The 143429-nt window shown below is 45.3% G+C and overlaps 6 protein-coding genes across 9 annotated transcripts; 3 read left to right on the top strand and 3 right to left on the bottom strand.

The window, feature by feature from the left end:
- Nucleotides 1-19864: 19864 nt before the first annotated feature.
- LOC134640733 (olfactory receptor 52E8-like) lies at nucleotides 19865-20794 on the top strand. The gene has a single exon (XM_063492635.1). The coding sequence runs from the start codon at nucleotides 19865-19867 to the stop codon at nucleotides 20792-20794; it is 930 nt and encodes a 309-aa protein (XP_063348705.1).
- A 28497-nt stretch (nucleotides 20795-49291) lies between these two features.
- On the top strand, nucleotides 49292-50221 carry LOC134640732 (olfactory receptor 52K1-like). Its single transcript, XM_063492633.1, has one exon. It carries the CDS (start codon nucleotides 49292-49294, stop codon nucleotides 50219-50221), a length of 930 nt encoding a protein of 309 aa, XP_063348703.1.
- Nucleotides 50222-68320: 18099 nt separating this feature from the next.
- On the top strand, nucleotides 68321-69316 carry or55e1 (odorant receptor, family 55, subfamily E, member 1). The gene has a single exon (XM_063492632.1). It carries the CDS (start codon nucleotides 68321-68323, stop codon nucleotides 69314-69316), a length of 996 nt encoding a protein of 331 aa, XP_063348702.1.
- A 2345-nt stretch (nucleotides 69317-71661) lies between these two features.
- arrb1 (arrestin, beta 1) lies at nucleotides 71662-97297 on the bottom strand. Its single transcript, XM_063492805.1, has 16 exons — nucleotides 97012-97297; nucleotides 81497-81527; nucleotides 81338-81398; nucleotides 81181-81225; nucleotides 80717-80913; nucleotides 79439-79498; nucleotides 79231-79298; nucleotides 78933-79068; nucleotides 78453-78537; nucleotides 78296-78368; nucleotides 77700-77837; nucleotides 77536-77619; nucleotides 76886-76909; nucleotides 76666-76736; nucleotides 75231-75279; nucleotides 71662-73736 (listed from the first exon to the last, which is right to left on the bottom strand). Exons 1-16 carry the CDS (start codon nucleotides 97029-97031, stop codon nucleotides 73625-73627), a joined length of 1254 nt encoding a protein of 417 aa, XP_063348875.1. The 5' UTR covers nucleotides 97032-97297; the 3' UTR covers nucleotides 71662-73624.
- Nucleotides 97298-100475: 3178 nt separating this feature from the next.
- LOC134641379 (protein Atg16l2) lies at nucleotides 100476-112793 on the bottom strand. 3 transcript variants are annotated; one of them, XM_063493777.1, is made up of 18 exons: nucleotides 112379-112793; nucleotides 110936-110993; nucleotides 110565-110640; nucleotides 108832-108905; nucleotides 108044-108295; nucleotides 107775-107879; nucleotides 107350-107439; nucleotides 106772-106825; nucleotides 106580-106685; nucleotides 106315-106420; nucleotides 106157-106227; nucleotides 106008-106079; nucleotides 105703-105823; nucleotides 105512-105617; nucleotides 104877-105029; nucleotides 104747-104794; nucleotides 102044-102145; nucleotides 100476-101676 (listed from the first exon to the last, which is right to left on the bottom strand). In XM_063493777.1, exons 1-18 carry the CDS (start codon nucleotides 112566-112568, stop codon nucleotides 101583-101585), a joined length of 1878 nt encoding a protein of 625 aa, XP_063349847.1. In that variant the 5' UTR covers nucleotides 112569-112793; the 3' UTR covers nucleotides 100476-101582. The 3 variants fall into 3 exon arrangements, with proteins under 3 accessions (XP_063349847.1, XP_063349848.1, XP_063349850.1); XM_063493778.1 differs by having other exon boundaries at nucleotides 106580-106682; XM_063493780.1 differs by having other exon boundaries at nucleotides 107826-107879.
- A 634-nt stretch (nucleotides 112794-113427) lies between these two features.
- On the bottom strand, nucleotides 113428-135022 carry wdr62 (WD repeat domain 62). 2 transcript variants are annotated; one of them, XM_063493762.1, is made up of 33 exons: nucleotides 134787-135022; nucleotides 134120-134211; nucleotides 131934-131996; nucleotides 131779-131836; nucleotides 130292-130459; nucleotides 129592-129729; nucleotides 129322-129504; nucleotides 128799-128950; nucleotides 128527-128716; nucleotides 127846-127977; nucleotides 127615-127769; nucleotides 127447-127538; nucleotides 127033-127158; nucleotides 126865-126935; nucleotides 126507-126628; nucleotides 125242-125317; nucleotides 125046-125157; nucleotides 124895-124958; nucleotides 124710-124817; nucleotides 124536-124627; nucleotides 122878-122930; nucleotides 122538-122753; nucleotides 122283-122356; nucleotides 122040-122197; nucleotides 121394-121507; nucleotides 121208-121319; nucleotides 121001-121073; nucleotides 120587-120668; nucleotides 116814-117093; nucleotides 115448-115641; nucleotides 114459-114548; nucleotides 113965-114062; nucleotides 113428-113777 (listed from the first exon to the last, which is right to left on the bottom strand). In XM_063493762.1, exons 1-33 carry the CDS (start codon nucleotides 134889-134891, stop codon nucleotides 113559-113561), a joined length of 4062 nt encoding a protein of 1353 aa, XP_063349832.1. In that variant the 5' UTR covers nucleotides 134892-135022; the 3' UTR covers nucleotides 113428-113558. The 2 variants fall into 2 exon arrangements, with proteins under 2 accessions (XP_063349832.1, XP_063349833.1); XM_063493763.1 differs by having other exon boundaries at nucleotides 122283-122347.
- Nucleotides 135023-143429: the final 8407 nt, after the last annotated feature.

Genomic DNA, 143429 nt, shown 5'->3' with positions numbered 1-143429 from the left:
TTGTCAGAAATGTTCTCATGATCACACTCTTTGTATGTCTGGCTGGAAAATTGCCATTCTGTTTGAGAAATGTGATAAACCACTGTTTCTGTGAGCACATGGCCTTGGTGGAGCTGGCCTGTGGAAGCACCACCATCAATAACCTCGTGGGTTTGATGGCCGTGTTTCTCATTCCTGTTCTTGACTTTGTCTTCATCGCTGCCTCCTATGTGGTGATATTCAGCTCTGTGCTGAAGTCCAGCAGGTCAGGTGTAAAAGCACTTCACACCTGCATCACTCACATCATGGTCATCACAGTCAGCCTCATTCTGGCTCTGATTGCTTTCCTGTCATATCGGATCAGAAACGGCCTCCCTGCAGCCAGTCGAGTTTTCTTCAGCACCATGTACCTGCTTTTTCCAAGCTGTTTCAACCCAGTTGTCTACGGCATTAGGACCAATGAGATCAGACAGCACATCCTCAAGAGACTGACTTGCTGTCACACTTGCCAAATGGGCCCAGTTACTAACAAATGATTATCAAAAGGCCAACTCCCCAGCTGTCTCATGAAAACTTCAGTTTTTTATACGTCCTCATCAAGCAGGGCACTATTCGAGATGCTCTATTCTTACTCCTTTAGGTCAGCGGCATTCAATTAAAATTTAAGGAGGTCCAGATAACGAAAATTTCCTTACAAAGCCGTAACATCATGAAAATCCACATGCATTATAATTAGGAAAAAAAATCTACCAGTGTCTGAATATACTCAACAACTGATGGTCAATTAAAATAAATAAAATACAATTCAGAATTATTTAATTTGTGTTTATTATTTAATTTCATAACCAGGAAGATAATATAATGAAAAATAATAATCAAATGTTCTTTTACGTTTCAAGTAAAACTATAAAAAGTTGCATTTCCTGCGAAAATGCAGTGTGACTGCCGTGTAGCGGAAATTATCTGCCGAAAACAGCTGAAGAAGCAGAACTGTCTGCTTGAAAAGATGTGAAAGGGTACACTGAAGAGTGTCAAGCAGACAGAGGAAACGCAAGCAGGGAAGATTCATTGCACCAGCCAAGGTGCAAGGTGAAGAGCAGCCACCCAGTCTCAGGGTGGCTGCTTATCTCAATGAGCCAAATCAGTAGTCATGCCAGACAGAGATATGATGAGAGAAAAAATGTATAGCACACAAAAGAAGCTGAAGTGTCTGCTGAAGACAGGTGAAGAAGCTGAACCGTCTGCTAAAAACAGGTGAAGAAGCTGAAGTGGTGATGAAAAGAGGTGAAGAAGCTATACTGTCTGCTGAAAAGAGGTGAAGAAACTGAAGTGGCGATCAAAAGAGGTGAAGAAGCTATGCTGTCTGCTGAAAAGAGGTCAAGAAGCTGAATTGGTGATGAAAAGAGGTGAAGAAGCTATGCTGTCTGTTGAAAAGAGGTCAAGAAGCTCAAGTGGTGATGAAAAGAGGTGAAGAAGCTATACTGTCTGCTGAAAAGAGGTCAAGAAGCTCAAGTGGTGATGAAAAGAGGTGAAGAAGCTATACTGTCTGCTGAAAAGAGGTCAAGAAGCTCAAGTGGTGATGAAAAGAGGTGAAGAAGCTATACTGTCTGCTGAAAAGAGGTCAAGAAGCTGAAGTGGTGATGAAAAGAGGTGAAGAAGCTATACTGTCTGCTGAAAAGAGGTCAAGAAGCTCAAGTGGTGATGAAAAGAGGTGAAGAAGCTATACTGTCTGCTGAAAAGAGGTCAAGAAGCTCAAGTGGTGATGAAAAGAGGTGAAGAAGCTATACTGTCTGCTGAAAAGAGGTCAAGAAGCTGAAGTGGTGATGAAAAGAGGTGAAGAAGCTATACTGTCTGCTGAAAAGAGGTCAAGAAGCTCAAGTGGTGATGAAAAGAGGTGAAGAAGCTATACTGTCTGCTGAAAAGAGGTTGTCCTGATTCGCAATTTGAGGAAGAGACAAACGACTGCAGAGTCCCAGTAGATGTCAAAATAGTGATTTTATTAAACACATATATATGTGGGGAAGATGAGCATCATCACACTTTCAAAGCCGGTCTCCCCCGAACAACAAATGAGGAGTGGTATATATAACAGTTGATGACGAACATTATGCGTCAAAGCAGTTGGAGTTACTGGAAATCTAAGTATCAATTCTCGTAATCCAAGAACATTCCCTTCCATCGGACCCTGAAGACCCTTCACTCCCTACACCAGATGTTCTCTGTTATTGCTAAACAGTCACGTACACCGGACAAGTCACGTAGCAGTTTTGAGCAAAACAAGTTAAGATACGGTGTGTGTATGCACAGGCCCCGCCATGTGTGTCTTGTGTGTCTTGTCCTCAATGAACCTCTTCTGAGTCACCTGTTGCCGGGCAGATTCCCCTGCAGAAAGCTGTGCTGGGCCCACAGGCCTCCATGCTGAGATTTTATTATATGTGGTGTGTTATATTGTAAGCAGATATGGAGTCATCTTAACTTTACCTTAATTTTCTCACTTCCCCATAACTTCAAACCCATCAATTAACAACTCTCTAGTAAGCAATATGAATAACATGAATACAGTTAAACCTGCAATGAAAGATTATTATGCCATTAATATGTGATTAGGCTCCCCCTAAAATACAAATTATAATATAACATCAACAGATTCAATAAATGCTTTGATGAAATGATAATGATAAATGATGCAACAGTAATAATACTGGTTATGAATAGTAACAGTAACAGTAAAAAAATATCCTCCTTTCCACACTCCTCCTCTTTGGCCTTTTGAGAAAGGCCAACATTCATCAGGTTCGTCTCACTCCTCAGACCACCCAGCCACCTCTCGCAATGGCATCATAGACCCAGGACCAGTGAAACCAGCTGGCCCCGAATCCATAGCCCTCTCCAGCAGTTTCATCAACACTCGTCTGGCCAGAGGGATGAGACAACAACCTACAACCAATATACTTATAAAAGTAACAAGAGAAAACATGGCAGACATAACCACACCCTTCCATTGCCCAAAAACAGACGTCATCCAGTCCCCCAGCACCGTGTTCACACCCGAGTGTTCATGCATAGTTTTGGATAAAGTTTTCAGACTCTCCAGGGCCCTGGTTACAGTGCCATCTGGAGCGGTGTTGTTGGGAATGAAAGTACAACACATGTCACCAAACATGGCACATACACCGCCTTTCTCAGCCAACAACATGTCCAGGGCCATTCGATTTTGCACTCCCATCAAAGACGTCGGACCTAATTGTTCCGCAAACCCCTCCATGGCGTCTCTGGTCAGGTTAGAGAGTCTCAGCAAGTTGTAATGAACATAGTTAATGCGATCAACATTTTTATTTGGAGTTATCCATATGAACACACTTTCAAATCCTGCCGCTATTTGGTTAACCAATTTATATTCATCAGGAACCCCCCTGGGGACTCCTATTGAGTCTATCCAGGTCGGCGAGTCGGATCTTGGGTCATAATTACGTGTACCCGTTGTGCTTCTCACCCTCAACAGGTGTCTCCTACGTCTGACTGCCAATGCACGAGTGTCCTGTTGCGGAATGGTTTTTACCCTGTTCCCTATAAGCATCAATGGTGCTCCTAACCGCACCATAGCACATGTCCCCACACTCCCCAAAGGAACACGCACCAAAAGGGTGTGATGTCCACAGTAATAATACAACCCACCTCTGGCCCATGTACCTATTATTGTGTTTGGGTCACTTACATTATTGGTGGTCCTTCCCGTGAGCGTCCTCTTACACCAGCTTGGGTCAATTTTTCCCAGGGTGTATTTCACGTTGTCCGTAGAAAACTCAAAACATGTGTAATTATCTCGTTTAGGTGTGAATGAACCTGTTTGCGTACGTTTATCAATTGGCGGATATAAACTTGACAAGGTGGTGCAGTTACCTGTGTCCACAGCTTCTCTTTTATGTCTATACTGCGGTTTCCAGATTGGTGCTTCAGACTTCAGCTGGAACAAAACAGGCGAGCAAGTTGCCAGGCCCACATCTGTGGGTCCTCCAGACCACAAAGTGTCAGGAAGAGTCGCAAGTGCGGCCACTGCGTCAGCATGGTCTATTCTTTCTCTTCCATGGATTCTTGAGATTTGTTCATGCTCCAATATCACTGCGTCGTTTGACAGACAAGTGAAATGGTAAATTTTACATTCTGGCGAATACCAAACATCTGAAATCTGAGTAGCTTGCCAATAGGGTTCGTCCAGGGCTCTCCTGACCATCGTTCCCAGCTCCTTTGCCTGATGACCCTCATGGACCGCCAATGTGATGTGGGGCACTGAATCAGGTCCCATTTTGAACCAAGGCCGTTGTTCTTCGGTTAAATTTACTGCTGCAGCGACGCCTTCAGGACCGACATAGATGTTCTGAGAACGCACATTCCAGGTCTGACCTTCAAGTTCAGACTGGAACTGGTCCCTGTAAATTTCATCATCGTCCCTATCATAATAGAGGGTGACGTGGTACGGATCTCGTGGAGGAGAATAGACCGCCAAGGCCACAATCCAAGGTTTCCACTGCTGGTACTGTCTCAGAATGCCTTCTTCCACCAACCGACCCCAGTATATGTCAGCTGTCGATTGTTCACAGTCTTGTAGCAAATACTGGTTCTTTGAGAGTGTCCCCAGGCACAGGAACTGTTTTCCTCCTGGAAGCGTAACTGTCAGTCCATCAGCCGAACACATGATAGTGGCTCCCAGTTTGATGAGCAGGTCCCTGCCCATCAGATTCACTGGCACGTGAGGAGACACCACATATCTGTGCTTCAATGTCTGTTTTCCCAGCACCATCAGGGCTGGATTGGTTATTGGCAGAGTCATCGGAACCCCAGAGAAACCCACAACACTAACCGTGTGATTGGAAAGTGTTGCACTGCTTGGTCTTTGTCTCAGCGTTGAGTAAGTTGCTCCAGTGTCCACCAGGAAGGTCATTTCAGTCCCTTCCACGGTCATCGGCAACATAGGATCTGCCATTCCCATGCTGTCGGATCTCTGTGGGTCCCGTCAGTACAGCTCCTCCTCCCCGCCCCAGGGGGCCAGGGGATACTGAGCCACCGGCGCCATGCCTGGGTTTGGAGCTTGATGTCCCCTTGTTTGGACGGCTCTGTCTCAAGGAGCTCCATGTGCCTGGGGTGGATAATATGGTTCTTGTGGCCATGGTGCAGGACAGTTGCGAGCCCAGTGTCCTTGTCCTCCACACCTGAGGCACCTGTTGGGGTCCAGCATAGGTCCCCCCAAACCACGACCCCTTAGTCCGCCTCCTCTTTGAGGTCCACCACGCCCCCTCAGCGACCTACTAGCCCCCCAATTCCCCACGGGTCGTCCTTGCCTTGGTCCATTGGCGGGCCATCGGTCATCAGGGTACAAGACCGGGTCCAGATCTGGCCAGTCAGGCCTCGGATCGCCCTGAGGCTTTGCCACCAGCATTTTCTTAGCTCCGTCTTTACTTTCTTTTTTCTTTTCGTTTAGTTTTTCTCTCGCCTCAGCCAGTTTTAATTTTACCAGCTGCTGTTTCTTTTTGGTCACCTCGTCCCTCTCCAGCTCAAGTCTGTGTATGATATGCCGCTCCCATTTAGTCGAATTTGCAACCGCAAAGTCTGGATTCTTTTGTAGGTCAGTTCTCACTCGTTCTGGCAGACCTGCCAACACTGCGCAGTGGAACCTTCCTGTCCAGGATGTTCTCCAGTTTGCATAATCCACTGTTCCTTTGCATGCTCTATAAACTCTCTAGGGGCGTGTTCTGAGCTCCACACTATTCTAGGTGTGGTGCCAGTGTTAGGGGTCGGATATTTGTCACGCACTGCGTTAGCGAGAGCATTTCGCACCCTTGCATAGGGGACATCATTTGGTTCACACGTAGTTCCTGCTATCTCTTCCACATCAGCCAGGCTTCCTCCTCTGAAGGCCCTCCCACACACGGCACGAAAATCTCCCAGGGCAAGTTCTTCTCCTTCTGTGAGACTCCCCAGTCTTCTCAGCCAAGCAGCTCCTCCCTCTGTGATCGGGGGCAGTTGCTTCACCAGTGCCTCCAAGTCTCTGACGTTATAGGGCTGATACACTGGTTCTCCCTTTAAACCCTTCATCAAAGGCATTGAGAGCGGCAACTCATCCTCTGTGTCACACTGCCCCTCCTCAGTTTGCAATGCAATGCTCTGCCTCCGGTTCTTCTCAAAGATCGACTGTCTTTTGTCTCTTTGTTCCCTCAGAGTCCTTCCGGAGCGAAGCGTCTTCAGCCCCAAGTCAGCATGAAACTTTGGGGCGAACCCTTCAATCCCCAAATTCGACACTTCTCGTGGTTTCCGTGATTTACTTATCGAGTTCGAAATGTCCTTCTCCAATGCTTCGATCCTTTGTGCTACTATCCCCTCCTCCAGTTCTTTCAACTTCTCTTCTAGCTTTATCACGGCTTCCTGGTTGGTAGATATTTTCCCAACAACTTCCCCCTGCCACTGATTTTCCTCAAGGTCGCCAACATCTGGCCTCTGACAGGCTTTTTGGTTCACCCTTTGCGGCAACCTCTGAGAGTGCGGTGCAGGGGTATCCTCCCCTGAAGTCCAGGAGTCCTGGGCTGCGTCTTCCTGGCTGACCCGTTCTGGTGTCACCTGATCTGCACTCGTAGGAGCCACAGGTTGAGCTTCTTCCATAGCTCCTTCTGGGCTGAAGTGGGAGGGAGGGAGCAAAGTCACACCCCGTGTAGTTATGCTCCCACTTGATGTCCCAGCAGCTGGTTGGGACTGAGTTACCTCTGGTGTAGCTGCCACTGATGGAGGCTGCGTCACTCCTGTGTTGGCCCCCTCTGCCGGCCGAGCAGGAGTCGATTGTCTACTGTCTTCCTGAAAATCCACAATTCCTCCCTTCACTGTTCCTGTTTTCCCTCCCGGCCCCCACAGAGTGCCACCCTCCAAAGTCAACACTGGACAGATATAAGGAGGGGGCGGGGCACTCGGGAGTTGCGTCAGGCTGGGATATCCAGACCTTAATGTTCCCTCAGCCATGGCTTCCTTTCCCAGTGCTGGTCTGGTCTCATCCACTTCCTCTTTCATCCAGTGAGACACCCCTTGGCACACAATCATGAACTTACAATACTTACCCTGTTTTTCCATCATCACCTTCTTTTCTGCCTTCACTTTTCTCCCCAGAAAGCGTCCCACATGTTCCTCTTCCAATTCCTTTATTCTCTTTTCACATTTTCCACCTCCAACTTGGAAGATCAAATGGAGGGGTACTCTGTCTTCCAAAGTTTTTTGTTGGTTCTCACATAATTTCTTCACCTCTTCTTCCATATCCTTACACTCCCGGGCAATCTCCTTAGGAGTTCCCTTGGAGGTAATTTTGATAGCCTTCTTAAGTTGTTGAATCTGCTCCTTAAGTGGCTTGTACTTCTTTTCCCCACTGGGGGTCGCCCTCTCGTTGTCAGCCATTTTGCTTTTGACCTCACCCTCACAAAAATGGCCGCTCTTGAGCTCTTCCCCTTGGGGTTGCCTCACTATACTTCCCTTTTGACAGTCAGAGGCACCTAGACTGCTTAAGCTTCACTTCCTCTAAGCTCTAACAGCCCCTCTCACACACACACACACACACACACCCACTCTCTCTGTCTCTCTCCTGTCACTCACAGTTACACCAGTTCTCCCAAAAAACACAAAACTTCTCAAAAGTCCACTGCAACAATTTAAGCACGCGAAGCCAACAAAAATTCACTCTCACATTCACTCCACCTAGCAACTGCAAAGTTTTAACATAAAAATAACTCCACTGTACACGCACTTCCCCCACCCTTTTTTTTTTTTTTTTTTTTTTTTTTAAATTTATTTTATTTTCAGTAGTTACAGATGAGACAGACATGATTGGGGGATAGGAAAGGGAGAAAGAAAGAGAGGAAGGAAAAGAAAAACAGAAGGGAAGAGGGACAGTGAGAAAGGGCACTTACAAAGACAAAGAGAAAAAAAAAATCTCCTGGATCACCTGTTGAGAGAAAAAGAATAGAAAACAAGCAAAAAAAAAACAAAGCAACATACTAAACACAACACCATCATGTTAATCTAGCTAAGTGTAAACAGCAACAAATACTAAATATTGAATGTTGTTGTGCAGCACGCAGGACAGACAGCGCACAATGTGCTTTGAAGTAGCAGCTAAGAAAGGTGTAGTTTATGTCTACGAACAGTGAACACCCATGTGCACACCCGTGTGGATCAGCGAGCTTGTATACAGAAGGTTTCCCCATGTAACGGTCTGCTAGAGGGTGTGGAGGGCCATAGCCCCGTCCCCCAGGGCATGAAGCAGGCATGGAGGAGATCCAGGCTCCAGACATCCAGGGACCCCAGAGTGCGAGAGCCCAAGGAGTACCACCGGAGGGGCATCCGTGCCACCCTCCTGGGAAGGGCTGAGGAGATCCCCAGACGAGGGGTCACCCAGTAGCCACGGAGCAGAAGCCAGAGGGGGCTGCACTGGCGCGCCCGCCGGCTCTGCCGGCAGCCAGCTGTGCCAGAGTGAACCGAGCTGCAGGCCCCGAGGCCGGAGGTTCGAGGGCCCCCTTTGCCCCGGAAGAGGCCTGACCGAGCGACAGGCACCAGGCCCCGCCAAGTAGCCACCGGGAGTGAGCTGGTGTATACCTGAGCGCCCAGCCCCGGACACCAAGAACCACCAATGCACCGACCCCTGAGTGCATCAGTTACCGGCAGGGAGTGTGGTGAGGGGAGATAGGCCTCCACACTTTGGAGGGCCTGGGTGTTCCCAGGGAGGTGGAGTCTAAGACCTGACCTGACATATAAACACAGACAAACAGGCACACACAGACACAAACATGCATTCCCACCCTCATGCACACATATACAAACACTCAGCACTCATCCAACGTAGGAATAGACATATATGCACATGTACACACAATCGCACTCCCCAAACATACTCTATACCCCGGGTCCAGGTACCCTCGCCCCCAGAGGGGGAAACGGCACCCAGACCCAAGAGATGTGACCCTTTCCCCCCGGGGTGGAGGCAAGCAGACCGCCCCAGGCCTCGCAGAAGCAGGGAGGCCAATCTGTCAGCCAACACCTCCTCCCAGCCCCCCGCCCCGATGGCTGGCAGAGAACGGGGGTGTGTGAAGACCCCATACCTCCCTCCTCCCGCTCATGTGTAGTGTTGCTGCGTGTTGTTCTAAAGTGCATTTAAAACAGGGGAGGGCATGGTGCGGCTGCCGGAGAGCAGCAGGTGTTAGCACGGCCCCTCCCGAGAACCCTCAATGTCTACATGGATTTAAAATTGAGAGGTGGGCACCGGCGCCAGAGGTAGGGTTGAATACTCAGACCATTCACTGGACGCCGTTGGCGTGGTCACCCTCAAGGCCCTATATATATGTGTGTGTTATGAGAGTGTGAATAATGTGGATGTCTAAGTTGTGGAATAAAATTGAGGCACAGGTGGCCAGAAGGGGACAGAGGGGGGGGATGTCTCCCCTGCACCCTGGTGACACACCCACACCCCAAGGCCCTACCTGTGTGGGTGGGTGTGGTGGAGCGGGAAGAGGGAGGCAGCCGGGGATGGGGAGGAAAAGAAAGGAGGGGCAAGATGCTCCTCCCTAGGGCCAGCTCCCCTGCTGACCCCAGTAGGCACCCCCGTCCTCTGGCACCCACCAAGGCAAGGGAGTCCAGGCCCATCCAGACCGGGGCCTACGGCAGCAGCACCGCCAAGCCCCACAGGACCCAGGGAAGCCCACCCTACCCCACCGCAGAGGAAACTGTACCCACCCTAACATTCAATCATCTCCCAGACTACACAAGACAACAGACACCCAGGTTAGGTTTGTTCTCCACCTCTCCTATGTCTCTCCCCCACCTGCAGAGTGGACTTCTGCAAGGATGGAACAACCTCCCCGCCAGTTAAAGAGCCCCCCAGTTAGGCCGATGCACCAGAGGCCCCCTGCGCCAGGGCTGAGCCCCCGTGCACCCACCCGCCCACAACCTCGGCGACACACCGACTAGGACCGAAGCCCCAAGGCCCAGCCAGAGCCCCATCACGGAGACGAAGCACCCCCAAACCCCAAGCCCCCCCGCCTGCCCCGGATCCACTCAGGGGCAGCCAGGCCACCAGGCCAGTAACCTACGTCCGCCAGCACAGACCATCCCCCAACCCCCGCTGCACGCAGCCACGAGGAGAACACCCTCTAAGAGCGACCAGAGCCACTGACCAGGTTATGCCCACAGCCCCCCGGGTTGAGCCCTCCCGGGATAACGTCTCTAGGGGTCCTCCAGGCGCCCTAAGCCCGTCCCAACCTCCACATCAACCACAATAGCTAAGACGGGACCAAACCACGACCCCCCACCCCCTCTAGGTGACGGAGCCGATCAAAGGAGCCCAGAGGGATTGATCTAATGTGGTGGCAGAGGCTGTATCAAGACTAATGTGATCTATTAGATGGTTTCTATATTGGCTAGAATTAAGATTATTTTTATTTTTCCAGTTCATGAGGATCGTTTTCTTGGCGATGCATAGGGCAGTAAAAACCATGTGGACTGTATTAGTTTCTGTAGTGACATCATCCAATTTTCCCAACAAGCACACTAAAGGGGAGGCTGGAATTTTACATTTCAGACACTTTGATAAGTCTTCACATATCTCACGCCAAAACTTCTGAACTGGTGAACAGAACCAAAGAGCGTGGATCTAATTGTCTGGTGTATTGCCTTGACAGTGTGAGCAGTTGTTGGAAGATGTAAAGCCCATCTTGAACATCCGATGACCAGTATAGTGCACTCTATGTAGTATTTTGTATTGTATTAATTGCAGACTGGGATTTTTAATCAATTTAAAGGTTTTTAAGCATACCTGAGACCAGAAGTTTTGGTCTAAGCTTACTGATAAATCTGCTTCCCACTTTGCAATAGGAAGGGATACTGATTCATCTATTTTAGAAAGTGTTCTGTATATTTTAGATAATAATTTGGGGGGTTTAAGAGTAAGAAAATGTACCACACTTGGTGGTGTTTGTAATTCAGCTTGACTGGGGTAAAATTTCTTTTTTACTATGGATTTAATTTGTTGATATTCTAAAAACCTTTTCTTGTTGATCCCATATTGTGCAACTAGTCTGTCAAATGAAATAAATTCTGTTCCCTCTAATATATGTTCTAAGTATTTAATTCCTTTACAACTCCATTCTGGAAAATTAATCATATTATTGTTTTGTAATATGTCAGGGTTATTCCAGATAGGTGTACGTTTGCATGGGATTAATGAAGACTCCGTTATTTTTAGAAACTCCCACCATGCTGTCAGAGAAGAGCTGATGTTAACACTTTTGAAGCATTCATATCTTTTGATGTTTGAGCTGATAAATGGTAGGTCTGAAATCTCTAGATCATTGCATAGTGCCTGTTCAACATCTAGCCAGGGCTCATCTAAGAAGGTATGTTTTAACCATTCTGAAATGAACTGAAGCCTGTTGGCTAAAAAGTATTGTTGAAAATTAGGCAGATCTAATCCTCCTTTATCCTTAGTTCTTTGTAGCGTTTTTAAGCTGATACGCGGGGGTTTATCTTTCCAAAGGAATTTAGAAATATATGAATCCAGAGATCTGAACCAATCTTGTGATGGTTTGTTAGGGATCATTAAAAATAAGTAATTTATTTTTGGCAAGATCATCATTTTTATAGTGGCGACCCTTCCCATGAGTGATATGGGTAAAGATTTCCATCTAGTCAGATCACCTTCTACTTTCTTAAGAAGTGGGATGTGGTTTAATTTAGTTAAGTCTGAAAGCTTAGGAGAAACATTAATACCCAAATATTTAATGTTTCCAGATTGTAGTGGGGCAGAAGAAGAGTTATGGAAGGAGCAGTTAATGGGAAGAACTGTAGATTTTGACCAGTTAATTGAATAATCTGAAACTCTTGAAAACCAGTTTATTAGAGTAATTACCTCAGAAAGGTTGGTTTGTGAGTTTTGCAGAAAAAGCAACACATCATCTGCATAGAGACTGATTTTATGTTCTACGTTCTTACATTTTATGCCCTTAATTGTTGTGGCCTGTCTAAATGCTGCCGCTAGTGGTTCGATAAAAATTGCAAAAAGTGAAGGGGAGAGTGGGCATCCCTGCCTGGTGCCCCTCAGGAGACAGAAGCTGGAGGATGTCTGGTCATTTGTCCTGATACAAGCTGTTGGAGAATTGTATAATATTCTTATCCAGTTTATGAAAGAGGTTCCAAAACCAAATTTGTGTAAAGTTGCAAATAGAAATTTCCAGTTTACTCTGTCAAATGCTTTTTCTGCATCTAGAGATAATATTATGGTTTCAATGTTTTTACTGCATGAGTAGTCTATTTCCCCCTACCCTTAATAGGGAGAAAACATAAATCAACCAGCTCACTCTACATGAAATGCTAAACTAAACCACACACTTCTGCCTCCTTCGGCCAAACAGAAATATCAACCCTAACTCACACTTAATTCCTTTTCACTTATATAGTTCACAACAAGACAACAACTCTATTTTACAGGAGTTTTACATGAGAGCCCTTAATGACCTCCTCATGAAATATCACCACACCCGTGCTTACAATGCAGAATCACAAACACCAGACTACAGGGTTTATTCAATATGCACTAAATATTACACACAACTTCTGACAAAATCTCCAAACGCTCTGTTATGCTCCTTTCTTCACTCGACCATATCCACATTCATCACCCACACACTTATAATATATATAATATAAGCAATTTACACAGCAAGTTTACACTTTATTTTATATATTCAGGCCTGTATGGATCATGAAAAAACAAAAAGACACCAGCTGCCAAGACAAGTTATTCCTCTTAAAACCTCTGTAGTATTACAACTAACTTTTGACTAATTTAAAAGCTTCTAAGCCCAGGTCCAACCTTGCCGAGGTTGGACCTGGGCATCGGGGCGGGGGGCTGGGAGGAGGTGTTGGCTGGAAATGCCCTTACCGACAGCGGCCAAATTTTCTAAGCCCTAATTAATTTATAACCGCTTCCCGTGGCCCGACAGGAAGCCCCACATCCAGCGTCTAAGTATCACACTTGCGCCTTCAGCTTTACTTAAAGCTCACCGGTCAGTCACGTTGAATGGTCACGGCCGGGTCCAACCCTTCAGCCAAACAGCGCAGTACAAAAGTGATCCCTGACCACTTGGTTTTTAACGGGTGTCCGAAGTCCCGCGGGTACCACCCGGGCTAAAAATAACCATGCGTCCACGGTTACCGGTCGCTGCCACACGCTGAACAGCTGTGCTCCTCGGAGTCCAACTCCGGTCCTAGACTAATTTAAATACTTTTTAAAAGCATCACTGTGGACTCCAAGTACCAACAGTTTATTACCTGATGCCCGGATCTAATCCTGCTAATCAATGCGGGAATAAAATCCCTTGGCCAAAATGCCCTAATCTAAGCTAATCTAAACCTTGCTTGGCTGGTGTCACAGTCAATAAATATAACCCAACAACTCAACCACGTAGCATATTAACTTAAACACACCACTTATTAACTTAAAATTCACCGCAAAATTAACAGCAACAAATTTTGTCAGTCCAATATTCCCCAAATTTTTACTTTTATCACTAATTACCCCAAAATCACCACGGACAATTCCCAGAAGCTCCACTGAGTGAACATTTAATTTAGCTTAATTTCCAATTCAGCACCTTTGGATATTATTTAATCAACAGGTGGTACTCACCTTTCTATGTCGCCTGGCGAGTCACTTAGTCGACCTGCTGGGCTCCCATCCGTCCCTTTGACACCACCGGACCTCAGCCAAACCACCAAACAAAGTCCCTCCTCAAACCGGGTTTTTGGCACCAAAAAACTGTCCTGATTCGCAATTTGAGGAAGAGACAAACGACTGCAGAGTCCCAGTAGATGTCAAAATAGTGATTTTATTAAACACATATATATGTGGGGAAGATGAGCATCATCAAACTTTCAAAGCCGGTCTCCCCCGAACAACAAATGAGGAGTGGTATATATAACAGTTGATGACGAACATTATGCGTCAAAGCAGTTGGAGTTACTGGAAATCTAAGTATCAATTCTCGTAATCCAAGAACATTCCCTTCCATCGGACCCTGAAGACCCTTCACTCCCTACACCAGATGTTCTCTGTTATTGCTAAACAGTCACGTACACCGGACAAGTCACGTAGCAGTTTTGAGCAAAACAAGTTAAGATACGGTGTGTGTATGCACAGGCCCCACCATGTGTGTCTTGTGTGTCTTGTCCTCAATGAACCTCTTCCGAGTCACCTGTTGCCGGGCAGATTCCCCTGCAGAAAGCTGTGCTGGGCCCACAGGCCTCCATGCTGAGATTTTATTATATGTGGTGTGTTATATTGTAAGCAGATATGGAGTCATCTTAACTTTACCTTAATTTTCTCACTTCCCCATAACTTCAAACCCATCAATTAACAACTCTCTAGTAAGCAATATGAATAACATGAATACAGTTAAAATAAATGGTAAATGGTAAATGGCCTGCATTTGTATAGCGCTTTACTCAGTCCCTAAGGACCCCAAAGCGCTTTACACTACATTCAGTCATTCACCCATTCACACACACATTCACACACTGGTGATGGCAAGCTACATTGTAGCCACAGCTGCCCTGGGGCGCACTGACAGAGGCGAGGCTGCCGGATAATGACGTTAATGATAATACTGGTTATGAATAGTAACAGTAACAGTAAAAAAAATATCCTCCTTTCCACAAGGTCAAGAAGCTGAAGTGGTGATGAAAAGAGGTGAAGAAGCTATACTGTCTGCTGAAAAGAGGTCAAGAAGCTCAAGTGGTGATGAAAAGAGGTGAAGAAGCTATACTGTCTGCCCAAAAGAGGAGAAAAGGCTGAACTGGCTGCTGAAGACAGCTGACGAAGCTGAAGTCCATATTAGAAAAGTTGCTGAAATCATAAAACTTTGCACAATTGTAATAAATTCAGAAAAATATTGACCAAGGAAAACAGTCAGCTGAAAAAAGCTGAACGAGCTGAAGTTCCGTCAAAAGTAGTAGTTGTTGAATGGTGAGCAATTGGCTGCTGTCGGCTGAAAAGAGGTGAACAAGCTGAACAGTCTGCTGAAAAAAGGAAAGAAGCTGTACTGACTGGGATCACTGATCATTCGTGTTAGACCAAAATTATTGGTAATTTTAGTTTCTTTCTGTGACTTTCGTTATCCCAATTTACATTTAAGTCTCCCATTAGGATAAGTTCATTGTTGAAGTTGCAACAATTCAGAAGTGCCTTGAATTGGTCATAAAAATCTACTTTTGCCAAAGGCGGGCGATAAAGACATAAAACAGTAAATGACATTTGTGCTGAGAGTGACACTTTAACTCCAACACATTCAATAGAGATTTTATTTGGCCAGATTGTTTGTGTGACACCCACAAGTGTATGGTCACAATAATAATTTTTTTTGTGAATTGTTTTGATGTAAAAGACCTGATTTTATGGTGGTATGGCACTTTTCATTTTGAGTTATGGACAATGTAATTGCGTGGCATTGCCACAAGGGGGAGATAGCGCTGAGTGCGATAGGCTGTTGCAACGCTTCTGTGCCTCAGACGAGGAAGAGCCTGCAGACCGAACGCAACTCATGTCTCCTGTCTCTGCTTTTCTGTTAAAAAAACAGGTTAGTACTTTAAGTTTGCTCACTGCAATGCACATATAAAGGCAAGAAACCTTTTTCTGTCTTTGGTTAAAGACCGCAAATGTTGTGAGAGAGTGTGTTTTCACTGATGGAGAAAAAGCTAACTATACCGCCATTTGTAATGGAAGCCACCATTTCACTCGTAGTCTAAAGAGGCAGCTGGTCTTATTATCTGTTTTATTTTGTGGCAAATGCAGCTCTTGGACACTTCTTTTATCCTGACATTATTTGAAGTTATAGTTGATTACAACCTACCCAGTTCTTATGTGTCAAATGTAAATAGTCTGATGTATACTGTTTGTGGATGATTGTAAACTGTTTGTGAACAATGCTAGAGTATTTTTGTTTATTGGTTACTAATGTAATATATTGTTTGAATCTGTTAAAGTATAAAGAAAGTATAATGGTGACATAAGCAGGTTAATTGCAGTGTTAATGGTGCGGCACAGAAATGTTTTTGATGCTGAACAGCAGTAAAATTTGGTTACAGATTTATTGTAAATAAGGACACTCATATACGGTGATTATTTTGTAAGTTTATTCTTGCGAGAGTGCAAGGTAACCAAGAGGGTTTGACCTATTGACTTAATTGAATGTGTTTGTGTTGTTAAAACAGAAATGTGTATGTCTAAATGAAAAGAGAAGGACGTTGTTAAATTCTGTTAATAAATCAGACGAGGAAGAGCCTGCAGACCGAACGCAACTGATGTCTCCTGTCTCTGCTTTTCTGTTAAAAAAACAGTTTCAAAACAGGCCCATCGAAGGCCTGTAACATTTGCGTACATTTTAGAGAGTCCTTCATGTACAATAACACCCCACCCCCCTTTCCTTGATGCGTATCTTTTCTGAAGACACTGTAGCCTTGTAGAGTTGCAGGTGCTTGTGGAGAAGAGGGTTTGAGCAAAGTTTTCGAAAGTCCCATGAAATCAACATTTAAATTAATGAGGAGATGTTCCATTTGTTCCCTCTTAGGGGCCATGCTGCGTATGTTCAGATGGCCACCTAGGAGCCTTTTGTCTTTACACTGTGGATCCCATATAGCCCTGGCTTAATTAAGAGTCCGAAATAACTTACATGATGCATGCTTTTTGAACGCAGGGTTCCTCTGTATACGCATGGGTATGATAGGTTGTGTTGTGTTTATATCGTTCAACTCTAATTAAATCTCTTACCACACCCCTCCGCTGTGTTACTTCCTTTCTTGATAAATTAGGCTCTGAATTTTCTGGAACAATTAAGGAACCCTTTCGTGGTTGCTTCAGGGGATTGTCAAGAACTTTGGTTTTGTAGTCTTGGAGATATTTTGGGGGTATCCTCTCTTGTTGGGGTTTTCTTCCTTCCTCCTCATCATGATCTGATGGCGGGGCGTCTAAATCCATTTTCCAGCATTCACCATCTTAGCATTTCCATTTCTGCAAGTTTAATACAGAGCTCTGGTGTAACTGGTGTTATGTAGACTCCTGGGTATTTCCAACAAATTGACAGGATATGATATATGTGATGTAGGGAAGTTGGGAAAGCATTTAGGACTTGTGATTTAAACATACACTGACTGGTTAAATTGGCAGTTTTGCTTTTACGTTCAGTTCTCTTTCACCACAACATACTAGTACAGCTTCCGCATCACTGCAGATGCTGCACTGCTCTGTCTGTTAATCTCTCCCCTCATGAATAACACCTAGAGATACTTAAACTCCTCCACTTGGGACACCAACTCTTCCCTGACCTGAAGTGTTCACCCAAACCAGGGCCTCAGACTTGGAGGTGTTGATTCTCATTCCTGCCGCTTCACACTCAGCAGTAAACTACTTCACTGACAGGTGGAGGCCACTACCTTATACAGCCTACAGAACCACATAGTCTGTAACCAACATAGAAGAGATCCTGGGGCCACCAAGGTGAAAACCTTCCATCACTTGTCCCACCTGTAAATTCTGTCCATAAAAACAGTGAACAGAATCGGTGACAAACAGCAGGCAGTTTTGTAAAGAAGCTGGTGTCATTCCAAGATTCTCACATCTAGACACAAGATGCAACAGATCTAACAGGCCGCACAGCACAACTGTCAACAACACAGCTGAACACATGTCATTGTTCCACCTACAGGGTTACTGTTGTAAACGCTATTTTAACTCACACTGGAAACTGGAACAAGCACTGTTGGTGCCTGAAAGTAAACAGGAAGTAAAACTGAAAGTAAAGATCAAAACACAAAAGTCTAAAAACAGGACACAAACTGCAGTGTGCTGTTTGAATTTAGCATCAGTGCTTTAGCATTAGAGCATCAGCACACTGATGTTCATACACACTGCATTGTTTACATTTTCCCATAGTGTGTCTGTTATTTTGACCATGTGTTCTGTGATATTCAGCTGGTCACACCAACAGGGTTGTAAAGTGGTCGCGTCAGACGGAGAGTATTAAAGTGCTCAGTCAGATCAGCAGGGACAGGTGGATGGAGGAATGGATGAAGGTGGATCAGGGTTTGACACCATCAGCCTGCAATCAAGACACACAGTCTGCAAGTAAAACCTGCTCATTTATTTACATTCAGGAACAATTAGGTAACCTCTGACTCTTTATAAATAATGTTTCATAAAGATCTTCATTCTTCTTTATATGCAGCAGAGAGTTCCCGTACTCTAATATTTCTGCTGACTGTCCTCTCTAGAAAACTAAACCCCTGAACCCGACTGAGGAACCGGCTGATTTTTCACTGAACCCTGTGATTGTTCTGAGTGTGCTTTCAGTGTCGTCTTCAATGTGAACCCTGTGAACTCTGAGAGGACACATGAGCTGCCGTGGCTGTGAGTGAGGTTTGTTTGCTGTGATCATTTGTGCTGCTCGTGTGTTTTTCACTAACAGCTGATGTTGAGCCAGTTGAAACTTTTCATGCAGTGGAAAGCACACCACACCGTCTGAGTCTCCTGTTTTTATCAGATTTTTGTCGTTCCCTAACTGTTGTTATTTGAATATTAAACATACTAAAGTAGACCTTTGAGTCAAAGGCGAGGTAGAAAAAAACCTACAAGAATGGTGAGAAGTGAAGAGGGGAGGGAGGGCTCCACTGATATGAAATAGCTGAGAGTCTGAACCGCAAGTAGAATCATAATGTGCAAAACACTGACTACAAACTAAGGAAAGAGTGAGGTGGAAATCACACAACTGTGTAATGAAGCTTTCTCCTGCTTGATTTCATAAATCCTTTAACATTTGTAGGTTCAGCTTCCAATATTTATGTCATGGATAAAGTTTATGTGCATAGTTCTGAATAAGAAAAGAGTCCATGTGAAAATGGTGAAGGAGCTACTTGATTCAATAAGTATCTGACAAACAGAAACAGCTCTAACTTTTGAATGTTCATTGTAGATGGTCCTTGAGCCACATTCATGGATCTCAGAATTCTGTGGACGGTTTGACAAAGATCAGTGGACACAGACATAAAACATGGCACACCGTCTCTGTTTAGAAGATATCAATGTGTGTAAAGATGACTGTTGTATGTATCACACTTTCATGCAAGAGGCCTAAACTAATCTAAATAACCATTCTCCTTTTGAACTGAAATCTGAACTTTTTCTGCATACAGAAAGCTCATGTAGCTCTCTACCTGTGTTTACCTCTTAATCATCCTTTCTGTCCTTTAACCACAGGCTGTGTCTTAATTCACTGTGGTCACAATGCAAGGCAGTAGAAAGCTTTAAAATTGTCGGCAGTCAAACAAATGTTGTGAACATGGGCTTCAGTCATTTTACAACTTTACAGGCCGTTACACTGAAACTGCTGCTTTTATATGCATGTGTTGTACACTGCACTTGCTAATATTAAAAAAGACCCGTTGTGGTCAGAAGTTTCCATTCACTCCTAATGACATTCTAATTTGGGCTTTTAATGATTTCTTTGATCTGTGTTCTTTTTCCACAGTGGAAGAATTGTGCAGCATACATCTTTAGTGACTTTGATGAATAAGAATTGAGTGCAAATTTCAATTTGTTTGACAAAGTTAAAAAAACAAATTGTTAAAGTGTGGGATCATTGTCCTGGTGGTTCTGTTAGCCAACCCCGGAAGGTTGCAGTGTCAACAGAACACCAAGTCTGAGTCTGTGGCTCCAGCTGTCTTCATGAATTCTTTCAATTTGTATTAAATTATTCCAATTTTTGTGTCTCATTTCAGCCTGATCCAGCTAAAAACTAGGAGGGTTTGGGAGGCGACAGAGATGGAGGCAGTGAAGGAGAACATCTCCTCACACAAATATTTCTTCCTGGATGGCTTTAGTGAACTTGGAGAGCTGAGGCCGTTCCTCTTCATCCCGTTCTCCTTCATGTTTGTTGTATCACTGTTTGCTAACTCCCTGCTGGTGTACGTGATTGTTTCACAGAGAAGCCTCCACTCGCCGATGTACATCCTCATTGCCAGCATGGCGTGCATTGACCTCAGCCTCCCTGTATTCTTTGTTCCCCACATGCTGCTGAGCTTCCTGTTTGACTGGAGGGGGATCTCTCTCATTGGCTGCCTTGTTCAGATGTATTTCGTTCACTTTTTTGGAACTTTTCAGTCCACTCTGCTGCTGTGGATGGCTCTGGATCGTTACTTTGCCATCTGCACCCCACTCTACTATCAAGAACAAATGACTTTGGCAAAATTTCTTAAATTTGTAATCCCTTCTTCCATCAGAAATATGTTTGTTGTCTTGGTGGTGGTCAGTCTGGCTGGAAAATTGCCATTCTGTCTGAGAAATGTGATAAACCACTGCTTCTGTGAGCACATGGCCTTGGTGGAGCTGGCCTGTGGAAGCACCACCATCAACAGCTTGGTGGGGTTGATCTCAGTCTTCTTAGTCCCTGTGACTGATTTCTTCCTCGTCACTGCCTCTTACACAGTCATATTCAGCTCTGTGTTGAGCTCAGGAAAGTCAAGTGCCAAAGCTCTTCACACCTGTGTTACACACATCGTGGTCATAATTGTTAATCTGACCATCATACTCACAGCTTTCCTCTCATATCGAATAAGGAACGGCATCCCTTCAGCCATTAGGATTTTCTTCAGCATAATGTACATATTGTTTCCATGCTGTTTCAACCCGATCATCTACGGCATCAGAACTACCGAGATCCGACAGCACATCCTGAAAATATTGAAAATCTGAACTTTTCTTAAGAACCACCCGGTGATGGTCAGTTTAACCTGGATGTTTTTCAGAGTGATTGGTATGAGCTTTAAAGTAAACCAAACAGCTCAATTTTCAATATGTGCATGTACAGAGATGATAAAGGAAAATAAAAACTTGACCTCCTGAACATTATTTTCATATTTTCAAATGTAACATATTAACTCATGCTTATAATCATTAATAATACTAGCAAAACCCCACCCGTTAGGTGTTTACAGATGTTCATTGTTTACAGATATGCATAATAACACATTCCACTTACCCCAACGTGCCCCTGCGCTGCCCCTGTTGTATAATTGTTGTGATAAAAAACAATGCATGCAATGCAGCTGGATAGCATAATGATAAAATTACACGTCTTTGGAAAAGAGGATTGCAAGTTCGAGGTCTCCGATAATGACTAAAACTATATGGTGAAATTTAAGACTGCCTTCACAAAGGACCTAACCCAACATGTAGCTACACTCAACCATCAGTGTCTCAAGATAGCTACTGTGCTTGACCCACGCTTTAATATGATTGTTGGGTTTATTCTCTGTATGTATTATTGTAGGGTCTACCTTATAATATAAAGCACCTTGAGGCGACTGTTGTTGTGATTTGGCGCTGTATAAATAAAATTGAATTGAACTGAATTGAACTGAACAATAATACATTCAGAGAAAAACCCAACAACAATCATATGACCCCCTATGAGCAAGCACGTTGGCGACAGTGGGAAGGAAGAACTCCCTTTTAACAGGAAGAAACCTCCGGCAGAACCAGGCTCAGGGAGGGGCGGGGCCATCTGCTGCGACTGCTTGGGGTGAGAGAAGGAAGACAGGATAAAGACATGCTGTGGAAGAGAGCTAGAGATTTACAACAAGTGTGATTCAGTGCAGAGAGGTCTATTAGCACATGTTGAGTGAGAAAGGTGACTGAAAAGGAAAAACTCAGTGCATCATGGGAATCCCCCAGCAGTCTACACCTATTGCAGCATAACTAAGGGAGGATTCAGGGTCACCTGGTCCAGCCCTAACTATATGCTTTAGTAAAAGGGAAAGTTTTAAGCCTAATCTTAAAAGTAGAGATAGTGTCTGTCTCCCGAATCCAAACTGGAAGCTGGTTCCACAGAAGAGGGGCCTGAAAACTGAAGGCTCTGCCTCCCATTCTACTTTTAAATACTCTAGGAACAACAAGTAAGCCTGCAGTGTGAGAGCGAAGTGCTCTAATAGGGTGATATGGTCACTTCACTTTTATCTGAATTAAGAAGCAGAAAGTTAGCGGCCATCCAGGTCTTTATGTCTTTAAGACATTCCTGCAGTTTAACTAATTGGTGTGTGTTATCTGGCTTCATGGACAGATAGAGCTGGGTGTCATCAGCATAGCAGTGAAAATGTATGCTATGTCTTCTAATGATACTGCCTAAGGGAAGTATGTATAATGTAAACAGAATTGGTCCTAGCACTGAACCCTGTGGAACTCCATAATTAACCTCAGTGTGTGAAGAGGACTCTCCATTTACATGAACAAACTGGAGTCTATTAGATAGATATGATACAAACCACTGCAGTGCAGTACCTGTAATACCTACAGCGCGCTCTAATCGCTCTAATAGGATATTATGGTCGACAGTATCGAACGCTGCACTGAGGTCTAGCAGGACAAGCACAGAGATGAGTCCACTGTCAGAGGCCATAAGAAGATCATTTGTAACCTTCACTAAAGCTGTTTCTGTGCTGTGATGAGCTCTGAAACCTGACTGAAACTCTTCAAATAAGCCATTCCTGTCATGGTTGGACAGTCCCTGCTGGCCGACCTACCTGTGTGTATGTTTTTGTGTGTTGTCCTCAAGTTCCTCTCTCTCTCCGTCTCTGGAGTTGTTTACGGAAGTCCCTTTCCGGACGTCAGGCGCCGGGTGGCATCCGACCCGGAAGCGCTTCCACACGGGAGTCGCCACCGGCAATTGACGCTGCACTCAGCTGTTCTCTATCATCCGCCATCTTATGTGGACTATTTAATGGCGGAGTGGAGTGAAAGTCAGCGCAGGAGTATTATTCCAAGCCTGGTAGTAGCCACAAGTGTCATGTTATGTGAAGACTGTGAAAAGAAGTGAAACTTATCTTCATCCCACATAGCAAAATTGGTATGGCCCGGATATGGCCCACACAACGTGCTTACACATGGCCCACCTACCAAGAAGAATGAAGGCCCTTTGGTGGCCCAGATCTGGTTTGCCAGAGGTGGCACAAACATGGGCCCGCACAAGGTCAGTTGCAGACACACTGGTGGTCCTTTGCTGGCCCAGAACAGTTTCAGCTCTGGCCCCAGATGTCAGCCTAATGTGTACATTAATCAAGCCATGTAATAACAACATATGCAGGAACATAATAGTGCAAAAGTAGCATGACAAAACTCTGTTCAGACAGTGAATGGACTGATTCTTATATAGCACTTCTCTACTCTCACTGATTACTCAAAGTGCTCTATACAACATGCCACATTCACACACTTTTCCTAAACTGAGTGCTTCCTAACTACATTCGAAGTCTTCACACGCAGAGGAGCCAGGGATCGAACCACTAACCTGCCAATCAGTAGATGCCCTGCTCTACCTCCTGAGCTACAGCCACCCAGTGGTAAACATGAGTAAACCCTCACGAGGTTTTGGATAAAGTGTACACTCACAAACCTGTCAAACCTGCATTTGAAACGTTGGCTACCATAGCAGTATAGTATTGCAACATGGCATTTGGGTCTTCTAACTAAAATAGGAAAATAGGAACATAAATAGTGCCATCATTGCCAGACCTGGCCCACATTTGGTTGACATACACCCTGCCATGACACCAGTCAGTCAGAAGTGGCAGCATGATGCCAGATCCGGGCCCTACCCGTTTTCTATGAGCCTGGGCCAGATGGACCAAACCACAATCGGTCCAGATATGGCATGCCATCACATAAACAGTGCCATCTATGCCAGGCCTGGCCCATATCTGGATGACATACGACAGAGAGGAGATTGCTCGAGAAGGAATCACGAGCACGGATTCAATCTGGGACAGCTTGCACATTGAGCTGTCACTGAACTCTTCTCACTTTAAATAAAACGCACTGTCTATTCCTTCTAAATCTCCGCTCCTGGGTCGGCATGTTATGAAGGGTCATTTCTCAGATAAGTTTCCCACACCAGTAAAAGAGTCTGGCCGCCAGTGAGTGTGGGGGTCTGATGGGCGCCATTGCTAACTTTGTTCCCCACCTAAGTTGTTCTGCTAAACTAATCTTTCGTTCTCTAACTCACCCATGCAGTGCTTCTATTGACTCAGGTGCAGAACAAAGTTTTCTGGACGAGCCACTAGCCTGTGAGTTAGGCTTCCCGGTGATGCCCCTACCAGAGACACTCCAAGTAGCAGTGCTCAACAGTAGCCCGCTGGCAGTAGTCACACACCGCACCGAGGACATCACTCTTTTCCACTCCGGTAACCACACTGAACATATCATTCTTTTTCTTTTCAATGCTCCCCACACCAGATTGGTGTTGGGCTAGCCTTCGTTTAAACACCATAACCCGCAGATCGATTGAGAGAGGGGTAAAATCACGGTTGGAGTTCTTTGTGCCCTGAACAGTTTTTGCGTTCTGCTACACCGAACAAAATGCCCGCTGCTCTAGCTTACAATATAAAGCGCCTTGAAGTGACTGTTGTTGTGATTTGGCGCTATATAAATTGAATTGAACTGAATTGGTCCTACTGAACCAGCCTCTTCCCCAGACCTGTCAGCAGTTCCAGAAGAGTATCATTATTTAGCTCCAGTTTTTTGTTGGAGTAGCGTTCAGGTAGCTGCTCTGCTCTGTGTTGGTACAGGGCATTGAAGATGATAACAGTGGGTGGATTATATTCTTAAACTTAGTTACAGCGCTTTCAGAAAGACATCTACTGTGATAAAGTCTACTCTCCACTGCTGTGTAATCAATTATTGTGAATGTAAATGTTATCAGGAAATGATCAGACAGCAGAGGGTTTTCAGGAAACTCTGTTAAATGTTCAGTTTCTATGCCATATGTTAAAACAAGATCTAGAGTGTGATTAAAGTGGTGGGTGGGTTCTTTTACATTTTGACAGAAGCCAATTGAATCTAATAACACATTAGACTGTGTCACAATCGGACAGTCCCTGACCTATGTTAAAATTAAGTTATCTGAAATGCCTTAATGCTATGCCTTATATTAACCAAAGTGTCTTATAATCATATAGTGTAGTATTGAGTGGATGCATTAGACTACATTAGACTACGTACATTTCTAGTGATAGAAATGTAGGACACTCTCGCCCACGCTTTTCTGTAGAAGTAGATAACAGGGAATAATCTCTTAGTGATTATGCTCTTACCCCTTTTTGTGAGTGTGGACGCTTCCTCTCTTTGCTCTTTAAATGCTTTGCTTCTTTTATTGATTTTTATTGATTTTTATGCTGATTTTTTCCCTTTTTTCCGTATGAGCTTACCTGCGATAGCTTCTGGACACTTATAGATCATTAGGACTAAAGTGCTCTTAACAGAAACAGCAACATTTTTATAGTTACCTTGTCTTCAGCGCTCCGTGTGTCTGTGGCCTACACACAGCTGAAGCCTGATTACAGCGTCTGGACTCCGAACAGCCTCAATAGCCTGGAAAGGTGCTAACCGCTAGGCTAACTAGCAACAAGATGCCTTCCCTCTCCACAGATGACTACCACAGCCTCCTGCAGAAGATTGCACTACTGGAGATAAAAATTCATCGCTTAGAAGTAAACGTGGAGGTAAATGGACTGTATGGAAATGAAACAACCTTGCCTTTGATTCAAAACAATGGCGATGAGCAAGCTAGTACACAGCTAAGGAGCACAGATAACATGACCAAGAAAGTAGACTCTGTGCATAATAATAAATCCTCAACCGATAATCCCCCCTTGGATTGTCTTGGTGCAAAACCAAGACATAAATCATGTCTCCTAGAAGGGGGAGGACGTATCACAGGCAGAGCACAGCGAGCTGAAATCTCTGAAACCGACTGGCCTTCACTTCCTACGAGACAGAGAAGCTCTTCTACCCCTGTGTACGGGAGGAAACAGGACTGGACAACCGTGAATAGGAAGGTTAACAACAAACCTCCAAAACAACTGAATGTGAAACTGCAGAACAGATTTGCTCCACTATCAAAGGACCCTGGATCTATATCGGACAACCATCCATCTAAAAGTAGTGAAGTAAGGTCTGAAAATCTGTTGAAAAGTAAAAGGCCACAGGGAAAGCTACAGGCTAGGCCTGAAACTCTGACTGTGGGTGACTCTGCCGTAAAGGATGTACAAAGGATGTGCGGTAAGAACACTAAAGTCCTCTGCTTTCCTATGATATGGTCAACAACCTGAAGGAGAGAATTCTTCAGATTGCAGATGAATATCCAACTGTGACAAACATTATTTTGCATACAGGGTCAAACGATGTGTCCAAACAACAGTCGGAGGTTCTGAAACGGGACTTTACTGGATTATTAAATACTGTAAACTCTCTGAATGCAGCTGTATTCATCAGTGGACCTGTACCGCCCATCAGAGGAGGAGACGAGAGATTCAGCAGGTTGTTAGCACTGAATAAATGGCTTATATCAGCATGTACTGACCACTCAGTGCATTTTATTAACAATTTTAATATTTTTTGGGAGCGCAGGCATCTGTTTAAAGCAAATGGATTTAATTTTAACAAGTCAGGGGTGAAACTGTTCACCTCCAACTTGTTTTATTCCATACGTCATCCATCTGTGCTTGGTGCCAAGGCTGAGATAAACAAGGAGTTATCTCATAAAGAGGAACAAACAGTACTCCAAGAACAGACAAAGCCCAGCAGAAACCTTGAGGAGGAGCCTCATCTGACCCCACCCCGGAAGAGCTTCAGAAAGGAGAGACATCTGAGGCAAGAAGAGGGGTCCCTATTTGCCTCCAACTCTCTCAACAACACCAACGACCAGGACCAGGGACCACGACCTTCCCCAGTCCCTCAAACCCCTGACAGGCCATCACCCTCCTCCCCCTCCCTTTCTCCCTCCTCCCCACACCTGAAATTCACTGAGGAGATGATGGAGCGGGTCAATGCTGGGCTCAGATCTACCCCCCGGCCCAATCCCTTTTTGTCCCCCATAAACCCCCCACCAGAGCAGCCAAAGGTTCGCCATCGAACCCCGCCCCCAACAGAGCAATCGAAGTTACATCGCCCAGCCCAGCCCCCTTTAGTCCCTCCTCACCACCTTCATGCTCTGTCTCCGCAGTCTGATGTGTGGAGGGTCCCGGCTGGGAGGATTATGGCAGTGGTGACTTTTCCCAGGAGAAGCTGGGAAACACGAGGGGGCAAACAATACCTCTAAAACACTTAAGTTGGCTTTATTAAACGTGAGATCTTTAGCTGGGAAAACATTTTTAATTAATGATTTAATCACTGAGCACAGCCTTGATTTTATGTTTTTAACTGAAACTTGGTTGGACCAAAGTAACAGTGGAGCTGTTCTCATCGAGACGACCCCTCCTAACTACAGTTTTATCAGTGAGGCCAGGGTGAGCAGGAGAGGAGGAGGGGTTGCTGTCTTATTTAATGAATCATCTCAATGTAAGCAGCTATCTCCTGGAAGTTTTCAGTCTTTTGAATATGTGGCTTTACAGCTGAAGGCCCCATTCAAAGTTGTGTTTCTTAATGTTTACAGGCCTCCCAAATACTGCACAGACTTTTTTAATGACCTCAGTGAACTGCTGTCTGTGATCTGTGTTGATTTCGACTGTGTAATTATTGTTGGGGATTTTAACATCCATGTGGACAACCCTCAGGACAAAGGGACTAAAGACCTGAGTAACACTCTGGGCAACTTTGGGCTGACTCAGCATGTAACAGAGGCCACACATAATAGAGGACACACTCTTGACCTACTGATCTCCAAGGGCCTGAGCATTTCAAAGGTTACTGTGTCTGATGTGGGCCTGTCTGATCATTACTGTGTTTTCTTTGAAAGTAAAATCTCAGCCTACATAAATATATCAACAGCAGTGATCACAAAACGGTGTATAACTGAACACAGTAGTGAGATCTTTAACCAGGTCTTCCCATTAACACCTGACCTGTCCAGAGGTTCAGTCAATGAGCTCGTCACTAGCTTCAATGCTAAAATGTTAAATGTAATGGACACTATTGCTCCCATTAAGGTGAAGGTTATCTCTGGAAGGAAAAAGTCTCCATGGAGAAACTCCACACTGGTGAAAAATGAAAAAAGAGAGTGTAGGAAAGCTGAGCGCAGATGGAGAAAAACAAACCTCCAGGTTCATTATGACATCTATAAAGAGAAACTTCACAATTATAATTTACAACTGAGGAGTGCAAGGAGGTCCTACTTCTCTGATATCATCACCAAAAACAGTCATAATGCTCGGGTCTTATTTTCTACAGTTGACAGGCTAACAAACCCTCCTGTGTCAGTGGCAGCTGAACTTCATTCGACCATGGCCTGCAATGACTTTGCCAAATTCTTCACAGACAAAATTCAAAAGATTAGACAAGCAATTGGTACATCAACAGCAGATTCAGGATATGTACTGTGTCCACCGAAAAACTGTTTAAACACCATCAAACAGTTTCACCCTATTAACAACAAAGACCTGGAGGACATCTTAGGTCAACTGAACTCCTCCTCTTGCTGTTTAGATGTCCTGACAACAAGTTTTTTCAAAAAGGTCTCAAAGACTTTGGAGTCAGACCTGTTACAGATCGTCAACTTTTCTTTAGTGTCAGGTGTGTTTCCAGAATCACTAAAAACTGCTGTAATAAAACCTATACTGAAAAAGGACAATCTTGACAAGACACAAATGAATAACTACAGGCCGATCTCAAATCTCCCATTTTTAAGTAAGATCATTGAAAAAGCAGTTTCTCAACAGCTCAATTACTTCTTAACACAGAATAACTGCTATGATGCCTTCCAGTCAGGTTTTAGACAGAACCACAGCACTGAAACCGCTCTGACCAAAGTGTTTAATGACATATGTCTGAATACAGACAGTGGAAAAATGTCAGTCTTAGTTTTACTGGATCTCAGTGCAGCATTTGATACAGTTGACCACAACATATTACTCAAACGACTGGAGAACTGGGCAGGTCTCCCAGGAACTGTACTAAACTGGTTCAAAACATACTTAGAAAACAGGAAATACTTTGTATCAATAGGTAACTTCACATCTGAGCAGACAAGTATCACATGTGGAGTTACCCAAGGTTCCATCTTGGGACCCCTTCTGTTTAACATTTACATGCTCCCACTGGCACAGATTATAAAGAACAACAAAATAAACTATCATAGCTACGCAGATGACACACAAATATATATCACAATGTCACCAGGAGACCGAGGCCCTGTACAGGCTCTTGGTAAATGCATTGAGGAAATTAATGACTGGTTGTGCCACAATTTTCTCCAGCTAAACAAAAACAAAACTGAAGTAATAGTCTTTGGTGCCAAAGAAAAACGATTACAGGTCACCAGAGAACTTCAATCTATACACCTAAAAACCACAAACCAGGCGAGAAATTTGGGTGTAGTGATGGATGCAGACCTAAACTTAGAAAAACACATTAAGACAATAACAAAATCAGCTTACTATCACCTCAAGAATATTTCAAGGATAAAAGATCTGATGTCTCAACAGGACCTGGAAAAACTAGTCCATGCATTCATCTTTAGTAGGCTTGATTACTGTAACAGCATCTTTACAGGTCTACCTAAAAAATCAGTCAGACAACTACAGCTCATTCAGAACTCTGCTGCTCGAGTCCTCACTAAGACCAAAAAATTGGACCACATCAGTCCAGCTCTGAGGTCTTTACACTGGCTGCCTGTCCGTCAGAGGATAGACTTTAAAGTTCTGATGCTGGTCTATAAAGCTCTGAATGGTTTAGGACCAAAATACATCAGTGACCTCCTGACCCAGTATGAACCTTCCAGATCCCTCAGGTCATCTGGATCCGGTTTTTTATCAGTTCCCAGAGTCAGAACCAGACACGGAGAAGCTGCATTCAGCTTTTATGCTCCATATATCTGGAACAAACTCCCAGAAAGCCTCAGATCAGCTGAAACACTCAGTTTATTTAAATCCAGGTTGAAGACTCACCTGTTCTCAGCTGCATTTGAATAAAGCACCAAATCCACACTTTTAAGCTTAAATTTCAAAACTTACATTTTAACTACTGATTTTATCTACTGTTCTGATTTTATCTACTGTTTTTTTTATCAATTTTAAATCATGCTTTTTATTTGTTTTTGTTTTTAATGTCTCTGTAAAGCACTTTGAATCACCTTGTTGTTGAATTGTGCTATATAAATAAACTTGCCTTGCCTTGCCTAGTGGAAATGTACTGGAATACTGTTGTTTAGACTAGAATGGGACTGATAGGTCTGTGTAGCACAGGCCTACTGCTGGAACGCCAGGACAATTCTACTACAATGGCAAAAGCAAGACGCAAGTCACCAGAGCTCTTTGTGTTGCTCATGCACAAGGGAGAGAACTGTGACGAGCGCCGTTCTTTACGCTCGAACCCCAGTCACTCTCAGTTAGCTTCCCCATAGCACCGCTCTTTATTGTGGTTACATGAATATGCATAGTCTCATTAACATATGACGTCTTACACAGGCATGCATATAAACACTGACTGTTTGCTGTGTTTGCCTGCTCAAGGATTTCCAACAGGGAGGAAGGAGTTGAAGAATCATGAGCACAGGTCATTGCTGGGAATGTGACAGGACGTGGTACCACGCACCACAGAAGAAATGGGGAAGGCTCACTGATGATTGTTTGCACACTTGCATTGCCTATTGGACTAATTTATCACTGTAAATAAATTCACTGTCTGCTCTCTAACAGTTCGCATCTGGGTCCTCCCTTCCACCTACCCTGACAAAATGCTCTGTTGAGGCTGTCATTGTTAGCATCTACATGGATGTTAAAATCACCCACAATAATTATTTTTATCTGAGCTGAGCACTACATCAGATAAAAAGTCTGAGAAATCAGACAGAAACTCTGTGTAAGGCCCAGGTGGACGATAGATGATAACAAATAAGACTGGTTTTTGAGTATTCCAGCTGAGGTGGACAAGGCTAAGCTCTTTGGTGCAGTTATGGCTACTGTAATATTCTTCCTTTGTGATTTTTTTATGCTTAAGTCATTTTCTGCTGGTTTTTAGTTTGTTTTTTGTTTTTTAGGAAGTAGACACAGTCTTTAAGGGGATGGGGTAAGGGGGTTGTAACAGGAGAAAAGAAGCTGCAGAGAGAGGTATAAGACATGCAGCTCTGCTAAGGCTAATAATAAGGCTTTTAAAATACATTAAAACCCTGTCTGGGTCTTTGATTGATTAATATGATGGAGCCGAAGATTGCTGCCACTCGTCCTCCTCAGCCTAGGCGTTGGGGATTCTGACATCAGGGTTTTTGATTAATTTAAAGTAATACATTCATCCTGGTGTAAACTGGTTGCTGCAATACAGAATAATACATTATATTGACTAATTATTAAATCATTCACTAACAGGTCTGTGTAGGTTCTCAGTCATCCAACTCGTGGTAGTCTGTGGAGCTTGGAAAGACAGCAGCTGGACTTCTTTAACTTTCATGAAGATTCACCTTCCATGCAAGAGGTTTCTTTAAAGCCATCCAGGATAAAATGTGTGTGCATGCGCCCTCCTTCCTAATAGCTTTTCAGTTCAATCAGCCTGAAAAGAAAGAGAAAGAAACATTTAACCTTCGCTGGAAAGCAAACTACATTTCTCTCATTTACGTTTCTAAAACCGTCATACAGCCAAACCAAATCAAAAATCAAACCAGGGTGAATGCCAGGGCTTATTACGATGCAAGCCACCAATATCAGTTTGATTTATGCAGCATAATTTCATAAATGATTCAATCAGCTGTGATATCCTCTCACACACTGAGTTCTGGTAAACATGACACGCATGTTGTTACAGAGGAAACACATGAACCCAAACTGCAGTACAAAGAACTTTATTGCAGTTCTGTAATACTGAGGAGTAAAGCTAAATTATTTATTTTAAGCTTATTTTATGTATATAAAACATTGAAAAATGCAGTGTGCTGTTAGGGTCAAAGTGAGGGCACAGTGGGGACTCTTTCATCATGTATACTTTGTGTTTGCACATTAATGAGTCCCAGACGAGCTCCTCATTGTTTCATCCTCCACAGCAACTGTGATGCAACACAGGGCTCGACCTCAGAGGTCTGTGGCCAGTCAGAAAAAAAGGAACTAAACTGACACACCTCATAAACACAACAACTGATAAATATGCAGTATTGTCCACATTATTTTCCTTTTATGAAGGAATGTAACAAACTTTGTGTTTGTGTAGTTGTTGCAGGAAACAAAACATCTTTCCTGTGGTCACCTCACAGGAGCATAAACACCAAAGCAGAGTCCCAAAGCCGCCCTGATGAGTCCTCTTCCATTATTCCCCGTGCTGTACTGTGTGTTAATTGGCCTGTAGCTGGTTCAATCCTCCAGAGTGTCCGAGTGGCCACAGGCCTCTGAGGTCAGGCCTTGTTTTGCATCACAGTTGCTGTTGATGAAACAATGAGAAGCTCGTCTGAGACTCATTAATGTGCAAACACACAGTATACATGATGAAAGATCCCCACTGTGCCCTCACTCTGACCCTAACATCACACTGCATTTTTTAAAGTGCTATATGCAAAAATAATAATCCTAAAATACAGAATCAAGCTGCTTTCAATTTTTACTTTTGGACATTGCTTTTTTTGTATTGAATATTTTGGTAGTTGGTATTTTACTAGGCTATAACATTACTGCTGATTGAATTACTGATGCCTGTCTTAGCCACAACACTTTTGCTAAAGAGATTTTTATTTTCAAGATTCATATTTTCCTCGTAAAATAAAAATTAAATAAAAATTGTGTCCATCCATCCATCCATCTTCTTCAGCTTATCCAGGGCCGGGTCGAGGGGGCAGCAGCCTAAGCAGAGAAGCCCAGACCTCCCTCTACCCGGCCATGTCCTCCAGCTTGTCTGGGGGAACAACAAGGTGTTCCCAGGCCAGCCAAGAGATATGATCTCTCCAGCATGTCCTGGGTCTGCTGCGAACATTCTAGTTCGAGCTGGAGGGCATCACCCGATGAAGCCAGCAGAACCACATAATCCAGCGGTCCCCAACCTTTTTTGCGCCACGGACTGGTTTGTGACCGACAAAATTTCACAGACCGGCCTTTAAGGTGTCACGGATAAATACAACAAAATAAAACTAGTACCGGTACCGAAAAAAAGAAGATTTATTCATAACACACGTGAAAAGACCCAGGAAAACCGAGTTAACGAAAAAAACGATAACAAAATAACGCTAAAAACTAATAAAAACCCTGAAAACCATACATTTCACACCTGAGTCTCACTCTCGCGGCCCGGTACCAAATGACTCACGGACCGGTACCAGTCCATGGCCCGGGGGTTGGGGACCGCTGACATAATCCACAAAAAGCAGAGAGGAGATTCTGAGACCACCTAAGTGAAAGCCTTCCGCCACTTGGCTGTGCTTAGAAATTCTGTCCATAGAAAGCCCTCCGCAAAGCCAGAACATCTTACTATTCATCACTGATTGAAGAAAATAAGAACAACCCCAGGTTTCTCTTCAGCACTGTAGCCAGGCTGACAAACAGTCAGAGCTCTACTGAGCCAACCATCCCTTTAACATTAACTAGTAATGACTTGATGAACTTCTTCACAAATAAAATTTTTATCATTAGAGAAAAAATTACCAATAATCATCCCACAGATGTAATATTATCTACAGCTACTTTTAGTACCATCGATGTTAAGTTAGACTCTTTTTCTCCAATTGATCTTTCTGAGTTAACTTCAATAATTACTTCCTCCAAACCATCAACGTGTCTTTTAGACCCCATTCCTACAAAACTGCTCAAAGAAGTCCTGCCATTAATTAATGCTTCAATCTTAAATATGATCAACCTATCTCTAATAATCAGCTATGTACCACAGGCCTTCAAGCTGGCTGACCCAGACCCAGCTAGACCCAGCTGTCTTAGCTAATTATAGGCCAATCTCCAACCTTCCTTTCATATCAAACATCCTTGAAAGAGTAGTTGTCAAACAGCTAACAGATCATCTGCAGAGGAATGGCTTATTTGAAGAGTTTCAGTCAGGTTTCAGAGCTCATCACAGCACAGAAACAGCTTTAGTGAAGGTTACAAATGATCTTCTTATGGCCTCTGACAGTGGACTCATCTCTGTGCTTGTCCTGCTAGACCTCAGTGCAGCGTTCCATACTGTCGACCATAATATCCTATTAGAGCGATTAGAACACGCTGTAGGTATTACAGGTACTGCACTGCAGTGGTTTGTATCATATCTATCTAATAGACTCCAGTTTGTGCATGTAGATGGAGAGTCCTCTTCACACACTGAGGTTAATTATGGAGTTCCACAGGGTTCAGTGCTAGGACCAATTCTGTTTACATTATACATGCTTCCCTTAGGCAGCATCATTAGAAGACATAGCATACATTTACACTGCTATGCTGATGACACCCAGCTCTATCTGTCCATGAAGCCAGGTAACACACACCAATGAGTTAAACTGCAGGAATGTCTTAAAGACATAAAGACCTGGATGGCCGCTAACTTTCTGCTTCTTAATTCAGATCAAACTGAGGTTATTGTACTCGGCCCTGAAAATCTTAGAAATATGGTATCTAACCAGATTCTTACTCTGGATGGCATTACCTTGGCCTCCAGTAACACTGTGAGGAACTGTTACGGGTTCGAAATTGAGGACGAGAGTAAAACAATGATGGTCCAGAAGAGGTCGGTCAAACAATTGATTTTAATGAATGCACGCAGCGTGGAGAGGTGCAAACTGCAAAACATCAGTTGTACATCTCTGCCCAAAATACACTCTAGATTGCTTTTATCCCATCAGGGTATTGTAACGCCCCCTCTTGCGTTTACAGTCACATAATTTGCATGTACAGAACATTCATGTATTTTAAGAGATAACTGCAGACACAGAAGTTCCCCATCCATCCAAATATGGTGAAGATCTCAGGCCTTTGAGGTCCCCATGGACTGGACATCCTTTCGTCACCTGTAACTAAGCAAACTCAAATACCACAAGAAGCTGAATACATTCAGGCCTTTGCTCAGCTACTATTTTACTGTAACAATATACTCAGGGTCTGAGTTATGATATATATATATTAACTCAATCATTTTAAAGTAGTTATAACTGCACCTGTAATAAACATGTTACTATTTGATTATGATAACCCCTGTAATACTAATTATAACATAATGCCAACAGCTTCAATAAATGCTTTGATGAAATGATAATTAATGTAATGTTAAGGATGATGGTTATATACAGTTCAGCAGTGACCTAATTTCTTTAAATATTACAATTCCCTCTCTTGATGTCTCTCCAGAGACATCACCACACCATTTCCTTGGGTCACTCCTCGACCCACTCTGTCACCTCTACATCCATTAATGGCCTCATGGGCCCCGAAACCACCATTCCCAGGTCCACTTCCTTCGCTCTGACCCTCTCTAGCCGTCCTCTGACTCAGCAAATCAGAAAACCACCTCATATCCTCTAGGTGGTCCAGTAATAAAACACCAGCTCCCACTTGAAAACACTTCATGCTTAAGTGGTCTCTGCTCCTTTTCTGGGTCCCTCTCTAGTGGAAATCTTCTCCTGTAAGGGATAAAAAACAAACAGCCTCTCTCTGCTACACCTTACTAACCTACTGTGTTCATCTAAGGTTCCTGTCATTATTCAAAGTTGGTTGACAATATCATGTTCTGGGCTCTATCCATTATATTAACTTTACCTAATCTCAATACTCTTTATGTGTGTGAGCAACGCTTTTAGTTCTATTTAAACACAGAGTAAAATACACACCATCCCTATGTCAGCCTAAATGTCCGCTAGAAAACACACTTCAAAATTTTCTATCATCATTTACGCCTCTTTTTGCTTCAAGCATATACATAACATGCAAAAGTTACTGTTAATACTAGTTAGACAAGTTTCTACAACATTTTGTTTCACCCGACTCAGTAGTTGCTAAGCAGAAACAAAGCACCATGTATTCCACCTTTACCCTGTAAAACAAATCCATTTCATGTTTGTGTCTGTAAGCATGTTTTGCATTCATTCATTACACTCCACGCCATTCCTGCAAGTTAGGAGCTGTAAATTTAAAAGCTACATAAAGTCCAGGCCTTCGGCCTGGCCTATATTTAAATCATGTGTGTTTGTAAGCGTGCATGCAATTAACCTGCTATGTTCTCATCTTCCCTCAACATGTATCACCTGGACACTCTCACCAGTGAAGCTTAAGACCCTTTTGAACGGAACATCAACTCTAAACAAGCACAGTTATGCTTTGTGTCTGAAATTAACTCAACCTGTAAATAGAGACATCACTGTTATCACAAACATATTCAATATTATTAAAATTATACTGTACAACATGTTATTAATGCAGTCATCATAAGACAGATTATATGATAGCAATAAAAGAATCTCTAAATCCCAAATCCCAACAGGTCCTGCTTTTAAATCTTCCCTGACCTTCCCTTCAAGTTCTGCTTTCTTAGTACAGTAATTAGGTCCTCCTAATCCCATTAAATCTGCCATATTGATTCCTTCATGTGTAAGTGTCAGATTTCGAGCATCTAAAACTTTACTCAGTCTCTGTTGTGCTAATGATGTCATAGTGAACGCCTGCAAGTTCACATAAGCCACCACACTATGTGTAGTCAGAACTTTTAGTGGGTGTTCTCTCCCTACATGTGCTGTTTCCTATATTATTTTGGCCACCCCTGCTGCATGCTGTGCACATTTAGGGTGCCTTGCTTCTGTTGGACTCAACCTTATGTTAACCTACACAAGTACCTGTCTTAAGAGCGACCTCTGCACAGCTCAGACGCCAGTTGCAAGAGCTCTCTAACATTAGAATCATCAGCTGTGACTTATATAGTGTTATTTCGGTACTTTATACTTCACACATTTTGAATGTTGTTTATATGGGGAGTTCCTCTTTTTGTGTCTATATTTATTAATATGCCTTGTGCACTAAAACTTCCTGTTTTTCAGTCTGGCTGAGCACTTGTTTGTGAGTAAAAGGTGGCCTTGCTCTACAAGCCAGCCTTCATTATTAAAGTACATAAAACAAGATAATGGGCAGGTTCATATTAAAAATATAGCTTTTATTCCTAACACCAGTCCCCGTTTTTTCATTTCTCCCCTGAGAAATGAACTAATTCCTAGTTTATGACATTTAAGTTTACTTCAATACATTCCCATTTAATTTTATTTATATAGCGCCAAATCACAACAAAAAATTGCCTCAAGGTGCTTCATATATACAGAAAAAAAACCCAACAATCTTGTGACCCCCTATTGAGCAAGCACTTTGGCAACAGTGTGAAGGAAAAACTCCCTTTTAACAGGAAGAAACCTCCAGCAGAACCATGCTCAGGTACGGGCAGCCATCTGCTGCGACCGCTCGGCGTCAGCTAACAGACACTTCTTTTAACAGAGAGACTTAATATTTAATAATCCACATTTCACTATTTTATTCTTTCGTTCATATTTGGATTCTGTATTATTCTTTATTTGTTATTATTTATATTCAGATTGTTTTTTGCTAGTCTTGGTTTGTTGTTGTCTGTTTGGGAGCTGACATAGTCTCTATGGATAAGCGTCTTTTGGTGGAGTAGCATCAGGAGAGAAGCTCCAGAGAGGCATCTTCCATGTTAAACACTAAAATATAACAAAAGAGATCTTCTCAACGTGTTGTATATTTTTAATATTTCCTTATTATTTTGTCATAAAATAAATCAACCAAATAACTTAAGCTGTGCGACAGCACCGTGCGTTTACGCCAGGCTGTGAGCTGCCCTGAAGCTACACCCCCTTTTACCCCATTTAATTTCTCAATCTTACTTTAAACTATTCCTGACCTTCTCCTTCTCTCATCTAATCATCTCAAGTACGTCCTGTACCAAATTTGCTTCCTCTTTTCAAGTCCCACATTTAATTACAAGCTCTAACACATTTGCCCTATACGGCTGTCTCAACGTGTTTCCTGTCAACTTACAAAGATACCAAAGTTATTCTCAGAACTCAGAGCTGAGGTTCCCCTTTCCTAAGTCTGTATGTTCTACAAAAGAGCAAGTCGGTAAACAAGTTTATCATCACAAAGGTTATTAGGTAAAGGTCACGTAGACATTTGCTTAGTAACCCTAAAAGAGCACATTTCATGTAGCTAATCACATATATACGACCCCCCTTTTTGTGACACATCTCATGTGTTACAAACTCAAAATCCTTCACTCAGGTTAGGGAATTAAAAGAAAAGGTTAATCATATCATATTAGGTATAGATGCTCCGGGCCTTCAAACCTGTGTTTAAGGAATGAAATCAAATTAATCATCATGTCAAAATCCCTTCTTGGCTCCATCCACAGCCTGCATCCTTGAAACGTCCTATAAACAAAAACCTGTGTGTTAACCAGAACATCACCTTTTATACTCACTTTCTCCACTTATGATCCAACCTGTGTTATAAAACAAAACTTAAAACATAACAATTATCAGTCATGTGTCCAACCTTAGTCCAGTCTTTTGTCAGTGTCCAGTCAGTCCAACCTATGGTCTGCCTGGTCCGTCCATTCACCCACACATTCCCACACATTCACTCACACGCATTAACATCGGGTGTTGGTAGACTTCCACACAAATAATCAGATTTACCACCTTCAGCAAACTCAGTTTATTTATATAATCATTTATTTTCTTTTTACTCGTTTCTAGGAAAATAGTTCTTTATACTTTTGGACTGGATTGGCTCGCTGCAATCCTCTTAGACAGGGACCCACAATCTGACCCATTGTAATTCGGAAAAGGTCACCTTACTTTTTATTTTCCTGAGACTATTGTCGGCGCCGTTATTCATTGTTGTCTTTTGCAGGCCTGCTTAGAACAAAAATGAGAAAAAAAAGAGAGCTGAGTATTAGCTCATCAAAGTACAAAACAAAATCACCTGACAGGTTTTTTCTTTATAAGTGCACTGTTACAAAACCCCTTAAACATGTCCATGTTTATTAAAACTCCCTCTTTAAAAATAAAACAACAACCTCAAAAATCTTCAACAATCTTAAATTTCAGCCATAGAACACACCCAAAACGTAAAAAGCTACACCGTTTCGTACACAATATCCCCCTTTAAGCACTTTACCAAACTCACATTCAACCTAAGATATAAACACGTTATAACAATGTGTCAACACTAATTTATAAACCTCTTAATCAACTTTACACCTCTGAACTGTCTACTTGTCCTTGAAGGCCTCAATCACACACACACAGCAAGCTCCTCTGTCATCACTCACATTAGTTCTCCAACTAATTTTCATACTCAGTCACAAGATAAATACATGTTTAAACCTTATCACATTATTCAATTATTTTCATTTTCTTTCTATACTAATCACTTGTTTTTTATCAATCAGTGCAACAGCGCTCCTAAGTCACCCTTCTTAAACTACTTTACTCAGTTCTCTTTTGTTTTTGTTTTTTCCATAGCTCACTCCCTTGTCATACAGCTTCGTTTGAGTTATTCCACAACTCTATTTTATCCAAGTGTGTTTTAAGTTTATTTTCTTCAACATTCACACTAGTTTAACACTCATGAAATTAGCAAGCTCATTTAATTACATATGTTTGTGTTCTTAGGCAGGTTTTAATCACTATCTATGCATTACTCTTCATGAGCTTATCTCTGTAGGGTTAGTGCATTTTCTGTTAGTATGTGTAATTTTTATAAATGTTTATTCGTGATCTTTGTGATCTCGTAAATGTTTCTTTTGCAGTGTTTCAGACTCCTTTTGACAGGGTGTGTTTTCTCTCTCTGGCTCATCACTGGTCATTGTTAGTGGCATTTCCCCTTCGCCTGTACCCAGCAGCTTTACCCATTGAAGTCCCGTCTCCTCCAGTGACTCCAAGGTCACTCCGGGACTTAGGTTCAAGCAATCGTGACTGCGCCTTGCCTTAGGTCGTCCCAGGGTTTCGAGGTGGGATCTTACCCGTCATGGGCTGTCCAGCCTTCCATGCTCGCCTGATACAGGGGCCAACTGGGCAAGGGTGTTATCAGGTCTGGGGGACACACTGGTTCTGGAAATTAAAGGAGTGTAAACTGCTTTCTTTATTTCATGTGTGTATTAAACTTTCCAACAATAATTTCACATGTAACAGTTTGTGTACGTGCGTTTTCACTTCATTAATGTAATTGTTAGTTCATGTATTTATTTCTCTCGGTCTGTCTCTTTTCTAAAACCTGTAATTAATATAATTTTATTACTTTATTACTTTTCTTAAAACATGCATTCGCTTAATCTTCTTAGAATTTAAGGTCTGTCTATTTCTCTGGGTGCTCCCCTGACATCATCAGTCACACACACACCTTCTTCTCACACACACAGCAGCACAGTATTTCCTGTTTCTCTTTCCTGTTTCTACAAATTAATCAAACCCTTGTTTTTTCATATTTACAGTCTACAAACCCTCTTTAGTTTTACTAAGTCTTGGTCTAAAAACAATACACCCTTATTTCATGCACACCCTTTTAAATATTCCAAGTTTTTTGCATTTGTCAGTTTTTGTGACATCATTCACCCAATACTCTCATAATCGTCTCATACACACTGCCTTTTCTCTCAACCTCCCACTTTTCACTCATTCTACTATAAACCTCCCTAGTGTTATTATTACTTATTTACTATTTGGTACAAATCACACAGAGTCACTCAAATCAAATACTGACAGCATTCACACAGTTGAAATCACTCAAAATACGCTTTCCTAATGGTATTTTACAGGCATTGTTTTCAAACTCAGAAAGAGCAAATCAAATAATAACAATTTAAACCTCTAATCCTTCTCACAGCACACGCATAACTGGAAAAATAAAACACCACAGCCTTTATTTCTGAAGAGAGGTTACTACTGAAAGTAATATGTTAGTCTTAAGTATATACAATGCACTCCATATATATATATATATAACTCAAAACTCAGTCAATTACTATACATCCACTACAGCACTCAAAACTTTATTTATCACCCTCTAATAAACATAAATGGCGTCTTAAACACACGCATTCAACAATGTTTGCAGCAGTACTTGTGAAACCAACTGTGGTTTAAGCAGTTCACAGCTTCTTAATTTGCATTTTATTGCTTTCTAGGACATTCTAGTCTCTAATTCCTCTGTTTTCATGTTACAGCGTCTGTCACCAGCTCACTAGCTGTATTCAGACCTCCCGTTTGACACACACAACCACACACTCCCCCTAAAAACCCACAAAAAACTATCCCTAAAAACACACACAAGAACCCTTAAAAAACTTCATTCATTTATTTATTATTATTTTAAACCCTTAAGATGTTGTGCTGTGTTTCCTCTGTGCCAGCTGCAACCTATATTAACATAAAGCCAAACTGTAAACAAGTCTGTCAAATCTAACTATTTATATATTATCTGACTAACCGAAAAACCACTTACAATCTTCTAAAGTCCTCCTTAACCCAACAAACATCAAACGACTTACACCTATATGTATCACTCAAAGTCAACCACAGTACCTGATAAACACCAAATGTAACTGTGTATATTATCTCAAACTGAAACAAAACCCATCTAAAAATCCTAAAACATCTTAGTTTGATTAAATTATCTCAAATTCAATTTCAGTTCTCAGAACCCAAATAACGGTCCTAAGTATCAACAGTTTATGTATCCTATCTCAAAACCCCGCAAAAGTCATACAGTCATGGCAAGAAATAAAACTTTACTTACAATATTGTCATAAACAAAACCAGCGTCTTAAATACAGCCATCAGCAATGTCTAGCAGTCTCTATAAACTTCCTCATCCTCTATGCACCTCTCAGCTTCCTTATTTGCATTTTCACAGACACACACAGTCTAAAAATAGTACCAGCCTGACTCACAGACTCCTCTGACACACAATTTTACCCAGACGTCTTTATAATTACAACTGCAGTATTAGGCCTGACATTTTAAACCTACACAATTTCGACAAATTTTAATTAACCCTCCAAGGGACAAACTCCAAGTTTTTTATTGTCAATATCCCAGTATCAGGTCCAACCTGTATCTGGTCTAATTGCTAAAGTTCCTAAGTCAATTTAAAAGCGTCCAACGCCCAAGGTCCAACCTTTGCTACCCAAAAAAGTGCAAACACCGTTCCAAACGGTAAAGTGGTCCAACCACTAGTTATTCTGGAGTGCCCCAAGCTCCACAGTGACCAACTGACTATCCCTCAACTGAGGACAAGGTCTAAGCGTCCTTGACCTTGGCAAGCGTTACCTCTGAGCAATGCACTTCTTAGAACATCCCACAGTTCCGTTCTACAGAAATTTAATTATGTTTTTAAAGACATCCTATGAAACCACCAAACCGACTTTATTGATGTCCAAGCCCAGCTTTATATTCAATTATAACTGTATGACCATATACAGATTTCAAATGACCTATTTCCTAAATTCAGTAGTCCAACTACTTTAACTTGTCCTTTACCTATTTCCGTTACTTTTACCTATTCCTATTTAGTAGTCCAACTACTTAAATCCTTGTAGCAGTCCAACTGCTTTTCCTTTAATCAGTACTGTCACTTAACCTTACATTATCATTACTTCAACTTCAATTCTCATGAGATTTTCACCAAAATCAAAACAGACCTTTACCAGTAATTTTCAGTGAGTAGACTTTCAATTTTGTAATCGTCAATCTGGCACAGTTTGGAAATAATTCAACAGGTAGTGCCTTACCTTTAGATAAGCCGGCTTATGTCAACTCACTTCGACCACTGACTCGCGTCTGCCTGTTTGAGCACCTTGGACCCTCTCAGTCTCAATCTCCAACTTTCTCCCTCTCTCAACCCTCGGCCAATGCACCAAATGTTACGGGTTCGAAATTGAGGACGAGAGTAAAACAATGATGGTCCAGAAGAGGTCGGTCAAACAATTGATTTTAATGAATGCACGCAGCGTGGAGAGGTGCAAACTGCAAAACATCAGTTGTACATCTCTGCCCAAAATACACTCTAGATTGCTTTTATCCCATCAGGGTATTGTAACGCCCCCTCTTGCGTTTACAGTCACATAATTTGCATGTACAGAACATTCATGTATTTTAAGAGATAACTGCAGACACAGAAGTTCCCCATCCATCCAAATATGGTGAAGATCTCAGGCCTTTGAGGTCCCCATGGACTGGACATCCTTTCGTCACCTGTAACTAAGCAAACTCAAATACCACAAGAAGCTGAATACATTCAGGCCTTTGCTCAGCTACTATTTTACTGTAACAATATACTCAGGGTCTGAGTTATGATATATATATATTAACTCAATCATTTTAAAGTAGTTATAACTGCACCTGTAATAAACATGTTACTATTTGATTATGATAACCCCTGTAATACTAATTATAACATAATGCCAACAGCTTCAATAAATGCTTTGATGAAATGATAATTAATGTAATGTTAAGGATGATGGTTATATACAGTTCAGCAGTGACCTAATTTCTTTAAATATTACAGAACCTTGGAGTCATTTTTGACCAGGACATGTCCTTCAACGCACATATTAAACAAATATGTAAGACTGCTTTCTTCCATTTGTGCAACATCTCTAAAGTTAGAAATATCCTGTCTCAGAGTGACGCTGAAAAACTAGTTCATGCATTTATTACTTCCAGGCTGGACTACTGCAATTCATTATTATCAGGATGTCCTAAAAACTCCCTGAAAAGCCTTCAGCTAATCCAAAATGCTGCAGCAAGAGTCCTGACAGGGACTAGAAAGAGAGAGCAGATTTCTCCTGTTTTGGCTTCCCTTCATTGGCTTCCTGTTAAATCCAGAATTGAATTCAAAATCCTGCTCCTCACATACAAGGTCTTAAATAATCAGGCCCATCTTATCTTAATGACCTTGTAGTACCATATCACCCTATTAGAGCACTTCGCTCTCACACTGCAGGCTTACTTGTTGTTCCTAGAGTATTTAAAAGTAGAATGGGAGGCAGAGCCTTCAGTTTTCAGGCCCCTCTTCTGTGGAACCAGCTTCCAGTTTGGATTCAGGAGATAGACACTATCTCTACTTTTAAGATTAGGCTTCAAACTTTCCTTTTTGCTAAAGCATATAGTTAGGGCTGGACCAGGTGACCCTGAATCCTCCCTTAGTTATGCTGCAATAGACGTAGGCTGCCGGGGATTCCCATGATGCATTGAGTTTTTCCTTTCCAGTCACCCAGTAGCGGTTCTAGAAACGGGCGACACGGGCGGTTGCCCGGGGCGGCATCGTGATGGGGGGCGGCATCACGGGCATCGGCAAAAAAAAATAAAAATTGCTCGTACTCATGCTGCCCCAATGTCATGCCAGCGCATATTGGGAATGTCACAGGCACCGATCTGTTTTCTATCGCCCATTTGCTGGGAGTAAGGGCGCCCTCCGTTTGCGAGGTGCGCCTGCTGCTTGCGGCACAGGGAGGAGAGGGCGGGCCGGCAGGGGATTCACTGTCTGGCTGGAGCAGCATCTAATAACCAACTCACAAAATAAAACAAAATAAAAACAAACCAACAACACGAAAACAGCAGACATCATGATACAGACTTATAATTTGCACCGATGTTTTTTCGAAATTCTAAAAGTGAGCGCGAGAGCCCTCGGTGCGCCTGCTCGCCGCTGACGTCAAAGTAAACTTTATTGTCATCTCCGCTACATACAGTCCAGTATATAGAGAGACGAGACGACGAGGCTCCAGTTACAGCAGTGCAAGTAAACAAACAATAAATATTTAAGAGTAAAAAAATAAATATACACTTTAGGACTAAGGGGAAAGGGATCAATAACAATTTATAATGTATATTTTATATTTTGTTGATTTAAAGTCTCACACACAACCCGTTTTTAAAGTTTAAAAAAAAGAGAAAAGAAGAGGAGGAGTGTAGCGACTTCCACAGTCGCTAGAGGCCGGGGACTGAGCCTATTTGCCTGACGCGCTGTCAACTGTACGCAATAATGCGAGAGGTGCAATTGCTTGCTTGTTTATCAAAGTGCTTGAAAAGTTTACAGAGCAATGTGATCGGCTCGCGATTCAAACTCTTAAAACATCACAGCTCTAATGCAACAAGGGGAAACTCGTTGTGCTGCGGTCAACAAAAACTACGGCTACCCAGCCCTCCTCTCTGTCAAAATCAAACCAGTGAAAGACAGACTGACAACGGCCTCTTAATGTCACCGCTAGCACCCACGTGACTCCCGTTACACATCACCATAGCAACCAAACAAATGAAATCCCGGTGATCATTAAAATTCAATACATTTAATTATGGCTCCTACAAGGAGAAACGAGCAAAAGATACAGGTAAGCAGATGTGTCATTGGATAATGGCAGGTCATGTATCCTGAAACATTAAGAATCAGAATACTTTCTTAATCCCTAAGGAAATTATGTGGGTTACAGTTCCTCCAAGAAGAAATGGTAAAAATAGTAACAGTAACAGACTAAACTCCAAACAATATATACAATAATATAATATTAATTAGTCAGTGTCAATTGTTGATTTGTCCTGTTCTCATTGTATGACGAATTATGATGTCTGTTTAGCAGCCGTTTGCATACTATGCATACTCTCTCTCTCTTCATATGTGTGTGTGTGTGTGTGTGGGGGGGGGGGGGGGGGGGGGCGCCAGAGGGAGTGTTCGCCCATGGCGCCAAACAGGCTAGGACTGCCACTGCAGTCACCTTTCTCACTCACTATGTGTTAATAGACCTCTGTGCATCGAATCATATCTGTTATTAATCTCTGTCTCTCTTCCACAGCATGTCTTTCATCCTGTTTTCCTTCTTTCACCCCAACCGGTCGCAGCAGATGGCCCCGCCCCTCCCTGAGCCTGGTTCTGCCGGAGGTTTCTTCCTGTTAAAAGGGAGTTTTTCCTTCCCACTGTCGCCAAAGTGCTTGCTCATAGGGGGTCATATGATTGTTGGGTTTTTCTCTGTATTTATTATTGTGCGATCTACTGTACAATGTAAAGCACCTTGAGGCGACTTTTGTTGTGATTTGGCGCTATATAAATAAAATTGAATTGAATTGAATAAAGATTATGAACAGAATCGGTGACAACTGGCAGCTGTGGCGCAGCCCATCACCCACCAGGAACAAGTCCGACTTAATGCCAGCTTTGCAGACAAAGCTCTTGCAACAGTTGTACAGGGATCGAATGGCCCGTTTTAATGGGCCAGACACCCCATACTCCCGGAGCACCCCCCACAGGACCCCCCGAGGGACACGGTCTAATGCCTTATCCAAGTCCACAAAACACATGTAGACTGGTTGGGCAAACTCCCATTCACCCTCAAGTATCCTTGAGAGGACAAAGAGCTGATCCAGTGTTCCACGACCAGGACAAAAGTCGAATTGTTCCTCCTGTATCTGAGGTTCGACCAACGGACGCACTCTCCTCTCCAGCACCCTGGCATAGACTTTCCCAGGAGGCTGTGGAATGTGATCCCCCTGTAGTTGGAACACACCCTCTGGTCTCCCTTCTTAAAGATGGGAACCACCACCCCAGTCTGCCAGTCCAGGGGTACTGCCCCTGACCTCCACGCAACATTGTAGAGGCGTGTCAACCAGGACAGCCCTACAACATCCAGAGCCTTCAGGAACTCGGGGCGCACCTCATCCACCCCAGGCGCTCTGCCACCAAGAAGTTGTTTAGCTGCCTCAGTGACCTCGTCCCCAGAGATTGGCGGGTCATGCCCTTTGTCCTCAGACTCTGCTCGGGATTAAGAAGGTCAGTGGGATTAAGGAGGTCCTTGACATATTCCTTCCACCGCCCGACAATTTTCTCAGTCGAAGTCAGCAGCGCTCCACCCGCACTATACACAGTGCAGGTAGAGCACCACTTCCCCCTCCTGAGATGCCTGGCGGTTTGCCAGAATCTCTTTGAGGCAGTCCGAAAGTCTTTTTCCATGGCCTCTCCGAACTCCTCCCATACCCAAGTTTTTGCTTCAGCCACTGCCCGAGCCGCATTCCATTTGGCCTGTCAGTTCCCTATCAGCTGCCTCCGAGGTCCCACAGGCTAACCAAGCCCAAAAGGACTCCTTCTTCAGCTTGGTCGCTCCCCTCACCTCTGGTGTCCACCATTTGGTTTGGGGGTTACCACCACATCAGGCACCAACCACCTTGCGGCCGCAGCTCAGTGCAGCGGCTTGGGCAATGGAAATGCTGAACATGGTCCATTCGGACTCAATGTCCACACTTTCCCTCAGACTGTTGTTGAAGCTCTGCTGAAGGTGTGCGTTGAAGATCTCACGGACTGGGGCCTCTGCTAGACATTCCCAGCACACCCTCACTATACGTTTAGGTGCACCGGGTCTGTCCAGCGTCCTCCCACGCTTATTTTATGGATATAAAACATTGAAAAATGCAGTGTGCTGTTAGGGTCAAAGTGAGGGCAACAGTAACCCTACAGGGTTACTGTTGTAAACGCTATTTTAACTCACACTGAAAACTGGAACAAGCACTGTTGGTGCCTGAAAGTAAACAGGAAGTAAAACTGAAAGTAAAGATCAAAACACAAAAGTCTAAAAACAGGACACAAACTGCAGTGTGCTGTTTGAATTTAGCATCAGTGCTTTAGCATTAGAGCATCAGCACACTGATGTTCATACACACTGCATTGTTTACATTTTCCCATAGTGTGTCTGTTATTTTGACCATGTGTTCTGTGATATTCAGCTGGTCACACCAACAGGGTTGCAAAGTGGTCGCGTCAGACGGAGAGTATTAAAGTGCTCAGTCAGATCAGCAGGGACAGGTGGATGGAGGAATGGATGAAGGTGGATCAGGGTTTGACACCATCAGCCTGCAATCAAGACACACAGTCTGCAAGTAAAACCTGCTCATTTATTTACATTCAGGAACAATTAGGTAACCTCTGACTCTTTATAAATAATGTTTCATAAAGATCTTCATTCTTCTTTATATGCAGCAGAGAGTTCCCGTACTCTAATATTTCTGCTGACTGTCCTCTCTAGAAAACTAAACCCCTGAACCCGACTGAGGAACCGGCTGATTTTTCACTGAACCCTGTGATTGTTCTGAGTGTGCTTTCAGTGTCGTCTTCAATGTGAACCCTGTGAACTCTGAGAGGACACATGAGCTGCCGTGGCTGTGAGTGAGGTTTGTTTGCTGTGATCATTTGTGCTGCTCGTGTGTTTTTCACTAACAGCTGATGTTGAGCCAGTTCAAACTTTTCATGCAGTGGAAAGCACACCACACCGTCTGAGTCTCCTGTTTTTATCAGATTTTTGTCGTTCCCTAACTGTTGTTATTTGAATATTAAACATACTAAAGTAGACCTTTGAGTCAAAGGCGAGGTAGAAAAAAACCTACAAGAATGGTGAGAAGTGAAGAGGGGAGGGAGGGCTCCACTGATATGAAATAGCTGAGAGTCTGAACCGCAAGTAGAATCATAATGTGCAAAACACTGACTACAAACTAAGGAAAGAGTGAGGTGGAAATCACACAACTGTGTAATGAAGCTTTCTCCTGCTTGATTTCATAAATCCTTTAACATTTGTAGGTTCAGCTTCCAATATTTATGTCATGGATAAAGTTTATGTGCATAGTTCTGAATAAGAAAAGAGTCCATGTGAAAATGGTGAAGGAGCTACTTGATTCAATAAGTATCTGACAAACAGAAACAGCTCTAACTTTTGAATGTTCATTGTAGATGGTCCTTGAGCCACATTCATGGATCTCAGAATTCTGTGAACGGTTTGACAAAGATCAGTGGACACAGACATAAAACATGGCACACCGTCTCTGTTTAGAAGATATCAATGTGTGTAAAGATGACTGTTGTATGTATCACACTTTCATGCAAGAGGCCTAAACAGTGACACTGGTGTTGCAGCAGTTTGTAGTTCATGGCAGGGTTGGGACTTTGTGGTTCCTCGTTTGTTTCTAAAGATCTTAACTCATTTCCTCTTATCTGTGAGGAAGAGTTTAGACTTTCCCATTGCTCTGAGTATTGGTCAGTCTACTGACTGCTGTTAAACAAATCCTTTTTATGCTGCAAAGAGAAACTACAGGCTGTATTCTATAAAAAGGGGTTAACCGTCTGTTAGCCAACCTGGAAGGTTGCAGTGTCAACAGAACACCGAGTCTGTGTCTTTGGCTCCAGCTGTCTTCATGAATTCTTTCAATTTGTATTAAATTATTCTGATTTTGTGTCTCATTTCAGCCTGATCCAGCTAAAAACTAGGAGGGTTTGGGAGGCGACAGAGATGGAGGCAGTGAAGGAGAACATCTCCTCACACAAATATTTCTTCCTGGATGGCTTTAGTGAACTTGGAGAGCTGAGGCCGTTCCTCTTCATCCCGTTCTCCTTCATGTTTGTTGTATCACTGTTTGCTAACTCCCTGCTGGTGTACGTGATTGTTTCACAGAGAAGCCTCCACTCGCCGATGTACATCCTCATTACCAGCATGGCGTGCATTGACCTCAGCCTCCCTGTATTCTTTGTTCCCCACATGCTGCTGAGCTTCCTGTTTGACTGGAGGGGGATCTCTCTCATCGGCTGCCTTGTTCAGATGTATTTCGTGCACTTGTTAGGAGCCTTTCAGTCCACTCTGCTGCTGTGGATGGCTCTGGATCGTTACTTTGCCATCTGCACCCCACTCTACTATCATGAACAAATGGCTTTGGCAAGATTTCTTAAATTTGTAATCCCTTCTTCCATCAGAAATATGTTTGTTGTCTTGGTGGTGGTCAGTCTGGCTGGAAAATTGCCATTCTGTCTGAGAAATGTGATAAACCACTGCTTCTGTGAGCACATGGCCTTGGTGGAGCTGGCCTGTGGAAGCACCACCATCAACAGCCTGGTGGGGTTGATCTCAGTCTTCTTAGTCCCTGTGACTGACTTCTTCCTCATCACTGCCTCTTACACAGTCATATTCAGCTCTGTGTTGAGCTCAGGAAAGTCAAGTGCCAAAGCTCTTCACACCTGTGTAACACACATCGTGGTCATGACTGTTAGTCTGACCATCATACTCACAGCTTTCCTCTCATATCGAATAAGAAACGGTCTCCCTGCAGCCATTAGGATTTTCTTCAGCATACTGTACCTGTTCTTTCCAAGCTGTTTCAACCCCATCATCTACGGCATCAGAACTGCCGAGATCCGACAGCACATCCTCAATACACTGAGAATCTGACCTATATTTTTTTCAGAGCAAATATACATATTTCATCAACTTATAAATTTTTGTAAAGTTTCTTTATATTCATTAAACATATACTTGGAATCATGTAATAAAATATGATGCCTTACATATTTGCACTTCATTTTATTTTGTATAGTATGTATTTGACAATCAGACACTGAGAAGAACATTACCATATAGATATTAACTATGACTATAACATAGCAGTTGAATAAATCAGAAAAAAAAACGGTTTAAAAAAATGCCCTGTATCTGCATGCCTTTAGAGACGCTGGCACTCAGAATGGTGTAGTACAGCAATACAGTCACCAGGTGTCAGTGTGCTGCCATCACATCTGCTATGTATGCTACACCACTCAGATAAAACATTACACTCAAGCAGTGTATCAACTCTGGTCCAAAGAAATCCCACTTTGTACTGATGTCCACAATTTTTCCCTTTTTATTTCCTCTCACATTCATGAACACCGTGAAAGCTAGAACCATAAAAAATAGTTTTAATAGTACAGGTTCAAGGTTCAAGGTTCTTTATTTGTCACATGCATAGTTATACAAGTATAACACACAGTGAAATGTATCCTGACACGGTCCTCAACATGTGCAAAAAAAAGGGAGGGGGGGGGGGGGTAGAGGAATAACATTATAAATATATATATATATATAGTATATACATTGGGTGAATGTGCAGTAGTAGCAGCAAGCAGGTGAATTCTGTACATTAATATGAATAGACATCTGACTATTTTACAGAATGGACAATATAAACATATTTAAAGTTAAAGGAATTGAGTGTCTGGAGGAGAGTCTCAGTCAATTATAGATGATGTGAGAGGGCGGGTGTGTGTGTGTGTGTGGGGGGGGGGGGGGGTTAGGGCCTGGATGGCTTGAGGATAGAAGCTCCTCTTGAGTCTCTCTGTCCTTGCCCGGATGATGCGGAACCTTCTACCAGATTGTAGAAGTTGGAACAGTTTGTTGCCAGGATGGGACGGGTCCTTCAGTATCTGCGCTGCTCTAGTCCGGCATCTCCTGGTGTAGGTGTCCTGAAGCGGGGGGAGAGCAATCCTGCAGCAGCGTTCTGCTGTACGGATCACTCTCTGGAGAGCTTTTTGGTCCTTCACACAGCTGTTTTCAAACCACGATGTCATGTTCTGTGTGAGGATGCTCTCCACAGCGCCTGTATAGAAGATCCTGAGGATCTTTGGAGAGACCCTGAACTTCCTCAGTTGTCGTAGGTGATACAGGCGCTGCCTAGCCTTTTTGGTCTGGACCTGAATGTGGGCAGACCATGTCAGGTCTGAGGAGATGTGGACGCCAAGATACTTAAAGGACTGCACCCTCTCCACTGGAGCTCCATTAATGATAATGGGCTTGTAGTCTCTGTGCTGACTCCTTCTGAAGTCCACCACCAGCTCCTTGGTCTTGCCGACGTTCAGCTGGAGGTGGTTGTCCTGGCACCATGATGCCAGATTCTTCACTTCGTCCACGTAGGCCGCCTCATCGCTGTTAGAGATGGCACCCAACACCACTGTGTCGTCAGCAAACTTCACAATGGTGTTGGAGCCGTGGGTGGCCACACAGTCTGAAGTGTAGAGGGAGTAGAGCAGTGGCGAGAGGACACACCCCTGTGGTGCTCCTGTGTTGATGGTGATGCTGTCGGAGACACACCTACCCACCCTCACCACCTGAGTTCTGCCAGTGAGGAAGTCCAACACCCACGCACACAGACGGCTGTTGAGTCCCAGATCCCTCAGCTTTGTGAACAGTCTGCAGGGCACTATTGTGTTAAACGCTGAACTGTAATCAACAAACAGCATTCTCACATAGTTACCCTGTTTCTTGTCCACGTGGCTGAGGGTGGTGTGCAGGACGTGGGCGATGGCGTCCTCAGTGGATCTGTTGGGTCGGTAGGCGAACTGGAGCAGATCTGTGGTGTCTGGGATGGAGGAGGAGATGATGTTCTTCAGCAGCCTCTCAAACACCTTCATTACTACCGAGGTCAGCGCAACTGGCCGGTAATCATTCAGGGATGAGGGTTTGCTGTTCTTGGGCACCGGGATGGTGGTGGATCTTTTGAAGCATGTGGGGACCACAGACTTCGCCAGGGACTCGTTGAAGATGTAAGTGAACACACCTGCTAGCTGGTCAGAACAGCAGCGCAGCAGACGGCCAGTGATGCCGTCTGGCCCCGCCGCTTTCCTTGTGTTCACTCTCCTCAATGCCGCTCGGACGTCATGCTCCGCGATGCTGGTCACCGGTCTCTCGCTGATGACGTCACTGTCCTCGGTAGTCAGGCGGTAGATGGCATTAGCCGCCTGGCTAACCTCGAAACGGGCGTAGAACTGGTTCAGCTCATTGGTGAATGCAGAGTCGGCGTTGATCGGCGCAGTGTCCCTGGGTTTGTAGTCCGTAATGGTGCGTAGTCCATGCCACATACTCCGTGTGTCGCCCTGGAGGAAGCGGGACTCCACACGCTCCCGGTACCGGCGTTTAGCATCTCTCACCGCGCACCGCACGCCGTATGAGGCCGCTTTGTAGGCGCTCATATCGCCAGTGGCGAGACCCGCGTTGTAGGTGGCGGTCCTGGCGTTTACTGCAGTGCGGATCGATCTGTCCATCCACGGTTTCTGGTTTGGGAATGTGGTGACTCTCGCAGTGGGGATAATCTCCTCCGCTAGCATATTGACGAAGCATACTGCTACTTCCGTAAACTCGTTGATGTCGACTGCGCATGCTCTGAACATGTCCCAGTCGACGTCGTCGAGTGCGTCCTGTAGCGTAGCTTCTGATTGGGCAGACCACCGTTTCACCTCCCTCGTGGTTACTTCTTCCCTCCGTATGTTTTGTTTATACTGGGGAATGAGGAAGATGGCGTTGTGGTCAGACTTCCCAAAAGCCGGGTGTGAGACAGCTTTGTAGCCCTGCTTGTATGGCGTGTAGCAGTGATCCAAAATTCGATCCCCCCTCGTTGGACACGAGACATGCTGGTAAAAAGTTTGGCATGACTTGTCTGAGGTTCGCTTTATTAAAGCCTCCTGCTACAATGAGGGCTGCGCCCGGGTCCTTGTTTTGAAGCGAACTCAGCACATCATGTAGTTCGGACAAAGCCATACCTGTGTCCGCTTGGGGTGGGATGTAGACCGCCGTGGCGATGACCGAGGTGAACTCACGGGGCAGATAGAAAGGGTGGGCCATTTATATGGATACACCGTAATAAAATGGGAATGGTTGGTGATATTAAAGTCCTGTTTGTGGCACATTAGTATATGTGAGGGGGCAAACTCCTCAAGATGGGTGGTGACCATGGTGGCCATTTAGAAGTCGGCCATCTTGGATGCAACTTTTGTTTTTTCAATAGGAAGAGGGCCATGTGACACATCAAACTTATTGGTAATGTCACAAGAAAAACAATGGTGTGCTTGGTTTCAACGTAACTTTATTCTTTCATGAGTTATTTACAAGTTTCTCTTTGTTCACAGCCATTGACATGTCGAAGAGGTTAACACGTGAGGAGCGGATCGAAATTGTGTTGATATCTGGTGAACGCAGTAACCGGGTCATTGCAGCAGATTTCAATGCAAGACACCCTACGAGACCACCCATCTCCCATGCTACAGTTAGCAAACTGCTTGCTAAGTTTCATGAAACTGGTTCAGTGTTGGATTTGCCAAAATGTGGACGCAAGAAAACTGTCACTAATGAAGAAACATCAGTGGCTGTCCTAGCTTCATTCAGCAAGAGCCCACAGCGTAGCACTCGATGCATGTCACTGGAGAGTGGCATTAGTCGAACATCCCTTTGGCGGATATTAGCTACTCACAAATGGCACCCTTACAAACTCCAGCTACTGCAGCATCTCAACGAGGATGACCCAGATCGGCGCACAGACTTTGCAGAATGGGCAAAACAAAAATTGGAACAGGACCCTCAGTTCACGCAGAAGATTTTGTTCAGTGATGAGGCAAACTTTTATGTGAATGGTGAAGTTAACAAACAAAACCACCGCTATTGGTCTGACACTAACCCACATTGGATGGATCCCTCCAAGACTGTTGGAACAACAAAAGTGATGGTTTGGTGTGGTATATGGGGTACAACGATAGTGGGTCCATTCTTCATCAATGGCCACTGGATATTTGAAATTGCTGCATGATGATGTGTTTCCCTCTTTGTGCACTGAAGCTGGCACGTTCCCTGAGTTTTTCCAGCAAGATGGTGCACCACCACATTATGGGTGCCAGGTCCGAGCATTCCTAGATGAACAGTTTCCTGGAAAGTGGATTGGTCGTCGTGGGCCAGTTGAATGGCCCCCAAGGTCTCCCGATCTGACCCCCTTAGACTTTTATCTTTGGGGTCATCTGAAGGCAATTGTCTATGGTGTGAAGATACGAGATGTGCAGCACCTGAAACTATGGATACTGGATGCCTGTGCTGGCATTTCTCCTGCGGTGTTGCTATCAGTGTGTGAAGAGTGGCAGAAGAGGGTTGCATTGACAATCCAACACAATGGGCAGCACATTGAACACATTTTATAAGTGGTCAGAAACTTGTAAATAACTCATGAAAGAATAAAGTTACGTTGAAACCAAGCACACCATTGTTTTTCTTGTGACATTACCAATAAGTTTGATGTGTCACATGGCCCTCTTCCTATTGAAAAAAACAAAAGTTGTATTCAAGATGGCCGACTTCTAAACGGCCACCATGGTCACCACCCATCTTGAGGAGTTTGCCCCCTCACATATACTAATGTGCCACAAACAGGACTTTAATATCACCAACCATTCCCATGTTATTACGGTGTATCCATATAAATGGCCCACCCTGTACAAATGGCATCCATCTCAGACACTTATTTCTTTTAAGAAAGTGCACAGATGCTCAACAAAATTAACCAGCATAATTTCACTGTGTACACCTTGTAGAGCAGCAGTAGAAAAGTTGTGTTATCATTCTGTCTGGACTCTCTTCTGGTTCCTGTGACTCATGGAGGAGGAGACTACTCCACAATGATCATCATTCCATTGTAAGAAAAAAATGTATCATTGGACTCGTAAATTATCTTTTTCCACTATAAGTGTACACAAAATGAACACTAAATAAAAGGAAAAAATCTGAAACCAATGGGACGATCTCACATGCTGGCTTCTGCTACTGTCTGTTGTTCTGGCAACCCACTTAGTCACATTTTAGCGTCAGCTTCACTTCATTTTTCCACCTTTCTCAGAGCTATTTAGAAGATCAGGACATCCATCAGGTCTCAGAAGTCAGGTCTCAGGTCTCAGAAAAAAGCCGTCAGGTTTCAGGCCTCAGAAAAAAAAAAGCCAGTTCTCAGGTCTCAGAACAAAAATGTCAGGTCTGAGGTTTCAGAAAAAAGCCTTCAGGTCTAAGGTCTCAGAAAAAAAACATTTCAGGTCTCAGGTCTCAGGTTTTAGAAAAAAGCCTTCAGGTCTCAGACAAAAAGCCATCAGGTCTCAGGTCTCAGAAAAAAAATGCAGTCAGGTCTCAGAACACAAGCGATCAGACAGAGAGAAGCTTCCTGCAGGTCCCAGCCAAATAGATTTCCAATTACATCATCAACGTGTGACAGTGAAAGAACGAAGAATTCTACCACAGGATTTGAATGTTTTTTGTTGTTTTTTGTTGTTTTTGTTTTTTGTCATTTCAGCCCACACTCCAAACCAGTTGGTGGTGGTAATTCACCATTTTACTGTTTACCAACTGCCAATAAACAATATGAAGATGAAGAATTCTTTTAAACAAAGTTTTAAACAAAGGGAAATCAGCTGTGTACTGAATTCATATGGGCATAAAATAAGGCAAGTCTGCATTTCAAAAGCATGTGCTATATGAGATACAGTTGCCATGAAAAATCTCTAAAATAACAAAAGATGCAGTTTGTCTTTAATATAATGTAAGTCTGTGTTGTGTTTTAACAGTGAGAGGCATCTGAGAAGAGTTTTGAAACTTCTAGGGTTGAAGCAGAGATGCCCCCAACGACTTTTCACTGAAATCCACAAAGCTGTGGAGGTAAGCTTTAAAACATAAGTGGAAAAAATATACATTTTTCTATTGTAGAAACAATTAATGTTATTTGCGCTAGTTTTTTTCTTTTTCTTTAAATAACCATTCAATTGTTTGTTTGTTTGTTTGTTTTTTCAGAGTGAGATGGAACAGTGGTCACCTGGGTTTAAAAAGATTACATTTTGGTAATAACATTTTTTTGTCATCATTCACTAATTGTCATCAGTTTGTGCTTTTAGGCTGTCCTCAGACGATTCGGGGGGAAAGAGGAAAGGAGAACCTTGTTGCAGATGGCATTTCACATGCAAGATCTTGGGAATTAGGCATGGAGGTGCTTCAGAACGGGAACATCAGTGCACAACCAGGTATGTATTTAAGCTGTTAAATGACTATTTCTAAACTAACACTCTGACAACAAAACTGACAATGTCATGTATCTGTTGTTTGGAGAGCTGAATGCTTCAACAAAGCAGACATGGATTAAGAAATGGCTGACAACATTTGAGGAAAAGCAAATGTTTCATCTCTAAAACATATTAACAAAGAAAAACCATCATAATGTAGAATAGATTTTCTCTGCTGCAGGATCAATAGTCTGGTCCAATCTATTACCTTAAATTGTTTACATTGCTCAGTGTATATGCAAAATAAGGTCAATTTTGCTTAACACCTAGTACCTTTAAAGAATTAAGACTACGTCCACACTAGCCCTGATAGATTTAAAAAAGGCGTTTTCGTCTGAAAACACTCCGCGTCCACACTAGCGTTTTCAGTCGTTTTCACAGAGTTGTGCGTCCACATTGAAATGGCCAAAAAAGCTTACGTTCCAGTACTGCGCATGCATGAAGCGCAAGAAGATTCGGCCTGCCTCATTTCTGTCAGCCGTTTATTTACTTTCCAGCTCTTTGAAAGAATGTCGAGGAAAAGCACCGAGTTTTTTAAATGGACTAACAATGAGGTGGAGTTGTTGCTGCGAGTAACACAAAAGTACAAAGTTGCAAAAGCGAGTGAGAGTTAAATAATTTGAAGAAAAGCTATCTGGAGCATGTACAAGCTGATATTAATCTTTAATAGTGCTGTCAAAATTGAGAGCAAACAAAACAACTGCTGTATAATGTCCTCCGCTATCTTTGTTTAATTGGTCACATGACTGCATCACATGACTAATATGCGTTATCGTTTTAGAAAGTCTCCATTTTCACTGTCCACACCTCGACGCAAATGCACCGTCTTCAAATGTATTCGTTTTCGTGAGCGTTTTCAAAACGCTGCATATTTCCTTGGGGAAAATGCCGTCTCAGTGTGGACGTGAGGCCAAAACGAAGAGAAACCGATGCGTTTTCAAACAATAACGCATTAGTGTGGACATAGCCTAAATGGTTTGATTTCTTAATGTATCTTTTGTAAAAGGTTAACATGTGTGTTTAAGTTTAAATGTGTGGTTAATAAATCTGGATTAAACTAATAGAGTTACGAATAGAGATAAAAAGACTTATGGGGATTTTAGTTCAGTTTATGTCTTCATACAAGAAAAAAAAGGGAACACCCCAGTTGTGTTTTTTTGTGTTTGTTATGTCTCAATTCGGATTCAGTATTTTCCCACTACACTTTACATCTTCCATGGCATTACTTAAAAATACCACTAGGTGGCGCATAGCGCTCAGGAGGAGCGTGAACCCCCCTTGGAGGCAAATCTGCAGAATAAATCCTGCAGAATAAATCTCCAAGCACGACATCCCAGTGTACTTCAGACCCAGCAACACACTCAGACAGAAACTGGTTCACCCGAAAGACAAAACTCCAAAACACAGACTTAACAACGTGGTGTATGCTGTACAGTGCAGCGAGGAATGCCCAGACCTCTACATTGGAGAGACCAAACAGCCACTTCACAAGCGCATGGCACAACATAGAAGAGCCACCTCCACAGGACAAGACTCAGCAGTCCATCTGCATCTTAAGGTCAAAGGTCACTCTTTCGAGGATGCCAATGTTCACATTTTGGACAGAGAGGACAGATGGTTTGAAAGAGGAGTGAAAGAGGCCATCTATGTCCACTGTGAGCGACCATCTTTGAACAGAGGCGGTGGTTTACGACACCAACTGTCTGCCATCTATAATCCAGTTTTGAGATCCCTTCCCAGACGCCTTAACACCCACTCACATCCTGGGCCATCTGACCTCAGGAATTCACATGATAGGGTGGGGCCAGGTTTCACAATGAGCTCACCCGAAACCCTGGCTGATTGTGACCCACACCCGCTTTCACACCTTGGCTCATGTGATTAGAGGATCACCAGGGGGTCCTTTGTCCCTCTTTGGGGGGAAACTCCCACTGGGTTTAAATCTGGGACTCTCGGCCATTTGACCTTAGAACTGAAGAAGCTTCTCGGATGAGAGGTGAAACGTCTTCAAGCAACTTTAAGAAGTCCAGACGCTTTTCTCCAAGCTCCTTAGACAATAAATCCTGCAGTTGAACTGTAAACTGTAAACAAGTTCGTGATCTGTGCCTCTTTATTTATAGTCGTCAAAATGACTAATAGGTAACACAGTAGAAGCAATAAGACTGTTGTGAACTGGTCAATGAAAGTATAACGTTATAAGTTAAGTACTGCTGAAGTATTGTGCTTAGAATGAGATCGTGATGTGAACGTGATCGTGCTAGGCTAATGGACTGGCTAGCGGGGAGAGTGAGCTTCAAGTACCGCAGTGATAGTAAGTAAGTAATATTTATTTATATAGCGCTTTTCACAGATAAAAATCACAAAGTGCTTTACAACACAAGAAATGGAAATATAAAACAATGTAACAGTAAAAAACAGCAATGTAAAACAATAAAAACAACATAAGAGGAAATTAATAAAATGCTTTTCTAATTAAAAATGTCTTCAGCTGTTTTTTAAAAGAATCAATGGAGTCCGTGCAGCGTAGAGACAGTGGAAGAGAACTCCACAGCCGTGGTGCCACAGTCTGAAAGGCCCGATCACCACGAGTTTTAAAACGAGTGCGCGCTACCACCAGCAGTCGCTGATCTAATGACCTTAAAGCTCGAGAGAGGAATGTGGTTTCAGCAGGTCAGATAGGTTTGAGGGAGCTTGACCATGTAGGGCCCTAAAGGTTAGAACTAAAAATTTAAAATGAAACCAAAAACTTACAGGCAACCAGTGAAGGGAGGCTAAAACTGGAGTAATATGAGATCTTCTCTTGGTGCCTGTTAAGGGATGTGCTGCAGCATTCTGCACAGTCTGAAGACGATTTAAGGTTGATTTGTTAAAACAAGTAAAAAGACCGTTACAGTAGTCTAAACGAGAGGAAATAAAAGCATGAATAATCATCTCAAGTTCAGGCTTTGACACCATTAGTCTGAGTTTTGAAATATTCAGTAAATGATAAAAACAGTTTCGGACCAGCTGCTCGAGCGACATCGAGCTGTCAAATATGACACCGAGGTTTCTGAGGCTCGATTTAACAGAAGGGTCTAAGAAGCTGATATGCTGCCTGATTTCTGGGACCATGTGGTCTGGAGCAATAATTAGAGTTTCTGTTTTATCAGAGTTTAGTTGGAGAAAATTGTCATTTAACCATTGGTTGATTTCTGTCGGGCAATTACTTAAATTAGACAATTTATAAAACTCAGAAATCCTGAAGGAACAGTATAGTTGGATGTCATCAGCATAGAGATGATAGGAGATATTTTTATACTGTTTAATAATTTGGCCTAGGGGGAAAATATAAAGTAGAAATAGAACTGGACCCAGGACAGATGCCTGAGGTACCCCACACGGCAAAACTGTTGATTCTGATGTAACATGATTCATGCAAACAGTAAAAGATCTCTCAGACAAATATGATATAAACCATTTTAAAACAACACCAGTAATCCCAAACAAGTTCTTGAGTCTGTTTATCATGATGCTGTGATCTACAGTATCAAAAGCAGAGCTGAGATCCAACAGGACCAGAACTGTGTACTCTCCAGAGTCTGCTGCCATCAACATATCACTAGATACTCTAAGTAAGGCCATTTCAGTGGAATGCAATTTACGAAAACCAAACTGGAAAGTGTCCATAACAGCATTTTTAACCAGGAAATAGATAAGTTGTTCTACTACTACTTTTTCTAAAATCTTCGATATAAAAGGCATTTTGGATATTGGCCTATAACTGTTAGGAAGAGATGGATCCAACTGGGGTTTCTTTAATATTGCCTCAGCAACAGCTTGTTTAAAGAAGCTGGGAACTGAGCCAGTATGAAGAGAAGTATTTATCATTTCCACAATACAGGGGCCAGTGGAATCAAACACACTAGTGAAAAGTGAAGTTGGAAGCACGTCAAGGGGGCTTGAAGTCTGTTTTATATGACAAAGCAGGACTCTGATGTCTTGTAATGTAACAGGAGTAAAAGAGGACCAAGTATCAGAGGAGAGCAAATTGTAAGTTTGATATTGAGAAGATGATGGAGAGATATTAGACCTGATGGCAGTGACCTTATTTGTGAAATAGTTCATAAACTCATTGCATTCAGACGTTGAATGAACTGGTGAAAAAGGGCCATCAGGAGAAACAATGCTCGTAATTGTTTTAAACAAGAATTTGGGGTCTTTCTTTTTTGAAGCTATGAGGTGTGAAAAATACTCTGTTCAGGCATTTTCCACATGTCATTTAGTAAGAGGATAGATTCTTTAAGGTGTAACCTATAAACCTCAAGCTTGGAAGCCTTCCACAAGCGTTCTAACTTGCGACAGTATCTCCTGAAATTACGAATGTTTTCATTTATCCAAGGACAAGATTTCAAACATAGCACAGTACTTTTTTTCAGAGGTGCCACCATGTCTAAAATAGAATTACACTGATTATTAAAGGATGAGACAAGAGAGTCCAAATCATGTAAGTCATTTCAGCGTCAAACATGGCAGAGAACCTTTTGGCAGCGTTCTGGTTTATAATTCGCCTTTCAATCATTATTTTGGGAACCGGAGGCTCCAAATAAAATAACAAGTTAAAATATATGCAGCTATGGTCACTCACATGGACATCTTCAACTCAAATGTCATTTATATTTAAACCCAAAGAGAAAACAAGGTCCAATGTGTGAACCTTTATATGTGTGGGACCAGAAACATGCTGCCTAAAGTTCAAAGACTCTGTGATAGTCATGAAGTCAGCAGCCATGTTACAGGATGCATCATCAATATGAAGGTTAAAATCTCCCAACATTACAACCTTCTCTAATTTAATTATGGATGACAGGAGGTCGTTAAATTCAGTTAGAAAGACTCGGGCAGGTCCAGGAGGTCGGTAGATTAATCAAATTGTGAAATTTACATTAGACATATGGCACACAGTAATAGAAAAACATCAGTTAAAAGAACAATTATTTTTGCTGAGATGGTTTAGACATGATAAAAAATTTAAGCCGGGACAATTGGACCAAACATTCAAACGATGGGAGTTAAAAGGGATTACAGCAGCTTGTACTCTAATGAAAAATGAAACATTAATGACGTCTTGATGCATTCTCAATCATCCAGGAAAGTAAATCTCCAAAAGTTGAATCTGTTCATCTGGACGTAGCGTTTTGTGGGAGAAACGTTTCGTCACTCATCCAAGTGACTTCTTCAGTCTCAGCTGACTGCAGGATTCCCCAAATCTTATAAACAGTACATTTGCATAATGACTGAAACCAGCCCACTGAAGGAACAATGGGCTGTGAGGTCAGTTCCTTAATCTTAATTATGCAAATTCCCATGACCATTGATCAACAACCACTGACCAAAACCCACTGATCAAAGAACACTGATCAATGGCCATGAGTACCATTCACAGAGAGTTGGGGAATGGCTGCAATCACAGCATTGTAAGATGGTGACAGATGTACCCTTAGGCCCCCTCCTCGATTCAGAGATGGTCTTTCCCTTTTCACGTAAATGGCCTCCTTGACTCCGCCCTCAGACCAGCGTTCCTCCCTGTCCAGGATGTGTACATCCTCATCATTGAAAGAGTGTCCACTGGCCTGTAGGTGTGAATAGACTGCAGAGTCCTGGCCTGACGAGGTAGCTCTTCTGTGTTGTGCCATCCGCTTCGCCAGAGGTTGTTTGGTTTCCCCGATGTATAAATCCTGGCAATCCTCCTGCACTTAACAGCGTACACTATGTTACTCTGTTTGTGTCGGGGGACCCGATCCTTGGGATGGACCTTTGGCGCAGCCATCTTACAATGCTGTGATTGCAGCCATTCCCCAACTCTCTTTGAATGGTACTCATGGCCATTGATCAGTGTTCTTTGATCAGTGGGTTTTGGTCAGTGATTGTTGATCAATGGTCATGGGAATTTGCATAATTATGATTAAGGAACTGACCTCACAGCCCATTGTTCCTTCAGTGGGCTGGTTTCTTTTGGAGAAACATTAATGAGTTTCCAACAACTGAAAAATAAATACAAATTGGAAAATAGAGATTTTTTTAGATATCTGCAAGTAACGGACTATTGCGTAAAGCAAATAAAGACTGACTGGCTTGAAAAACCATTGGGTGTTATTGGACTAGTAAAAAACTGCTATGAACATAAACAATTCAAAGCAATTTCCACCTTCTACAGATCATTAGAAGATAGACAGGACACAACCTTTTACCTTAAAAAGAAATGGGAAGCTGAACTGGCCATAACTATAACGGAGAAGGAATGGGTTAGTATGTGTGAAATACAACACAGCACAATGAATTTGCCGTTGTGGAGGGAATTTTGCTGGAAACATTTGATGCGTTTTTTCATTACACCCGAAATTAAAAGTAAACAGATCTCAAGTCCACAGGAAACTGTGTGGAGAAACAGAAGCAGATCATTCGCATGTATTCTGGAAGTGCATAAAAATAAAAAAGTACTGGGAACACCTTAAAATGACCATGGATAATATTCTGGGCTATGCACCCCCAAACACCTGTCAAGTAATGTACCTTGGAAACATAAAGGAACAGGTACAAAAGGAGGACTTATATCTAGTAAAAATAATTCTAGCCGCAACTAAAAAAGCAATCACAAAGAAGTGGTCACACCCAGATCCTCCCACTCAACAAGATTGGATTAGGAATGTAGAGGGTATCTCAGAGATGGAAAAAGAAGTGGAAAGCATTCCGAAGTGGCACCAAAAACACAACATAAAAAGAAATTTGCATGTGATAGGTGGAAAACGAAATGTAAACTCCAGACTGTTTGTATGTTCGTTTGTTTGTAATTTTCTTCACTGTATCGTTTTCAATGTTAACTAAAACTAATAAAAATTAAAGTTGAAAAAAAAAAAGGTAGATTAAAATACAATAAAAGGTTTGCAAAGAGCCGACCTTAATCATTTGCAGCTCAAATGAAGTGAAGGAATCCGAATTCATCAGTCTGCATGTGAATCTGTCCTGGTGCACAACAGCGATGCTAATGAACGTTTTCAGTTGTAGTGTGTTTTCTATATATCTTGTTGAGTTGCGGGGTCTAGGATCCCTCCCAGGCACCTGTCAGACCAGGGGGGGCAACAATCGTGGGGGCTTGTCCGGGATTAGTGCCTCCTCTTGATGGCAGCTAATCATAAAGTAATAAACTAAGACTAACGTCCTGGACCAACGTGCTATGCCTGCTCCATCTGAGGTACCAGAATGGCGGCTTTCCAAGAGCTGCGACGAGGAATACAGAGAAAGCTTCATGAGCTTATTAACACTGCTAAGACAGAGGTGCTGTACAAGCTTGTAGACACCATCAAGGATGAGGTGGAAGATGACCTACCAGGAGATGATGCAACAGAGGTGGAACTCTATGACTTCATTGTGGACTTTTTGAAAAGTGACCGGCTGGCAAGTCAGGAGGACCAAGGCATGTCTCGCCTGCTAGTATTCAACGACTTCATCACTGACCTGCAACGACCTCCGGTGGCTGCAGATGAGGACTGTGAGCTGGTTGCAGAAACGGATTCTGTTGTAACACCCTCAGTAGTTAGTGTGAAGGCAGATAGAACCCGCATGGTAACCAGTCAAGTAACTGATGTTATAAAACTGGCAGATGTTGCGGCACTCCTGCCACGTAGAGAATTCAAGCTCCACAGTGGACAGATTTCTGACTCAGATTCAGATGTTAGTTATAGCTGTCTGTGTAGACCAGGGGTCGGCAACCCTGGGCACGCGTGCCACAACTGGCACACGAAGGGTTAACTGATGGCACGACCATAGCGGGACTGACCATTGGGCATACCGAGCATTTGCCCGGCGGTGCCGATGGTGATTTTTCGTTTTTATGGGCCGATGGGTTTTTTTGTAACGGTATAAACAATGAAAGGTGGTGGATTGGCCAGATGCTGGCTGATGTGTAAAAATAACTCAGTTGTTTGGTGGTGGCTGTGGCGGAGCTTCCACAGAGACCAGCAGGTGGATGAGGGCAAGGGGAGGAAGGAGGAGCAGAGACCCGAGAGACCCTTGTCTTCATACAAGAAAAAAAAGGGAACACCCTAGTTGTGTTTTTTTGTGTTTGTTATGTCTCATTGCTGATTCAGTATTTTCCCACTACACTTTACATCTTCCATGGCATTACTTAAAAATACCACTAGGTGGCGCATAGCGCTCAGGAGGAGCGTGAACCCCCCTTGGAGGCAAATCTGCAGAATAAATCCTGGAGTTGAACTGTAAACAAGTTCATGATCTGTGCCTCTTTATTTCAGTACACAGGTGGGTTACTAGTCGTCAAAATGACTAATAGGTAACACAGTAGAAGCAATAAGACTGTTGTGAACTGGTCAATGAAAGTATAACGTTATAAGTTAAGTACTGCTGAAGTATTGTGCTTAGAATGAGATCATGATGTGAACGTGATCATGCTAGGCTAATGGACTGGCTAGCAGGGAAAGTGAGTTTCAAGTACCGTAGTGATGCTAATGAACGTTTTCAGTTGTAGTGGGTTTTCTATATATCTTGTTGAGCTGCGGGATCTAGGATTGCACCCCTCCCAGGCACCTGTCAGACCAGGGGGGGCAACACTTAATAAATGTACTACTACAAAAGCAAGAGGACTGAGTGACTCATATAAATTCTAAAGAAATATATTTTCTTATTAAGCAAAACTATCATGTTGAAGTGATCTTAATTGTCTCTGTATCTTTGAGCTATGGTGCTAAGATGTAAAAAATATAACCAAAAACAGCAGCGAACATTAATATTCTCATTAATTTCACTAAACATAAGATGGCTTAGAAGGCTTTTTTCCTGAGACCTGAGGATGTCCTAAAATGCACACCGTACTATCAGATCACATCAAATATCGCATGTTGTTGTTTGAGGTTCTGGTAGAAAAACCATTTGATGTAAAGCTGTTATCATTTTTAATAAACTTATATTATGTTTAACCAAATAAAGTTATATTTGGTTATTGATTTTCGATGCATGCTAACAGGTAAATCATTGTTTTGTCTTAATAAAGTCATCTTAACGCTATCAAAATCTACCCAAACTATCTTCGGCCTTTCATTATGCTCATATGTCAACTTATTCATTTTTCTGATGTTTGGTCTCTGCGTGATCACATGGCGTTCAGGCCGGTGTTGATTAGAGCCACAGCTCTGAGAGTCCCAGCAGTGTGACAGAAAGAGCCAATTAAGCAGCCCCGGTAATTAATCCCTGCGTTCTTCTCAAAGGAAGCCAAATTCTGTTGTACTGACCTCGGGACCAATTAGCTTCAAAAGGAAAATGGGAACAAATACACGGATGAAATACCTGAAGGAAGGAGCAGCAGACAAATTAGATTTCACGGTTTAAACCTCAGAGGAAACATCTGCGCTCCTCTGAATTCAACATCAGAGCAGGAAATAATATCAAGCTGCAGCTTTTCATCGTGGGAGGAAAGATATAATCACTTATATAATATTTATTTTCTTTCTGAATAACATTTAAGTATTTATTTATTTTTGCACACGCTAGCAAACATAAAATGTGATTAGGAAGCACTTAAAGTTTGTTAACTCAGTGTTTATCACAGAATATGTATCGGCCTTATAAAACAGACATTGCGCTGGAGTTTTAAAAAAAACCCTGTATCTGGTATTCAGTGAAAAACACGTCAGAAGTGCGTGTGCGCAAAAATCACCAAATTCAGAGTTTCGTAAACCGTCAGGTTGTCCCACGTGTCTCTGCTCGTTGTCCTAACAGACCCACACCCTCCGGAGACCGATGGGCTCAGGCACCTTTACACCGCCACAAGCTGCTTTGAGGCAATCACAGCGGTGCTGTGTTTGAGGTCAGCCTTTCAGTGGGACATCAGCAATTGGCTATAAGATGACCTGAGAAAAGACCGAGTTTTTCCTGACGTTAAACCAGCGCTGCAGGTAAGAAAGATCTTGTTTTCTCCTTCTTCTCGCTTTTGTTTGCTTTTTAAAACCAGTGTTTTGATTTAAAAAATATTTTAGTTAGAGTCCAAACACTGAGACAGTTCTCAAAATACTCCGAGTACTTTTAATCGGTTATTTACAAATAGAAACTAGTTTAATTTGAGGTGAAAATCTGTGTTTACTCTGAAAACCACACAGATTATGAAACAGATGTGACAAAGAATTGTTTTTATTTGCCTGATTTTCCCGTTTCTCCTGGATCCGGAAGTCAGACACATGAACTCTGCTGGTTTATCTGGAATGACTTACCTGAGTGATGGTAGAAAACCATTATACTACTTGCTTGGTTCATCTTTTAGAAATGATGAGCAGCAGAGCTTTAAAGACTTTCAGAGACTAATTATTCTGCATGAGACAGACTTTTTCCAGCAGGGACGACAGCAGCATAATAATCCAGATTACTTGGGTGGCTTGATAGAGGTAGAAGTAGAAAATACGTATTTTCCATAAAGGTAACTGTCACCTTAAGGGTTTGTTGAAAAACTAACAGCTGCTAATTTCAGGGGAAAAGGTTGAAACAATATGATGTAGTTAATGAACTTTGAGGAAAAATATTACAATTAATATCACACAAAATTCAAATTATACATGTTTCCTGTTGCCCCACACATCTATGTACAGAAACACAGAATGCAACGATGTGCAAATCTCAGAAACCCATATTTTATTCTATTTACGTGACGGCAGCAACACGTCTGTAAAAGTAGGACAGGTCCATGTTTGCTCTCTAACATCAGTCTGTGATGGTCTGATGGAGGATTCCAGCTGCTCAGCAGTCCTGGCTCTGCTTCATCCTCTTCAGTCTAAGGACCTCCATGTTTGGATGGGTCTGACCTCAGATCTGTTTTAAGGAGCTTTGGTCCAGAGGACATGGTGCTGTTTCTCCATCGTGGTCACACGTGGCAGTAACCTGCACGCCGAGCTGCTCGCTGGTTCTTTTGAAGTGTCCCTGAGCCCGTGCACTGATGTTTTAATGTACAGGTCACAGTTATCGGCCTTGTCCCTGTGCATGATGAGACTTTCAAAGACAATTTGGAACTGAAGAACATTATTCTGAAATTGCAGTTTTTTGCAGGCCTGTCACTGACCTGTTGCCAATTAGTTATCAAATGTTCCTCTCACTGTTTCTTACTTTTCCGGCCTTTTGTTGCCTCATCCTAACTTCTCTGAGACGTGTTGCTGCCATCAGATCAGATATCAGGTATATGTCCTCTGTGTTCTATTGTGAGTAAAATACGAGTTTATGAGATTTAAAATCTTTGTATTCCGTTTACATTTTATACAGCATTTTCAAAAGTTCCAGATGAACCAATGAACTACTTATGTCGAAATCCCTTTTTTTGGTCATTATTTACCAGAAAACCTGTTTAAAAGAAAAAATAATGCAGTTTTACAGCTACAGTTACAGCACCACGCTCAAATTCAATGAATTTAAGCACGGCCGATTCTTTCACACATGTCGGTAAAGGCAGACTGCACGGTGAGGCGCCCACCACCAGTTTAAATGAAATATGCTCACTGCGTGTTTCATTGAGTATGGAAGAAGTGAAAATTTTAGCAGGCAAGAACTACATTTGGATAAGAGTAAGTCCCCGTGTCCTCTCGGCGACTGCTGACTGTTTCTGTGTGGCCGTCTCTGTGCAGGTGAAGCCAGAGCCATGTTGGAGGCACCGCTGAGCAGAAACTTCTCCCATAGCACATTTGTGTTACGAGGGTTTCCCTCGCTGCAGAAACACCGCCGGCTGTTGGCGCTGCCATTTAGCACCTCCTACCTGTTGGTGCTGCTCGGAAACTCACTGCTGGTGTACGTCGTCCGCAGCGTGGAGAGTCTGCACAGCCCCATGTACCTCCTCATTTGCACGCTCTGCTTTGTTGACATCCTGGTTGTGACAACCATCATCCCCAACATGCTCCTTGGCTTTCTGTTCAACTGGAATGAGATTTCATTGGTCGGCTGCTTGACTCAAATGTTCTTCACTCATTTCCTGTCCTCAGTGGAGTCGACCCTGTTGCTGGCAATGGCACTGGACCGCTACGTCGCCATCTGCCGGCCACTGCGCTACAATGAAATAATTAACTCCTCCATGCTGGTGAGGCTAGTGCTCTTCACGCTGGTGCGCAGCGTCTCCATCATGGCAACGCTCGTAGGTTTGGCAGGTTCTCTGCAGTTCTGTGGTTCCAACGTAATCCAGCACTGCTACTGCGACCACATGGCGCTGGTCAGCCTGGCGTGTGACAGCAAAAGCCGGAGCAGTGCAGCTGGCCTTGCTGTCATCATCTGCTTTGTAGGAGTTGACATACCAATTATTTTCTTTTCCTATATGAAGATACTGAGCGTGGTCTTGCAATCGGCAGCAGCCGGTGAAGACAGCAGGAAAGCTTTTCACACCTGCAGCACTCACCTCATTGTTATGATGTGTTTTTACCTGGTGGGCAGCATCACCTTCCTCTCTCACAACCTGAACATCCCCATACCAACAGATATCAACAATTCCATGGGACTCATGTACATCCTTTTCCCAGCAACAATCAACCCTATCATCTACGGAGTACGAACCAAAGAAATCCGTAACGGCTTTCTGAGAATTTTCAAAAACAGAGCAAAGAAAATAATGACTGTGAAGGTTTCGTCTGCTGGAAAAGGAAAATCATAAAGACCCTCTTCTGTGGGGTTTGGTTTATATGATCTTTATGAACCTCTTTTGTGCAAACATACTTTTTTCTACAACTAATACCTGTAGTTTCAGACTCTGAAGTGGAAACAGGACCTTGGAACCATCCCAGAGTTTCAGATTATAGACGGCTGCTTTGAAATTGGGTCCTGCTCATATGCACCAAATCTTTTGCTTCTTGGAGTTCCTGTGTGCTGGAAAGTATCCCGTCTGGGAACTCTGTTGTCCAGTTGGGGTACCTCAGTTTTTAATGTTGGCAATAACAGTGAAACTTGTTGATGGGGAGGAAGGGCTTGCTGGAGGCCAAGTGTTGTTCTGTTACTGGACTTCTGTGCTGTTGGTCTATAATGAACATTGGTTGATTTTGTCATTTTTTTTATTACATGCAATGGCCGACTCACCTGTCTCTGACCTGGATTAGGTGGATTAAGGAGGATGCCAGACAGCCAAGAAAAATGAAAGTATGCTGGGAGGATCTGGGAAGGGCCGTGGAGTGGAGATCTTCACCTCCTGCAGAACTTTTGCAGCATTATTCTGATGGGGGCCAGGGACACAGAGTCTGAATGGACCACATTCAACACCACCACTGCTGATGTGGCTGAATGAGGCTATGGCTGTTAGGTGTTTAGGACACATCATGGCAGAGCCCCACCAGTAAACACTGGAGGTAAAGGGAAATGTGATGGTCAAGGAGTAGACCTATCAGGGATAAAAGGCTTATGGGACAGTTGGCATGTTTAGGCAGAGTACGACCATGACATGAAAAAAGAGTGGGAGGTTTTCAGGGAGTGAGGTATTTTGGTCTCTCAGCTGGAGGAGGTGGTGCTCTAGGCAGCTTTGCTTAGACTGCTGCTCTTGTGACCTAAGCGCAGATATGCAGCAGAAAAATCAAACTGTGACTGCAAGGTATACGTCAGTCTGAAAAACTCCTGCAAGACGTGTTATCTGAAGTCTGACATGCTGTCGAAGGCGTTTGCAGTTTGGTGAATCACTATAAAGTTTCTTTAAAAAGCATCTCTACAAGGAACACATTCATTCTTATTTCCTTAAATGGAACACCCAGCATTAGGCATTAGCACGAGTACTGTATTTTTCGCACCATAAGGCGCTCTTAGAATTATTTAATTTTCTCAAAAATCGACAGTGCACCTTATAATCCGATGCGCCTTATGTATGACTTCTGGTTGTGCTTACTGACCTCGAACCAATTTTATGTGGTACACGGCGCTCAGAAATCTGTCAAAAATGTTTTAGTACGACTTTGGTAAGCTACGAAGCCGCACCGCTTGATGGATTGTTGGAGCATTATGGCTACCGTAGTCAGGAGCCTCACGGAGTAATCTGGGTCCTAAACTCCATCCCTTCAGGTCCCAAAGTCAAATGAACACTGCGGCATCACTGAGAGTTACAAACTGTCTAAATTCTTTCATCTTTAATAAAAGTGTAACAGGTGTAACAATTAAGTTTAACATCCAGAGATCCATGAAAACAGAATTTATTAAATTTAACGGAGTTAGAAGTTAGCAGGAAGTTAGCTCGCTAGCTTCCACCTAAACATGATATAGCATGTTCTGACTGAGAGATTTCTGAAAAATTAAAACGTACAGCTCTGCTATCACTTCCAACATAAATGAAGACAGAAAACTAAACAGCAGTGACGTTTGTAGGGTTACTGAAGTTGGACTAGCTGGTATATAATGATGTGCTACGTAGTGGCTAGCTGCACAGCTATGTTAGCATAACATAAGCACAGTGAAACTGGAGGATGAACGCTAACTTTTTTCCACTCGATAAAAGTTAACGTGAGGGTTCCCGATGGTTAGAGACAAATGCAATCGCATGGCAGGATGCTGTAAACGGACCAAACTTCAGTCAGGAGAACAACTGAGATAATCCATCCACAATACCAGGTTAGTCATTAATATACTGCAACAACATGGGAATAGAGCAGCTGCCAGAGAATTCAACATTAATGAATCAATGGTACAGAAGTGGAGGAAGCAAGAAGAATGAGTTGAGTAAAGTTTGACTTATCTGACTGTTTTGTTTCGCTTAATGCGCCTTATAATCCAAAAAATACGGTAGTCTTTATCTGCCTTCAGCTCACCCTTTTCCCAGCATCCTCCTCTGTTGCACCAACCCTCTGCATGTCCTCCTCCACTACATCCATGAACCTCCTCTAAGCACCTCGTCGGTTGAAAAGTTAATTTTTGTTTAGTTTCATGAATCCAGACAAACGGGGACACAAACGTCCTTTTATTTAAGATCCAGTGAAATATACAAGTTTCCCTCGTGCCCCGCCAAAATGAACAATCAGACACAGCTGATGTTTTCTGTTTTTTCTTAAACTGTACGTTACAATGCAAAAACTGGTTTCAGTCTGACACATCTTACCCCTCACACAGGATGTTTGAGACTCTTTTACTTTGAATCATCAGACTTTTCAAAATAAAGGTTTGCACAATTTCTTTACCTGCTCAAGTCACCTGATACAACATATGGATGACACCCGTGGATATTCAAACCTCACATCCCTGCCGATTCTCTTACAAATCATTGATGAATTTCCATGTGGATTCTCTTTCTTCAGCACAGCCACTAGTTTTACTTTGTTTCTGTAAAATCAGCCGGCACGTAGGGATTGCCCATTGGAGCGCTAATCTTCAGCGGTCTAAGGAGCCAGTCCCACAGGCCGAGAGACCAGACAACGACCCACTGGCAACCTCTGGTCATTGTGTGGTTGATGTAAAAGAAGGGCGCTACGCCACAAACCTCTCTGTGACTGCCTCCATCACCTGTAGTTTGCATAAAAGACGTTGAGTCATCTGCAGACCAGAAAGAGAGGGCGGTCGCCCTCAAAGTAAAAGTTGCATCTTCCATGCAAACTTCAGGCAACTGAGGCAATCTGCCACAGACCAGAACAACCACAGGAGGCTTTTGTTGCAGCACCATATTTCACCTAGCAACAGCCACAACCACTCGCCACCCAGTCACCAGAAGTGAGTGTTTGCTAGGAGGCCTGTGTGATGACCTCTGGCCGCAACCCTGTTCTATCAGATTTTATTTAGTGAATAAAATAATATTTTCCATTTTGCTTGCTGTCTCTGATTTTCACTTCAGTATCAATAAAAGATCTTTCTGTTTATTTTCAGTTTTAAACTTTATTACATTTAAGGTAAGTGAAGATTTACTGGGTGACGAAATGTTTCAGATATTTCAGTAGAAATTGAACGTTTTATTAGCTTCAGAATTAGCCTGTCACACTAAAGTGATCCATAATTATCAGAATGTTGTTTGAGGAAACAAAATATATATCTGTACAGTCATAAAAGCATTCACGACGATCAGGCCACAGTTCGAACAGTTGCTGTTTAAATTTCTGTCAGATGTCTGATTGTTTCAGTTAAACAGAGGTAAAGGTAACAAACACGTAAAGGATGCCAATTATATTTGTCTGACACATGTATCATATTAAAGCGCAGCGTTTACTTTAAGGCAACATGAAGCCGTGCTGATTTTAAAAGAAACAAAGCGAATGGACGACCAGCGACTGCCTGAAAGGAAGAAAATCATTCTGATGATGATTTGGACAATTATCTGCATGAACACATGAAACTGTATGCTATTTAAAATCAGTTTGATTATTCATGACATTAATAAATCATAGGAAGTATTTATTCATGCAAACTAGGCCACCGGTTGCTGTTAAATGGTCGGTGGCTCACTCTGACAGTTTGAGGTCCTCTTGGCGGGCGGGGAGGCCCAGCAGATCACTTCGGTACCGTTTCCCATCTGCTCTGCAGCTTCAGCGACACCGACTACAGATGGTTACTCAGTAAAATCCTCCGTCGGCTGAAGTTTGGCTCCAGTGGCAGACGGTTCAAGATCAACCGAGGCTGACAGTGTTGTTTCTAAAGACGACCCTCTGATACAAAACTTTAAACTAATCTCAACACAACTTTACATCTGTTTGGTCCCTAATGGAAACACTTAGAACAAAGAGACATTAGAGGCATGCTACCAGCTGTCGTTAGGAGCTGCCGGGTCGGCGTTCCAGGCGACTCCGTCGGAGCAAAGAGCCGCTCCGATGTCTAGGCTGCAGTATTCTAGTTTTTTTTTTTTTTTAAACACCTCAGCGGGACTCAGAGAGGACAGACATGAACGAGCACACAAACACGGCACCACCAAGTGTTTAAAGGGTGTCCAGACTGTGGTTTGACCTAAAGGTGACCTCCATTAGCTCCACACTACATACAGCAGCAAAACAACAGCCGCAGTGTCTCCTCCCCTCTATCTGTCGTCCAGTTTGGGCGAGTCCACCGGCTCCTCGTCTTCATCCTTGTCGTCTTTTGCTTCGATCAGCCGCTGGCGGGCAAAGTCTTCGAAGATGATGTCATCGTCGCTGAGGGAGGGAGAGGTTATGGAAGTTAAATCAGAGACGTTAACTTGGTCATATGACTTTTGGTTTGAAATAAGTAATATGGCATTTATTAAATGTTTCGTATCCTTGGATACCGGCGTTGGGAGCGTTATTTTTCTGTAACACGTCGCCGCACTAACATCTTAGTTACAATTAGTCGATATTTTACTGGTTAGCAACAGAAAATGTTCTCAAACATTTTTGTGAATTCAACTTTGGTTTATGGACGTAATTGCGCGGAGACTTGTTTACAACGCATTTTTCCCTAAAATCAGCTGATATGAGATGGTGCCTGGTCCTGCCCAGTCGTGTTTCGAGAGTCTCTGCCTGGGACGGCTTTGTGTTCAGGCTGGTGAGCGAAACAGCGCAGAAACATGTCCGGGCCTTTCACTCAACCGTCTCCAAATTTCATAAACATTTGTGAATATAATGAACATGTAATGTAATAAAAAGTGAAAAAATTAAAAAGTCCAAACATATAAAGTCAGTCCTGTGAATTTTTTTCAACCTATATTTACATTTTTTTATTTTCAAACTTGATCTTTTGACCCACTTTTATACGACAGAGCCACATTAAACAAGACTAAAGTGGAAATGAAGGTTTTCTTCTGCTCTGACAGCGAAACAAGTGGATAAATCATCCATCCTCTTTACTGTGACCATCGATATCCTCACATCTGTCCGTTTCATTTTGTACCAACGCGCCCATCTCCCCAGTGTCTTCATCGCCACGCTGTGTTTACGAGCTGAAAGAGCAGAGGGTACAGCAGCCGCGCCACTTTTAAAACAACAGCTTTAACCGATGTAAGAAAGCTAACGAGCCATGACCCCGCCCTGCCGTTTAATAATGAGTTTAATAATTACAGATGAAGCTGAAGACGAGGTGGAGATGGCAGAAAGACGAGTGTTTCACAGCTTTTACTTCTTCTTCCCCCTGTACAGATGTCTGAGGTAACAAAGACAGGAAGTGGAAGTGGAAATAATCGTTGGGCTGCACGGAAAGAGGAAATAAAAACACACAAAATCTCCAGTTTTTTAGGCTTTGGGAGTCGTGCAGAAACACGTTGGAGATGGATCCTCCCCCTTTCAAACACCGAGTGAAGCTCAGTGAAGAAGAGGAAGTGGCCTCGCTGTTCTGTATTTCATCTTTGCAGCTGGAGTCATTTCCTTTGTTGTTGCGTACGCATGAAATGATAATGAGTAAATTGCAGCGTCGGCTCACAGCGCTCGCGTTTGGCTGTGCTGGCAGCAGAACGAGTTTCCAGTTTAAAGCCCATTTCCTGCAGCTCCCACAGCAGCAGGCATTAAGACGCATTAAGACTGAAACTCTGGAAACGAGTCCATCACCGTTAATGCTGCAGCAGGCGCAGAGGAAGCCTGTCTGCTGTCAGTGTTATTGATGAGCCCGTAAACCAGAGCAGAACCAATCAGAGTGAGGAGGAGAGGCAGCGGCGAGACGAGAAGACGGCTGCTTACTTTGTGTCAAACTCGATGAGGTTCGTGTCGACCGGAGCCTCGTCTGCAGCTGCGGAGGAGAGAGAGATCACAGTTACACACCTGTGCTGAGAAGAAAACTCTTGGTGCTCGTCTCTGTCAGAGCCATTTCATTCTTCTCACACCGACTCGTTTAAAATCCCCACACACCCTCAATCTGAGCCTGACACCGGTCGGGACGCTCCGACCTGTCAGACAGCCCCGTGGAGCTCCTGTGTGAGGGGCCGGCGCTCCGTCTTTGCGTCTGGAGCTCAGGTTTCCAGCTTTACTCTGAGGGAGACCTGATGACTCTGAGCAGCTCAGCTCTGGGTCTGTTCTCCACAACCCACCGCAAACAAGGAGGAAGAACTGCAGCAGGGCCGCAAACATGGATTTACGTCTCCAGCCAATTGGTGGAGCAGGAAGACCGAGGCTGTGGGTATATGAGGAGCCAGATTAAAGGCTCCAAATCCCAGTATCACACCAGTGCATTCAGTTACTAATAAAATATGCCTCTGACGGACGCCGGCTTCACTTAGTGCATGAGTCACATGACACGCTGAACTTTGATGTGAGCATGGATGGAGCCTGCAGCAGAGAGAGAGCCCTCCTCTTCCAGTTGGGTACACCTGTACAGGTGGCCAGTCTGACGCAGGGCTAACACAGAGAGATAGACAACCACTCACACTCACATCTGTGGGCGGCAGCTATCTAAAGTAAGTATCTGTGGGAGGAAGCCGGAGTACCTGGAGAGAACCCACACAGACACGGGGAGAAAGGCCCCGCCCACTTGCTGGACTCAAACTCAGGACCTTGCTGCTATGAGGCAACAGTGCTAACCACTGCTCCACCGTGCTGCCCACAGAGAAAGATGAGAACCATGGCTCTGTGATCGGACAGATCCAGCTAATGCAAAGAAAGCCCGGCTTTGTTAAACCTGACTCAGAGGATGCTCCTGTGCTGTGTCTGCTGGGCTGAACCTCCACGTCTCTCCTGCATCTTCGCGACTGTCTCATCATCTCCTTATTTGCATTCGTCTTCTAAGCGCATGTCCTGGTCACCGCTGCAGACCCTGCAGTTCTGCGTTGTCACCTCCCACTAGTGTCTCTATTTTACAGCCCTAACAGCTCTTGTAGAGCCTGTAGTGAGCGCTTCTAGAGGAGAAGAAGAAGAGTGCCGATTTGTCAGCTGACTCACCAGGAAAGAGATCAGCCTTAAACACCTGAAGATGAATCCACAGCAGTATATTATCAGTATATGGACATCATGAATACTATTACACTGAACATCAAATATTAATATGCCGCATTACAAATGTCTGCTTTCGAGGTCAGATGACGCTCTGACCCTTCGAACCTGCAGCTGATAAAATGATGCGTTACATCATCCTTTAACTTCCTGTGTCTGTGAACGCCAGCAGGAACAGGAAGTGTCTCACCTTCCCTGTAGAAGGACTCCTCTAAAGGCTTCGGGTGCATTAACGTGAAGGGCAGCTCGACCGAGACGTCACTGAAACACAGATCATTGGTAACAACACCGACAATCCACAACTACTAAAAGCATTTATGACCACGTCAGCACTGGGGTGTTCAGTGAGGTGTACAGGCGATCTTTGTAAATCTCAGTGTTTTCATCAATGCGAGAACATAAAAGGTTACCTCGCTGCCAGATCTCCAAGGAGCCTGAAATCAATAAAGAGAAAGAGTTTCAGCTTCAATACAAGAGCACAGAGGATTTATGATGAGTGCATCCCAACACTGTGGACATTTTTACATAACATCTTTCAAACGAATACAGATGCAGATTTTTTATGGTCCATGCACAGTTAAATAGCTTATCTCCAGTTTGGAAATGGGAACTTCTGCCCTCTGACAATTCTGCAGGTTTTTAAATCGTTTGGGCACCAGGTTAGCTCAGTGTGTTGATCGGGCGACCACATGCCACACGGCTGAGAGCGGCCGGCCCGGTTTGAGTCCGAACCCCGGGCCTTTGCCACATGTCTGCCCCCTCTTTCCTGTCCTTTCTTCACTGAGTCTATCAAATAAAGCTGAAAAAGGCCATAAATAAATAAATAACATTTCTGTTTGTCACGAGCTGAGGGGTCTGATTGTGGACGATATAACCTAAAGCTAAAACGCCACAGTCACATTCAAAGTCTGTGGGATGTCTGTGTATTCCACAGAGAGCAGAGCGTCACACGACGGTGTGAGAAACAAGGCCTAACATCTGAGCTCAGGTTCAGCAGGCGACCAAAGGACTGCGTTTGAATGAATTTTAACATTTAAAGCTCCTCTCACACCATACTGACCCGCCACGAGACACAACCAGCTTCACTTTGACTTTGTAGGACACGATGATGCCGAGAATCTCCTTATTGGCTCCATCTCTTAACCTGCAAAGCAGACAAAATATTCACACATCACTCTGCTTGGCTGTCTCGGCCCAGCTGGCAGTGAAGGGGGCTGGACTCACAGCGTGCTGGACGCCAGGTTGGTGTCCTCGTGTTTCAGTTTTCCGTCCAGAGCGAGACCTCGTTTCTCGCGATTGTTGGCCAGAAACGGAGTGAGGGTGAAAACTTTGCAGAAAGTTGAACTGGGAGCCACAACATCACTGAGGAGAGGGAAATAAATGGTAAATGGCCTGTATTTGTATAGCGCTTTTCCAGTCCCTAAGGACCCCAAAGCGCTTTACACGTTCAGTCATCCACCCATTCACACACACATTCACACACTGGTGATGGCAGCTACATTGTAGCCACAGCCACCCTGGGGCGCACTGACAGAGGCGAGGCTGCCGGACACTGGCGCCACCGGGCCCTCTGACCACCACCAGTAGGCAACAGGTGAAGTGTCTTGCCCAAGGACACAACGACCGAAACTGTCCGAGCCGGGGCTCGAACCGGCAACCTTCCGATTACAAGGCGAACTCCCAACTCTTGAGCCACGATCGCCACGAAATACGGACGCTTCAGCTGATTTCACATTAGAGAGCTGCGTCAGCAGCGTCACAGTTTATCGTTTACTCTAACTTTTGATTCCTTAGTGTCAAACTTTATGGATGAAACTCACTCTGACTCCTCGGTGGCCACTGGACATTTGTACTGAGCCGTGTTGAACAGGCAGATGTCGGCGTACTGTCGCACTGTGGACACAAATATCAGCGTTTAGGAGGACGTGGAGACGTGGAGACGTGGAGATACACACAGGAAGCAGCGCCCTGATTTACCTGAGATCTTCATCTTCTTCACGGTCTTGTTGGTGTTGTTGGTGACGTGAACGTTGACGCTGATTGGCTCGCCGTGGTAATAGATCTGAGACACAACAGACAGATGACCTCCCGGCTTACGACAATCTTTATAACACTCACCTGGTTAAATCGGCTTACAGGCTTAAAGTTTGCGTTATTAGGGGCGTGGCCTCCCTGACTGGCAGGTGGATGGTGACACCTAGACCTCTGCACCTTGTTTGGAGCATTTCTAATGACACCATGTGACCAATAACATGTCTGCTGGGAGGTCGCTGCACTAACAGAGCGTCCTGGAGTCTGAGCTCCAGTTTAAGTGAAATTCAAGGATTTGATTGGCTGTTACTCTGATGAGCAGACAAACAGAAAAACACTAATGCTGAGGCTTCTGTTTGTGCTCCATAGATGAGCTCTGCTGGCTGCTGGTGGTTGAACTGAGTGGATCTGTCCCTCAGGTTTTACCTCCTTGTCCAGCGAGGCCTCCAGGTGCAGCGGTTTGTCCGACATCAGGAACTGTCTGGTGGTTTCTGCCGTCGGCTGAGGGCCAGGTTTCTCTGGAGCGTACTGCACCTTCCTGATCACCAGACGCACAGAGTTCCTGCAGCAACACAACATAGCTCAGACATTTCTTTCAGAGTGGATGTGTCCCAGATTATTCTGTTCACTGGTACGTGTGTGTGGGAACGAGCTCTTTCAGTTTCATTCATAATTCACGTCTTTGTTGTGCTGCTCGGCCGGACTGCAGCTGACTCACGTTTACCTTTTGTGGATCTTTTCTTCGACGTTTTCGGCACAGAAAGCTTTCACCTCAAAGTCGACTCCGCAGGCCTGAGGACACACCACAGCGAGACACGTCTTCAGATTCATTTAAATCCAGACACGTTTCCACCTTTGAAAGGAGCTTCAAACCCAGAGGCACGAATCGAGCACAAAGCAAAAGAAAATGGCAGCGGACGTCGTGGCTTTACCTTTCCGGTGTCCTCCGGTCCCGGCTGCAGGGTGACGGAGCACGGCAGGTTGAGAGGAATCTGAAAAGATATGAAATATTCAAAACATCTGAAACATTTATGGCACAGTGCAGAGAGTGAGGATACTGCGGGTTCCCGCTCCGCCGTCGCTTCTCTTTGTTTTTCTGCATTTTCTGTTTTTGAACTACAAAAACAAAGAGTTCCTCCTCTGGGTTTGTGAGACGAGAACATCTGTGAGGACGGGAAGCTCCCAGAGGAGACGCTGGACACATGACTCACTGAGGCTTGATGGATGATGTTACGTGATAAAGCATCATGCATGAGGCAGCGTTTTAGCTGTTTTTTTCCAAACTAATTGAATCATTTATTCATTCATATCTCAACAAGCAGCTTCATCTGCCATTATTCTCTACTAATGGATACATTTCCATTAAGTCCGGGATCCTGTTTACATGGATCTTTGTCAACTTTCTATGTAATTTCTCACAAATTGTTCAGAATGATGCAAAGATGAAATGAAGACATTTGATATCCAAGACTTCAAACATGGAGCCTGGCAGCTCGGCACCAATAACACCGGAGTTGGTGCAGCACGCCGAGAAAAAAAAAGGATAATTAAAAAAGTCTTAATATTAACGAGGTGGTCTTTGGAAAGGCCTGAGGCCACGGCACAAACATGTTCCACTACTGGAGTCCAGTCAGAGACCGCCTGATAACCACTGCCTGTTAGTGAAACGTGTGACGGCACGTGTCTGTTCACGCGTGTTTTTACTGTCAGTTACATGAAATCGGTATCAAACTGGTCCAACAGTGATGACTGTGGCTGATGGCAGGGTGTCGTGATCGCCTGTAGTTTGTATGGAAGATGCCGACTTGTCTGCAAACACTCGCCATGGACTCTCCGAGCTGTAGTAATTGTTGCAGTAGTTGCAATATTTCTAGCAGTTGCAAATTTGCCTTCAAAATAAAAGCCTTTTGAAATGTGTTGGCTGCAGTGGGAAGTTTCACCACGGCTCGGGGAGTAAATGGGATGTTTGCAAACTGCGGAAACCACGGCAACCAGCATCATCCTTGTGATGGAAAACACCCAGCGACAGCCAGCAACCTCAGCACCAACCGGTCGGGGAATAATCATCTCCCCTAGCGACCGGAGGCTGCCAGGAAGCTGGTCTGCCTGGATCCAGCACCTCTGTGGAAGAATAAAAGCTAATGAAAGATGAGACGCACTCTGTCACAGATCAGGGGACAAATATTCAGGTGACCCGGCGGCCTCCGTACCTCGAAGGTGAAAGGGTAGGCGTGTTCTCCCAGTTTCTTAATCAGACGTTCCTGAAGACGAGTCAGAGTCTTCTTCTCTTCGGTGACCGGAGGAAACGCCTGGATGTTCGCCACAAACAGGTCCTTCCGGAACGTCAACCCGAGGACGTCCAGATCCTCGCGACCATAACGGAACGCACACGTCAGAGTCACAAACACTGATGAGGCAAGAACAAAGACAATCAGTGATGGAAGCTGATTAACAGAAAACCGAAACATGTTGCACATTAATGTGAGACGCTATCTTCCTGCTCGTTTACAACATCACTCGTGGTTTTTACGGCAGGACGTGAGCCCAAAGTGGAGCAGCATGCTCTGATGACACCAGCCGGTGAGGTTTCTGGGTAATCGCTCACATCCACAGCTGCAGCGATTTCTCTGAGCAGCAGCTCAGCTTTCAGCTTTCCCACACTCGGGCTTCTCACCTTTCCTCTCCTTCAGGTACTCCGGGTCGATCAGAACGACGCCGTCTGCAAGGAGAAAACAAGATCTTCAGCAAAGTCGCTTTTGCTTCAAAAATCAACTTAAATTTAAATGTGAGTGAAGCTCCAGGATGGAACCACAGACTGAACAAGATCTCACCGACGGGCTCTACCCGATCCACGTGGTCCACGAAGTCTCTCTTCCCCAGGTAGACGGTGAGCTGAGGGAGGAAGAGCTGCTGTTTATCAGCCTGAAATTGTCGCTGCTGTTTCAGGCATCAGCAAACTGTCACCTGCACTGTGCTAAAGGAGGACTCACCTTTCCATTGGGGCTGGCTTTCTTAAACACTCTGCAGACAGAAAGAAGAGCACAGGTCACACTGTTTGTGTATCTCATACTTTTAAATAAAACTGTCCAAGAAAAGTCTGGAAACAGTGAAACAGTGAGGGCGTGCCACACTTCAGGAATAAAGTTTAAATTGTCAGAGTTTCTTCTGTTTTAGCAGCAGAAGTGATTTCTCACATGACCCCTGCCTGTAAAACGCCCCTGGAAGTATTAAAACTGCCCAGAAAACTCAGACTACCCAAGCTGAGTGAGTCCAGGTGTGCTGCCAGATGTTGGTGTTGATGTATTTTGGGTTTCATGAAGCTCGTGTTGCTCCTAACCCTGCAGATGTGCTCCAGCCCTGAGCTGCGTTCACTGCTGCTGGTCCTCTGAAGGCCACTGTTGGGGAGTAACGGACTACATGTACTGGCATTACATATGTAAAATGCAAAATAAGAGTAACTGTATTCCGTTACAGTTACCGCTTAAAAAGGTGGTATTTAGAATACAGTTACTTTGTTGAAATAAATGGATTACACGGCGGTCTTTCCTGTTTCATATGTTCGGCTATGCTCTCTCTATTTTTGGTAATTCTACTTGCAGCCCGCACAATGAGGTGAAGAAATATTTTTTTTAAATTATTGTTCAAAAAATGATTTAATATGAAAGCAATAGGCAGAGTGTTACAGGCATCGCCCTAAAGAATGTAGCCTCATGGGCGGTGTAGTCCAGCTGTAAGTAAGCTATTAAGACTCGACTGTACACTGTGTTCCTGTTTTCCTCCGAAACAATAAGCTCTGTTGGAGCCTTTCAACGCCTCTCTCTGTCTCTCGCTAGCAAAGTTGACCCAGACAACAACGTATTAGCCAGAGGTCCCTTTACTACGGTTCGGAGCTGCGGACCTGTTTTCTATACAAAGGAATAGTTTTCTATACGAGATCGCCGCAAAAAGTGCAGCCTTACCTAATGTCCACCTACTGTTACTCATTTATATTAAGATTTAAACATCTAGTTGGTATTGGTATGGAGAGTAACCTTCAGTAATAGTAATAAATCACACAGCAATAGTTCATTCATGTAGTTGTAAAAAGCATGATAATATATTAAGTAATCCAAAGTATTCAGAATACGTTACTCTCATTGAGTAACATAACGGAATACGTTACAAAATACATTTTGGGGCATGTAATCTGTAATCTGTAGTGGAATACATTTTAAAAGTAACCTTTCCAACACTGTCTGACACATTGCTGACCTCTGTTCGGTCTGAAGCTTTGTCTCCATCTCTTTTCTTTTTCTGACCGAGTGAAACTGAAGGTGGCAGGAGGCGTCCTGCCTGCACCCGGCAGAGCCTCGGGAAGGCCCTGGTCTCCACACAGGACCCAAACATCACAAACATCATCTTCATTATGAGAACCCCAAAAGGTTGATTCTGTTCATGTGGACGCAGCATTTTCAGCAGAGACTCAAACCTCAGTCACAGTGAAAATAGCCCACTGAATGAACAGTGGCAGTGCAACGTACTGTTTATAAGGTTGGAAACCTGAAAACATCCAGATGAACAGAATCAACCTTTTGGGATTTCCTTACCTGGATTACTGAGCATGCATGATCACATTCATTATTAGAAGCTACTTTGCACCGGTTTTGTGTATCGTGTCAGAGCAGAGCGATGATGAGCACCAGGCTGTGACCAGCAGAGCTCTCATCATGTCCACAGCTGTGCAGATTTTTGAGCTGAGAGTGATGCAAGAAGAAAACATGAACATGCTGAAAGAGTAAGTCTAGCTTCAGACAGGCTGTGAGTGTCGGAGCGCTCGATGGTGTCTGTTTGCTGGGACCCTGCACAGTCACATATTACAGAGGGTGAGCTGTCAGCAGCTTCCTCCCTGCATCTCTGTCTAATGCTGCCCGACAGCATGACCCCCTCTCCTCCCCCCGCGTTAATGTTGTCATAAATTAGCTGCTGTGGCTCCATTAGCTTTCAGCTTCCTCCTGAGTGGCTCTTCATCAATCATCAGCATCGGGACGCCGTTTTTAGCCGGAAACCGGAGGGACTCCTGGGAGCTGCCCACTGCACGATCACCTGCTCACCACACTCTCTGCAATTAGTCCAATTAAACTTTAACACGGAGCAGCTCTGCCATCTGAAATCACAAATCAGGCCGAGCAGCTGGAGGTAAAACACCGGCTCCGTGACAGCGACAGCAGAGACGTTTATCGACCTCAGTGCTTAAAATTGATCTCTTCTTGATTTTTAATCAGAGCTGAGTGAACGTGTCAGTTTCAGACGGCCGCAGGGACAAAACACGGCGTCCTCACAAACCGCTGTGCTACACACTGGACATATAAACGCTGGTGTTTGTGTGAAATGAGAGAAAAGATGCTGAAAGCTTCGGTAACAGGAAGTGAGCGTCTGAGAGAGTGTAAACACGATTAAAGATTCATTGAAAGACAGCAGAGCTGAATCTTCAGAGCTGAGGATGCGGTTAGAGCTTCATCGTACAGACGTGAATCAGTGCAGGGTTACAGCACGAGAGGGGCTCACATTTCATCTGAACGCGAGTAACGACTTCAACTTTATCACATCAAAGACGCCAAGACAGCTCAAAGACAACCGAGAAGTCAGATTCCTTTTAAGCAAATATTATTACATTTTTCCACTTTTCCCTTTCAGGGTCCAAAGCTGCTGCCACACAGGCAGAGGTGAAGCACCTGGACAGGTACACCCGTTTAGAACCACCACTGAACCGGACAACAAGCTGAAATCAAAGACATCATGTGTGGAGAAGCACCTGATGTAGGTTCTGACGTCTTCCTGCTCTTTCCTGTTTTCACGTCAGTGCTCAGGTTCACCCAAAGTGACCCCGGTCCCTCTGAGGCTCGTTCACATGTGAATAAACACACTTCCTGTGTAAGAGAGTGATGTGCGTGACTGCACACCCCAAACGCTCTGATGCATCATCATTAGGGATGGGTATCGAAACCCGGTTCTTGTTGAGAACCGGTTCCCACTGTTTCAATTCCTTGGAATTGTTTGCCATTTTTGCAAACGATTCCCTTATCGATTCCAGTCGCCCCGAATGACGTCACCACGTTGCGGAGCATCATTTACCTGGCAGGAAACATGGCGGCTCAAACGCTAAAAAGTTTGGTTATACTTTACGAGAACAGATGACAACAGGGCAACTTGCAATACTTGCAAAGTAGATATTTCATTTAAGGAGGAAACACTACGAATATGCAAAAGCATTTGCTCACAAAACACGCGATGACCTTAAATGAATGTCGTGTTTTTAATTCTCCGGACTCGTGAATCTCAACCCAGCAGCAGCGGTAACGTTTGCACGTCCTCTCCTGTTAATGCGGCAGGTAAATAATCAACTAACAGTGCATATTATGTTAGCGCGATCTTATTACAAAACCTGCCATTACTGTGCATTTAGGTGACCATGATGAGACAGACAGAGTCTGGCTGGCTCAGATGCTGGCAGTTGTCGCTGCAGTCTACCGGTAGCGTCTCCTTTCAGGCCAGAATGTCACCGAGCAGTGACTAAGTTTGTGGTAAAAGGCTTGCACCCATTTGCCACAGCAGATGCCCCCGATTTTCAGTAAGTGAATGTGTTTAATTGTAGGCAGGGACATCACTGGATATTCTTGTGTAATTGCTACAGAATAATTTATGTTATACTTTGTTATTGCTACAGAAGAATATTTATTTTATTTTACATTTACAATTTTTTTTCCTGGGGACCCTGTGACACCCCATTGAAGAGCCGTAGGCTGTGGATCTCTTAAGATCTCACTGTTGGGTTTGTAAGGCCATGTTACTCCTAAATTTCTATCTTGTTCAAAGAGAAGATATAAAACAAAGTTCTAAGCTAATCGACCTTAGTGTTCTCCTTTTTTAAAAAGAATCGATAAAGAATCGAATCGTTAAACAGAATCGAAAATGGAATCGGAATCGTGAAAATCTTATCAATACCCATCCCTAATCATCATTGCTCCTTGTTGTTGGTATTATTGTTGTTATCACTTAAACTGATGTTTATTTCTATCAATAATCATGAATATTGATGAATATTGATGCGTATGGAGACGTTTCTGTCACAATAAAAAACGTGGATCCTTCTACGCAACCGTCTGTTGGAAGACCTTTCACTGAGTGTCAGGAATAAGTTTGGTGCCTTTGAGATTTTCTCACACGTCGTGGTTCGCTCGAGGTTGGTGCAGGTGAAGCGGCAGCGCCGCTGATCGATCGGCCGCTCTGACACAAGGGGAACGCTAACTGCCCGATCGATGCCTGATTGTTGTGTCAGCTCTGCAGCAGCAGACGGCCGATGATTGAAGACTCCCTCGATACCCAAACTGCAGCAGAGACTCAAACCAGCCTTTTTCGCCTCCTCAGATCTACGACCGCCGGGTGTAACTGGACTGTGTCCACTTTCCCACCGAGCTGCTCCTCCGTTCTAGCCCTCGGCCGGCTCAGCATTAAAGTCGGACCTGGTTCTGCCGGGCTCAGGAACACGACTGAAAACCACCAGCATGAACGCATGAGGCTCGGCCTCAGCCACGCAGAGAGCAGACAAAGGAACGAGATCCAGAAAGTCCGTCGCCTCCTCTGAGCCCGAGCCGGTTTCAGATTATATCCAGAGATCACAGATGCTCCGGTCTCTGGGCTGCAGAGGGGAGGGACGTTTATCAGCGCTTACTTCATGACACCGGAAACACGAGAATCCAACAGAAACATCTGGCAGCCATTAAAAACATCTGGAGCTTCAAACAGTTGTGAGCACAGTGTGAAAATAAAACCGACTGTGGGGAAATAAAGAGACATTTTCAGTGTCCTGACTCACACACCTGAACGATTGTGGAAATCAGTCACTGAAGACGTTTCACCAAGAACCAAAGGGGAACCGAAGGGGAACTGAAGGGGAACCAGCAGTGCGGTAACGTTTTAAAGCTGCTTTGGTCTCATTTAGTCAAAATCAACCCAGACCATCTGGAGCTTTCCCACAGACACCACGGAGGAGCAGCGTTTACACGAGCAGCCAGTTCAAACAGAAACCCTTTATTCCATTTTCTATTAAACGTGAAACTCTGTGAAAAGCAGGCTGGAACCTGCAGCTCTCAGAGTTACTTTCTCAGGTGATTTATTGTTTGTTCCGTGTGTTAAAAACTGGGAAAAGCTCCTGGAGGCTCCGTGAATCAGCTGACTCCTCGGGTCCTCCTGCCAACTTTAGCTTTGACTTTAAAATCCCTGTAATTACTTTTAGGGCCTGGCACAGCCTGACTGCAGCATTAATCAATGAGCTGCTGATCACACTTACCGCGGACAGCTTTATTGGTACAGCATCTTTTAACAGTGAGCAAAATCTAAATGCTTTATATGAAACAAAATGAGCAGATATAAAATAAAGACGAGGCCACGAGAACTGAAACCCAGCCCGTTGTTTGTTTTTTAAAGAATAGAATAGAATAGAATAGAATAGCTTTTATTTTTATTACAAGAACAATGAAAGGCTGTTTGGCATCTCTCCATGTGTGTGAAATACACAATAGTGTAAGTATTTACACAATCACAGACAAATTTACATTTACACAAGAAGGATATGTACAAGTTATACATACACCTGCAAACATACACGCACATACATACATATATGCATATATACATTTATGCATGTGTACATACACACACATATTTCCACATACACGCTTACATATATATACATACACATACATGCCATCTGAGGAGCAGGTGCATTGAGAGGTGCAGTGTGATCAGTGATATTGCAAACTGAGGGGGGTGCTGTCAGGGCTGGACTGGGACAAAAAATCGGCCCAGGCATTTTGACTAGAGACCGGCCCACCAGGTATTAAAGCCATAAAGCCTTTGAATGAAAACAAACACTGTTGTGACAGTGATGTACACTGTCTTGCTAGTATATGTATGATTTCTATAGATTTTATATCAGATAAAAACTTTGGTTGTAAGATTCAGATAATTATTTAATAAAAGCTAGATATTTTAAATGAGAATAACAAAGAAAAGTATTTCTTTGTGCCCCCCTTTCCCTGTTAATGCCCTACCTGGCCCCCTGGCAAAACTTTGCTAGACCCGCCCCTGCACAGTTACCAGCTGTCAGCTACTTAGAAAAGGATCCTGGTGTTATTTGTCTCTCAGAAACAGTTCATAACTTCAACTCATTCATGTCACCTAAAAGGTAAACCTGTTTCTCCATCACCTGTTCAGCTCTGATGGTTCAGTAAGGACATCTCCTGGTTTCATCTTCATGTTTCCCTCTCACCACATATCCAAACCGACATCATGACCAGCAGCTTTACAGCTGTGGCTCCAGCAAACATCAGCTGATACTAGAAATTAATATTAAATAAATTCTAACAACAGCTGATCAAGCTTAAACGTGCTGCTGTTGTTTAGCGCAACATCAGTTGGTTTCTTTCTGGCGCAAAGTGGGAGATAAACAAACAAGAGAGAAAAGCCGATCAGCTGATCATTGATCAGTTTCATGATTGAAGGAGCAACAGGAGAGGGAGGGGGAGAGAATGAGAGAAGAAGAGGCAGCTGCAGCGTAACGACAGAATAAATCCAGCTTTGTATCTTTTTCCATTCTAGCTGAAGTCCGGGACAAACTGTGTTCCTTTTCAGCTCAATACGAAACTCGTAATAATTTCTCTGAATACGAGACGATTCCGTTTTTTACGGGACGGTTGGCGACTCTACTAACTAACCTTATGAATAAAATAAAGTTCACTATCAGTAACATCATAGCACCCACCCAGCTGTATAGAAACTCCGTCATGCTAGCTAGTACGCAGTACGAGTTATTGTAACTGACTGTAAAAAGTCAGCACAACGAAAATAAACTCCACCTAAACTTGGTTTATATCTGACCCAGACAGACTGCAGGTCATAACTTCTTACCTGAAGTTCAGTTCACCTGACACTCGGACCGGCGGCTGCCTCGGGTCTCTCCTCCTGCCTCCCCTTTCCCTTCCCCATCCACCTGCTGGCCTCTGTGGAAGCTCCACCACAGCCACCACCAAACAAATGAGTTATTTTTACACATCTGCCAGCATCTGGACGATCCACCACCTTTCACTGTTTATACTGTTACAAAAAAACACCCATCGGCCCATAAAAACGAAAAATCACCATCCGGTGGGCCGATGGCCAGTCCAGCTCTGGCTGTTGCAACTATACTAAATAAGGTTATAAATACAGTTTAAAGAGGTAGGACTGTTGATTGCATTATAGTATAAATATAAATACAGTTTATAAATAAGGTGTAATGTCCATGGGTGTTGGCAGTGCAGTTATCCTCCAATCAGGGTGGAGGTAGGGCATGTTTGACAGCCTGTGGGTAAAAACGTCTGTTGAGTCTGTTTGTCTTTGACCTGATGGACCTGTAGCATTTACGAGGGGGGAGTGTCCAGGGTGTGAGGGGTCCTTGATGATGATGCTGGCTTCCTGCTGAAGTCTGCCAGTATAGATGTCTCTGAGGGATGTTAGTGAGGTGCCGATTGCCCGCTCTGCTGCCCTCACCACCCGCTGCAGTTTCCTCTTGTCCTCTGCGGTGCAGCAGTTGAACCAGAGTGTGCAGCAGTAGGTCAGAAAGTCAGAAAGCTCTCGATGGTGGAGCGGTAGACGTTTACTAGCAGTCTCTGGGGTAATTGGGCCTGACGTAGTTTCCTGAGGAAGTACAGCCTTTGTTGTGCTTTCCCTACCTGGTGGGAGATGTTTGTGGACCAGGTAAGGTCGGCCGAGATGTGGACTCCGAGGAACTTAAAGCTTTCTACCCTTTCTACCCTTTCTACCTCCTCCATCAACGTAGAGGGTAGAGTGCTCAGATCGCCTTGTTCTTCTGAAGTCGATGACCATCTCCCACCATGGGGTGGCAGTAGCTCAGGTGGCAGAGCAGGTCAGCCACTAACCAGAAGGTCGGTGGTTCGATCCCAGGCTGCTCCATGCTGCATGCCAAATATCCTTGGGCAAGATACTAAGCCCATGTTTGCCTACTGGTGGTGGCGTCAATGTCCGGCAGCCTCGCCTCTGTCAGTGCGCCCCAGGGCAGCTGTGGCTACAATGTAGCTGCCATCACCAGTGTGTGAATGACTGAATGTAGTGTGAAGCGCTTTGGGGTCCTTAGGGACTAAGTAAAGCGCTATACAAATGCAGGCCATTTACCATCTCCTTTGTGTTCAGATGCTGAACCTCCTCTCTGTAGGCTGAATCATCGTTGCTGTCGATCAGTCCTACGATGGTGGTGTCATCAGCAAATTTTATAATGGTGTTACTGGTGTGGATTGGTGAACAGTCATGGGTGAAGAGTGAGTATAAGAGGGGACTGAGGACACACCCCTGTGGGACGCCTACATTCAGAATGAGGGTGGAGGAGGTGTGCTCTCCCATTCTGATGTTCTGGGGTCTGTTGCTCAGGAAGTCCAGTATCCAGCTGCACAGTGAGCTGCTGAGTCATGAGTTGCTTAGTTTATTAACCAGTTTGTGGGGTTGAACTGTATTGAAGGCAGAGCTGAAGTCCACAAACAGCATTCTCACAGGTGTTACTGCTGTCCAGGTGTGTGAGGGCTGTGTGAAGAGCTGTTATTATCTGTCGACCTGTTTGCCCTGTATGCAAACTGGTATGGCCGGTCCTCACTGCAGTAAAAGTACTAATACCACGAAAATACACCAACCAAAAGTAAAAGAGGAAATATCCGGTAAGAGTCAAGCTGAAGGAACGCAGCGGTAACTCAAACAACCACAGGACGTAGAAGAGCATCTCTGAGGCCGCAGCAGCAGCAGGAGACCACACCGCTGCTGCTCAGCTCAGCACAGGAAACTGAGGTTAAAGTTCACACAAACTCACAAAGCTGGACCACAGAAGGTGGAAAAACACGTCCTGGTCTGATGAGCGCCGATTTGCGTCTGCGTTCAGCTGCTGCGGGTGTGACAGTCTCAGCGCTCAGATCTCCTCACACCGGCTTCATGAACCGTTCGCTGCACTCAGAGCAGCGATGGGAGATTCTCATCACGGATGCAGACGGCAAATCTGCAGCAGCTGTGTGCTGATGTCACAATGATGTCATAACGACGTGGACCAAAATCCCCGAACAGAACGGGTCAGAGCCGGCACAGCAGAGCTCTGCTTGGAACAGCACCTTTTCATTTCCTCCCTCCTGATGTTTACAGCGGTCGTATGTGAATATTAAACGAGTCACAAAGAAACCTGAGAGCGTGACGTGGCTCAGCTCTGTCCACTTATCCTCCACACAAACACTCAAACAGATTCTGGGGCTGACGCTGCTTCCTGTGAAAACCTCCTCAGAGAGTCTCCCGAGCTGCTCTGTATGTCTGACTGATCAGCGGAGCTCGTTAATATTCTCCCGACGCGACTCATTCAGATCATTGAGCCCGAAAACACAGAAACACACTCAGACGCAAGACGACGGCAACCGCAGCGCAGAAACGCTCCGCCGCCACATTCACCATCAGAATGAACACGTTTCTGCACGTCTCCTTTATTAGAGCTTCATTTTAGTGCGAGTCACAAACCGAGAGAAAAGGACGTGTGTGTGTGTGTGTGTGTGTGTGTGTGTGTGTGTGTGTGTGTGTGTGTGTGTGTGTGTGTGTGTGTGTGTGTGAGGCCAAGCGTCCATCATCAGCCACTGTGTCGCTACGTCCTCCGTACTCAGAAAAGACTTCATGTCACAGGACAGTGATCCTTTAACGTCTCAGCCAATCCGGGCTCTGATGGCGGGTGCAGCAGTCTAAGCAGACCTTTAAAGTGGTTTAGAGGAGGACTGCTCTCAAGTGCAGGCAGAGATACACAAGCAGCTGTTTGAAGACACCTGATCTCAGCCCAGACTCTCTCAGACAAATATTAAGAGCCTAATATGCAGAAAAACACCATCAACTGACTAAAGATGTGCAGGAACCAAAACTGCTTGAGTTCCTCATCAATAAGCCAGAAAGTCCCGGTTGCATCTGAGCGTGCCCAGTTTGGCCTGAAATACAGTACAGTGCAAAAGTTTTAGGCAGGTGTGAAAAACTGCTGTAAACAAAGAATGCTTTCAAAAATATAAACGATTGTTTATTGTCCCAAAATGTATTCTGTAGCAGGACAACGAGCCCAAACACACAGCCAAAGTCATAAAGAACTATCTCCAGTGTAAGTACTGAAAGTGATGGTACGGCTCCCACAGAGCCCTGACATCAACATCATCGAGTGTGTCTGGGATTACATGAAGAGACAGAAGGATGTGAGCAAGCTACATCTACAGGAGAGCTGTGCTTAGTTCTCCGAGACGTTTGGAACAACCTACCAGCCGAGTTCCTTCAAAAACTGTGTGCAAGTGGACCTAGAAGAAGGCAAAGGGTGCTCGCACCAAATACTGATTTTTCTTTTGTTCATTCACTACATTTTGTTGATGGATGAGAATAAATGATTAACACTTTTATTTTGTTTTGCAGCTCTGTCACTGAGGACACACCTGCAGGGTGAGCAGCACTGATGAGTTACAGGATGCACACTGTCCACATCCGCGAAAAAAGACAAATAAGACACATTTAACTAAGACGAAAGAGTGCTGCCATCTCAGACCAGCTAAAGAAATGTGTCATCACGTCACAAGACCCTAACGGTTCCAAAAAGACCCCAAAGCTAAGCTTAGCCAGTAAGTCCACAAGGAGACCTGAGGCAGTCATGCGGCCCGTACACAGCTGATGGATAAAAGACCAGGACTCCATCCCTGTGGGACGCTGGCATCGATCATGAGGGGGCAAAAAATCCCAGAACCAAAATCAGAACCTGAATGATGATGTCATACCCCACCGGCTGTAAAATCAGCTAAAGAACCTCATCCAGGACTCCCCACCTCCACCCTCAGTCTGAGGAGAAACCTGCTGTTGGTACTTGCCTGGTTTCAACAGCATCACGGTTGCTAACAGGCTCAGGTGTATTACAGTGCTACTCACCTGGTTTGAAGTTCTGAAGACGTTCTGGCTATGAGCTAATGTTTTAGAGTGGAGGGGGTAACGGGTTGTTTTCAGTCTGTTATGAAAGCCTGTGCGAAAGCTACACTGTGGTTATGTCACACCGTGATGGTGACGTGCGGCAGTGATAAACCTGCATGGCACTTTCAGGTGCATCTGCTCGTCATTGCCATTAAACGAGTAACATTTTCATCACACGCTGTTATATTTCATCCTGCTGGGTTTCATAGCCAGCACTCAACTTTAACTCGACAGCTTTGCTGGGAGGAATGTGGCACGCTGCAGGGTATTTTCCCGGCGCTGTGCTTGTGTATATGTGTTTGATTCACCTGCCAGTAGGGGGCAGAATGAGCAGTCTGTGCTACATTAGCACCAGTTTTGCAGAAGCAGCGTGGGGCAGTGGGGGAAATCACTGCACCTGCAGCGTGCTCGGGTCTCTGCCTTCAGCTTTCTTCCTGCTGCTCACCTAAAAACTGAAGGAAACGGAGGCTTTGGGCCAACTTTCTGATTCCAGTTCTCAGTGGACCTTTTTTCTTCTGACCCGGAGGTGTGTGTGGCGGCCATGATAGGAGCCGGCGGATCCTCCAAATAACAAAACGTTGGTGAGATAATAACACTGCTGTCGATGCTACGAGGGTCGCCACAGCTTTAACCTCAGACTTTTTTTCTGTTCTCAAACTGTTCTCCCATTAGGAGCTCAGTCTGAGTGGAGGTTTTTTTTCTCCTCCTCTCACCTCATGTTGTGTATTTTCGTTGTTTTTTTCCTATCAGCCTACCTCTCTGACATGTCTTCCTAATGTGTTGTTTGTGTAAGTTTGGTCAGAAGGTTCCTTTGTAAGTGCGCATGCGCCATCAGCGTGCTGCCTGTATTCTGATTCTGATTCAGACTCTGAGCAGTTTGGAAGCAGCTGAAGCTTCCTTTATTACCTCCTTTAGTAAAGGATGCATCAGAGCTTCCTTTATGAAAGGAAAGGAGATGATGCCATCCCACAATTCACAGCAACGACCCATCAGACCTTAAAGTAAACAAACAGGTCATCATGTGACTTACTGCTGAGTTTTCCACCCAATGACGGCCATCTTTGAGCGACCACAGGTGAGCTCTCACGGTGTTACTGTGTGCATGTGCACACCGTCTGCACACAGCAACCAATGAGAGCACAGCAGGTATCTGAGAGGAGCTCTTTGTAGTCCATCCGCAGGACTTTGTAGTTTCACCGCAGCAGAGCCTCATTATTATTATTATTAACAGTCTGTTTAAGGACAGCTGATTCTCCGAGTGCTGCAGTCCTCCTCTTCAAGTCCTCGTAAACAATCCTTCACATCTTTACTTCCCTTCCAGTGAGGTCAAGGAAATGTAATTAGAGAAGACGCATGAGGTCATTTTTTCACTATTTAACCACAAATCAAGACTCATCTGCTTTCTGCAACAAGAACTGAAGCCGCTGAATGTTTGCACCGGTCTGTGGAGGTTCTGTTGGTTCCTGCAAGTGTGAAGCTCCATGCTTCACATTTGAATTCAGTCCAAACGGGTACAGGAGCCAGTCTGTGCACCACAGTGGATTTTAAACACAGCCCCATTTCAGGCGCACAGGCTAACAACATTTCTAACTTTTATGATACTTTTATTGGGTGAAAGTGTTTTGCAGACAACAGCGGGACACTGCCACATGCCACACTTCCTCGTTCAGCTGCTTCCTGTTTGTGGGTCTCTGCCTTCAGCTTTAATATTTAAGAGCAAACAAGTTCAACACTTAACCTGCTTAAATTCTCGTGGAATAACGAGGGAACAGGCCTCGCTCGCTGATCAAAGTGCTCCTTCATCAACTGTCTAAGTACGTTTGGAGAACTGTGTATAAAGCCTACACAGGAACAAAATAACAAAGACGTGTGTCCTGAGTGCAACACTAAAGCTCCTGACCGGTCCTCACCGTGGACCGCCACGAGGAGCCTTCACACATGTCACCGTCTGCATTGGTGCTTGTACTCGTGAAACAGCCTCAGTGCATCAAGGGTGGTGATCTGGAACAGCCAAGTATCCCAGAATGCATTTCACACAAAACAGCAAGCAGCAGTGGCAGCAGCAGCAAAGCTGGAAGCTGGAGTAAACTTTCAGAATGCTTCTGTTGTGCCACAAAAGTCAGTTTTAAGATATTTTTGGGGAGAATTTAGTTGTTTAGGCTTCATATCTGTGGGACTCATCACAGGTTCGAGTCAACTGATCAAAATATTACCAAACTGGAAACTCCAGAGATGTTTTTTCACCCTTTTCTTGGATGTCTCTGCATCTCTGGGTCTGACGCACATATTGCTGCATCTCGACCTGATCACACACCTGAAGGATGTCCTGAAATACTTTAAGCTGCACACTTTGTCATTGTTTGTCTCTTGTAAGCGTTGGAGAGACGATGACTTAGTAGTCATTCCTGTTATAGTTCTCTGAAGTGCGTCGCCGGGGGGCGTACGCATAGTTGGTCTCTGCAGATTGGTGTGGACATCGTCATGCCTGCCTGACCAATCATCAGCTTACCATCTCATGAAGAAATTTACATCACTAGCAGATTCGCAGACACGGAAAAGGTCTTGACAAGCACACGCCCACATGGTGGTCCTTCCATGAAGCTACACCATTAGTGTGCATGAGCTGCGTCATTGGGGACGACTTCTCATTGGTGGGACCCCGTCTCATTGCCCCATCTAGGAAAGGGGCTCATTAGTGAGAGCCTAGTTGTTGAGCCTTTACCCTCGGGTGATTCCTCCATCACCACAGGCTTTCAGCACACTGTTGAAGGTGGAGGATTATGGATCGGACCACCAGCTGGTCAAATTGTCTCTAGGCTCCAAAATATTTAATTATAATATTAAAATATTTTAATTTGGTCAAAGTGCCAGCGAAGTCCTGACACCGAGGATCCCTGAGTTCTCAGTCTGATACTGGGAATGCAAATGTGTGATTCTTCATTGAAAAATATCAGCTGTGGGAAAAATAAGCTGTTGTTTTGATCCAGCTTCCTGTTAGGAGGCTCTTTCAAAGCTTCGCCTAACCTGAGATTGTGAAGTTCCTCTGGTGGGTGTACAAGGAGTCAAAGATCAAGTCAGCTGACACTGACTGTAATGGACTGAGAAAGCTCTGGATTTTAAACCCAAACCTGTAGTTCCTCTGACATCCAGCAGAGGCAGCAGTGAGTCCACCACACAGACTTTACAGTGAAGAAATCGTGTTTCCAGCCTGATACACAAACTGTTTGGTCTCTGTGGTTCATTTCTGCTTCATAACACTTGTACGTTGCGGGAATCTTTTAATAATGCAGCTAGATTAAAGTTTTCATTATTAGGGGCGTGGCCTCTCTGACCAACAGGTGGATGGTGACACAGGCGGCTGTAACTGCTAGCTGGCTGCTAGAGTTCACCTAAGCAAACTCGAGTCCCTGCACTGGACCTCTGGACTGTTGCTGTTGGAGCCTTTTGGAGCATTTTCAATGGCATTATCTGACCAATAACATGGCTGCTGTGAGGATGTTGATTGGATGTTACTCTTCAGCAGGTGAAGAGTTTCATTAAAGCTGGTGGAGAGGTGAAACATGTGCTCAGAACCCCTGTAACCTCCTAGCACAGATCCAGAACTTGTCCTAGATCCCAGTAAATCAGTCACGGGCTCCAGCAGCCGATGCACCTGCACGCTCTCCTGTCAGAAACATGACGTCTGCTTTCTGTGGTGATACTGGAGTGATAACAGGTGTGTTAGGAGGCTGCAGGTGTGCTGGTTTATTAGCAGGCGAGAGCTGTTCACGTCCTGTTTGGACTTTTGTATTTCACTCTTTGGGTTTGGGCCGTTTCCTTCAGGAGAAGTTTGTTCATTTTGATTGTGACTGTCACAAAGATGCACAGAGAGCGCCGGCCTGTCTGAACATGGTCACACCCTGACGTGTACCTGTTATCGCCACAGTCTAGGATCAAATATTTGAACTAATAAAAACTAAAAACAGCCTCTTCTGATTCAGCCTCCTGACACATAGTTAAATGGTTTCGTGTTTTTTCTCTGAATGTTTCAGTTTTGCAGCTCTGTGACTGCATTTCTCTGTCGTGCACTCAGAGTAACAGCGGCTGTAAAACATGAGCTCGCCTTTAAACCCTCCAGATGACCCGTGAATGAATCAGAGCGACACACGTTTATTCTTACATACTTTTACTACAGTATCACTACAAGTACTGGCAGTGATATATTTCTCTGGTAATCTTGTTTCTTTCACAAAGATGGGTTTCCCCCCACGTTTCCTGTGTGTCTGACTGTCAAAATAAAAGACAGAAAAGCCCGAGGCAAACACAGCAAACCTGTCAGTGCCATCGAGACGTCACAGTCCTCGAGGTTCGGACACAACGTTATGTAACGTTACAGCAACACACACACACACCTCCTAACGGATCGATCTGTGTGACACACACACACATTTATCAGGGTGCATTACTGCACACACCCATTAAACCTTACCTTGTTCCTTTATCTCCCATCCCGACGATGTCGACAGCAGCCGGACGGAGAGATGATGGAGGAGGATGGAGGGATGCCGTCACCGTGGAAACTGAGGGCAGGATATCGCTCTCTCTCTCTCTCTCTCTCTCTTTCTCACTCAGGAAGCCGTTGTCATGCCATCAGAGTCTCCTCAGCAGGAGGAAAAACCTCCATCTGAGCTGCGACTGAACGAAGGACTGGCTGAATCCACCGCTCCGCCCCTCCTCCTCTTTAACTCGCCTCCTCCTTCCTTCCTTCCTCTCAGCGCCTGGCATGCGCTCCCCCTCTCTCTTCTGTCAGACTTATTAGCAGTAAAACATGTTAAAACAGGAGACACCCAGAGGACAGATTATATTTCTGTCTGACAGGAGCATCACACTGACAGCTGGACTCTGACCTCCACCCTCCTTCCATCTGTCCTTCATTAAATAAATATTTCTTTCCTCTAAATTTGGACACTTTTCCAGGCTTGAATGTTTACAGCCCGAGGAAGGAAACGGATCAGAGTGCAAAGAAAGTCACTGTCATTCTAATCGCTTTTTATGAACATTCACTGCCAGCTGCGCATCACTGCGTTTAAATTCAGCTCTTTGCTTAATCCAACCCTCAGTACTGACTTTTAAACATGTTTACGTCTCGTCATCAGTGACTTCTTACAACCAGTCGCCCCCTGCTGGACATTTAGTGCAGGTGTTTAGGCAGTGTTGTACTCGGGTTCAGTCACATCAGTGTGAAGCAGTTCAGGTTTATCTCTCATCATGCTTTATAAATGTATGGGTACGCACCACAAGCCCCTGCGTGAGGCCCACTGTTTTTATTTGTTCACATTAATGTGGCCATTCGTCTTTACTTACATGAGCACTGACACTTTAGATTTGCGTCCTGCAGTTCCCCCATCTGCCTCCACCCTGCTGCTCTTAGCTCGCGAGTGATGGAAGTTTTTAGTTTGTCCAGAAGGGGAAGGGCGTCTGTTTCAGGGGCCTCGGGATCTGGTCTGGGGATTTCATGGATCCAGCTTTTCTTGGGGTGGTTCACAACTGAGCGCATAAGCAAAGCTGTTGAATTAGCCGTCAATCGACATCCTTAGCCTCACCTGTGACTGAAGCTATGGGTACTCAGACCTAGTTTCAAAGAGCAAAGGTAACCCCAAGGTAGTATTAGACACCGTTAGTGATATTGTTGCTCCTGCTCCAACTGCTGTCCCAATTTCATTGAATGAAGATTGTGAAAACTTTCTTTCTTTGTTGAAAAAGTCAGCAATGTGAGAAACAATATCTCTCCTTCTGCTTGAACTCAAGCTAGGCCTGTTATTTTAGAAAGGTTTTTACCTGTGTCCTTACCTGAGCTGGTCAAATTAGTTAATTCGATGAAAGCGTCCTCCTGCTCTCCTGATATTTTACCTGGATGTTTGTTTAAAAATGTCTTTCAGTCTATTGGTCCCTGTGTGCTTACAGTCATCAATACTTCACTGGTTTCTGGTCACGTCCCTGTTTACTGTAAGAATGCTGTCATTCACCCAAGCTTGATGCTTCTCTGCTTAGCAGTTATAGACCAACTTCCAAACTACCATTCATCACTAAGATTTTAGAAAAGGTTGTTGCTAAGCAGCTTATAGCTGCTCTGGATGAATACAGCATCCTGGATAATTTCCAGTCTGGCTTTCGTAGAGACACGCTCCTGAAACTGCACTTATTAAAACCTCCAGTGACATCTTGATGAGATGTGATGCAGGAGAATGTCTTGCTGGTGTTGGACCTGACCTCTGCCTTTGATACTGTTGACCATCACATTTTGTTAGATAGGCTGAGACACTGGGTATCAGGGTCTGCTTTGGACTGGTTTGAATCTTATTTGCATGAGTGATCCTTTTCTGTGGCTACCTCTATCTACAGTTCTTCTTCTACTTCTCTTGCCTGTGGTGTGCCACAAGGTTCTGTGTTGGGACCCTTATTGTTTTTGTTGTATTTACTTCCTCTTCAGCACTTATTGAGCACTTTTAAGGGCATTTCGTATCACTGCTATGCAGATGATATTGAGTTATATATCTCCTTTAAGCCCCAAGATGTTTCCAAGCTACAGTTTTTGCATAGGTGCATAGACTCCAACAAACATTAGAGGTTGGATGGCTGATAATTTTCTTCAACTTTATGAGGAGAAAACTAAAGTCCTCGTTTGTGGGTTTTGGAAAATTTAGGTCCTCTTGCTTCATCTATCAACCTTGGTGTAACTTTTGACTCAGCTCTGACTTTGGACGCTCACGTTAAATCTCTTGTCAGCTCCTGTTTTTATCACTTGAGTAACATTGCTGAGTCCCATTGTGTCATGCTCTGAAATGGCACAACATGCTTTTGTTTCATCTTGTTTGGACTATTGCAATTCTTTGTTCACGTGTTTATGTAAAGCCTCCTTGGAACGTCTGCAGGATGTTCAGAGCGCTGCTGCAAAGCTTCTGACCAAGTCCTCCCACGTCACTCCCCTGCTGATCTAGCTGCACTGGCTCCCTATTAAATTCAGAATCCACTTTAACATTATGACTCTTACATTCAAGGCTCTGCATGGACAAGCACCGGCGTACATCAGAGATCTTTTACATCCATACATTCCCAGCAGGTCCCTGAGGTCATGTGATCAGGTCTTGCTGGTTGTCCAGCACACGAGGCTGAAAACAAAAGGAGACAGAGCTTTTGTAACTGTGGTCCCCAGACTGTGGATGTCTCTGCCTTTCAGTTGAGATCTGTGGACTCAGTGGTCTCTTTTAAAAACAGCTTTAAACTCATCTTTCTGTGATGATTCTGATCATCTACTGTGACCCGCTGGCTGTGAGGGGAGGAAGACGGGTACAAGCTGCAGAAATGAGCTTCATCTGAAGATGTCTGTGCTTAGAGAGGCTGAAGAGCGCAGTCGTTGGGGAGAGTCTCAATAGAGCTGTTAGTCCTCAAAACGGTGGTTCAGCATCTGACCAGGATGCCTGCTTGATCCCTCATAGATGAGCTTTTTCATATCCAGCAGACGGGGTGGATGACAGAGGAGTGATGGGTGGAGTTTAAGCTGAAAACACCTGATTCGCTCTGTGAGACGACGGCAGAAGAAACATGAAGCACATCAGACCTGACTGACTCATCTGTTGTTGCCATGACTGATAGAAACCATCCACCTGGTCAAAATGAGAGGCTTCTGTGAGAAGTGGAGGAAAACAGAAGCTTTCTAACACTTGACGCGGCGAGTAGGTCAGCGCTCGGTCAGTCTGGAGGCAGCAGCTGCTTTCTGTTTCCTAATCAATGACCTCAGTGTGAAGCAGCCTGCAGCACCGAAGCTCCTCATCAGCATCATCATCATCATCACCTTGTCTTTTTAAACTCAGGGACATGACTTCAGACTGTGATTAAAAAAATGAACAAAGCCTTCAAGCAGAAAGGAGCGAGGAGACGACAGGACGAAGGACAGATGGTTAGAGATCAGCGTTTATTAGAGCTGAGAGCAGAAACGTTACCAACATATTAAAAACATTGACAGAACGACATCTGAGACAAAAACACACCTGAGCGCTACATTTACCTGAGCGGCAGCCTCTCGCTGCAGATACACAGACGCAGGACAACACAGGTGGACACGTTCTGCAGCTTTGCATCACTTACAGTTCAAAATAATCACTCAGACAGTGACTGCATGCAGGAGCCTTTTAAATGTAAATCCACGGCTGAGAGCAAAGAGACTGGAAACACTCCCACCGATCCCAGAGCGGCTGGTTTAAATTCAGGACTCAGGAGCTCCCACAGAGGAGCAAATGTTCCCGGGCCTGAACGAAGCGGTGACCGTTGAAAGCTTCTTCTCAGGGGTTCAAAGGTTAAGGCAGTCTGAGGGTGGTGGCCCCTCCCCCTTTAAAGACAACTTTCTTCTGATTGACTGCCAGCAGGTGGGTGGAGCTTCAGTGTCGAGCTGTGGCCCCGCTCTGGATGTAAAAGCGAGGACATGAATCTGAGGTGACCGAAAACATCAGTTTAAAACCGTTTCAGATCTTTTATTAACAAATGTCAATTTAAGACTTTCTCAGGACCCAAAACAAGCTGAGACAGGGCGGGAAAAACGTTAAAATCTAAAACGGGACTGTTAGGAGCGTGTGAGTTATTAATCTGTCTGTAACTATAAAAACAAAAACGTTCTACTCGTTCCAGGTAAAAAACAGTTAGCTTGGTTTCAGTCCACGAGCACAGCGCACGCCGCGGGCTGACGTGTGCACGCATGACCGATGAGCCGTTCGGCCTCGCTTCATTTTGGCGTTGTCCGCTGTAAAATGGTTCAAGCGCTGCAGGAACGTTTCCCTTTGTTCACACAGGTTTTACACAGAAAAAGCTTAAAGCTGGTAGAAAGTCCGTGTTCTCCTCCCTCGTTAATATTCTTCCGGGTTATCATAGATCACAACAACGTAAGGTCACTTCCCTTTGGTCCAACCAACAAATAGCTTAAAGACTTTTGTCAAACAGCTGTCTGTCCAATCAAGGCTGGATGTATGACGCGTCTCCATGACAACGTGACCTCGTCGTGGGTTTGCCTCACATGTCACTCCAGAGGACGGCTCGCTTGCTCTTGTCCACGCTGACGAAGTATTCGCCGGACAGAGACCAGGACACGGCGCTGATGGACGAGCTGAAAGAGAGCAGGCTGTTAAAGGGACAGTCGAAACTTTCTCTGTGGTTAAACACATGCGGGGTCTCTCGAGGCGCCATCACGGGCCCTTAAACTTCATGGAGATTTACACAAACAGCAACACACAAGTCACTCTGGAGGAGTCTGTAGTTCATTAGGCCTGGAGTTCCTCCAGGGAACGCCCTGCAGCCTCACACTACCCTCTCATCAGGAACACTGTAGTCTGTGGATTACGGCAAACACTAAGAGTAAAGCTGAGCTAACAGCATTTGGAGTCCCACAGGGAGCTGAGCTGGAGCCTCTCATCTTTAGGACCCTGCACTGGCAGCGACTGTGCTGATCAGCTGACTCACGTCTTCGGTGTTACCTGTGTTTGTCGGGTAGGCGGGTCTCCAACTTGCCCGTCGAGACATTCCAGATGTAAACGGCACCGTCTGCAGAGCCGGCCGCCAAATAGCAGCAGTCTGGACTGAAGAGAGAGAACATCTGGGTGAAACAGCTGTTCCGACGTGAAACTTCCTGCTGCTGTGAGCAATTTGCTCCACGATTCTCTCCGTCTGCACAGCCGAGAACTCCCAGCTCGGACACTGAAGAGGGATTTACACTAGTCTCATATTACGCTGCAACCACAAACCCTCTGAACCCTACGCTGTGACCTGATGTGCAACGCCCCACAAATGCAACACGCTGCACTGATTCTGCTCACAACAACAGTTCAACACAATAGTTTTCCCATATGTAAACTGGTTCTTAGACTGGAGGACAGTTGGAAGAGAGTTCAGAGAGATGCCAGCGCCAACTAGTGTTTTGACAGAGCAGCACAGGTAAAATGCAGTTATATCATTGGTCCAGTCACAAACATAACCTGTTTGTACAAGCTCAATAATAAAGGAGCTCCATATAAATATTAATATTTTATTTTGAAAGAGGGAGCTGCTTTTACCCAGAACTGTGGGTTTTTTTCTATTATTTTATTTTTTGCTTTTAAATTAAACACAACATGCTTATACAGATTCAACTGAGGACAATTACTACATTTAGCATTTGTGAACTTATAAGCATGAAAAAAAGAAAAAGAGGAAGAAAAAATTATAACAATATTAACTAAATAAGAAAATTCACACGGAGTGTGAGACATGAATTATGAGCAATTAATTTTTAAGAATTCTAGAAATGGCTGCCAAATCATACAAAACTCGCCAGTTTCCCCTTTCTATCAAATCTAATCTGATCCACCCTGGCCACAGACACCATCTCATTAAGCCACCTTTTAAAACACGGGGCCAAAGAAGACCGCCACTGTAAAAGAATACGTTTCTTTGCAGCCAGCATACCCAATGTAATTATCTGTTTTTGTGAAAATGAAAAAGATTCGATTGATACAAATGATCCAAGTATAGCCAGTGTACCATCAAGTGGTACTTTTTTCCTAAATTGGTTTGAAAACCACGTAAAAATCTGGCTCCAAAAAGCTTTCAAGACAGGGCAATGCCAAAATAGATGTGCAAGGGAACCTTCACCGATGTTACATCTACACAGGGGGATACAGAATTATAGATCCGGTTAAGTTTAAGTTTAAAAAAATGTAATCTGTGAATGACTTTAAACTGGATTAGTTTATATCTGGCGTTTATTGAGCCTTTCTGAATGTTGGACAAACAGTTTGACTATTGGTCCTCAGACAGAGGAACAGCGAGGTCTTCAGCCCATGTATTCTTAATTCGATCAGAATCAACTGGGATTGTAAAGCACTTGACAAACTGAGATATCAGATGTTTAAAATCTGCTTTCCGAATTATATCAAACAGAACTGTGTTTTTCATAGACCAGCTTTACATGACAACTTTAACAAATTGCTCAGGTCAGGAGAGAGCGTCGAGGGCTGCTCCGAGTCGGCGTTCACTAAAGATTTTGACGCGTCGGTGAAAGTTGTGACGCGTGCTGCCGCTGATACTCAGCACATGTGTTTTATACTGCTTCACCTTCTGCAGGAGTTGAGGTACAAAGTGAAGAAATATATTCTGTCATTTCTGCTTTGACGCAGGTGTGCATGTGGCCTCATGCAGATTAAAATGCTGTCAGCGGTTTCCCGCCGTGTGGACAGCTGAGTCTGAAGAATTTAGAGACACTGTCAGTCTGGCTCCCGAGAAGCTGAACACGAGACCCGACGAGAACAGACAAATGTAGGAATCACAGGTACGAATCCAACAGTAGACGAGGCGTAGTGTAGGCAGAGCAGCTGTGCATGTTGGACTCACATGTGCAGTGATTCTGTCAGGGAGCCGAACAGGCGCAAAGCATCCCTGCCCTGCTGTCGTCATGGAAACAGCAGAAAATGAACCAATCTCCCAATCTCATCTCTCCCCGTGTCCAGCTCGCCCTATTTTTATCTCTCTGGCCCAGAAACAGTCCTCTCCATCTGACGATTAAACTCGTGAGAATCGATCAGAGCACCGAGCCAAACTCTGCTGGCAGCCCCGCCTCCGCGCGTCCAGCCGGACAGGACGGCTTACAGGCACGTGTCGGGCCGACCTGCAGCCGCTCCGAGGACGTGATGTTAAAGATTTACAGTAAACAGAGAAACCCAACAAAGTGATTCAAACACAAAGACACAAGGAAGGACTGACACTGCACTCAACAGCAAACAGCAACCTGCAGTTCCTCTGACGTCCAGCAGAGGCGGCAGTGTTTACAGCCTTTTCCTGTTTATGTTGTTTTAAGAATGAAAGTTTGCGTTATTAGGGGTGGAGGGTGACACACCTCAGCTAACTGGAGCCCCTGAGCTGGACCTCTGGAACAGCTTCATCTGTAATTCTGACACAAAGCGAGACGTCCCGCAGTCACATGCTCATTTTTCATCAACACAGGATCTGCACCAAACCAGTGATGGTCACATGTCCTCTCTGTCATTCAGCAGTATCCTTCACTCTCATTGGTAGTTGCTTTGGTCACTCAACTCAAAGTAAGCCTTTTCCTTACTCAGGGCCTGCCTACTAAGCACGGCTAACAGTTTTTTGCTTCACTGACCCTTGTAGTGCTTGATTCTGATGTCACTGATCATGTGACTCACCTGATGACGGCTTTGGTGCTGTCGCTGCCACATTTGAACCCGTCGGCTCTGAGACACAAACAGACAGACAAACGTCAGACGGATGGACAGGAAGTTCGTTTCGGCAGAGCATTACCTTGTCCTGACGTACCTGAAGGTCACGCGCTCGTTGCTCCACCTCCTCAGGTCGAACAGCTGGAGACAGTCGTCACGGCAACAGCTGAGCAGCTGGCGATGGTCAGAACTGAGGTCCAACGAGGTGACTTTTCCCTGAGCAGGAAACACCTGAACGCAGCTCGCCACCCTGAACGTAAAGAAAAGCGTTTGATTTAAGGACGGCTTTAAACACGCCTTCATGTCTGACCAGCTGATGGCACCAAAGCTCACGAGAGCAGGTGCAAGCATCAGGGGCTCGTCCTTAACAACTTTTACACTGGACCGATGATCAGAAACAGAAAACTGGAGAAGATAAAAAGGTAAAAACGACATCATCCGGTTTCTGACCAATCACGCGCAGTGAGAGCTGATGCTGGCGTGTAAATGGTGGGCAGAGCTGTCAATCACCTGCTGCTTCAGACACTGCAGGACACTGAGGGGAGTCTGTGAGTTAAGCTGTTGCTAAGTAACAGAGGGAGACGGGGTGTCACCGTGGAAACGGCTGGGAGGAGTAAACGAGAGGGTCGGGTGTCTGAATGAAAGGAATCAGATTCTAATGATTCTACTGAAGCGGAGGCGTGGATCAGCATCAGGTGGTGCACAGGTGTGCTGCGGCGGCGACAGACCAACCTGGAGTCCCACACTCTGATCTGCCCGTCGTAGTGTCCGCTGATGATGCAGTTCTCAGAGCACACCAGGTCGCTGCAGTACTTCGCCACATTACGCGACTGCAGACCTGCAGGGACACAGTCTGCCTTAAATACACTCCACCTGCAGGGACGCCATGAGCCAATCAGCAGCAAGCACGCACGGTTACTCACAGGCAGCTCGCCGCAGGTCCCACAGTCTGATGGTGCCATCGGCACTTCCTGTCACCACCTGATGGAGGATGCTGCTGAACCTCGCTGCCGTCACCTTCCTGCTGTGACCTGTAAGAGTCACCTGACACACACACACACACACACACAGTTACATTCCAGATCTGCAGAAAACACAATTTCAAAATAAAAGCTTTTTAAAACTCATTGTAAATTAAAAATCACAGTTTTTTGTGTTCGTGTTCGGAATTTACAAGTTGATGTTTCACGTCATTAATCAGACACACCGGGCGGTGAGTCACCTTTACCTTTGGAACGGAGTCGCCCAGCTGCCACAGCATGGCCGCCTTGCTGTAGGACGCAGCGAGGATCCTGAAGCCCTAAAAACACAAACGCCCACACGAGTGAGAAACACCTCAGTGCTCCATTTACAGGTGAGCTCAGGTGACTTCCTCACCATGGGGTCGAACTCGATGCAGGTGATGCCCTCCGTGCTGCCGTCCAGGGTCCCTCTGTGAGTCAGCAAACCTGATGACATCAGCAGTGAGGTCACAACCTGTCCTTTAAATCAGCGATAATACAGAAAAACAACGAGCGGGCCTCAGGTGAGTTTACCTGCCCTGACCTCCCACAGTTTGATCACTTTGTCTGTCCCCCCCGTGGCCAGCAGGTCTGAGCTGGAGCTGAACCGCACGGCGTTGATGTCTTGCTCATGGGCATCCTGAAAAACAAACAAACAGAGGAAACATTACAGCATCGTGTAAACGTTCTACTCCGTGTGAACCAGGCCGGAGGTCAGCAGAGAGGCATGCTGGGTAGTGAGAACAGAGGAGTTCTTTGTGTGTGTGTGTGTGTGTGTGTGTGTGTGTGTGTGCGCTACCAGGACTTGCAGAGCTCTGGCCGGGACTCGGGCTGACACACAGATTCTTACAGGAGAGACGAGATCTTCCTCCTGACTGCAGACCGAGTGGCCCCGCCTCTTCCTGCTTATGTCACACACAGAGTCATTCATTCATTCGCTGAGCAGCTGAATGAATGAACCAAACAAAACATAATGGTGGTCACAACTCACTCGAACAGCTCTTTGATGGAGGTCAGGATCCTCGGAGACGTCACCGACGCTGACCTGAGAGAAGAAACAGTTCATCATCTCATTTAAAGAAGCCGCAGTTACGTTAGTAACCACCCTGCTGAGCAAATATGCACAACATTAACATTAATAATAGAAACAATTACAATGATCTCAATAAAAAGTCAGAATAGTTTTTATTTCAACTCTAAGAGAGAAAATACAATACAATAAAACAGAAAATTAATAAATGATCTCCTGCTCAAATTTGATTTCATGATCTTATTGTGAGAAAAGCTTCTGAGATCTGAAGATGCAGACGAGGTCGTTCGCTCAGCTGCCGTCAGACCCGCTAACTCACCCACTTCATCCTTATCTCTCCACTTCTACACGATTGTTTTGTTGTCTGTTGTTTGTATGTTGCTATGACAACTCAATTTCCCTCCAGGATTAATGACTTTTATGTGTAAATGCTCCTGAGGTAGTCAGTGGGTTACTTGTGAAAACTACTAACAAATTGCTAACAGATCGTTAATAAGTATTTAATAAATGGATAATAAAACAAAGGTGTGATTGATGACCTCACGAGTCGCATGGGTTTTCGTTCCGTGGACGCGTCCTGTTTCTCGTTCTTTGGAGACGTCGATCTGGAGCTCGGAGCACTTGATGAGCTGAAACACAAACATATTTTATTCTGACAGTGACAGGAAGTAACAGAGTAGTCTATTAATCAATCTTTAGAATTTAGCTTTTAATGGCCAATAAACCGACTTTGAAAACGTTTCAGCACAACAAAATGACAGTAAGCCTCCTAAATATGAAATTATTCAGAATATTATCGTCTCAAAATCTTTAATATTTCAAAACATTCTTGAAATCAAAATTATACTTTTTTTTCTTAAAATTTGTCAACTTTTTAAAACGTTTATCAATAATTTAAAAAATATTTTTAAAATTCTGTTTCAGTGTAAATGTTCTGAAACCCGTGCATTTGATTTATTCTTACTTAGAGAAACCTGAAGAGGGCGATGTAGAGCTCAGGGGATGGACAGCTGACCTGTCTAAGTTGACCTTTGACCTGGCTGCGGCCAGCAGGGTTGCCTCTCGAGCTCTGAAACAAACAAACAAGAAGATCTTCGTTTGGATCCACACCGACCCTCCTGCAGGTACACCGATGCACAGGTGTGCGCGGTGTGTTCAGGTACACCGATGCACAGGTGTGCGCGGTGTGTTCAGGTACACCGATGCACAGGTGTGCGTGGTGCATTCAGGTACCTGGAGCGGCGTTCGTTGTGGCTGTTCATCCGAGCTGCGGCCTGGTTTTTCCGCTTCATCACCTTGGCCAGCAGTTCTTCCCCTCTGACCGTCTCCTGCCTTAGTTTCCCCTCCGCCGCCCTCTGCCGCTCCAGGAGGGCGTCGTACTCCACCTTCAGCGCTGTGTTCTGCCCTTGAACCTGCTCCACCTGTGCCTGCAGCTCCTGGTGAGCATCAGACACTCGCGACAGGCAACGCCGCTCCTGCAGCAGCCTGAAGGTGGAGGAAAGAGGAGGTCACACCAGTATGACGTGCAATGGAGCTGCTCACACAAACACTGGAGGCAGCAGAGGGTGCTGTGCAGGTATTAAAACACCTGAGACTCAATATGTCAAAGTAGAATATGGATTTTTTTCTAAAGTTTACAAGATTTGAAGAACACATTTAAAATAAACACATAAAATAATAAAGAGGTTTGCTGTGTTTTGACAAAAAAAGGGACAAAAGATATTTAAATGTTTGAATATTTGAATAAAGAATCAGATTTTTTCTTTTATTAAAAATAATTTCAGACGGTTCAGATATTTGAGTTATTGTCAGATGGCGCAGCGCCCCCCGGTGGACGAGCAGCAGCGTCTGCTCTAAGGTGCAGTTTGAGCTCAGCTGTCAGTCGAGATTTCTACTCAGCGAACGAACAAGGAAAACCAGAACGAGGCTCCTCCTCCTGCTCTCTGACCTCAGCCTGAACTCACCTGCAGCAGGTTTTTACACCTGACAGGTGAGCTGACAGTCTCAGGTGTGTTACTCACCTGGCATGCTGCTCCTCCAGAAAGCCGTCTTTGATTTTTATCTGCTGCTGCAGCTCCACCACCTGATAGGCTAACTGGAAGCACAGAGAGGGAGGGAGAGGTCAGAGGTTACTCGTGGTCGTGACTTTTACCTGGGTGAGGTTAGCGTCACGCTGTCACATGTCTGATTCTGATCTGATGACCTCACACAGAGCTTCACGAATCGTATCATTTTGAAAAAGCCTCCTGAGCACACAAATGTCTAAAATGACACTAACATCCCTCTGCTCACTTACAGAAAGTACTTGTTTGTAACTCTGCATAGCTGAGCCTCTGCTCTGTGTGCTTATGAAGCCAGAGCAGGACCACCACCAGCTCTGACCCGTCCACGCGGGACAGGCGACGTTTCCGGTTCACCCCTCATGAACTTGTCTCTTCCTGGTCTCAGAGCGTTTGTTGCGGATCGTCAGCCTGCAGGCCGAAGCTCGTGGAGCAGCTCAGGGTGAAGTGGTCTGACCGCCCTCGGGCTGCCTGTTCCTCTCACTTTTATCACACCGATCACATCTGCTCGTCGGCTTTTTCACAAGAGGAAGAAGTGGCTGCTGTTGCTCGGTTACAGTCTGCTGTGTTTTTATCACAACGGCCTCAAAGAAAAACATGAGCCAACCCGCCAGGAACGAGCTGAAAGAGCTCTGAGCGTGACAACAGAAACAGGTGAACAGCTGTTCATAACAACAACAACACCTGCTGCTGCTCATGAAACGACGAGAACTGGAACCCCCGATCGGTGGATCTGTTAATAAAGGTTCCTGCTGTGAAACCTGCAGAGCCTTTCTGCTAAGTGCTCAGTGACATCCAATCAAAATCCTTGATTTTACTCACCGAAACTGTGGCTCGGCCTTCTCGGACGGTCTGTTACTACAGTAACCTCACAGCAGCACAAACATGGTCCAGAGCTCCAGCTACAGACACCTGCGTCACCATCCACCTGCCAGTCAAATAGGCCACGCCCCTTTATTCCATAACATGATTTAAACAGGCGAGAAATAAATAACTCATCTGAGAACAGCGTCCGACCATCTGAAAACTCCGTGACTCCAAAACGTATATCCACAAATCCTCTGCATTGTTCTGATGCACGCAATAAAACACGTTTGAGTTGGTTTTTGTGCTGTGACGCGTCTCCAATAATCTACACTGAGTCCCGCTTGTATTTTGCGTATTTATTTTAAAACAAAACAACAAACTCTGTGCTTCAATCAAAACAAATAGCGCATGTATTAACTGATTTGCCCACAAACCACTCACCCAACGACGCTGTTGCGAACACTGGCGTCAGGTAAAGGACATGCAACCACACCCCCATGCAATCACCTGAGATACAGGAAAATCTAAACACCTGTGCCACCATAACAAATAAACTAAACATAAACATTGACTTTGGCTCTTACAGTCCTCCTTGTACAGGTGCTATGAAGGAGGCAGCTGGCTACAGAGACCAAACAGTTGGAGTTGAGGCTGTGAACACGTCTGTGGGGACTACCTCACTGCTGCCTCTGCTGGACGTCAGTGGCACTGCAGTTTCCAGGTTGGAAAAATGACGCGCAAGTGCCCAAAAACCTGCGTTCTACCTGAAGGCCACCAGATGACCTCTGACCTCTGTAAGCACTGCTGACTTTACGGGCTGAGTCACCCTAACCCTGGCCGTAACTGATCACGTGATCATTTTGAAAGGGGGGCGGGTTTGCTCTGACCTCTCCCGTGGTCTTCTTCAGCTGGATGCTCTGCTGCAGCAGGGACGAGAGCGGGGTGCTGCCTGCGGGGGGACGCCTGCACACACAAAACAAACACAGCCTCAGCACACACACTCGTTTTCATATCTTAGTGAGGACACCTCACTCATCTCATCCCAGCCACTTACCCTAACATTCAAAATGAATGCCTAACCACAACCATGACCTAACTGTGATCCTGACACCAAAACCACAATGAGAGTCTCAAACATGTTTTAAAACTCGTGGGACCAGTGACTACTGGTCCCCACAAGTATAGTAGCATGTCAGTTTTCTGTCCTCACAAAGATGTCTGAACATGTACACACACACAGTGAGTTCAGGTGAGTTACCTGGCGGAGCTGCTCAGCAGTCCTTTGGTCAGACTGGTTTTCTCCAGCAGCTGAGTGTCTGCAGACAGAAAGGGGGGTCAGAGGAGGCGGAGCAGGAACCAGGTGCTCCAGGTTTGTACCTGATGAGCACCTGACTGACAGCCAGGACCAAAAAACCAGGACAACGTGTTTTCACTGAGATATTTTTACTCTACTATGACTTAATTTTATTATGTTTCCCAGCTTTCATTGACTAAAGCCAAACTCCATTCAAAATCTGTCATGTTTAACACTTTTTTCATTCTGTGTGTGCGGCCTGATGATAAACCAGCAGCAGGCTGGTTATCTGTCACACATGACTCACTGTGCAGAGGAAGTGAGGCGACGTGTGGTTTAATTGTTCCGACTACTTCCTGTCCTTGAATGTCAGCAAAGTATGAAAGGAGGGTGGATGTTGGCGAGGTTCAAAACACTGAGCAGAGGCGTTAATGATCTACTCACCACAATAAAAATATAAAATGAACCAGACTCCATTCAAAAACAATCTGATTTTACACGAGGGTGAACTGGATTATACTGGATGTCTGACTGGTGGGACAGGTTGGATGACTCTCATCAAACTTCTGCCCGTCACAAATTCCATTTTTAGTTTCAGAGCTGCTATAACTAAAAAATATAAATATATAAAACAGAGTAACTGAGAGTCTGTGATTTCCAACTGAACCAAAGTCTAGTTGTCGTGACCAACAAGCCCTGAATCTCACCCTGCTTTTAAGAAAGTGTTAAAAATGCTGATTATTGAACGTATGAAATGTTCTTATACGAGCTGTGGTGACGAATGTCGACTGCAGTCCCAGGTTTGGGGTTAAGCTCACCTTTCCCTCAGTTATCTGCATTCACTTATCCCATCACTGGCAGTCGGGACAAGCAGTCGCATGAAGCCGCTTTTTAATCCTGGTCCGCTCTGGAGCAAGTTAGGCTCGCAGTATATGTTACCATGGCGATGAGTAGAGGTTAGCCCTGAAGTTACCTGGATGAGATGGAATCCTGTTTCCCTACATAGGACAGCTCTACACCAAACTCTATTCAAAAAAACATCTTTTTTGTTCCTAAGTAAAGCAGCTCCTTCTGTGACGTTTCCTGAGTAGAGTGTTAAACAGGCTGATTAGTAACGAGGGTAAATGCGAGGACGTTAGTTCTGATTTAAACATATTTACTTTTGCTGCCCTTTGATGAAAACCTCTTGGTCCCCCAATACAAAGCCCTGATTTCTCTGAACCAAACCTCACTCAAAAATGATCAGTGTCTTTCTTCGTGCAGTAATTTCTCAGCGTCAGCCTGTAAAACTGTAACTCTGAACACTAAATTATTGGGTTTTTTAATGGAGTTCGGCCCGGTGACTGCTGCTCTCAGACCGCCTGTGATGGCTTTAAAGGGGATAAAAGTTGTACTTGGTCGTCGTACAGAAGCGGATCAGGTCCTGGAACATGGCGTGCTGGCTCAGGTCTCGGTGCTTCAGCTCTCGGATGATGTGTCCCTTCCAGGACTCCGCGGACCTCCCGCCGGCTCCCGGTGCCGGAGGCCGGCTCCCCCGCAGGGACACTCCGGCAGGATCCGTCACGACTCCGCGGGCGTTGGCTGTCACAGCGGCCATGATGCCGGCAGCCCAGACAGCTTCATGCCGCGGGCAGAGGCTCACAGAGCGGCCTGAAGTTCCAGGCAGCCCCGCTCTGAAACCCCGGCTCCTCTCACCGCCGCCATGTTGCTTGCTCCTACTGTTGTTTACCCCTCTTCTTCTGTGGTTTGTTTTGTTGTTGTCGTTAACTTTGGGGGCTTTTCTCACTCTGCTGGGGGCGGGGCGGAGGCGCGGGCCCGTCGCTGTGGCTCTCGGCCAATCACCGCCCGCTCTGCTCTTAAGGAACTACAAACATGCCCTACCGGTGTGTTTGTAGTTCCTTCCATATCGCCCCCTCGATATGACGTCAGCACATTTTTCTAACGCTTTTAAAGTTTTACGTCACTGCAGCCAGCTCCTGCTCTGTGACTCAGTCCCACCTGGTCTCAGGGTAGCCTGGGGCTGCACGTGCAGAACGGAAGTTCAGGTATTATGAGTGAGACCAGGTAGAGTCTGCTGCAGTGGCCCGGTGGATTGGGCTCACATCAACCATGCTGAATCCAGAGAACTGGCTCCGGCCTCAGCACCAGGAGCGCTCTGGCCTGCGGCTCCTCCTGGAACTGATCCGGATACAGATGTTAAGGTGTGCCCCTGTACAACAGCCAAATGGGCAAACAGCTGTGGACATGGCAGAAGCAACATGAAAGACAGCTGACGTCTCCTGGCTGCATCGCCCCCCTACTGGCCGCCTCGCTCTCATGGTTTTTTGATGTGATGTCACCAATCTTCACATCCTTTTGCTTTCATGTTCATTTCTGACCGTCACGTTTGATCTGACACGTCATTAGCCCTGTTTGTAAAAGGTTCTGTATGAATAAAGTTGGATTGAAACAGTGGCCATAGTTAAAGTAAAAACAGCGTTTATTAGGAAACATGAAGTATTTACAGACAGTGACTGTGATTCACACTCAGACACACACAGACATAAGGTGCACACAGTTTAATACTGATTTAAAATCCACCATCGGCTCACACACGCTTCATTTTCTCCTCCACCATCTGCAGCAGCCGCTCAGAGTACGTCTCCAGCAGAGACGCCGTCCTGCTGTCCTCCAGCTGACCGCAGGGGACGCTGCCGCCTGACTCCCGCAGCACCTCCTGCATGTCAGAGCGAACTACGTCAAACGCCTCCAGCATCGCCGACGACACCTGGAGACGTCGCTGCGAGCCAGCGAGCGTTGCGCCGAGCTGCAACACAAAAAACAAAGAAAACGTGAGGCGGACACTAATGGACAAACACGTGTGTGACACTTTAAATTTGATTTTCTTTCAGCGATTCAGAAAAACGACAAAAGAAGAAGAAGAAGAAAAAAAAAGAAAAGTGACTATTTTACATCAATGTTGATATCCTAATGAAAATGTGTGAAGAAGAAACCTTCTGGTAAAGATGGATGGCTCGTCTCGCCGTCTCCCTCAGCTCGGCAGCGACCTGAAGACACTGCACGCTCACCGACTCTTCGTCTCCTCCCGAACCTGCACACAAACGTCTGTTCTTACAGCCTGAAGGACAAGCATGGCATCATCGTTAGAATACGCTGTATTCTTTCTAACAGCCAGCAGAGGGCGATGTAACGGACAGTTCTGGAAAAACATCAACGACTTTATGGCTCAGTAACTAATTTTAGTTGTGTGTTTTGTCAGGATTATCCGGGGCATGCTCATTGTGACTGACAGACCGTTAGCCAAAGTGTTAGTCAATGAGCTTTGGTTTCACAGTAAGATCCGCCCCCTGTCATGGCGAAAGGGTGGTGTCTCGAAATCAGCAGGTGACATCACGGCAGCTATGGCCTCTGTGGACCTGAATAGGGCGCTACACAGCGATCCAAGCAGCAACATCATCATCACAACTTTACAGAAAATTACCTTTACCTGTGTGAGTGGGGCGGAGCCTTTCCATCAGAGGGGAGGAGGACGAGGTGGGCAGGGCAGAAAGCAGCGAATCAGCTGATAGAGAAACATCTTTAAATGAGACCAGAAAAAGACGAAGTGATCAGAGCAGCAGGTGTACGAGGTCAGAGGTCATTTAAAACAAATATGAGTTATATAAAACTATAATGACGATTATTTTAGGAGAAAAGATAAAAGGGTAAAAAAAAACCCAAAAAAACTACTGTAAATGTTACAGTATCAGGAAGAAAATATATTTGTGTCAGAAGTTTCCATCCAGGAGCATAAATGTGAGGATGAAATGACTGTACAGTATACAGCTTTGAATGTATTTACATACAGTCAGACCAATGAATGGTGCTCAAGAATTTAACTGGACAAAGCTAAGGCTACAACTGGTGCAGCTTATAAAGGATTTGTGTGACAGCACTTCTGGGACTGACCAATACTCAGAACAGTGAGAAAGTCCAGGGAACATTGTGAAGGTCTAAGAAGGACCACTGCAGATTTACACAAGTTAGGAAGGTCTTTAGGAGTCATTTCTGAAGACTCCAGGACATTTGTATGCAAGTTATTCTGATGTTTCAACACCAAGATCTGGAAGAAGATCCAAACTCTCACTCTCAGATGAGATGAAACTGGTTAGGATGTTCAGGGACAAGTCTGCAGACAAGTGGACACCCAGCTTTACATCATCATGGACTGAGAGGGTGCTGACCCAGAAACAAGCCCCCACTCTAGCATCAACACTTGCAAGCTCAACTGAAATTTGCAGCTGCCCACATGGACGAGTCAAACGCCTTCTGGAGAAAAGACTGATGGTCAATGAACGCATTCATACCAGGAAAGTAACCATTTTAAATTCATTCTGCCAAGAGGAGCAGTCACAGTTACACCAGAAGCTTCTTCATGTCTGCATCTGTTTGATGCAGCTAACAGAGTGTGTGTGTGTGTGTGTGTGTGTGTGTTACCTGGATCAGCTGTTATTCTCGTCTCCGATGGTCTTCGAGCTTCTTCCTTCATGGAGGCAGGGCAGGTGATGACCTCACAGGTGGTGGGTGTTGCCACAGGGGTCTGGATTAGAGTCTCCTCTATGCTGCTGACACTACACTTGTCAACTATGAGCTGTGACATCACCTGAGTGGGCGTGGTCCACACCTGCAGGCTGACAGAGGGTTTGTCGAGGTCGATAATTCCCATTTTTATCATAAAGAAACCAATAAAAAACAAAACAGATGCTCTCACAGACGTTCAGTGAGAGCATCTGTTCTGCTCTCACTGAACAGACACTTTATTAGGTACAGCTTGCTAGGATCCAGCTGGACTCCTTTTTTCCTTCAGAGCTGCTTTAATTTTTGGGGGTTCTGCAAACAACAAGCTGCTGGAAGCGTTCCTGAGGTTTTGGTCCTCGTCACACCACCACATGGCTGCTGCAGATTTGTGTTTTGAGTCGTGGAGCGGTGACCCGCTGAAGACGGTGCACTGTGATCATACAGACAGCAGCAGCACTCGGGCAGGCTTCCACACGCTACCAGCAGCCTGACCCGCTGATACAGGCCGGATGGATCATGCCGTTTACACCAAAATGGGACTCTACCATCTCACTGCTGCAGCAGAAACGAGGCAGACCAGTGTTGCTGAGTCTGGACTCTAGTCTCGGTTTCCTGTTCTTAGGCAATAGGAGTCCTCCTGCCTGGTGTTTGGTACTCAGGGGCCACGACTGAGAGCAGGAAGGCTGCACAAAGGGTCATTAACACCACCCAAAACATCCCTGGCTGCCCTCTGACACCCCTCGAGGCCATCGCCATCCTCCTGTCTCAGGTACAACAGGGCCATCACAGGTGAGCCCTACACCCCGCCCACCACCTGTTTGACCCGCTGCCCCCTGATCAGTGCCTCAGGTCAGTCAGGTCCCACACCCGCAGCCTCACTAACAGCTTCTTCCCCCCACACCCCACCCACCCACCTGAGCCTGTGTGACCCTCATCACTCAGGCCATGTGTGCGCCTTTCTCCTATGTCTGAATACATGTCACCTGTGTTTCATTGTACTTGTACAACAACAATAAAGGACTATTCTATTCTAGTCTATTCCAGATGTTGAACAGCAGCTTCCACAGCTGAGAGTGTTATAAGACTTCTATAAGTCTTCATTCATGTGGTAATAACTGAAATGAAGTGATTTTAGAGCTCGTCTCCTGCGAGTCCTCGCCTCTGCTTTAATAATGTGTACATGTGTGAGAAATGAGTCACCTTAAACCAGGACTACATCGGTTGATGGAAAATGTTCAGTAAAGACAGGAAAGCCCAGCTGGTGTGTGGGGGACTGGGGGGGTACCTGCTGGTCTGGTCCTGGTGGTTGTCAGGTTTGCTGTCCTGTCTAGCAGAGAGCAGGGTGGAGGCTGGAGGCTGGCAGTCTGCTGGAGAGGGGAGGTTCTCTTTGTTCTCCTCCAGCGTAGGCGTGGAGGAGGGCGAGGAGGTAGAACCCGGAAGGTCCCGGCTCAGTATGGCCCTGGAGCTGGCTGTGGTTCCCAGGTATCTGAGCCGAAGCGCCGACGGCTGGTCCGCCACCTCCTCGCTGCAGCTGTTTTGGGCCGTGATGGTTCTGGAGGTCACGTCTGATTGGTTAGAAGAGAGCAGAATGTAAGCGAGCTTCGATCAGAGCAGGAAGTGGTGTCCCTGAGCTCCATTCAGATAAGATCGTTTCACAAACACAGTCACCCGATTCTGTGAAGATTATTGATAAGGACAGTTACAGCCAGGCTTCAGATACCTCATGTGAACACACCGTCTGTGACCTTTGACCCCTAAACATTCCCACCACCACAACCATGATTTGCTGCACAAAGAAAATCGGAAGACGCCACACAAACACCCAGGTGCCCGCAGCGGTGTGCAGACACACCTCCTAACGTCTTTCTGCACAGGACGACCAGCGCGGTGTTTCTTCTGCGGGGTGTGCCACGGCGATGGGGCTGATGGGAAATTGCGCAGGAAGCTCTTCTATGGAGGGCTGACTGTCGGCAGCTCGCTGTGAGCACACAAACACATGGTTTTGATTTTGTGAGGAGTCCCTCAGAGAGACGTCCTGGAGCCTCTGTCGCTTCTCTTACTGCTGTTTTTTAACTGTTACAGCACAGGAAGTGTCGGAGGTGCGGTTTTTAGGCGTGCGAGTGCGCTTCCTCTGCTTAACCACAAGCGTGTTAACTTTTATCAAACAAATGAGTGAAGAAAGAGACACGATGAAGCTCCGGCACGGCACTGCAGTGACTGCACCTGAAACACTGAACCTGACGCTGCTCAGCTCCAGCCGAGCTCGCCATTAGGGCTGGGCCATATTATACCGTTCACGGTAATACCGGTACAATGTTAGGCAACGATAAGAAAATTAAATATCGCGATAGAATATGGGCAAAACACGCATGCGCAGTGCCTTTGTTTTCATACGCACATGGCCGAAAAAGCACGGCGGCAACGGAGAATGAGAAGGGAGAAAGCGGATTGTTGAGTGAAACGGATGAACCAGAACTGGTTTGTAAAAATGCTGCAACTTCAGTGGTGTGGTGTTTGTCTGTCAGATACACAGTAAAGCACTTTTTTTTTGTAGAACATGCAAGCGGCCGTCGTTATTGCCGTATTTGTCGGACTAAGGTGCTGCTAAATCTGGGAGTAATCTGGGTCCTAAACTCCGTCCCTTCAGGTCCCAAAGTCAAACGAACACTGCGGCATCACTGAGAGTTAAAAACTGTCTAAATTCGTTCATCTTTAATAAAATGATCAGCGTTGCTGCTTTACCAGGTTTAACTATGAAGTTTAACATCCAGGCATCCATGAAAACAGGATTTATTACATTTAACGGAGTTAGAAGTTAGCGGAAGTTAGCTCGCTAGTTTCGCTAGTTACCTAAACATGATATAGCATGTTCTGACTGAGAGATTTCTGAAAAAATTCAAACGTACAGCTCTGCTATCACTTCCAACATAAATGAAGACAGAAAACTAAACAGCAGTGACGTTTGTAGAGTTACTGAAGTTGGGCTAGCTGGTATATAATGATGTGCTACGTGATCGCTAGCTACACAGCTATGTTAGCATAACAAACAGTGAAGCTGCAGGATGAACGCTAACGTGAGGGTTCCCGATGGTTAGGGACAAATGCAATCGCATGGCAGGATGCTGTAAACGGACCAAACTTCAGTCAGGAGAACAACTGAGATAATCCATCCACAATATGAGGTTAGTCATTAATATACTGCAACAACATGGGAATAGAGCAGCTGTGATAGAATACAGCATTAATGAATCAATGGTACAGAAGTGGAGGAAGCAAGAAGAATGAGTTGAATAAAGTTTGATTTATCTGACTGCTTTGTTTCGCTTAATGTGCCTTATAATCCCGTGCACCTTATGGTCCGAAAAATACGTGTTTGATTTTTTATTTGGCACACTGCAGTTTAATGTTGCAAAGCACCTCTTTTTAACTTCAGTGGATATTATACATGGTTATGCTCAGGATATGTCAGCCCATTTCTACTGGAAATGCCTTTTGGTTAAACTTTCAGCAAGGAATTTGCATTTGCACTGTTAAATTTTTATATGGCTTTAATGCACATAAAAAACAGCTTCTTGTTCAAGTAAAATAAATGGATGGGGTTTTTTTTTGCGCTAGTAAAGTTGTGGAGTTGTATTTTGTCTCGCAGAAATTATATCGTCAGTTATATCGTTATCGCAAATTTTCAAATATATATCGTGATATATATTTTTGGCCATATCGCCCTGCTCTACTCTCCATCACATCCTTGCAGTCAGTTTTAATCTTGATTACTAACCTGATTAAACATCATCCAGTGGGCGGTGTTGGTCCTAAAAACGCTGTTTACAGTGATCTTCAGCTAACTTTGCTTTTAATTCACATGAAATATTTTCATATTAGGAAACAAAACTGTGGTTTTAAAAATGTTATTCTGAACTTAACAAGTTTAGATTAAACACAAAATAAAAAGACCTTTGCAGCATTAAAACTCGAACCATCACGTTCGGCTCATTTCATTTTCAGACTGGAGACTAAACTGTAATCTGTAATAAACCTCTGCCTGCCTTTCACACCGTTCCACGTCTCTGCACAGCCCTGTGTGTGCGTCTGCAGGACCGTCCTCACTAAAGCGGAGCAAAGAGGAAGCGTCAGAGAATATCGGCGGCAAACGTGCACACATTATCTGATGTACACTCACATCCTGCTCAACCACAAACCTCCAAGTCGGACGAGCTGAGACTCCAAACCTTGTCTGAGGACGCCGCAGCACGAGCCTTAAGAGCGGCTTTGGGCAATATGAGAAGGTGGCAACACTGCTTTTAGAAATAAAAACAAAACACGCCTCTTTCTATTAAACTGTAGATTAACTCAGGTCATGACCTGCACTGCACCAAATTACCACCAGAGGGCAGTCTCTCCCAGGGGCTCAGCTCCGTCATCCCAGCATCAGTTTTCTGTTTTTATTCCTTAGTTCAGCAGGACTGAAACTTTATTTGAACTTTTATGCAGATGTGTCAGCTGTTGTCTGTTCTACTCTTTGGTCATCACTTTATTCCAATAAAATGTAACTTTATGTTATCCAAATAGAAACTAATAAACCTGAAAATTTGGTCTTAAATACGGATTTTGTCAAATCTTAAGTTCAATTAGAACAATAAGACGAAATTATGTTTTTGATTTCTTCCATTTTTCCACTGAAAACGATCAAAATCAGCCTCAGTGAGTGTGATAATGTCAGGAGTCCATATCTCTAGTTAGTCCCTGTCAGGTTATTTTACCAAATTTCATAAAGTTCAGTAAAACGACTGTATGAATGATTCAGATCTGAGTTTTCCCATCCACTGCTCCTTAATTGGCCGTCGCCATGGTGAACCCTGTCATTACTCACAGCTGTCAGTTTGTTGAAGCCGCTTCCTGAAACATGGCAACTGCGAGGACCAATCAGCTGTTTGGGAGCAAAACGAGGAGCGCGTGCCGTCGCCATCTCTGATAAACGTTTGAGTCATCGAGCCAGAAACACAGAATGTGACCGAGCTGCTGTGACAGCTGACGTTTCTCATGCTTTGACAGGAAACTCACCTCCTCCTCCTGCTGCTCCTCCTCGGTTCTCTCCCTCAGTCAGCCCGGCTGATGAGACGTCGCTGCTCGACTCTGAGTTCACCTGAAAAACAAGTTTCCTCTTCAGCGTCACAAACCTCAGCCGTGGCCGCTCTCAGGCGTGCCCCGACAGGTCAGAGGCTCATGCTGTATTCTGGTAGCATCAAGTTTGAGGCGGGGCTCTGGAAACGCCCACATGCATGTAAACTAACTGTCGACTGTCCCGTGTCATTATTTGTCGCCTGAAAATGCTGTAAAAATGAATTTGTTTTGTAACTGAAGGGAAAATTTGGAATCAGGCGTTTGCCTCGGTTTGAATTCCAAGAGGAGTGCTGAGCGAAGGCGCCACTCCTCATGTGGACACACCCCCTGCATTACAGGCTTGTGTGCATTTACCGATGTGGTGCTGATGTTGCTCTCCTCCGAGATCCTGGTCGGGATGGAGATGGGAGGCGGAGCTCGGCTCGCCCTGAAACAGCAGCAGAGACAAGATGGACACAAAGTCACATAGGAGTCAGAAGTGACGGAGGCAAGTGTTACAACCACTGAGTGACCCTGCAGGTCAAAGGTCACGGCTTCACTGAGGATTGTGGGTAAGCTGACCTGATTCTGTCCTGGAAGCGGGACAGGAAGCGGGTGGAGATACTGAGTCGGGGGTTCAGGAAGTGCTTTTCATCCGGAGGCTGCAGAGTCTTCAGGTCTGTGTCAAACTTCTCTGCAAGGTCAAAGGTCATGTTAGCAGCTCAGTAACTGTCAGAGGATGTCAGTGATGAAGATGTTGGTCTTTACCTTCGCTCAGACCGGAGGCCAGAGTCTCAAAGTGGTTCTTCAGAGAGTTTCTATCCTCGTCGTCCTCCAAACCCAAACTGCCCACTGAGCTGCCCTGACTCAGGGAGTCGGTGTCTGAAACAGAAAGGGCAGAGCTTGTGATGACATCAGTGATGACTCGTGGTGGGAAACAGAGGAAGGTGCACCTCTTATCACTTATTTTGAAAGGTCTGATTGTCCTGTGAACTTGCTGTAACAGATTGGATGCTTTTATTCTGAAAATATGACAAAACTAATCATTTTAAAGCATCCTTCTAAACTGATAAGTTACTTTACCTCAGTGGGTTCCTTTATTGTGAAAACCCCTCGATCCTAGGTTTAAACATGTTGAACACTTTCTAACCAAGTGAAGGATTTTATCATGTAAAGCCGACACTAAAGAATTTCTTAACCTGAGGGACTTTTATTTTGAAAAGCTAGCATCTAAGGATTCCAATCATTTAGTGTCTCTAAGTGGGAACTTTTCCTATTTTAACCTGATATTAATTGATTAATTGATTGATTTTAATCTGATATTGTTCTGTGGGCTTTTATTTTGAAACTGACCCCTGGAGAAGTGAGGCTCTGTTTTGAGCTTCCTGTAAAGTTTTTAGGATTAAACTCTGACCTGGGTCGTGCTGCTGCTCCAGACTTCCTGCTGATCCCTCAGAACAGGCGGAGTCCGGACTCAGCTGAGTGCGCCACACAGGCTCCTCCCCTTGACCTCTGACCTCCAGCTGGCTCAGTGACTGCTGTGGAACGGAAACACCCTCCACCTCAAACTCGCTGAAGACAAACATTGGAGCGTTTCAGAAACAGACTTCATGAAAACAGCAGCATCATGATCATCATGGTCAGGTGTAACCCTCACCTTTCAGGGGTGGCTGTGGTGTTGCTAGGATACAGGATGAAGGTGTTGTGCTCTCCACCTGCTGTCTGCAGCACCTGAACATCAGTCAGTCAGACTCCGCCCATTTCAGCCACCACAACCTCATTAACCAATTACTCAAACTTCAAGCTTTGGCCATCTTGACGCCCACCACCATCACAGGTTGTCATGGTTGCGATTTACAGTCAAAAAAATAATCAATATTAATATTCATTGATCCGGCAGCCTGTTCCTTACCTCTTCCTCCTCATCCTCCAGCAGACACTCCAGACTCTGAGGGTGGAAATCCTCCTCCTCCTCTTCGTCCTCCTCCTCCTCCCCCTGGCTCTTGTTGGGACTCGGAGAGAAGTTGGAGCAGAAGGTCAAAGGGTTCATCTGCTCCGCCCACCGACTGCGCACTTGACGAGGCTTGCTCTCCGACTGGATGGTGGAGGAGGCTCCGCCCTGTCCTTGCTGAACACACACACACACACACACACACACACACACACACACACACACACACACAGTCTATAGCGTGGTCGATCATTATCTGCGAGCAGATTGATGAGCTGAAGTTTAGAGGGCGGAGACTGACCAGCTTCTTGAACCACAGGGGGAGCTTCCCGTTGGTCTGAAGCAGTGGAGCGTCTGAAACAAACAAGTTCGATCAGGACAGAAAAGACTCATCGTTTTGGTTTTGGATCACGGCTGATTCACAGAAACACTGGAACTTTAGCACAAATGCTTCCTCCGGGCTGGCAGGGCTCAGTCTAACGTCTGAAGCTGTGAATCACCACAGTGAAGCTGAGCTTAGGAAGCCAAACTCCTGTCTGAGCCTGAGGGAGCACTTTCAGCTCCTGAAACAGACCTGCAGCTTTCAGCGAGTAACTGAGGATGCTCACAGATATGACTCACAGCAGGAAGTAGCGGGCCCACGCACGTGTCATCAGGAATCCCCTGACCGATATGGGATCTGCACCTTGTGCAAACGGTCCAATCTTTGGACCGTCTCAGGTTTCACGCTTTCACTTTCAGACCTGACCTGACGAGAGGCAGCAGAGATGCTGAGGCAGCCTATAAGGGGAGGACTGAGGCCCACTACAGTGACAACCATATACAGCAGGTGTGGAAGGGTCTGCACACACTTGAAGGCCGGCAACACCACGACGTCAGAGGCTGTGCTTGCGGAGTAGCAGAACAGTTTGTCCACCTCAAAGCGTGTGAAGAGAGAAGCTGAAGCTGGAACACCGGAGTGAAGCAGCTCTGCTCACCTGGTGCAGGAGCGCGAGGCGAGCAGAGCCTCTCGAACATCATCGTGTCCTGCCTCCATTGTTACAGCGCTCCACACTAACCTCGCCCAACAAGAAGAACAGGGGCGTAGTGCTAGGCTGCTCTTTGTTGGCTTCAGCTCCTGCACTGACAGTAAAACTGCAGGATGCTGCTTCCTCTCACCACCTGCTGCTGGACCAGAAAGTGTGCATACAGTCAGAGTGGGTCCCCATCTTTCCACAGCCCCTAGCCTTGATATCAGCTCGCCACAGGGCTGTGTGCCAAGCCCTCTACTGTACTCATCACTCTCACACACACACACACGTCAGTACAACGACACCGGCGTGGTGGAGCTCATCTCCAGTCCCGATGAGACAGCATACAGGTAAGAGGTCTGAAGGTGGTGGTGTGGTGTGCAGACATCCTGGTCCTTTAAACCTCCAACACCAAAGTGCTTATCACTCATTTCAGGAGGAGGAAGTCCGACCTCATCTGCATCAACGGAGAGTGTGTGGCGAGGGCGCCCAGCTGCAACTTCCTGTGTGTGCACATGGACGCAGACTTCCAGTGTAAGTTTCTTCTGCGTGGTTCACCACGGCCCAAAAAAAAAATCATAGGACTCTCCCGTTTGTCCCTGAAGGACCGCTGTAACAGCTGCTGTCTCAAAAGGGCACGACACGCAGCGGCAAGGGGGAGGAGACATATTTGTACGTCCTGCAGAGGGCTGCTGCCCTGTGCAGGAGCCTCAGGAGCAGCTTCCACAGCAGGAGCCCTCACAGTGCTGTACTGATGTTGTTTTTGCACTGACTGTATTTATTCTATTCTGTGTATGCGATACACGTTTGTGCTCTTGTCTAATGACACACTGATGTGTGTCAGTACCACAGCTGCGCTGCACAAAGTATGACTGTGTAAACACAACAAAGAGTTCAGCTGTTTGTTTCACTGGACTGGAGAAACCGCTCTCAGTTAACTCGTCCTCACCAGGACACGGGTCCAGCCTGCAGGGAGTCCTCCGCTCCTCCTCCTCCATCTGAGGCAGCTGAGAGGAGGGCACCGTGATGAAGGTCTCCCTCCTGAAAAACACCATAAAGCAGAACGTGAATTAAACCCAACATCTTCTGCACCTTCTGCAGCGTCCAATCGCATCTGGTTTACCTGATGTTCGGCTTTTTGTGGGTTTCAGGTGCAGCGCTCAGCCTGACGCCCCGCCTCTTCCTCATGGTGCTGGTCATCTGAGCGTCCAGCCGCCACACAAACACACAGCTACACAAAGCAAAGAGTCGGTCAACGCTTTCCTGCACATCAGTCTGAGCAGCGTGTCGTCCGACCGCTGAGCTCACCTGTCTCCTGACACCGTGATCAGGTGTCTGCAGTCCTGACTGAACCTGATACAGGTGACCAGCTCTGAGGAGACACCGCAGCAGAGACACGTTTAGCTGACAGTTTAAAACTCCTCAAAGACACAAGCGTGAAGCTCGGGGATTCGCTCACCTGAATGGCCAAACAGGGTGGCAACGCACTCTCCTGACTCGTAGTCAAAGATGGTGATGTTTTTGTCGGAGCAGCTGGTGGCGAAGAAGGAGCCCGACGGATCCATCTGAACCTGCAGCTCCGATTGAGACAGATCGTTTCAGCTGCTTCCACGAGACACACCGATAACCCGCAATTATTAACCCCGCCCCCTCACCTTCAACAGGGCCCCCTCATCGCTGGACGAGCCTTTCAGACACTTCTTCAATTTTCCTGTTTCCACGTTGTAGACCCTGACACGCACACACACACACACACACACACGGTCACACACACACACACGGTCACAGCTTTGAACCCATAGCTTCGTGTGCACTACAGCGGTGTTCGGGATGGTACTGGGATGAAGTTCAACAAACACTAACAAAACATAAAGATCTGCTGCTGCAGCACCAGAGCCAAACACCGTCGAGTGCGGCCAGGATTAGAGAGGAGCACCCGATGATGACAGCGAGCAACCAAGAGTCCACTGAGCTCGTGAGACGGGATGGAAAAGCTGCTGTTTGAAAGCACGACTGAAGTTACAACATCCCCGACAGGAAGCTGCAGGGCTACGAGCCTCTGCTTCTGTAGACTCAACAGCTGGACTCGCAGCGATAAAACACACCGTTTTTATTCTAACGTCAGAAAGGTCATGCTGTCAATCTCCGTGAAATACCGAGGCTGCATCGCCTTCACAAACACGAAATTCATATTCTCCATTCTGCAAGGGGCAAAACTGTCCACACGGGGTTATAGGTCACGTACTACTGAGCCCGAGTGACCAAAGCTTTAGTAAAACCATCCAATATCATTTCCTGACCCCTCCCTCAGTGCCCCCGTGTATCAGGGCAGTTCTTCGTCCCCACCGTTACCAAACGCTGCTCTTTAAGGATTCATCTGACTGATTAAGCCCCCCCCATACTGTAAAGTGTTTACACGACAACATTAGGAGCTGTCAGGTGACTTGTTCAAGGTGCTTTATATTGTAAGGTAGACACTACCATAACACATACAGAGAAAAACCCAACAATCATATGACCCCCTATGAGCAAGCACTTTGGTGACAGTGGGAAGGAAAAACTCCCTTTTAATAGGAAAAAACCTCCAGCAGAACCAGGCTCAGGGAGGGGCGGGGCCATCTGCTGTGATTGGTTGGGGTGAGAATTAAATGATCCAACCGGTCGCGGTTTCAATGTTTGAATGAAACTGAAGGTGCCGTCTCACGGGAGTAACCTTCCCTCAACGCCCGCCTCGTTTTCCAGATTACCTTCAAGGAGGAATCAGAATCATCTTTACTTGATATCAGCTGATATCTGCCCACGTGATTAACAGGGCTCATGACGCTGCGTCACCTCGCTGCCTCTGAATGAGCTGTACAGCCACAAACCTGCTCTTAACAACACGTTTCCAGCAGCTGTGACCACGCTTAGAGTTTCTCACCTGACGTTTCGGTCCTGACAGGCGACGGCGACGTGCGTCCGGCTCGAGTCCAGGTCCATATCGTACAGAGTCGTCTTCTCCACCACGTGGTGACTCCTGGAGAACTGCAGGCCCTCCGAAGTCTGGACCACAACGAGTCGTCCCGGAGCATGGAATCATGGGAAACAGACGGTGGCACCAATCAGCAGGTAAACAAAACCAGTCAGGAGTTTAACCGAAAAGACTTTCCAGAAACAGAACAGGGGGACAAACGAAGCACAGAGCTCAGAACAAAAAATCAACCAAGACCAATAAAGACTTCAATGAATCGACCAATCAGAAAGTGGATCATCTGCACGCGTGCACGAGGGAGTCTCACCTGCTCAGCTGTCTGGAAGTAGATGCTCTTATCAGCTCCACAGCTCACGAGTCGAACCTCCGGGCTCTCACCTGCAGCACAGGTAACAAAGTGACATCGCTGTGAGAACACCGACGCACAGGTGCGTATGGAATGAAGGGCGGCGTCCTGTGGGCGGAGCTGGGGTACCTGTGAACTTGACGGCGGTGATGGAGGCCGAGTGGTCGTTCAGGGTCTGCTCCAGGCTGTAGTTCCTCTCCAGGTCGAAGACGTGGATGAGTCGGTCTCTGCTGGCCGACGCCAACAGCTTCACACCTGAAACGCCACAAATTGCGTCGTCACTCAGGAGCCGCGCCTCACACAAGCCCACCCCCACAGAACCACGCCCAGCCAGCAGGGCTGAGGGTCTCCGATGGGCGGAGTCAAAGACAAACGCGCCGAGGTTTGGATTACTCTGAGGCGCTGCTGATCTGCATCTTCACGTCCTCAGCGACTGATGCTTTTCTGAAGCCTTCAGACTTAAATGTTAGCTTAAAGGCACACGGACGCAGACCGAGAACGATGGCGTGTAGGACACTCGCCGTGTGTCCTGGGACGTCCTACCTGTGGAGATCGGGGAGAACTCCAGACACAGCACCTCCGAGTCGTGAGCCTCGATCTTCACCAGCTCGTCCAGGAACTGCAGCCCGAAGATCCTGAACACAGAGACAGAAACGAGTCAGCCGACCTCGTCCGCGTCCGCCGAGCTAACCGAGCGCGCTCAGGTCTCACCGCAGGTTTCCGCAGCGGTCTCCGGCCGCCAGGTGCCGTCCGTCCGGGCTGATGCAGAGCACTTTGATCCCCGCCTTCCCGTCAGCTCCCGCTGCCTCCCCCTCTGCCTGCAGGTGCTGCGTGTTCTCCCCCATGTACAAGATCCTCAGCAGGTCCTGGGAGCAGACAGGAAGTCGTCAGAGACGAACAAACAAAGAGTGTAATTTGGTTTTGTTACTGCGTCAGGCTCACGTTGCTGTAGAGGTTTGTGTGTGCGCCGGGGGGGTCGGAGTGCCACAGTCTGATGGTGTTATCGGACGAGCAGGTGAGGAAGGATGACGGAGGCAGGCAGGCCTGCGCCGGCTCCGGCAGCTCCGGGTACACCTGAAGAAAGTACAACGAGACCCAGAGTACTTCAAACTGCTCTCACCGAAACAATGGTACGGAAGTGGACGAAGCACGAAGAATGAGCTGAGTAAAGTTTGACTAATCTGACTGTTTTGTTTTGCTTAATGCGCCTTATGGTCTGAAAAATACGGTAATAGTTCTAGTAATAACTGTGGTACTTTTGGCTTTCCTGGCAGTATTTTAGCAGTATGTGCAGTGCCATCATAGTATTCTGGAAACAGTCCTGTATTTCTGGCTCTTCCAGCAGTATCTGTAGTACCTCTGGCTGTACAGGCAGTATTACTTCTTAGTAGTTTCAGGAGTATTATTTCATATACTGAAGGAACATAACTAGCAGTTTTTTGCCTCTCATTGCAGTATTGTTGGATCTACTTGCAGTACTTCCACAACAGCTTCTTGTAGTATATCTGTCTCTGTGAATAGTACTTACAGCAGTATCCCTGCGTTTCTGGTTAGTATTTATGGGAACATTTCTAGCAGTACTTCTTACAGTATTTCTTGTAGTACTTGTGGCGTTACACCGACCTCGACGCTCCAAACACAGCCGCTGTGGTACAGAGCAGAGTACAGCTTCCTGGCGTTCCTCACGTCCTTGACATCCCACACATACAGGCTGTGGTCATTGTACACACAGGTCAGGTGTCTGGCAGCGGGGTCAAAGGTCAGAGCCAGCGTGTCCGGGTACTGAGCACCAGGGCTGGCAGGTAGCAGGCTTCTGTGGAACAGAGTGAGCAATCAGGAGAGTTCTGCTGTACACGTTTGGAGCACGTTTTGGGCTTCATTTGCAGTATTTGTACCCGCTTTGAGCGAGGTCGACTCCCAGGCGGTGCGGCCGGTGCAGCGTGGTGACATACTGCAGGTTGGACGGGCCGAATACTCTGATGACGCCGTCGGCACAGCCACAAAAAACGAAGCTCTCGCTGACCGCCAGACAGCTCGCCGATGACGTCTGTGAAGGAGAAGAGCGGCTCAGAGAGGAGCGTCCGGGCGCTGTGGCGCCGTCAGACCTCGGTCAGCTTCAGTCATGTATAAATATCAAACATACCCGCCTTTTAACTGTGTGACTTTAGGACTGCGCTTCAAAGCTGTCGTTTATGAGAACGCTTCCTGTCACATGACTCACACTCAGAGTTCTTCACTTATTTTAATCACGATGTTTCTGATTGGTTCTAAGATTAGATTCCTCATGTTTACTCATCACAGACATAATTAGTAGCACTGAAAGTATATTTTGTAGTATTTTGTAATCGTGCCTACAGGTGCACTATCTAATCACACAGGTGCGCATATTTAGGTGAGATGTGGGCGGAGCTTGCCGACCTTCAGGTTGACCCAGGCCTCCAGGTGTCGGCTGCTGTTGAACAGACACAGCAGGCCGGAGCTGGTGATGCAGTAGGTGTTGGACGCCGTGCGGCCCCGCCCGCACGCCACCCCGCAGAACACGCTGTTCTTGTGGTCGCCTAGTAACCCCGAGCGGCCAATCAAAGGCACCGTGCTGTTCACCTGTGCAGAAGGAGAAATCAGGTGAGCAGTGACTTCAGATGAAGGCGAGAGCAGCCGTGATCGGCCGATGGGACGTCAGGCAGGTACCCGTCGTTCTTTGGAGGCGTCCAGGTACCAGAACTTGACGTGGCGGTTTCCTGCGGTGACGAAGTAGCTGCTGTCCTGGGAGAAGGAGATGGCGAACACGCGGCTCGACACTTTGTTGGAGGCGATGATGGAACCTTTCTGAAAAGCAAGAGAACGGCGGCCGTCACAAACGTTCCCCAGGTTTACTCAGCTCACACCCCCACACTGACGTCCCGCTTTGATTAAAAGGTCATTATTTCTCAGGTGTAGCTGAACTCTGCTCACAGACTTGGATTTATTGGGCTTGTGTTTAATGTTCTGGCTGCTGTGACACATGAACATGCTCTAATCCTGTCAGCTGAGCAGGAGCGCTGGCGTCCCACAAAACAGATATTACAGATACTGCAGTATTCACACAAACAGTCTAATCTGTAATTTACGTGCAATGATTCTGATGGATCAGCTGACCCACGACAGGCAGAGGCGTCCTGTGATGAAGTCAGGCACACGGCTGCTCAACAGAAAACTCATCTCTCCTGCTTCATAAGTCTGAGCATCGCCGCCTTCATCTTCATCACAGCCACAGAGTCAGCGAGTGACATTTAAAGTCACCCTGCTGTGACACACGCGCACAGCTCGACTCTGCCCTCTGGTGGCTGCTTTAGTTCATGACCAGGTGAGCAGTGTGTGTGTGTGTGTGTGTGTGTGTGTGTGTGCTCACCTTCCAGTCCCACACGCTCACAGTCATGTCGTGCTGGTATCCCACAGAGACGATGTAGGAGCTGTTGGTGGAGAACGCCACGCAGGAAATGCCGTACTTGTGACACTGAACCTCGGCCACCTGACCTCCATCTAGCTCCCAGACCCGCACGCAGGGCATGTGACCGCTCTGAGAGAGAAAAACAGGTAACAGGTGTGACGCGTGTTTGTTCCTGACAGATAACCTTTAAAGGTTCAGCGGTTCTGTGAGGAGGAGGCTCATTTCTCTGCTTCCTGCTTTGAATAAACAGCTCGTGGAGCTCGTAGGTTTAATCATGTGACGGAGACCAAACGCAAGTATCAAATGCGCGAGTATCGGCCTGACGAGTCTATGTGTGCTCGTGTTTTGTGCATCAGTCCTCTGATTCTCCAGCTAGCGTCCGTGGGCCGTCTCCAATTACTTTTACAGACAGACTAAAGGTGCGGCGAGGGGCGGAGGGTGGGTGGCTCCGCCTTTCACAGCAGACGCGGCTCTGTTGGCTTCATCAAGTGTGAGAATTAGACAGAAAAGGGTGGAGGTGCCCCTCCAGGCTGGGAACAACTCCTCTACATCAGAACCAGGACGCCCAGGGCCCGCTCCTGTCAGGAAGTCCCAGGAAACGTATCTCCTGGCTGGCTTTGGAATGCCTCGACGTGCTCATCACCGTGAACCCTGGGAGCTTCACCGGCTCCACGCCCGAGTTACCTGCACGGCGTCTTCATGTTAGGGGGAGTAGGGCTGGTCGATATAACGATATATATCGGATGAGGATATAAAAACATCTATCGTTTCATTTTACGCTATCGTTTGTTTCGTGGTGTCGCAAAATAAACTGTTTATGGCAATATTTTTTCATTGTTTTGATGGTCAGTGTAGTGGCTATATTAATTTCTTAAAGTTCTCTCTTTCTCTTATATTTAATATAACCACACTACGGATGGACAAGCGCCTGTTTTTATGCGTTGTGGTTAGCAACAACGACGGTAACAGCATCGCGTGTCCCCTTGTTTATGTTCCACATAAACCTTTCACAATAAAGCTCAAGATCCTGTTGAGACTTTTCAAAATAAACTGAATGACGTGAAAGAGCAGATTATTTACGGATGAGAAGTGAAAAAGAGCCGCCAGGTGCTAAAAAATAAACCTTAGACTAAAACGTTAGAACAGGCTTTTCCCCGCAGCACGCCGTGTAATAAATACTCACAAAGAAAACGGTGGCCGTTATGTCTAAAAATGTATCGTTTCATGCATCAGTTAAAACACTCGACTCCAGGTACATGACGCCCAGCTGGAAACACTTCCCGCAAGACTAGCTTCCCGAGATTCACAGAATTTACAGAAAATGTTACATTTTTGTGATTTATATCGTTATCGGGACGATAGAATTCTTATATCGGGATATGAGATTTTGGTCATATCGCACAGCCCTAAGGGGGAGGTAGGACAGAGTCAGGTGTGTAGGTTCTTACCTCACCGGTGACCAGGTGCTTCCCATCGTGAGAGAACGCCAACGCGCTGAAGGGTTTCCTGAAACACACAACACAGGTCAACACTTCTGTCCTGAGCAACACGCCCAAAGATCACCTGACCTCGAGGGTCCACCCCGAGCTTAAGGTCAGCGTACCTGGAGGCGCTGATGATGTGACTCTGTTTGTTCTTCTTCGGGTGAAGCAGCACGACGACACACCTGCAACACACAAACAGGTTCACTGGGGTGAAGAACACCATCTGCTGCCAGCGCCATCGCCCAGGTCACATGACGAACTCCACGAGTTTCACCACAAACAGAAAAACTGTCGTAAAGACATTTTTAAAATGGGCCGTTTCATTTACTCAGATAGCAACACGCTACGGCAACCACAGCCAGTCACGCTCATCTGCTAATCCCACCGAGGCAGATGTGAAGCAGGAACGCTGTGACAGAGGAGGAGAAAACAAACGCAGGCCGATCGGCGCCACCGCCCAACGGCGAGTACAGTTCCATCCTCCTTTTCTGTCTCACACAGTTTGAGTCGTGTAGTCCTGGAGCGTCAAACACTGAAGCAACTAAACACCACAAATACAAATAAAGACTCGGTGAGCAGACCCACACTTTATACAAGACACGGAGTCAGAGTCCCCGTTACTGTATTTGATAGTATTTTGACCCTTTAACAGCCTTAAATTTGAAGTCAGAAGTCAACCAGAGACTCAGACGATGCCTTTGACACAAGGACCGTTACAAACAGGTGTAGTTTCATCAGTTTACAGACTGTCTGAGCTCTGACTGCTTCGTGCTCCTTTTATTCTGTTGGCGGCGGGTCGCTGTGGATGCGTCTGCTGCTTTCAGCTAACATGTGCGTTACAAGAAGAGAACAAACATGGAAGCGCTAAGTGTTCCTGCACATTCATCAGGTCAGCTGGTGTACGGCCCCAGTTTATTCAGCCTGATTAGTGTTTGTAAAAAGTGGAAGTGCTTTCAAACCGCTGCAGAAAAGAAGAATTAAAGTTGGTCTAAAGAATCAATACTTCCTATTGATTACCCAGGAAAGATCAATGCTTTAGATCAGATAAAGTAAGCACACGCTGGACTATTGAATGAAAACACCATCAAGCTGACTTTGGCCCATGTGGCAGAACGTGTGACATCAGCATACCTGCAGAGAGCTCGTCACCCGTCTGCCACACTCAAGATCTTACTTCATTTGAAATGTGTGATTTCAGATCAGAGGGCAGCGCAGCGTCAGTGAAGGAACGACCAGACTAATCTTTGATACTGATCTGAGGTCAGCTCTATGATAACTTATGCAGATAACTTCAGGTTTAACTGTGAGTTTACAGTCTGATGAAGGCAGGTCACCATGGTAACTGACCTAACATGCCCCGAGCTGGGTCATGTTCTAGATCAACAGGTGTAGATGGGCAAATCCTGACCAATCAGATCTCTCTCAGACCGTTTGAGCGTCTGAAGTCTGATTTTTGGCGGTTGGTTCCTGAACAGAGCACCTGCGTGTCTTCTTTCCTCTCACGGCGTTAAGCAGCATCATGAGGTAACACAAGTCTGTTAGCTCACACGCACACACAGTCCACGTCTCTGATTGGCCACATGCTACCGACAAGCTCAGAGCCAGACTGATAAACCACCTTTACGTGACTGCCGATGCCAGGAAAGAACAGAACAATATCCTGGGTATACTGGGAACAGTATCCGAGTGTTACAGTCATCCATGTTTCATGTGGACAGTCAAAATGAACAATAAGTTACTGAACCTGAGATAAATCAGCACGCACACCCACACGTGCTAGACAGAAAGGAAGTTCAAGGATGAGAGCAGGTTTCACTTTAACCCCCTTATTCTCCACCTGTCTGTGTGAAAGCTTGCAGGTCAGACGTTTAAGGATGCCAACGAGCTCTGCTGCTGCTCGCTGTGTGTCAGAGACACAGCGGCTCCACCAGAAACGCCACCAGCATCATCCCGACGTCTGCTGTGGCTGACTGAGACTCCTCACACCGAATCTGTGATCGGTGTGAGAAAGACTGTGGGTGCTGTAACAGCCTCTTTGTTTCATTGACCTCAGAGGTTTCTTTCCATCTCTCAACCGGCTGCTGACAGCAGCAAAAACTGCTCATTACTGAGGTTTGCTTCACAGGTGGAAACCTCACTGGTCTGAACTGTCCGGCAGCTCAGCCATCAACCTGCCCAACATACTCTCCATCACTCATGACAAACCCAACCCAAACCTTGGGTTAAACCCTGACGTTTATTCCCTAAAGCCCGAATCCTGCTTTACAGCACAGAGCTCTGGTGGCTTAAAGGAGGCGGGACTTACCCTGCAGGGTAGGCAATGAGTCCTGTGTTGGGGTCAGAGGTCAAACCACTGCTGCTGGCTGTGCTGATACCCAAGACTTTCTCCAAAAAGACCTGAAACAATAACACACACACACACACACACAAGTCCATTTAAAAATCTCATGATTTAACAGTACTCACCGTGCACACAGGTCGTTTCCAGTGATATAAGCAGAGGCCTCCAGCTCACACAGAACAACAGTGCACACTAAAAATACCGAGACAGCTAAAACCAGAGTCATCTAAGTGAAACTTGTTTTCAGCAGATGAAAACTGATCTCAGGAACATTAGGAATCAGCTGCTGTGGGATCAAAGCACGCTGTTTACATGAATCTGTGCCTAAAATAAACTTTTAAGAGAGTTTGTGTTAACTCCCCTTCAGCATGGAGTCTGTGTGAGGAGGGGACAGCCTCTCCCTCGGTCTGTTGTCTAAACTCTAGCCTGTGGCTGTAGCTGCTGTAACTTCGCAGCGATTTAAACTCCGCAAATTCAAACTTCTTAATTCGTAATAATAAACAGGCTCTTAGCCTCCAGGCCTCTCAGGTGCTGTTGATACAGGCTGTAAGCTAACCCGAGTTCCTCGCTAAAACTCTCACAGCTAACGGGACTGTGACGCTAGCAGTTAGCCTGTTAGCTGAGGCTGTACCCGGCTGCTGGAGCTCCTCTTCCCGTGGCTCTGTCTGCTCTTCCTCCCGGCCGGTTGCTTCCTCTTCGCGGGGTTGGCCGAACCGCAGTCCGCTCCCTCTGCCATGACAGCAGAGGTACTTGACACTTTAACAAAGTTAATAGAAATACTCGGGCTGATATCAGTCTAAACACCGAAGCGTGGGTACATAAACGTCCCACAAAGAGAGCTTCTCCGCGGGTGATGAACTGCTGACAGCCGCCTGCGTCGTATGAACTGTCGCTACAGGAAACCTGACACTTTTGTCTGCGGCGGGACTCCGGTTCAAACCAAACCCCGCCCACAAAACAGAGAACCAGCCAATGGACAGCGGAGGCGTAGAAATCCCGCCTAACGTCGCCAAACCAGCCAATCAAAAATCCGTACCGTCGCTATCATGATCATTATTATTATTATTATTATTATTAACATAGCAATAACAATAGTGACTAGAATAGAATAGAAATGTCCTTTACGGTCCCTCACTGGAGAAATTCACGTGTTCCAGCAGTGACAGGCAGCTGGAGCCCGACGGTTCACACAAGAGTAAAGAATCTAAAATAAAAAAAAACAACAAATAAAAAATAAGAGACTGCAGAGGGCAACTTTACAACATAAGAAGAAAAAATGAATACTGTACAGTTATTAAAAATAGCATAGATTAAAAGAAATGTGCAGCTGATTAGGATCTTTTAAAAGATGTCAAAAAGTTGCTGTGAAAAATGTGCTTAAAAACATCAACAATGACAGAGTGTTTACAGAAAATGGAGAAACTGTGCAAATAACAGCAGGATGTTTGTTGGGAGCAGTGATGGTTATAAAGTCTAACAGCTGCTGGGAGGAATGGGCCATAACGCTCCTTTGTGTACCGTGGACGCAGCAGTCTCTGACTGAAGGAGCTCTCCAGTTCTGCCACAGCTTCATGCGTGGGGGTGGAGACACTGTCCAAGAGTTGATGTCGAGGGGGCATCCTAGCCAGTGTTGGTCAAGTTACTTGAAAAAAGTAATTAATAACTAATTACTGCTTACTTCTCAAAGAAGTAATCCCGTTACTTTACTGATTACTTATTTTCAAAAGTAATTAGTTACTTAGTTACTTTTCAAAAACATGATACACAACCTGAATACGTTTATGCATAATCCATCATATCAAACTGAATCAAGTGGAAAGCCTATTTCTAAAAATTGTTTCATTAGTCCTCTCTGTGAATCGCTACCTTATCATGGTGGAGGGGTTTGTGTGTCCCAGGGATCCCAGGGGCTATGTTGTCTGGGGGCTTTTGCCCCCTGGTAGGGTCTCCCATGGCAAATTGGTCCTGGGTGAGGGACCAGACAAAGAGCGATTCAGAATACCCTTATGAGAAAAACATCAAGGGAACAGTTTACCCTGACCGGGACAGGGTTACCGGGGCCCCGCCCTGGAGCCAGGCCCGGGGAGGGTGCCCGAGGGCGAGCGTCTGGTGGCCGGGCCTTAGTCCATGGGGCCCGGCCGGGCACAGCCCGAAAAGGGGACATGGACCCATCCTCCCGCAGGCCCACCACCCGCAGGAGGCGCCATAGGGGTCAGGTGCATTGTGTGCCAGGCGGTGGCCAGGAGCGGAGGCCCTGGCAGACTGATCCACGGCTGCCAAGACTGACAATTGGAATGTCACCTCTCTGGTGGGGAAGGAGCCTGAGTTAGTGCGTGAGGTTGAGAGGTACCGGCTAGATATAGTCGGGCTCACCTCTACGCATGGCTTGGGCTCTGGAACCAGTCTCCTGGAGAGGGGCTGGACCCTGCCTCAGTCTGGAGTTGCCCCTGGTGAGAGGCGACGGGCTGAGGTGGGTATTCTAATATCCCCTCGGCTTGCTGCCAGTACGTTGGGGTTCTTCCCGGTGGATGAGAGGGTTTGTTCCCTGCGCCTTAGGGTCGGGGAACAGGTCCTGACTGTCATCTGCGCTTATGCACCGAGTGGCAGTTCAGAGTACCCAGCCTTCTTGGAGTCCCTGGGTGGGGTGCTGGAAGGTGCTCCACCTGGAGACTCTGTTGTCCTGCTGGGAGACTTCACTGCTCACGTGGGTAACGACAGCGAGACCTGGAGGGGCGTGATTGGGAGGAACGGCATCCCTGATCTGAACCCGAGCGGTGTTTTGTTATTGGACTTCTGTGCAAATCACAGTTTGGCCATAACGAACACAATGTTCGAACATAAGAGTTTCCATAAGTGCACGTGGCACCAGGACGCTCTAGGCTGCAGGTCGATGATAGATTTTGTAATCGTATCACCAGACCTGCGACCATATGTTCTGGACACTTGGTTAAAGAGAGGGGCTGAGCTGTCAACTGATCACCACCTGGTGGTGAGTTGGATCAGGTGGCGGGGGAGGACGCTGGACAGACCCGGTGCACCTAAACGTGTAGTGAGGGTGTGCTGGGAACGTCTAGCAGAGGCCCCAGTCCGTGAGATCTTCAACTCACACCTCCGGCAGAGCTTCAACAGCATTCCGAGGGAGACTGGGGACATTGAGTCTGAATGGACCATGTTCAGCGTCTCCATCGCCGAAGCTGCTGCATTGAGCTGCGGCCGCAAGGTGGTTGGTGCCTGCCGTGGTGGTAATCCCCGAACCAAATGGTGGACACCAGAGGTGAAGGGAGCCACCAGGCTGAAGAAGGAGTCCTATCGGGCTTGGTTAGCCTGTGGGACTTCGGAGGCAGCCGACAGGTATCGACAGGCCAAGCGGAATGCGGCTCGGGCAGGGGCTGAAGCAAAAACTCGGGTGTGGGAGGAGTTCGGAGAGGCCATGGAAAAAGACTTTCGGACTGCCTCGAAGAGATTCTGGCAAACCGTCAGGCGTCTCAGGAGGGGAAAGCAGTGTTCTACCTGCACTGTCTATAGTGCGAGTGGAATGCTGACTCAGTCGAATGACTTTGACTGAGAAAATTGTCGGGCAGTGGAAGGAATACTTCGAGGACCTCCTTAATCCCACTGACACGTCTTCCGAGGAGGAAGCAGAGTCTGGGGATGAGGGGAATGACCCGCCAATTTCTGGGGGCGAGGTCACTGAGGCAGTTAAACAACTCATTGGTGGCAGAGCCCCAATGAGTTGGTCGCACCGGTGCGACCAAATATTTTCGGGTAACAAAAAAAAAAAAAAAAATCTCTGCAACTCTCCGTGTGGTCAACAACAGACACACATTATGCCCTATCGTGGACTAAACCAATCAGAGATGGTCAGGGGCGGGACCTCTCTGATTGGCCGTGGTCCAGTTGGAAGTGCAGGTAGAGAGAGGTGAGTAGCTTGAATAAGGCGATATCAATTCATTAACGGATTCCACACAAAGACGTAAACACAGAGCGGACCCGACGCATCAGAATCAGCTTTGTCTTTCTCGGCTTTCTCACCCGACGGCCCGTAGACGGACACGCTGTCGGAGCTCACCGAGCCCACCGTCCGCGCTGTGTTTCCGTCTTTTTTGCGCTGATTCTGAGCTGCAGGTTTTGTCTCTCTCCAACCAAAATTCGCCGAGCCAGCAGCCAAAGAAGCAGCAAACTACGCTTCACATTTGATCAATGTCGTCATGAATTCCCTCTGACTTTTGCTGTTTTGCTTCCATCACGATAAAAATCACATTTCATGCACAGCTCTCTCTCTCTCTCTCTGTACTTCAAGAACAGTTTCCGTCTCAAATCTCTGTTTTCTGCATTATCCATTCGCTTATTACCCACCAGTCTACCGTTGTTTACAGCGCTGTCGGTCGCTGTCTTTTTCTTTTTTTCACTTAAATGACCTCGGACAAGAAAGCCTAGTTTCTGCTGTTCAATACTGAAGAAATGTAAACTTTTTAAAATTGTGCAAAATTACAGAATATTGCAGAATATTTTTAAGGTCATCTGCTATAAAAAGCCAGGCCAGAAAAATCTCCTTCATGTTTTTCTGTGTTTTATTCTCAGTTACTTTCACACAAAGGCATCTGCTGTGATGTTCACAATTCTGATGAAGTCTGACATGTATCAGTGCTGATAAATGATCAGAATTATAATATTTCTGACTGTCTGAGGCTAAATTGAATCGAATCAGGTCTTTGAGAACCGGAATCGAATGGATTATAGAAATCAGTGATGATACCCAGCCCTAGTGAGCAGCCTAGGCCCGACAGAAGTGGATGTAGCTGTGGGTAATAAGAAAAGATGAAAAGAACTATTGATAACTTTTTTGTTAAGTTAAGGCCTGATCCGTCTGAAATTCATAGCCAGCTCTGACACGGTGCCATCAATCTTTGAATGCTGAAAAAGCACAGTGTATCCAGAAAACACATTATATGCTGTGATAAATGCACTGCCCAAGTGTCCCCTCTCCCCACTGCCTTTCAGCAGCAGGCAGCAGCAAACAGGTCGTCAGGCCAAGATGATGATTAAGTTTAACATTTTCTACAATATTGACAAAGCACTTTAAGCACAAGTTTGTTAGTTAATAATTTAGAAATGAATATTGTCTGTATGGACTTCCCCCCCAAAGAAAGTGCACATGTAAAACTGCGGTGTTAAGCGATGCAGTTGAAAAATTTGAGTGCGCCTAACTTTTGTGCCGGTACACCTAAATTTTTAAAGTTAGGCGCACCGGTGCGCCCATGTCAAAAAGTTAGTCTAGAGCCCTGTCAAGGATACTTGAGGGTGCATGGGAGTTTGCCCAACCAGTTTACATGTGTTTTGTGGACTTGGAGAAGGCATTCGACCGTGACCCTCGGGGTGTCCTGTGGGAGGTGCTTCGGGAGTATGGGGTGTCTGGCCCATTGCTACAGGCCATTCGATCCCTATACAACCGTTGCAAGAGCTTGGTTCGCATTGCCGGCAATAAGTCGGATTCGTTCCCAGTGGGTGATGGGTTCAGCCAGGGCTGCCCTTAGTCACCGATTCTGTTCATAATTTTTATGGACAGGATTTCTAGGCGCAGCCAAGTGGCGGAGGGCTTTCACTTCAGTGGCCTCAGAATCTCATCTCTGCTTTTCGCGGATGATGTGGTTCTGTTGGCTTCATCAGGTGATGGCCTCCAGCTCGCACTGGAACGGTTCGCAGCCGAGTGTGAAGCAGCGGTAATGAGGGTCAGCACCTCCAAATCTGAGGACATGGTTCTCAGCCGGAAAAGGGTGGAGTGCCCACTCCGGGTCGGGGATGAGTTCCTGCCCCAAGTGGAGGAGTTCAAGTATCTCGGGGTCTTATTCGCGAGTGATGGGAAAAGGGAGCCGGAGATCGACAGACGGATTGGTGCTGCGGCCGCAGTGATGCGAACGCTGCACCGGTCCGTCGTGGTGAAGAGAGAGCTGAGTGTAAAAGCGAAGCTCTCAATTTACCGGTCGATCTACGTCCCTACCCTCACCTATGGCCACGAGCTGTGGGTAGTGACCGAAAGAACGAGATCGCGGGTACAAGCAGCGGAAATGAGCTCCCTCCAAAGGGTGGCTGGCCTCTCCCTTAGAGATAGGGTGAGAAGTTTGGCCATCCGGGAGGGGCTCAGAGTAGAGCCGCTGCTCCTCCACATCGAAGGGAGGCAGTTGAGGTGGTTCGGGCATCTGACAAGGCTGCCTCCTGGGTAAAGTGTTCCGGGCATGTCCCACCGGGAGGAGGCCCCGGGGCAGACCCAGGACAGGCTGGAGAGATTATATCTCTCGGCTGGCCTGGGAACGCCTTGGTGTTCCCCTGGATAAGCTGGAGGAGGTGGCTGGGGAGAGGGAGGTCTGGGCTTCTCTGCTTAGGCTGCTGCCCCCGCGACCCGGCCCCGGATAAAGCGGAAGAAGATGGATGGATGGATGGATGGATGGATTTTTCATTAGTTTTAATCTTTTAACTTTACGCACGTTGCATTAAGGAAGAATTAAATTATATGCAACAGTCTTTGACTTGAAGAAATTCTTTAACATTTAAACTTTTTTTTTGCGTATTCCAGCATATAAAATAAAATAATGTTTTGTGTTTACACTCACTCTTTCAAATAAATGCAAGTAAAACACAGCAGAAATAAATAAAATCAAAGACTCAGCAGCTCTTAAATCTATTGTCACCTGTTTAGCAGGAGTGGGGCGGGTGGAGGTTTGCCCACAGTGGTCATGTCAGTGGGGGGATCTGGGGGTTTCTCTGTGAATGTCACATTCCCGTGGCAGCGTGCTCGCTGCTCGCTCAGATTTGAAGTTTAATTTTTCGCCGTAGAAAGAAGTTTTCTTCCCACGCAGAGTGCACTGCAGACGCTAATGTTTGTGTCACTTTTTACAAAATCAAACTCAAAGTAATGTGATTACTTCCACGCTTATAACGCTGCATGGTCGTACTCTTTCCATCACTCCATGTCATCCATTGTTGATCTGCACACGTCTGTTGCTGCCACGGACATCGCACGCTCGTACGTCGTTGTCATGAGACACTCTCACAAACAAAAGCACAACGCTTTAGTAACACAGTAACGCAGCATGCTTACGGGAAAGTAAAGGTAATCTAATTACTTTTTTGCGATAGTAATCACTTACATTACTCGTGACTTGAAAAAAGTAATCAAATTACGCATTACTGCCCATCTCCTATCCCAGCACAGACCTGACCTTCCTGATAAGCTGATCCTCTCAGCTGTAGATAAGCTGCTGCTCCAACAGACAGCACCATAGAGTCAAAAAAGGACCTCCACCTGCAGGCGAAAGATCTCCTTCTCCTCAGCAGGTAGAGTCTGCTCTGACCCTTCCTGCTATCATGGCTGGAGTCATATGCTGGCCTAAAAGGGTCAGCTCTTCAGTGGTTTCGGTCCTACTTATCAGGAAGAACATTTTACGTCAACATGGGCTCTCACAGCTCCAAAATAGTTCCTCTTAATCATGGCATACCTCAAGGCTCTATTTTGCCTTGTTTGCACTGTACATGTTGCCACTGGGGTCTATTTTCTCACAGTACAACCTTTCATTCCACTGTTTTGCAGATGACTTGCAGATGTATCTGCCTTTAAAAGCAGGGGCAGACTCACTTCAGCTGTTATTACGCTGCCTGGATGACGATAAACAGTGGATGGCTTTAAATGTTTTAAAATAAACTAAAAATAAAACAGAAGTCATTTTTGGCAACTTTTTGTTAACAACAATGTTGATTTTAGACCAAAAAAAGAGTTTTCTCCCACACATTTTGAAATTATGGTAAGTATTGATCGTGTTGATGAGATAGAGGTCTCAGAAACTCATGTAGCAAATATGATACAAAGGGCATCATAGGGTTAATATTAGATCTGCACAAACATTTGAAATCATTATTAAAGACACATTTTTGTGGTCTGGCTTTTAGCACACGTAAACATTTTGGTTTTAACAGACTTAGTTGTTGTTTTAGTTGTTTTTATTGACTTATTTGTTTTTCTATATTTTACTGCATCATTTTTGTTTTACTTATTTCAGTGGCATTTTACATTGTTAAGCACTTTGTGCAGCATGGACTGTTTGGAAATGTGCTTTTAAATAAATGTGACCTAAAGAGCATCAGTGTTGAGACTCGAGTCCAGTTTATAGAGAGACTCCAGTAAAACTGCTCAGAGGACCAAGAAGAGCGTGACTGAATCACCGCAGAGAACCAGGAGCCTTCATCTGGTGATTGAACATAATGTTTGATGAACAGTGGTGGCGTTACTGCTGCTGTGATACTCTGAGTTTTATTTAGCGGTTAGAAAGTGATTCTCATGCTGTATGGCTGAGTACGAGTCCGACCCCAAAGCTGCAGTGAATGAGTCTCAGCATCATCAGCTAAAGTTCAGCTACCTCTGACCTTGAGCATGGCCGCTGTGCACCAGCCACACACGGTTCCTTACTTTAAATGTTCTTCACACAAACAGACTGAACAAACTCATCAGGAAGGCCGAGTGTGTTGTTGGCGTGAGCTAGCCTTATCCTACTAAACTGTATTTTCACGCAACACTTGAATAACACAAGTTTGTATATTTTAGTTCGTTTTTGCAGGATGTTTCACAAAATAAAAATACATAATTTATCAAAACACGTTATATTCAAATCCACCTTGTGATTACCTTGAGGTGACTGTTGTTGTGATTTGGCGCTATATAAATAAAATTGAAATGAATTGAATTGATTAAAATTATTCCATGTGATTTTAAATGAGCATCCTTCCCTTTAACTCTAAGCTCTCTTCTTCCTCTCCTGTCCTTCTTTATATCTTTTTCCATCTCTGAGTGAACAGAATCAGCAGGGCTCTAGACTAACTTTTTGACATGGGCGCACCGGTGCGCCTAACTTTAAAAATTTAGGTGTACCGGCACAAAAGTTAGGCGCACTCAAATTTTTCAACTGCATCGCTTAACACCGCAGTTTTACATGTGCACTTTCTTTGGGGGGGAAGTCCATACAGACAATATTCATTTCTAAATTATTAACTAACAGTCTTGTGCTTAAAGTGCTTTGTCAATATTGTAGAAAATGTTAAACTTAATCATCATCTTGGCCTGACGACCTGTTTGCTGCTGCCTGCTGCTGAAAGGCAGTGGGGAGAGGGGACACTTGGGCAGTGCATTTATCACAGCATATAATGTGTTTTCTGGATACACTGCTGCTTTTTCAGCATTCAAAGATTGATGGCACCGTGTCAGAGCACTGGCTATGAATTTCAGACG

The sequence above is a fragment of the Pelmatolapia mariae genome, linkage group LG14 (assembly GCF_036321145.2).
Source record: "Pelmatolapia mariae isolate MD_Pm_ZW linkage group LG14, Pm_UMD_F_2, whole genome shotgun sequence".
In the NCBI taxonomy this organism is placed as follows: Eukaryota; Metazoa; Chordata; class Actinopteri; order Cichliformes; family Cichlidae; genus Pelmatolapia; species Pelmatolapia mariae.
Note: the sequence above shows the minus strand (reverse complement) of the source record. Positions and strands in the feature narration are given on the sequence as shown.

Coding starts and splice junctions, on each gene's coding strand:
- wdr62 (XM_063493762.1), bottom strand. CDS start 134,891: ATGGCAGAGGGAGCGGACTGCGGTTCGGCCAACCCCGCGAAGAGGAAG. Junction 134,212..134,786: donor AGAGGAGCTCCAGCAGCCGG/GTACAGCCTCAG, acceptor TTATTGTTTCAG/GTCTTTTTGGAGAAAGTCTT. Junction 131,997..134,119: donor CTCATTGCCTACCCTGCAGG/GTAAGTCCCGCC, acceptor TGTGTGTTGCAG/GTGTGTCGTCGTGCTGCTTC.
- LOC134640732 (XM_063492633.1), top strand. CDS start 49,292: ATGGAGGCAGTGAAGGAGAACATCTCCTCACACAAATATTTCTTCCTG.
- arrb1 (XM_063492805.1), bottom strand. CDS start 97,031: ATGGGAGATAAAGGAACAAG. Junction 80,914..81,180: donor GTACCTGAAGGAGAGGAAAG/GTGAGAAGCCCG, acceptor TTGCCTCATCAG/TGTTTGTGACTCTGACGTGT. Junction 77,838..78,295: donor GTGGCCACCGAGGAGTCAGA/GTGAGTTTCATC, acceptor CCCTCTCCTCAG/TGATGTTGTGGCTCCCAGTT.
- or55e1 (XM_063492632.1), top strand. CDS start 68,321: ATGTTGGAGGCACCGCTGAGCAGAAACTTCTCCCATAGCACATTTGTG.
- LOC134641379 (XM_063493777.1), bottom strand. CDS start 112,568: ATGGCCGCTGTGACAGCCAACGCCCGCGGAGTCGTGACGGATCCTGCC. Junction 108,906..110,564: donor TGAAGAAGACCACGGGAGAG/GTCAGAGCAAAC, acceptor CTGTGCTTCCAG/TTAGCCTATCAGGTGGTGGA. Junction 105,824..106,007: donor TGGGCGACTCCGTTCCAAAG/GTAAAGGTGACT, acceptor TGTGTGTGTCAG/GTGACTCTTACAGGTCACAG.
- LOC134640733 (XM_063492635.1), top strand. CDS start 19,865: ATGGAGGCAGTGAAGGAGAACATCTCCTCACACAAATATTTCTTCCTG.